The 136,429-nt window shown below is 39.2% G+C and overlaps 2 protein-coding genes across 5 annotated transcripts; both read left to right on the forward strand.

Moving 5' to 3' along the window:
- Window positions 1-12,048: 12,048 nt before the first annotated feature.
- On the forward strand, window positions 12,049-67,045 carry Zmat1 (zinc finger matrin-type 1). Of its 4 annotated transcripts, XM_085838020.1 has the most exons (9): window positions 27,551-27,621; window positions 43,516-43,556; window positions 44,736-44,842; window positions 45,882-45,983; window positions 46,073-46,247; window positions 47,741-47,806; window positions 60,724-60,823; window positions 63,089-63,133; window positions 64,396-67,045. In XM_085838020.1, exons 4-9 carry the CDS (start codon window positions 45,921-45,923, stop codon window positions 65,720-65,722), a joined length of 1,776 nt encoding a protein of 591 aa, XP_085694146.1. In that variant the 5' UTR covers window positions 27,551-27,621; window positions 43,516-43,556; window positions 44,736-44,842; window positions 45,882-45,920; the 3' UTR covers window positions 65,723-67,045. The 4 variants fall into 4 exon arrangements, with proteins under 4 accessions (XP_085694147.1, XP_085694145.1, XP_021009294.1 ...); XM_085838019.1 differs by lacking the exon at window positions 43,516-43,556 and having other exon boundaries at window positions 27,339-27,621; XM_085838021.1 differs by lacking the exons at window positions 27,551-27,621; window positions 43,516-43,556; window positions 63,089-63,133 and adding an exon at window positions 12,049-12,369.
- Window positions 67,046-76,197: 9,152 nt separating this feature from the next.
- LOC110286383 (nuclear RNA export factor 2-like) lies at window positions 76,198-95,385 on the forward strand. The gene is made up of 22 exons (XM_085837606.1): window positions 76,198-76,254; window positions 78,762-78,856; window positions 83,113-83,215; window positions 83,457-83,610; window positions 83,985-84,068; window positions 84,196-84,300; window positions 84,418-84,498; window positions 84,629-84,698; window positions 84,851-84,939; window positions 85,057-85,164; window positions 85,336-85,445; window positions 87,321-87,357; window positions 87,705-88,037; window positions 88,120-88,175; window positions 88,327-88,434; window positions 88,536-88,594; window positions 88,707-88,822; window positions 88,913-88,955; window positions 89,504-89,576; window positions 90,056-90,235; window positions 95,015-95,075; window positions 95,179-95,385. The coding sequence occupies exons 1-22, from the start codon at window positions 76,220-76,222 to the stop codon at window positions 95,212-95,214; spliced, it is 2,136 nt and encodes a 711-aa protein (XP_085693732.1). The 5' UTR covers window positions 76,198-76,219; the 3' UTR covers window positions 95,215-95,385.
- Window positions 95,386-136,429: the final 41,044 nt, after the last annotated feature.

Here is a 136,429-nt window from a genome sequence, read left to right on the forward strand (position 1 = left end):
CCCCAAACTGGAAATGGCCTAAGTGGAAATCAGTAGGAAAATCAGTAAGGAATTCATACTCAGAAATTTTTTAAAGAGCTAATTGTTGCACAAGTGTTTTTTTTTTCTTTCGATAAGCAGGTAGGCTATAGGAGTGTATACCTTTGCCAAAACAGTGCGTTTTAAGATTTTATAAGTTCATGTAAATTGTATCTAAAAATAGGGTAATATAACTTGCCTGGCATGCATGAGACCCTAGTCTCAGTCCTCAGTACCACAAATAATTATGCGTTATAATTATGTGTGTATATGTATTTATACATATGTATTACTATACCATATGTTTATTTTCCCATATGTTTATACTTCCATGTATTTATCCAGACAAATAAAAATGTATACCGAGGAAGATTAAAATGATACAGCAGCTACTTAAGAGAAGTTAACTTTCTCTATGCAATAGAGCAGTATAGTACTCACAAATATTTTGTGATTATATAATTATGAGAAATAACTCTAAAACAAGCACCTCTAAATCTAACATCCCATTTCACTAGCACTTTTCAAAATGTTCCAGCTTCTCCCACCTCCCTCAAAGTGTCTGTCTTATTTTGAATTTTGTTTCCAGTCTTTTCAAAAGCAGTTCTACTGCAGAGGCTGGGTTACCTCAAGACCAACCTGGGCAATTTAGTAAGATCCTATCTCAAAATGACATTTAAGGCGTGCGTGTGTGCGCGCGCGCACCTGTGTGTGTGTGCGCGCGCGCGATTTTGTGGAGTCGATTCTCTCATGCCACAACCTTCACATGATTTTGGGGGATAGAACTCGTGCCATTAGGTATATGTGGAAAACACCTTTACCTGCTAAACCATCTCGCTGTCCCCAATTAAATTGTAATTATGGCTTCTCTAGAATATATTTAGTTTAGTATTAGTAATCATCCAGGAGCTCACTATAGCCTTTAAGCTAGTTAGGATTTTTAATTTGCTGGTGGAAATACTTAAGTGGGTGGGTGGTATAGCATGAAATCCTCCCTTGGCATATGGCCTGTACCTTGCCGATAAGAAAACTGAGGACCGCTGGGTGGCGCAGGGATACCTAAAGGTGCTTGTCTGTAGGAAGGGACCTTGTGATAGTCCAAGGCTCAGAGATACGCTTCCAATATGCCTGGAAGGCCCCTGTGAAGAAACTGCGCGCAGGGATCAAGAGCCTGCGGGGGTTGGGACTGTTGCTCGCGGCCACAGAGATGCTGCAAGCGACTGGGTGGACGCCACGTGGGGCTAGTAGGAGGTGGTTCCGGGAGCGCTCATCCTGGATCATTGCCTTTTTCCATCTGCACACACGCAGGCCAAGCTGGACCACTCGGAGGTGCTGGAGCTGATGGCGCGCACGGTGAGTAGCTGCGCACAGGCAGGGGGGGAGCAGGCCACTAGGGCCTGCCAGTGGTCTCGGAGCTCATTTGCTCTGCCGGACCAAGGAGAGCTAGCCTCATCATCTGGTGTTGATGCCTTGTACCCTAGGTCCTGCTGGGCGGGAGGTAGTAATACCTGCTCACGTTGCGCGGATCACTACTTTGGAGCTCCAGTTTTCAGATGCGTGCAGAACAGCTACAGGCAGAATCCGGAGAGCTCCTTGCCGCCTAATTACATACAAGAGATGTACTTGCCCACAAACCTTCTTTGCTGCTAAATTTCGGAACCACCTCTTCCGACTCTGCCACTATGTAAGGTTGCAGCTTTTAGGATCTGCTGGAAAACACCCTGGCTAGGCTGGCTGAAGCCCCTGGCCTGAGGGGCTGGTCCATGGAAGGAGCTCCTGTAATCCCATTTGCCTAGTCCCCAAGGTTCAGGGGACAAAACGTTCTCCAACCTGAAGAAAACCTAACAGTTTAACTGAGTCAGGAGTCCTTTGAGGCTAGGTGTGCTTGTGGCTCTGGGCAGCTCAACCACTGGCCTAATCCAATGTCTGGAGACCTTGAAGGCCAACATCAGTCTAAGGCCTTCACGAGTGTGCATGTCTTCCCAGATTTTAATCCCCTATGCCTAAAATTGAGATATGGCTAGCTGCATAATGCTGTTGTGTCCCCGTCCTCCCTTTTCCACCAGTAATTTGGCTTGCTAGACAGTCCCTGACCACTGGCCTAGTCTTTATCCCTGTTTCAAAGGGTTATGGGTGTGTCTGTGTATTGGTGTGTACCAACCCCCTTTTATTAGTTGTATTTAGTTAGTATAGAAAGTAATGGATTTCATTATGGGGTTTTCATACATACTTAGATCTTGTTGATCCTCTTTCCCCAACTGCTCTCCCCGAATTTCTTGTTCCCCTCCTTCTGTTCCCCCCATTAGTCCTTTCTCCTTTCTTATTATATGTATTTTCTTATCCCTTTTTCTTTCTTCTATCCACTTTTAGTAATTTGGATAGATTTGCCCCCCCCCCCTAGACTCAAGTGTTTAAATGTTTGGCCTATAGGGAGTGGCACTATTAGGAGGTGTGTCCTTGTTGGAATAGGTGTGGCCTTGTTGGAGGAAGTGTGTCACTGTGGGGGTGGGCTTTGCTAGTCTTCTCCTGTCTGGATCAAGACAGAATTCTCAGTTCTTCCAGCTCCATCCCTCCTTGCCTGGATGCTGCCATGCTTCCTGCCTTGGTGATAATGGACTGAACTTCTGAACACGTAAGCCAGCCCCAATTAAATGTTGTCCTTTGTAAGAATTGTTATGGTGTCTGTTCACAGCAGTAAAACCCTAACTTAAGACACCACTCCATATAACCCTCCCTGAAGATCTCTTTTTCTGCTCGTATGGTCCTCTTTCTAGTTTTGTAACAGACAGCACACACACACACACACACACACACACACACACACACACACACACACACTAGCACTGAGGTAGACGGATAAGAGAATCTGGAAGAGCTATCAAAGCTTCTCACACGTGAGCAGGCAAGATGGCTCAGTAGGTAAGAGTGCTTTGCTGCCAAAGTCAGGGGCTTGATTCCATTCCTGAGACCCAGAATGTGGAAGGAAAAAAACAACTCCCACAAGTTGCTCTCTGATTTCCATATGGGCTCCTGATATCCAAATAAACATATAACTATTAATTTTAAAATAAAAAGTTTCCCACCTTTACCTGTGCCAGTGTTTAGTGCCAAGCACTGTATGGGATCTGGAGACAAGTCATCAGCAGGGTCAGTTGGGTTTGGCTGTCCTGACTTGAACAGATACTTGAATTTGTCACTTCCATCCAATGACTAGGGCAGACAGGTTTATCATAGACCATTCCTTAGTTACCAGACAGGGGAAAGGCTCTCCATACAGTTTCTTTGCCACTTACTTGTTTTTTTGTTTTGTTTTTCCAGCCTGTTACACCACACATCCCAACTGCATTCAGTGATGAATTTCAGATTAAGTTTGAGGAAAAGAAAAGATGGGCATGGTGACACACTCCTGCAATCTAAACTTTCAGTGTACTGATCCAGGAAGACTGGGCACTGGAGGCAAGCCAGGGCTACATAAGTTTACATCAGAAAGAATAGCAAGACAGAGTAAGGGGAGGGTGGGAGAAGTGGCTTGTGTAAAATTTGAGAACCCGAGTTTACACTATTCTAGGTATTGTGTTATCCTGCTTTGGCTCATGTACTGACCCTGTAGAACACTTTCAGTAATATAGCCATAATATATGTCAATGTGAATTCTGTCCATTTTCTCCAGTGTTTTAAAGTTTTCATTGCAAAAGTCTTTCAGAAATATCCTTGGTTGGATTAGGTTATTCCTAGTCCATTTTTGGAGGTTAGTAGACATTGGAGCAAGGACTCGGACCCAAGTCTGCTATCAGAGACCATACTCATTCCATAATATTAATTTTATTATTCATAATGGGATATTAAAACCTATAGATCTGCTTAATGTACATTTTCAGACCTTCTGTGGCCTTCTAAAGCTATGTCATAATAAACTGAAAATTGATTTGATACAAGCTATCAGCATTGACACAAACTTCTTTGGGAACCCCAGGGTTATGCTAGTTTATTTAATCAATAATTAGATTGAATCAGCAATTTTTTTTTAAAGATTTATTTATTTATTATATATAAGTACACTGCAGCTGTCTTCAGACACTCCAGAAGAGGGCGCCAGATCTCGTTACGGATGGTTGTGAGCCACCATGTGGTTGCTGGGATTTGAACTCTGGACCTTCGGAAGAGCAGTTGGGTGCTCTTACCCACTGAGCCATCTCACCAGCCCAGAATCAGCAAATTTTTAAGAGCAATTTTGTCACCAAGCACCAGGTTCAACTTCTCCAATTATGTGACTTTTGACCATTAATTAACATGTTTCTTGAAATTCTGATTCTATTGAGTAGAAATGTTAAAAATCACTATAATCAGCCATATAAAGTTTAAATTAGATGATATATATACAGGAATGACTGACACGTGGAAAGGAATGTGTCAATACTAAACATGTTATAACAAACACCCTGTAGTCGAAGACATGGAGAATGAGATCCCTGTCCAGCCCACATGAAGGCAACCATTACTATATATTGAAGAACACCTTTATACCCCTGTTTATCATGCATCATGTAATAAATGATAGTGTATTCAGGCTTCAGGCTCCAGGGTAAGGCAGCAAAGCAAAGCCTTGCCTCTCACATGCCTGACTCTGACTATTTGTATCTAAGGTCTCCCGCATTACACTCAGGTTTTAACCTGGGAAAAGAAGACTTATTTCTAATCTGACTAGCTGTGTGGGCTAGATGGATTCTTCCTGGGAAGAGAATCACTTCTAAGGACACAAACAGATCTATCAAGGCAATTAATTTATTATCTGTTGCATTCTTCAAAGAGCATAGAAAGGGAGGCACATACATTTTTCTCCTTATGAGATAATTTTTTTTTTGTATTCAAGGTTAAATAATCATTAAGAACTAGAGTCATTGGATCTTAAAAATGAAAAAAAAAGGTAATATTATGAAACACTTTACAACTTTGGTTTCTTGGTTATTACACTATTTTTTCTTCTTTTTAAATTAATCATTCCATTTGGTTACATCTCAAATGATATCCCACTTCCTGGTTACCCCCTCAACCAACCCGTATCCCACATCCACCATCCACCCTCCCCTTTGTCTGTATGAGAGTGCTTCCCCCACCCACCCACACTCTTCCTCCCAACCGCTCTAGCATCCTCCTACTCTGGGGCATCAAACCTCCCCGAGACCAAGGCACTCCCCTCCCATTGCTGTAAGGCAAGGCCATCCTCTGCTGCATATGTATCTGGAGCCATGAATCCCTCCAAGTACACTCCTTAGTTAGTGGTCTAGACTTTGGGAGAACTGGGTGGTCAGGCCATCTTATGTTCTTCCAATGGGGTTGCAATCCCCTCAGCTCCTCCAGTCCTTCCCCCAGCTCCCCCACCAGGGTTCCTGAGCTCAGTCTGATGATTGGCTCCAAGCATCCACACCTGCATTGATCAGTTGCTGGGAGAACCTCCCAAGGAACAGCCGCACCAGGTTCCTGTCAGCAAGTGCCTCTTGGCAACAGCAACAGTGTTGGGGTTTGATGTCTGCAGATGGGAGGGATCCCCAGGTGGCTAATTTAAAAAAAATCCATGCATTGTAAATTTAAAAACAAATCCTGTGAAGATGATATGACTGGAAGAAACATAAAGAGAATATGAACTCTAATCTTGGATTTGTTGGCAATGGGGCACACAACCATGGGGAAGTCCATCACCTTATCATATATCATTTGGAAAGAAACAATGCTTATCTGGTCATTGGCTTGTGTTAGTTCCTTTACTTAAGTTGCCTGTATTTATTTACCAGTTACTTTGTCTTTTGCTCAATGTCCTTCTGAGGGGATGCTTTTTGACTAAGGTAATCCTGCTTTGTGTTTCACACTGTGTCTAATTATCCTGTCTGGTTGGTTTTTAAATGTATATATCTGTACAGTTGCTTTCAGTGGCCCTTAGCAGGTTATTACTGAATTATTATTCACCTCTAGTCAGTGAGGACTCAGTATCTGAAATACACACAGGACCCAAAGGGTCAAGAGTTGGTGGCTACTACTGATTTCACTTCTAAGAGGTTGCAAAGGTGGAAGAACCACATACTAATTTCCATCTTGTCTGGGTTAGCTTGATATTAATTCTGACTTCGGATGGTCTTCAGTAGTTCTTGCATTTAGTTTCTTCTTACAGGACTGTGGGTTGAAGCTAAGTCCTCGCACATTCTCCTCACATGATCTGCCACTCAGTTATTCCCCCAGCCCTCCTTTCACTTCTTGAGGTGGCCTCATTAAAGTGCTCAGACTGACCTTCAACTCACACTGAGCTCGGGTAAACCTTGATTTCCTGACATCCTTGCCTTAACTTCATGAGTAATGGAGGTTACCAACCTATTGTGCTGAGCCTTATCAGGTGTCCTTTTAAAATTTAATGCACAGTTAGATGGGTCGTTGGAGTTATGACTTAACTTATAAGCGATTAAAATCTATTTGCTCTTAGAAGCCACATTGAACCATAAGTGTCTCCCAACAAATATTAAACTTACTGAATAATCGAATGTGCTAATACAGCCAGTCTTTGATTTCAACCATTCATTTATCTCTATTAAACATATATATATATATATATATATATATATATATATATATATATCTGCATTAAAGATAGATGTGGTTCACTTGGACCTAAAGTTAGGAGTTCTCAAATTAAAAGTTATATGTAACATTGGCTTTTTGGTTTTTTGGTAATTAGTTTCTGAAAGACTTGTGCCAATATGAATCTGAAATTATTCCTTTTGAAGATTTATTTTATTTATATGAGTACACTATCGCTGTCTTCAGACACACCAGAAGTAGGCATCGAATCCCATTACAGATGGTTGTGAGCCACTATGTGGTTGCTGGGAATTGAACTCAGGACCTCTGGAAGAGTTAAGTCAGTGCTTTTAACTCCTGAGCCATCTCTCCAGCTCCCAGAAATTATTGTGCCATTTGGAATTGTTCACCCTGTTATTTCTCCTTTCATTACTTAAAGATAATCAATTGGTAAATATATAAGTGTAACATAGAAGGTGCATATTATTGTGACTAAATCACTCCTTTATTGGAAGTTTGCTTAAGCTGAGTCCAGAATAATTGAACAAATGGCATAGCTTTTTGATAAAATAAGTAAAATGCCATGAAGACTACCTGTTACAATTCATTTTGGAGTCTAGTAGTAGTACATCCCTTCCTTTGGCACCCCTCTCTGCAACCTGGCAGAGTCATTTAATTCTCAATCTCTCTCTCTCTCTCTCTCTCTCTCTCTCTCTCTCTCTCTCTCTCTCTCTCTCTCTCTCTCTCTCTCCATTTCTGCAGAATTGAGTTCTAGGCCTTAGGCAAGACCAAAGAGGAAAAGGAAATCAACTTCTACCTAGTTGATAAAGACTGGAGGAAAAGCAACTGGTAAAACTGTACTCATATGACCACACATATGAACTGTCAATGAAGATACCAAAGAACAAACTCTTCTTAAGGTAAAAGACAACATAAAGGTATGTGTATTTTTTCTGTCTGGGGTTTGGTAGCCATTTTTTCCAGGATTGAGAAGAATATTTATTTTGCAACTAATAGAGGTTCGTTTTAAGTGTCTCTTACTTCTTGGGATAATACTGTATAATAATGGAGAGAGCATAGGATTTGGCTCTGAAAAGACCTAATCTGTATTCCTGACTGTTCTGTATAGTATATATTTGAGTTTAAAGTTACTTACCATTACCATATGTTAACTGGGAATTAAATATTTACCAGATGTGATTATCGTAAGTCTTGAGAAAGATAATATAGGTAAAGTTATTGATAAATGTTGTACAGAAACAACAAGGATTCCTCAACTTGGCCCATTATAGATTAAAATTATAGTTTGTATTTCTGTGATAAAGCCTGGGCATGTGGACTTCTTTTGTTAATTCTGTGTCTGGTAAGAACACTGCAGGCTAGGACCCAACACAGGATGGGTGGGCCTGTTTGGGTCTGAAGTGTTGATTTGGGTTGTACGAAGTCAGGTGGACACAAGAGGATTTGCTGGCACACAGGATTGTGCATCTTGGTCAAAGCCCAAAAGGTGGAGGCAGCTCGGGCACAAGATGTGCAGGACCTGCCTTGGCAGAGAGGCTGGATATGCCATTGTGGGCATGGAATGTCAAGTATTAGGAGGCCCTTGTACGTATTGAGGCTAAAGTTATTTTGTCAGGTTTTGCCACAACAATGTTAAAGTTAGTTAAAAACAAGACCTTAACACACATACTAGCATATGCATTTCTATATACATAGCATGTACACTTCTCAAAGTAGCAATAGAAGCAGGCTCTTGTTTTTTTTTCCTGCAGAGGCTACAAAAGGGTGTCACATCCCCTGGAACTGGAGTTACAGATGTTTGTGAGCCACCATATGGGTGAAGGAGTCAAACTCAGGTTCTCTAGAAGAGCAGCCAGTGCTCTGAACTGCTGCACCATCTCCCGAGCCTCTAGTTTAAATCCTTTGAGGAGCCTCCAAACTGATTTCATAATGGCTATATTAATTTGTGCTCCCACCAGTGAGAATAAGAGTTCCTGTTTCCCTACTTCTTCTCAATTTATTGTTAGTTTTCTTAGTGATAGCCTTTCTGATTGGGATGAGGTGGTAAATATCCTCCCATAGAGCTATTTTCACCTCCACATTTATTGCTATTCTACATAGCATAGCAAAGAAGTGGAACCAGCCTAGATGTCTATTAACAAATGAGTGGATAATGAAAATGTGGTACATTTATGGAATGGACATTCTTTAAATTTTCAGGAGGATGGCTGAACTTGGAAAGTTCATTAAGTGAGATACCCAAAATACAGAGAGAAAAGTTACATCATGCTCTCCTTCATATGTGGATCCTAGCCTATAATCAATTTCTCTCTCTCTCTCTCTCTCTCTCTCTCTCTCTCTCTCTCTCTCTCTCTCTCTCTCTCTCTCTCTCCCTCCCTCCCTCCCTCCCTCCCTCCCCCTCTATCTCTCTGTATATATGTGTATATATGTGTGTGTTTGTGTGTGTGTGAGTGTGTATGTGCATATGCTGTCAGTGTATGCATAGCATCAACTTTAGAAAGGAAACCAAGAAAGGGTAATGATCAATAGTGTGGAAGGATGTAATACAGGCAAAAGAACACATGAGTGACGAATGAGGATATAATGCTATTTTCTTTTCTAGTTTCATCCCTGTTGTAGTTCTGTCCACCCCCCCACCCCCCATTTTGTGGAGAATAGGTATACAAAAATGTAATGGAATGTTAATAGTTAAAACTCCAAGGGAAGTTCCATGGCTTTAGAATGGCTCTTAGAACTATACAAAAGTTCATTGAGATGTACAGAGTTTAGACTGAGCAAATGTTTGAGTGGCTACCTTAATCGAGCTGTGTGATATCTTTATTTGTGAGTTCATTACAACACAGTGTTTTTTGTGTAGTAATAAAATAATTTTAGGATTTCAAAATCATTGGACGTTAGTATTCATAAAGAGGGGCATTTGTGAGACTTATACCTGAGTAACGAAGAAATAGTGTACTAAAAACGAACATGAGAAGATGTGTAGAATATGTCCCGGGTAACAACCCCAATGTTCTGCATGGTCCACTTACAAATATAGGAATGTCTTGTGGCCACTGGTTTCAATACATATACAGTGTGGAAAGCAGAAATACCCACCAAAATATCTTGGCTATAAATTAGCAGAAGGTTAATAGAACTGTAATGGGTAAGATTGCATTTTCTTGTTCAAACTCTGCTCAGGTTTGGATGTAAAATGCATATATTTAAACACTTGAGCCTCAGCTGGTAGTAGTCTACGGAGAGGTTGTGGAATCCTTAGGAATTGGGGTTTAGGTAGAGTAGGTCCATCACTGGGCACAGGCCTTGAGGGTTATAACCCTTCCACCTTTGCTTCTCAGAACTATATAACAAGCAGATACTACATGCTTGTGCTTTCTTGGATAGATCCCAAGGCACTGTGTCTTCAGTGCTATGATGGGCTATGAATACCCAAACCTCTGAGCCCAATTAAATTCTTCCTCCCTTAAGTTTCTTCTGTTAACTGTTCTGTTATAATGAGGATAAAAGTAAATAGTTTTAAAAATTGGTACTGTGAATGCGATCACTGCCATATTAAGCCTGGCTGTGTGCTTCACAAGCCTCGAGAACTGTTTGGTGAAAAGAATATTGAAGAGTTTGCAGCTACAGACTAGATATCTAAAATAGTCAACAGAGCTTTAAAGGCCATTCTGGTAGCAGTTCGGAAGACCAAAATCCAGATAGAATGATGGAAGTGAAGGCCTGGCACCTGAGGTTTAAGAAAGGAGTAAAGACTCATATTACAGTCTGGCTATACAATCTTCATGTCCTGAAGTTTTGAGTAAGCATAAATTCAAATACTATGACAATTTATTTCACAGAGGAAATTCTAAGATTGTATAACATTAAGCTTATGGCATGGTCACTTATCTGTACTTTCAGCCAGATTTACAATGAGAATGGAGCAAAAATAGCACAGTATAAAGATGTAAAAATGTACTGTTTAGTAATGAGAGGAGTATGAACATATTTAAAATAGTAGACATGCAGTGAGTACAGTTGTTAAAGGAATCGGCATCATTAAAAAGCAACTACATAAATTTCACTGCAACAGTGAGAATGGTGCCTTAATGATAAGCCCCCAATCACCCAAAGTTCCAAGGTATAACAATCAAACTCAGTTTGAAACCTTCATTTAAAACTAGAGTGCTAGAACAGGAGAGATATCTCAGTAGCTAATACCACACAATCCCTTTGCAAAGGACCATTGTCGTTTGCAGTTCCAGGAGATCAGTGCCCTCTTCTGATCTCCATGAGCATCCACATGCACATGTTCCCACCCCACGCCATCTACAAATTAAAAATAAATAAAAGCAGAATGTTTAAAAAGGTAAGAAGCCCAGGGTACCCTGATGAAATGGGTGAATGTTTTCCCTAGTTTGGGCATTCGAGCACTTGGAGGCCACTAGAGTCAATGTGCCCCTGGACCAGGCTACATTAAAAGCTAGCAGCAAAGCTTCTTAGTATCATCTATGTGGCCCTAGTTCTACAAGCATACAAAATGCAATAGTTTGGTGAGTATGAACTCTTGACCCAAAACTTCAGAGGAATAAGCCTGTGAGGCTAGGCAATGCATAACAGAGCCATATTCTCTGAAGAGAGGCCCCAACAGGCTGATGTATGAAGCTGTTAAAGTGAGCCCCAAAGTTGCAATGGAGACATGATGATGCAGGAGATGCCAAAATGCCAAAAATCTACTGAGGGAAGTTGAAAACATTGGGTAGAGCCACTGCAGGAGAGAGAGAGAGCATAGATACTAGAGGAAGCAAGGCTGGAGGGGGCTCTGGTCTTATTTTTCTCTGCTCTTACTTTCCTCTTCTTCCACTCCTTACTTCTGAAATGGGAATGTTGATTCTGTGCCATTATAGATTGGAAGTATGGAGCTTGGATCTTTTATTTTCTTTAAATTACTTTTATTCTCTGTGTAATGGTATTTGCCTGCAGGTAAATGCAGCAGGTACATGCACTGCCCACAGAGGCCAGAAGAAGGTGTTATATCCACCAGAACTGGAGTTTACACATGGTTGTGAGCTGCCACATAGGTGCCCAGGACCTGACCTTAGGTCCTCTTCAAAAGCAGCAAGTGCTCTTAAACACTGAAACATCTCTCCAGCTCCTGGATTTTTTTAAATTAGGACTTATAACTAAGAGTTTGCCTGAGACTTTGGACTTTAAACATCTTGGTCCCCTTATATTGGTGTTGAGAATATTAAGACTATTAAATATTTAATATAAGAATATTAAAGTTGGGCTAAATATATGTGTATTATGAGATTGTCATGAGCCTATGGAGGAGCACTACAGTTTGAATATAAGGCTCATGTGTTTGAATACTTGGTCCCCAGCTGGCGGTGCTCTTTGGGGAGGTTTCAAAAGTCTGAGAAGGTGGAGCTGAGCTGAGGAAGTTCGTCACTGGAGGCAGGTCTTGAGGGTTAGTTATAGCGTGGACCTGCTTCCAGTTTCATCTCTGCTTCCCGGCCTAAGCTATGCATCAACAAGCTGCAACAAACTCCGGCTGCCAAGGATGGAGTCCTCGCTACCAGGGATGGAGCCCCCGCTTCCAAGGATGGAGCCCCCGCTTCCGTGAATGGAACCCCCGCTTCCGTGGATGGATCCCCCACTGCCGTGGATGGAGTCCCCGCTTCCAAGGATGGAGCCCCCGCTGCCAAGGATGGAGCCCCCGCTGCCAAGGATGGAGCCCCCGCTGCCAAACCTTCCCTCCCAAGATCAACCGTATCTCCTCAAACTGTAAGCCAAACTAAACCTTTCCTCCCTTGAGTTCTATTAGATTTTCTCTCACAGTGAGGAGAAAAGTAATATGGATGGTTAGCCAGTTTCTAATATTGTGTCACCATCATTTATGATTTAAACATGGACTGGTTCTTTAGCATTGGCAGAAAGTACAAAGCTTGTAATTTTTAGTCCCCATCACATAGGTACGTAGCTTAGGAAAAATCCCACATTCTGCTGGTGCTCTTTAACTAAGACCTGACAGGGAGAAAACGTCTTCTGAGACTTTGCATCTCTATGGGTGCCTTCACAGATACATTTCAGACAGCTTCCATAACTGTTCTTTGAGTCTACAGCCCCATGGTTGGTAATAACAGAGCTACTGCGACGTTTCTATTTATAAAAAGTAAATGTTCAATTTTTCAATTCCAAGAGACTTTCTTTGTGAGACACAATTAACCAAGATCTGTTAGGCGAACATTTAGAAAGTAAATGACTCTTCAGAAGGCTGTGGACTTCATCTATGTAAAATGTAAATTTCCAGGAAAGTCTCCATGGCACCTTGAGAGCTTAACCGAGAGGTATCATCTCAAATTGTAATCATTTGCTTAAAGAGGGGCTGAGAAGTTCTATTATTCCTTTGTGTTGATTCGATGAACTAAAACAACGACCTCAATTTGCAAATGAATTTAGGATGAGCTGAAATGGGGAAAAAAGGAGTGCTGTTCTCTTATAAGAGAAACAAGATACAATAAAATCTGAAAGACATGTTTTGTACTGGTTCAGAACTGCTGTCTAATGTGTGCCAAATGTCCTACTTTATATTAGATAAAAATTAGAGGAGGCCATTGTTTTGGATTCTAAGCTCCTGCATGAAGCCCTGACAGAGCATAATAAATATCAAAATATTGTTACTTATACTGAAGTAAGTTATCTGACCTTCCAAAAATGAGACATGATAGTGCAGTTTCTCAAACAGGCCAGTTACAGTAGGCATGATAATGAAGCTCTCCCTGTTCCCAATCTTTAATCCCCAAAGTCACCTGAAGTAACCTAACGTTAACCAATCAGTGCACTTTCTTTGGTTCTCTCTCTCTATCGTCTGCCAAAGGACCTTGGAACAGCTAACCCAGTCTGTTATTTATGTGTTTTCTTCAGTTTCTGTTTACCAACCTTCTACTAACTTCATTGAAGCATTTATTTGCTTCATGAAACGAAGCATTGCCTGATTCAAGAACCACAAACCCACTCCAAAACCTTTAAGATAAATTTGCTGTATTCTGCCACTTGACAGCAGTTTCATTCAGATTGCCTATGCACACATAACTTGAGTATGCTTATTAAATAATCAAACACAATAATTTTCTAGGCTTTAAGAGAATATTCTGTGCCAGAATTTTTATCTCTTGAATATGATGGATACCTATAGATATGGAACAGAATAAATAATGTTAGAAATCAAAAGTCCAGGCAATGTATATAATATTTGCTTGTCTAGACTTGGAAGCAACTAGAAACATGAATTCACATGCAAACCATATCCCAGGTAAAACACAAAATTAGAAACCATGAAGGAAAAAGACAGAATTGTAAGGTATGTGGAATGGAACAAACTTAGCAACAAACACCAAGAGATATGGCAAGGCTGTTCAGGGGAGAATAAACACTGCGATGAGGAAGAGAGAGAGGGTAGCCAGATATTCAAATATAGTCTGCATTTCTTCCTGGGTCAAATGGGCAAGGCAAAGCAAAAACAGAGAATTGGTCTCTGCATTGAGGGAACAATATGTACCAAGTTGTCCTGGCCAGAGGATTCATGGATAATCTCTGGCTAGCCATAGGGCTGGCTAAGAGCACTAGAAAGAACACAAGGGAAAGAGGTAACATCTATCAACAAAGTGACAGTATTTGTAACCTGTTAAAACTAACTCCAACTTTACATTCTGGAAATTTTAGCATGAGTGATTTCACCAAGCAACATCTGCCACAATCTGGAGTGAATTCTAGCTTACTTAATTCTACTTTAAAAACCAACATAAGCAGAGATCTGATTAAAATATGCTAACTGTATATAGTGAAAAAATGATGTAGCTACTTTTAAAGGATAAATTCAATTTTTACACATAAAATATCTATGGTATATAATTTTTAAATTTAACTAGAATATACAGGTAAGCCCACATCATATTTGTATATGACCTATGTGTGTTTGATGATTTTCTGTCTTATACCAATTATTCAATATTTTCAATTTCTTCTTTCTATAGATGCAGAAAATTCACCAAAGATCTAGCTGTTTTATTGCTCACGCCTGCATGTTCTAAAATTTCTACTTTGTTGTCCTTTAAATAACAAACAATAACACTAAAAATAAAAAAGAGCTAATTCATGTTGCCCATTTCTCTCAGGTGTAAGCAAGTGATTCTCAAATCTCACACTGCATAAGAACTATCCAGGTACTTTAAGAGCTATAGAGACTTTCTTTTAATAATTCATGGTAGGTATGAACACAAAAATATTGTACAAATATTCCAAGTAAGTCTAGTATGCACACAAAATTGATACTCCACCAAGAACACAGACTAGAAACCAGACTACTTGAACTTGAATCTTGGCTCTGTCATTTACTCTTCATATAGGCAAAATAGTTAAGACTCGCAGCTCACCTGGGGGGGGGGGAAACCTGTGTATAATAGTAACAACTATCTCTTACAGTTACATGAGCTTAACCCAACATATATACCCTACATGTACATAGAATGTAATACAAAGTTTCTTCTGTCCTCTGGTAAGTATTGCGATCCCAAATCTAGTAGCAGCGCCTCATTCAGCATCTGTAATAGAATGAAGCCAAGCTTCTATTCTATTTAATAATATATTAGTTACAATATAATTTTGAAACATTTCTTCTCTAGAAAATGCATACAATTGAACATATGGGATCTACTCTCTGAAAACAGGAACTTTCCGTTAACCAAACTTTAAAATCACCATTCTGAAGAATGACTACAACGTACTTAAGCTGAATTTTTTTTTTTTTGCCTGTGCCATATAGAATAGCATCTTAGGGGTACAAGGTTCTGGATTTCTAGTGAGCCTCATTCATCTTAATATCTGTCCTCGATGCATATGCCAACCTGACATCATAGTTTGTGAAAGGTCGGATGATAGATGATGGATGGTAAAATGTGGAGATGTAATCAATGAGCGGGTGGTGCTGCATTTGGGTATTGTACACTTACATCCATAAATGGAAAGTGCCCCTCTTATAGGAAGGAAAATGATGGCAAAAGGTTAAAGAAGAAAAAGGCAAGTTCAAAAGACAGCGAATATACAAAAGCATATAATGAAATCCTATCTTTCTTTGTCTATAAAACAGAAATTAAAATGTACACAGGTAAAATATTAAAAGAAGTGTTAAAACATACATATATTTGGAGGTATTGTTTCTGGCATTTAGGTTCTCAAATTCTCAGCACATGTTCTTTGCCTATCATTATTTCTCCCAAGCCACTCAGGAGAACAAAGATTAGTAGAGATTGGGGAAATTTAATGTATTTTGTTAAATCCAATACTCTATCTCTTGTGGTATAATATGAATGAAGAATATATAAACTCTCTGCTTCTGCTTAAAATGAGTAGCCTAGGAAGTCTGATTGGTCAGCTCTGGTGGTAAATGGTTAACATTTTGGCATTTTTGCAAGACCATTTTGGCTATCTCTAAAGACACTAAGGCTTTTTTTTTTCTCTACATCTTTCTTCTTCTGAGCATTACCAGACTTGTTCTTATTGTCACATTCACAGCAAATCAGTTTTTCATTTTATTTGTGTTTTTTCCTTTTGATTCAGGGTCTTACTATTTGCTCTGACTACTCTGCAATACACTTTGTAGACCAGGCTAGCCTTAAACTCAGAGATCTGCCTGCCTCTGCCTCTCCAGTGCTGAGATTAAATGCATGTACCACCATACTGGGCTGCAAAGTAGTTCTATTTTGTTTTAGCTCCATCATATTGCTTCAAATTATTCCATCTTATACCTGTGTGCCAGTTTCCAAGCCACTTCCACATTTTGAGTATTTATTCTGTGTATGAATTTCTGTCTTGGTCTGATTGAACTACTAATACCACAGTCTGAATAATTAATAAACTATGAAATGCCCCACAGCCCTAGGAATTCTGAGATGAATGTGCCAGTAGATTTGGTAGATTTAATGAAGGCTCATCCATCATTGAATCCACCTTCCAGCTGTGTCTTCATATGGCAGAAGGGCAAAGGGGGACAAAAGCTCTTTTATATAAGGACAAGCCTCTTTTATAAGGACACTAATACCATCTAGGTGCTTACAAAAATCCCACCTTTTAATACCCACAAGAATTCGATTTTAGTAAATTGATTTGGAGGGGCACAAACATTCAGACTAAAGCAAATGGTGAAGAATTTGTGGACATAATTTTTGACAACATACTTCCCTTTTCATCTTGATAACATTCACCATTTTATCCTATTAACAGCTCATAAGAAATGCACAAACAAGGGATATTACCTTAAAATTTTTTGGTTACCATTATTAAGTTTCCATTGGTATTTCTAAGAATTGAATAAAGTGTGGTGACTGTGCTATGGGAACTCCAGGGGGTACTGGCTGACTCTGCCACGTTCTATGCTTGTTCCTTGAAAAACGTATTTCAATTATCTTCTACAACTTTGATGAACAGTATTATCATCTCTATTCACTAGATGGCAATCTTGGGTAATATAGTAACTATATTGAAAGATTTACATTGTAATCCATGTCCTTGTGATATTATAACCAATCTTACTGCTGTTAGGGTTGCTCATCAACCTCTAGTATAAATATTGGAACTGACTGCATACGGTGCATTTGAATGTTTAATATGGAGAATTATTAATAAATAAGGAGGGTGGTGTATTCTAATAGGGTTTGCTGAAGGAGAGGGAGGCAGAAAGATCATGAGTTCAAGGCCAGCCCGAGCTATATATTTGAGCTTGGCATAGTGGCATGCACCTTTAATGCCAGCACTCTAGAGACAGAGGCATGTGCAGCTATGTGAGTTTGAAGGCAGCCTGGTCTACATAGATATCTCCAGGATAGTGTGGACTACATAGAGGGACAGCATCTCAAAAACAAACAAATGAAGAGAGAGAGAGAGAGAGAGAGAGAGAGAGAGAGAGAGAGAGAGAGAGGTGGAGAGAGGTGGTAAGTCTTTTTAAGTCCAGTGGATTCTAGAAAATAAAAATGTGGCTTGATTTTGTGTTAAAGAAACAGCTGAAGCCAGGCATGGTGGCACACACCTTTGATCCCAGCACATGGGAGGCAGAGGTAGGCGGATTTCTGAGTTCGAGGCCAGCCTGGTCTACAGAGTGAGTTCCAGGACAGCCAGGGCTATACAGAGAAACCCTGTCTCAAAAAAAAAAAAAAAAAAAGAAAAGAAAAGAAAAGAAAAGAAAAGAAAAGAAAAAAACGAAAAAAGAAAGAAAGAAAACAGCTGGATAGAAAGGCTGAGTTTATCAGCTGAGCTCTTGTAAACCCGGTAGTCTTGTGAAAGTGGCACACTGGTTATCATGTGATAAATATCTTTATCAATTACAGCCTTACTTAACATTGATAGTGGGGGTCTATTTGGAAACTCAGCTGGTTTATATTTTACATTTTAATACTATGAGGAAAGACAGAACTACTACTCATTACTTCATTGTTATTCGAGTATAGAAAAGGGGCCCCAGTTCTAAGTATATGGACATATACACATGTATATATGTACAATAGGAGTGGTTAGTGCCCTTAAGTAATGGATTCATGTTGGTTTGATGGAGACTTGGATTAACTCTCATTAAATGTTATGTTAATCCATAGTCCATTTTGTAGTAAAGTAATAACTTTAATTCAGGGTGCACTATTTTAACATGCATCTCATAAAGGGAAAACCAGTAACATAAGCAAATGAGGTCTTGAGCCTTGCTAATAATTAACACTGGGTGCTTCTTGGTGCCAGTAGGCTTCAAGATCACGAAGCAGAAGGTATTTAGTCAAGATCAGTCCCCTAAACCTCACATTGCATTTGTCTGCAATTATAGGTATTTGAGAAACAAAGTAGCTGAAACCTTGCTGATATGTGAGGTAAAGGAGATAGGTGATTGTTCAGGTTTATAAAAGGTTGTTAAGGTTCATGGGTGGGACCTATCAGAAAGGTGTCCTGACTCATGTGAGGGGCCTCTCTAGCAGTCAACATACTTGTTCATTGCTAAGTCCTGTCTCACATTGCATCAAAATTCTCTAGATACAGGAGAGACAGTAGCATGTCACATTTTCAGAATTCAGTAGTTTAAGGATTAATTACTAGATTTGGTAAGGAAGAAAATGATATATTTTAACCTTTTTTTCTTGTGTTTTTCAAACCTCAGGGCTTACTGTTATTTAGTAGAAAATTTCCTGTTGTGTTCCAAAAGTAAAAGATGATGATACAAAGACTATAGCACAATGCTACACTTCCTAGACAGATAAATGCATTCAAGAACTCATGTTGTTCTTACTCAGTCATGACCTCCATAGTGACTGTGACTGGCAATTTGCTTTGTGTACTTGGATTTTATAACTTTTGCACTTGAGTAGACAGCTAATAACAACAACTGGATGGTGTCAACTGATTGAATTCTTCTTTCTATTCACTTCTTACTATGTCTTTCGTAGTAGATGCACTTTGGTGAACATTAGTACACAATACAGATAATGTCAGTGTTTATTGACCCCTATCCATATAGTTCCACGCCTTCTCCCCCATACCACCTGGACCTGATACACTAGTCATTCCCTCTGCAGTACTCAGATCATTTTGATAAGTCATTTTCCATTATCTGTAAGTTTACAAACATTTTACTTTTGCTTTGAAACAAAGGAGAATGTCCGGATGCTCTGGCCCTCATCTTGTACCCTCATGCTGAGCAGAGCCACTCATAAATCAGGTTTAGTCATTTTCCTTCTCTATTCACTGAGACCTCAGGCTCCAGTGTAAACACTGATAATGTGGGAATCTGGAACACCCTGCCCTCTAGGTTTCCTTGCACATTCTAATGCTGCATATGCCAATCTTAGAGAAAAGAAAAAAAAACAGCAATACATCTTACAGTGGTTGTCATTAGGCCCATTCAAACAGATAATATTGTGAGCTTAAAAAGGATTCAATTTATGGTGGTAGTTTTCTGCCCTATACTAATTTTTGCTAAAGGATCAAATGTTGTCTCTACCAAGGCCTAATAAAATGCCAGAGACTCCTAACTTATGTCTAATTCTTTACTGCAGATAGCATACCCTTGTTCCAGACCATCAAAGGTTATGTTGTAAATATTCTGTGATACTTACCACAGATTGCATATGGAATCTGTTCCCTCCACATATATTCTAATACTGTAAGTACCTTTAGATCAGTGGCTCTCCACCTGTGGGCCGAAACCCCTTTGGAGGTTGAACGACCTTTTCACATGGGTCACATTATCAGATATCCTGCATATCAGACATTACAATCCATAATAGCAAAATTACAGTTTTGAAGTAACTGTGAAATAATTTTATGGTTGGAAGTCACCACAACATGAGGAACTGTATTAAAGGGTCACAGCGTTAGGAACCTTGAGGACCACTACATTAAATTATATGGCCCAAACAGCAGGGTTACTTTCATCCCAATTTGGACCTGCTACAAATTCTCTTCCTGATTTTGGACTTAGTCCAAGCTGGAATACACTCAGTCAGTGTATCAGGACAATTCCAACTTCCAGTATTTTACCTTCACAAAAAAAGAGGTCTAGGTGTGGTGTCCCAGTATATTCTCAAAACTAGTGGACACCTCCAAATTTGACTGACATGAATCTCTGATAGTTGTCTTCCTCACATGTGCCAGTACTTGAGTGTACCGATCCTTTTTCATTTGGTCAATTATTGGTGTTATCTGCATAGTGGATCAAATAGAGGACCAAACTTCCCTTCAGAATATCCATATGATCTACATCTTTATAACAAAGTAGGAGTGTTAATATATCCCTGGGGCAGAGCCATCAATTATTTATGTTGTCTAAATAATGTGAATGTAATTTACTCCTGTTTGTTTTTCATGGGAAATAATTTCATTAGCTTGGTGGCTACATACTCTATATCTGAAATCATGTTAGTCTCTTTTAGCACAGATACCAACATCTAGTATAGACAAGGTAGTTGTTTTGAGTTTTGGGTAATTTTCTTCTTTCTCATAAAAATGTGAGATTTTTTTATGGCCTAAACTGGCTAACTAAATAGGACAAGGCAGTTCTCTGCAACATATGTGCCCAGAGGCCACTAACCAGCCCATGTATGCTCTTTGGTTGGTGACTTATTCTCTGGGAGCTCTGAGTTATCCAGTTTAGTTGACACTGTTTGTCTTCCTATAGAGTTGCCATTTCCTTTATCTCCTTCAATCTTTCCCCTAAATCTTCCATAGGGCTCCCTGACCTCAGTCCAATGGTTGGATGTAATTATCTGCATCTGTCTCAGTCAGCTTGGTAGAGCCTCTTAGAGGACAGCCATGCTAGGCTCTTGTCTGCAAGCACAAGATGACATCAGTAATAGCATTAAGAGTTTGGTGCCTGAGCATGGGATGGATTCCAAGTTGGGCTAGTCACCGGATGGCCTTTCCTTCAATCTCTGCTTCATTTTTGTCCCTGAATTTCCTTTAGACAGGGGCAATTCTGGGTCATAAATTTTAAGATGGGAGGGTGGCCCCATCCCTCTACTGTCTATCTACTGGAGGTGGTCTCTTCAGGTTCCATCTCCCCACTGTTGGGTATTTTGGCTAAGGTCATACCCATTGAGTCCTGGGAGCCTCTCACCCCAGATCTCTGGGACTTGCTAGAGGTTCCTTCTGCTTCCCCTGCAACCCCACAGCTGCATATTTCCATTCATTCTCCTGGCCCTCTGGGCTTCTCTCCTGTCTCCTCCCATACCTGATCTTGCCCCCTTTTCCCTTACCCTTCCTTGCCCCACCCAGATCCTTTCTTCTCTCTGCCTCCTGTGATTATTTTGTTCCCCCTTCTAAGTGGATTTTCCTTGGGAAAGTGCTTGCCATATTATCATGAGAACTTGATTTTGATCCCCAGAATCCACATACAAAAAAAAAAAAAAAAAAAGCCAGGCATGGTAGTATCTGCTTCTAATTCCAGCAGTAGGAGGTAGAGACTAGTGGATCCTTGCAGCTTAACCAGCCTTTCCTTCTCAGTGAGCTACCGTGTCTTTAATGTATCGAAAGATGGACTAGTCGGCCATCACTGGAAAGAGAGGTCCATTGGACATGCAAACTTTATATGCCCCAATACAGGCCCATTGGACTTGTAAACTTTATATGCCCCAGTACAGGGCCAAAAAGGGGGAGTGGGTGGGTAGGGGATGGGGGGGTATGGGGGACTTTTGGGATAGCATTGGAAATGTAATTGAGGAAAATACGTAATAAAAAAAATGGTGAATATGTCTGAGGAAGGATACCTGAGGTTGGCTTCTGGCCTCTCTACATGTGTGTACACATATGCTCACACACACATATACACAAGCACAATGCAACTAACTTATTTTTTAAAACTATTTTGCCTATGAATGTCTGTGCACCACATATGCCCCTTGTACCTGTGCAGGCCAGAGGAGGGAGTTAGACCCCTGGAAACTAGAGTTACAGGTGGTTGTGAGCTGCCATGTGGGTGCTGGGCATGAAGCCCAGGTCCTGTGGAAGAGCAGCTAGTGCTCTCAACTGCGAGTCACCTCTCTAGCCCACCTGCTTTATTTTGTTTTGTAAAAAGAATATTTACTATTGTATGTAAATCAGTGCTTTGCCTGCATATATGCCTTTGTATTATGTGTGTGTACAGAGGCTAGAAGCAAGTGCCGGATCCTCTGGAACTGGAATTGCAGACATTTTTGAGCCACAACAAGGGTTCTGGGACTTAAATCTCTAGAAGAGCAGTCAGTGCTGTTAACTGTTGAGCCATCTCTTCAACTCCCTTATACTGCTATATTTTAATTAAATATATATTCAAAACTGCCAATGTCAATACATATATATTTAATTTTATTTCTATAACATCAGTTCCTAACCAGCTACATCCTATGATACCACATGTTTACCTATTAGCAATAAAATTATTTTTTTCAAAATGAATAAAGGTAGGAACTGGTTTTCCTCTATTTTCTTCTGAACTGTAACTTATCATACATTTTCCTTTACTTTTAGATATATTTTTGTGCATGTAATTCCAATGGTACAGCTGTAGTTCTTTTTTGTTTGTTTGTTCAGTGCTAAATCATGTTATACTTAATGCCAGGTCTAACTGCCCTCCACCCAAAGTCATGTGTTGAAATTTTAATTGACAAGAAATTTTTTTTGACGGAGAAGTAGCACTGTGGGCTGGAGAGGTGGCTCAGCAGGTAAGAAAATGAACTGTCCTTCTAGAAGACCTGAGTTCAATTCCCAGAACCCAATTATGACCTGTAATTTCAATTCCCAGGTATCCACTCAATGTCTTCCTTTGGCTTCCATAGGTACCACACACATAGTGTACAGATATGTAGGCAGGCAAAACACACATAGACATAAATTATATATATATATATATAATTTAAAATGCCTTGAATGACCTCATCATCTTCTGTTCTACTGTGAGGACATAGTATCCATTCTTTAACCCTCTTTCATCTTAGCTGCCTGACCAGACACCAAATACCAGTTTCTTGATCTAGAAATCCCAACCTTTAGAAAAATAAGAAAAAAATACTTCCTTCCTTCTTTGCTTCTTTTCTTTTAAGGCAGAATATCACACTGTATGTAGATTAGCAATCCTCCTGCCTCAGCCTCCTAAGTTATGGGATTTCAAACCTGAGTCATCACACTCAAGTTGTACATTGTCTTGTAAATTATTTAGCAGCATAAGTACACATGGCATTTTATACATTTTCATTTGTATATCTTAATATGTCTATTTGACTTCTTTCCGATGTTATTGAACAACTTTACATGTTTCTATCACTTATTACACTTGAATCACTTGTTAATAAAATTAAGCATTTCTGTTCTATCCAGTCACAATCATTTTTATCTTATTAATTGTGAGCTATGGTCTTTAATGGCTCAGCCACCTCTTCAGAACCATGTTTGTTCATTTGTTCTATGTGTATGAATGTTTTGCTCACATGCATGTCTGTGCACCAAATGTATGCTTGGCTCCTATAGAAGTCAGAGACAGTGTTATTCCCCTGGCATTAGAGTTATAGATCGTTGTGAGCTGCTTTGTGGGTCCTGGAACCTGAACCCAAGTTCTCTGCAAAAACACCAGGTGTTGTGTTAACTAAAGAGAAATAGGATGGGCTACCTGAAAGAAATACACTATTATCTAAGTTTCAAGGGGGGTGTGTAGACTTTACTAGGTACTTCCTACTATGGGAGGACCTGGGTCATTTCGATACGTGAAAAATGTTAAAACAAAAAACAAATAAACAAACAAAACCCACCACACTCTGAAATCCATGGCTTTCACAGGAATCTATAAGACTTAGTATTGTTCACTCCTTTAGTAAGAGAGAAGAGGTTAGGACAACGAAGGGGATGAGAACATTAGTAATATAAAACCATGTCTCTAACTTTGTCTAAGCAAGCAAAGGAACACTGGTGATGAATGACAGCCCTACGGAAATAGGTTTGAGGGATGGACACTAGAGGAAACATGATCGGGGGTTGGGGGAGGGGGGGCAGATGCCAGAGCTCTGAACTAAGCAATGAAGATGTGACTGGAGAGGAGAGCAAACACAAAAGAGGTCTGCTGAGTTTGTCTCTTAACAAGGAAATAGAAGGAGTTTGTCCACTATTCCCAGTGAATAACTACAGCCTCAAGTAGCAACATGGATGTAACTTAAAAACAAAATGTTAACTAAATGAACAAAGTTCTAGAATTCTATCTAAAGAGAGTTCCAAATTGTGGTGAATTTTGTAAGCCTATATGAAAATTTCAAACTAAAGAACACTCTTTATTCACAATGAGAAGATGGTTACATGACATTCTTAGTTACTTTTGCCAAGAAATTTTAAAATTGCAGACCAACTTTAGTATTATCAATAGGCCTTAAAAGTTTTAAAATACAGTATTTTTAATCCTATGAGAATTTCATATTTATGTTTGCCTCTTATTCCTCCCCTAAGTCCTTCCAGATGTGCTACCGTCTTCCTACCCTCTTCTAACCTCATGTCCCTCTGTTTGTTTGTTTTAAACAACCCAATGAGTACATTTGTGCTGCTCATCCACTCACGGTTATTGGAGCATCTGCCTTAAATAAAACTGACCCTCCTTTCTCCCAAAGCTTTCAACTTAGCAGCAGCTACTCAGCTGGGGTTGGGGCTCTTAAAGCCCCTTCACCAACACTGCAATGTGACTGTCTTGATCTTGTAGAGATCCTGTGAAGGCTGTGAGTTCATGTACGCAATGGCCCTGTTGTAGCTAACCTCTGGCTCTTACAATCCTGCCATCCCCTCTCCTTCCATGGTTCCTAAGCCTTGCCAGGAGGAAATGGAATACAGATGTCCCATATGTGGCTGAGCATTCCACAGACACCTCTGCACTTTTTGACTGCTTGCAAGTGTCTTCATCAATATCCAGTTATTTACTGCACAAAGAAACTTCTTTCATGTCTGAGAGCTGCACTAAACTGTAGGTTTAGGTTTAGTGACAGGAATTTAGAGGACAGTTTGCTATTATATCCCTTTAGCAAAATAGTAGCAAGTTCACCCCCTGGGGCCTGTGAACTCCCCAGCCATGAATCCTTGGGGAGATGTACAATACAGGGTATGTGTGTCCTTTTAAAACAGATTTTTGTTTGTCTGTTTTTCCAGAAGGGTTTTCCTCTGTATAACAGCCCTGGCTGTCCTGCTGTAGGCCAAGTTGGTCTCGAACTCACAAAGCTCCACCTGCCTCTGCCTCCTGAGTGCTGGGGTTAAAGGCACACACCACCATTGCCTGGCTTTAAAAGCGATTTTTAATGTAAGAACTCTTACAGAGTTTATGAATGAATAACTGATGGGACTAATAGAATATAAGCAGTAAGTTATTTGAAAGTGAAAATGAATTTAATATAAATGTAGCAGTAAATTAATCGGGTAGCTGTATTTCTTTACCTTATGTTAGTCCCCCAAAACCACACAGGGACACCAAGATTTAGTTAAAATTGCACCTCATAGCTAGGCAATTAAATGATCTTTACTTTTTATGCTAATCTGGCTACTTCCTAGCACCACCCCTTGATTCTTGCTTATTATTATTGATCTGGCTCTTTGAGTTTCATGTGTGTTTCCATGACTTCTCTCTGGACACCTCATAGCTCCAAATCCTCCTCTCTCCTTGCTAATCTGAATCTCTTTCTCTACCCTCTCTCCTTCCTCTGGTTGGCAGACGTCCTGCCCTATTCTCTATCCTGCCCAGCCATTGATCAATCAGCATTTATTGACAAATGGTAAGAATTGTTTATACAAACTTGAGACAGGAGATTCTTGGTATAAGAATTACAATGCTGTGTCTGGATTAAAACAAGGTATCAGGCCACAGAAATCAGCATTTGAATAACAGTAGGGTAAACTTTACACGGTATACACACAAACCTTATACCTACAGAAAGAGTCTGATTACCAAGGATCAAATTGTTTCCTTTAAATTTCATTTTTGGGGTCTGGAGAGATGGTTTAGCGGTTAAGAGGACTTAAGTGCTCTTGCAGAGGACTTGGGTTTAGCACCCATATGGCAGTTCATAACAGTCTGCTTCAGTTCCAGGTATTCTGACACCTCTTCTGATCTTGATCTCCTGCATGAACTACAGGGTAATTACTTACACTAAAGCACGCGCGCGAGTGCACGCACACACACACAACTAAATACTTTTTAAATTAAAACTAAATGTCATTGCTGGATAACAGCTTGACTTCTTTCAAATTTAATTTAGGTATAATGATAACCATTATTTGAAGTCCAAAACGAATTTTGTGTTTTTTTTAAATTATGTTTAATTACTTGGTCTATATTTAAAACAATTTCTTTAGAAAATAACTATAATTGCATTTACTTTTAGATAATGTGTTTTGGCATAGGCAATCATTTTGCAAAAATCTCTAAAATTTAATGCTTGAGATCAATAAACTGAAATATTGGGCAATTCGAAAATACAAATAATGCTTCACGACAAGCCAGCCAATTAGATTATTTCCATTAACTACATAATTATATGAAAATTTCAAAACAAAAAATATTGTTTTGCAATAGCTGGTTTTAAGTGTGTATTTTTTTATTATAACAAAAATAACAGTATTTAAGCATACATCTCTGTGACAATTTGTATGTTTTAAAGGCTTGGAATTGAACATAAAATATTGGAGTTCTAAGGGGTTTGGGGGAAAGTGAGGAGAATTAAACGCTGAGTAATAGTTCCGGTCTTCCACTGTGCACCAGATTTACAGTAATTTTGATGGCCAAGGTTGTTCAAGGGGCCATTTAGACTGAAGGACCAGATCCTGCTTATTTCAAAGGGGGGGAAAATGTCTTTTGGAGAGTTTTTGGAGGTGGGATCAAGATTGAGCCTGACTTTTTTTTTTTTTTTTTAAATGCTGTTAGATTAATGCGTCAGTCCCCACCGTATAAGGACATTTGTTTTTACAGCCCGCGCTTTTTGCCCTTCGCCCTTGGCCATCTTTTCTTCCTCTCCGGAGGGAGGTCCGTACTGCAGAGCCACGGGGGAAGGGGGAGGCATCGTTCGGGTGCATGGCTCTCCTATTGGAGGATGCGGGGAGCCAGAGCGAGGCTGGGGTTGCCAAAGAGGAAGCAAAGGATGGGAGGTGGAGCTTGGGCGAAGGCGGTGCTTAAAAAAAAAAAAAAAAAGCCTAACGGAATCCAGACTCCAGTGTAATTGTGCGCGCCAGGCTGCGACGGCGGCGGCAGCGGCGGCGGTGTCGCCGAAAGCTGTAGCTCAGCTGGCGAGGTCTTCCCACCCTCGGGAAGTTCCCTAAGCTGTCGCCTCCGCCGCCGCCAACGCGGCGGCAGCGGCGGCGGCCTTGCTGGTGCCTCCCTCCTCTGCCACCTCCACCCCTGCCTGCTCACTTGCCGGTGCTGTGGAGAAGGCGGCGGCGGCTTTGGCGGCTCCACTATGGCGGCGGCGGGGAGGGGGGACAGTAGTTTTAAAGTAGACACCTGCCCTTGCCTCAGAGAAGGTGAGTTCCCGTCCCGGGACGCGAAGGCGGCCTGTTCGCCTTCGCCGCCAGTCTGCAGCTGGCCCGGAACCCGGACTGGGCGCGGTTCGACACCGCCCCACCCCCCACCTGCTGTGGCGCAGTAAAGGCCAAGCTCGCCCCGCCCCGTCCCGCCCCGCTCCGCTGAGCTTGGACCTGTCCCACCCCACCCTACCCCATCCCACCCCCTCCCTAATTAGGCCCTAGGGTCTCAGAAGGACTGAAGCTGTGAAGGGCATCCCTAACCTCCCCTTCCCCAAAGCCCCCCCCCCCCAGCAAAGGAATGGCAGATACTCTTAAGACAGGAGTTTGAAGGGAAAAATAATAATAAACATCATTTTTGTCTTAGCTAGCTGCTTTAGGGGGAAGTAGGATGCTGATGTGCAATTTGGGAAGAGGAGGCAGAGCAGAAGTGCTGTGGATCTCCAGAGCCAGGGAAAGGAAAGGGAGAGCAAAGAGGGACTATCAGAAATTTAACAGGAACCCCAACCCACCCACCCTGGTGCGATTCAACATCTTGCAGTGTAGAAACTCAGGGAATAAACTCCGCAGTGTGATATTTACAGAGAGACGACAGAGTTAGCAATTTGGGCAGTTTAGCATGTGTACTTGAGCTTTCAAGTAGAATTTGTTGGATGTGAGGTCATAGGTTCCTATGAGGCCTGTACTGAAGAGAAAGTGTTTGGCAGAAGCACAGATTTCAGAAATCATTTGGAGAATTTTCTTTGGTATTTGAGGTTAAGGCCTAGTGAAACAGGGTTAAGGGCCCATCTTTAACATTTCTTTGGGTTCAAGTAAGTGCTGTTGTACCTGCCACCACTTACTATGCCAAACATGGAGAGCTATCTCTTGACTGTTTGAATATAAGCGACCTTTCACACAGGCTATTATGTATCTGTAAGCAGCCTACTATTGGACTGTGAAATCTGCCATTGCAATGTGGTTGAAAGCAGTTTGGGAGATGTTCTTAAATGGTTAAGACGGATTCTGCTACAGAAGTGCTCAGATTTAATAATTACTGTAAAAATATTTTCTGGATTACCTTATCTTGTTCATGGACATCCAAAGTGAAAGATTGTGAATGTAAAAATAGAAGAAACAGGTTAGATTCCTTTTTTCTTGGATAAAGACACTCATTAAAATTAACCTCATAAAATAATTTTTCCGATTTATAAATGATATACCCTTGTGGTGCCATTCCACAATATTTCACATATTTCACATCTTTCACTTCGTGGAACTACAAAACAATTTTTTAAATCCCCTATAATATTTGCAATGGGCATATTATATTAATGCCATCTACTAAATACGGAAATTGGGCCTCCACTGTGATATGATCATGCTTTAGTAACAGGCTAACTGAAGACAATTTTTGAAAGAGTAATGTCTTCAATCAGCCATGAATTATAGCATTGTTTGGAAACTCCTGGGCTTTTACATTTTCAAGGGGACTTTGTGGTTGTTTTTTTTTTCCTTTTTCCTTTTTTTTTTTTTTTTGTTCATTTTGAAACATGGTCCCATGTACTTTTACACTTGCCTCAAATTCACTGTGAACTGGTCCTCCAGTCTCCACTTTCTGAATGCTGGGACTACAGGTTTGTACCACCACTCCTAGCTTTTACTTGGATAACAAACTGTCCATAGCCAGCAAATAGGTGAGAGTTGTTTTGTAGGCATTGAACAGTTTTGTCTCTGGTGACCAGTTCATACTAAACTTTAGAAACAATGTTTTATATAAAAATGGCTTTTTACCACTCTGTGTAACTGCTTTGGTTACAGTGTCTTTGAATATGCGCAAATAGTAAAAGCATTCTAAGAGAAAGAATTTCAGGGACCTCCGTGATGGCACAGAGGGAAAAGGAGCCCGCGCCAAGCTTCAGAACTTACTCCTATGTTGTCCTCTGACCTCTCTCTCTCTCTCTCTCTCTCTCTCTCTCTCTCTCTCTCTCACACACACACACACACACACACACACTGTGGCACATGTGTACTCACACAAAATGAAACTCACACAAAATGAAGACAAGAACATAATTTAATAAAGTCCAAACAATATCTGGAATCTGGCACAGTAAATACAGATTATGATGTTCATAAAACTACTGGACTTTGTGGTCCTGAATTGGTCCCAGATGTCCTTGGTTTGGGCTTCCATGTCTGAAGCAAGGGACTTGGAGAAGACAAACTTTGAGATTATCCTCTGACCTGAAAATATGCTTGATGATTTTGGAGTTTACATTGTTACTTCTTTTGGTGGAATTTGGTGGCTGAATACAAAAGTAATAATTCATAAATCATAAGAAACCTTGATGGTAGTTATCACTTTACACTCACTGAGAAGTGAAATCTGTGTTGAAATACTGTTGAGAAATTTTACTAGGATAGGAAAAAAAGAAATGTAACTGTAATATCAGATTGTCTGTCCTTTCATTTTAGTTAAGTATTCTTCATTAACTCCCAAGTCCAAACTAAAAACCCCTTATATTTTCACTTAAAAAAATGGTAGATGTTTAACACATTGTAATATTCAAAACACCATTAGGTCTCAGAACTTTGTTTATTTATAAAACACTATTTTTCTAGCTATAATGTACAAAAGTCAAGGAAAAAGTCTTGGTTAGTTGTGTGCCAATATACTTTGACTTTTTCTAAGTTCTAATTAAGGTGTGGCTCTGAAATATGTCAGACTAATGCCAAGGTCATCATTACTACAAGATTACTCCCGATAAAAATCATTAAAATGGGTTTGAAAAAGCATTTGCTGGCCCAGTCACAATTTGTAGCCAACATTCACAAAGATGAGCCAATGGCAGTAGACATAAAATTGTCATATAGGGAATGTTAAAAATCTTCAAGAAATTCTACTGGGATATTGAACAACAAACTTAAAACAAGCAAAAGAAATGCCAAGAGAATAATATGCAAAAAGACATACACATAAAGGATAAGGGGAGTTGGGTGGCTTTTTAGGATGCTCCATATTTCATTAAGTGAGCTTTTTCAAAGCTATTTATGACAAAATGAATTCTGATCCAGTAGTGATGCTACATACACCTGTAGTTAACCTTCCTTGTATATTTGCTTTTCCCTTTAAAAAAATTCTGAGTCTGTATTTTAGATCGGAAAAGATTGTAGAGTTCAGTTTGGTTGTTAATTGGTTCCCATGGCAATTACCTTTCTCATAGCAATTAAAAACACTTTCCTTTGTCTCCCTGTTGTTCAGTATAACTTTGGGTCATATGTTACTAAGTCCTCCAGCCGAAAACCTAGTTAATGGTCTTTCCTTCATTTACTAAGTAATCACGCCATGCCAGTGTGTGTGAACCATTCTGGCTAGTGCTAAGAACCTACAAATAAATTAGAAATATCTGTAATGGGCTTGGGCAGATGACTTAATGGTTAAGGGCACTTACTGTTCTTCCAGAGGATCCAACTTCAGTTCCCAGCACCCACATCAGGAAGCTGATTACTGTCTGTAACTCCAGTTCCAGAGGATCTGATGCCCACTAATGCATGCACATGGCATACATTTATGCACATACATACAAAAACAAATAAAAATAAAAATAACTCTCAAACAGCTATGCAAAGAACTCAGTAATTGTCGTCGGACGTAGCTAATTTGGTAAGTGTTTGTGTCCAAAGCATAAGGATCTGAGTTCTATCCCTCAGAACCCGTGTAAAACCGTGGATGGTGGTGCATACTTGGGATCTTAGCATTGGAAAGGCAGATGCGGGAGGATGACTGAGGCTCACTAGCCAGCCAGTCTATCCTAATTGGTGAGTGCCAGGTCAGTGTAAGTCCATGTCTCAGAGAACATAGATGGCATTCCTGAGGAAGATACCAAAGGTGGTCATCTGGCCTCCATATGCACATGCACATACACCAGTGTACACACAGATGCCTAATTAAAAAAAAAAAAAAGGAAAAAAGCTTGGTAGTATTGATAGGAAAATTATAATACAAATAAAGTGGGAAAAGTATAGTTTTGTGAGTCCAATATTCTGCCAAAATAATTAGTAAATAGGATTAAAATTCTATTTCCCACAGTTGTCCCATTGGCGATGTCTAGAGTGTGATGAATGGCCATTTATTTGGTGTTTGGGCGCCCTGAATTATACCAGTATGTAAAAATAATCACTAACCATATTCTTAGCCTACCTATACATTTCATACATGCTAAGACAGAGCTTTAATATTTTCCATCTGAAACAGTCTTTCACGTTCATCCACATGTATTAAACTGTTTGAATGAGTAGCACATATGTAGTGGCTTTCTGATATAAAACAGCTGTCATGGGATCAAGAAAATTAAGATTATACAGGGCTTTAACTATATTTCTGGCTTTAAAAGCATGACTCCCGAGTTCCCTAGCTACAAACACTTATCTTTACAATGGTCAAATACTCAATATGCAGAAAGACAGCACAGATATTCATCATAAATGCCCTCTTCCCGATCGTGAAATTCTATTTTATTTTGTTAGTGGTGAGGTACCATGGAAACACCTGCACTGATTGAGATGACCTGCATAAAATTGCAAGAACTGTCAAACTCATAAGCCAGAAGCTATTTTAATCACCTTAAAACTGAGGATGCAAAGTAGCCCTAGAGCTATGAGCACTTGTCATGCTGACATGCACATATCCACATGACTAGTAAAGCTGAAATTTCTGAGTTTTCTTTAAATGGAATATGGTACTAGAGAGAAAAGAGTGTTTAAAATGGTGTAACAAGTTTAACATGGCTCCTCATTTTCTTTTACCCCAGGACTATGCTCTGCTGATTTTTTTCCCCTATGATTACGATGCTATTAAAGGAATACAAAAGTCAAGTCAACTCTTGCCAAAAATCCTATTTGATGAAGAAGTTTGAGGAAGATTATCTCTATAATATTCCACAGAGTTTTCTGTGAATAACAATGAGATTTGTGTATATAGTACTGCAGTTCACTCTTTTGGGATTTTCCTCTACTTTGTCACTATTAAAGCAGAATATATATGCTCTTTACAATGCTGTACTTCTTTACATCAAGATCATTTAGACTCAAACTCACAATTCATCAAAGCACTAAAATACCTAATACTAAGTGATTTTCTAAACTGGGTTATTCTAAGGATAAAATATTTGATTTTTTTACAACAAAATCAAATATTCATTTGAGAAATACAAGATTTATTATATATAGCCAGTTTTATCTAGAATCACCTAGTTTTGTGTAAGTATAAATTTCTCAGACTATGCAGAGAAAGTTTCAAATATACTCATTTAGATTTCACATACAGTTGCATTATTTTTGATTAAGAAGGTAGTTATTGTACTCTAACATGACAGCCTGGCTGTTTGCAAAAGGCACAATCCAATTTTGTAGATGAATTTTTCTTTCTTTTATTTATTTATTTATTTTTTTAATTAGGTAATTTCCTCAATTACATTTCCAATGCTATCCAAAAAGTCCCCAATACCCTCCCCCCCCAGTCCCCCACCCACCCACCCCCACCCCTTGGCCCTGGCATTCCCCTGTACTGGGGCATATAAAGTTGGCAAGTCCAATGGGCCTCTCTTTCCAGTGATGGCCTACTAGGCCATCTTTTGATACAAATGCAGCTAGAGACAAGAGCTCTGGGGTACTGGTTAGTTCATAATAATGATCTACCTATGGGGTTGCAGTTCCCTTTAGCTCCTTGGGTACTTTCTCTAGCTCCTCCATTGGGGGCCCTGTGATCCATCCAATAGCTGACTGTGAGCATCCACTTCTGTGTTTGCTAGGCCCCGGCATTGTCTCACAAGAGACAGCTATATCTGGGTCCTTTCAGCAAAATCTTGCTAGTGTATGCAATGGTGTCAGCGTTTGGAAGCTGATTATGGGATGGATCCCTGGATATGGCAGTCTTTAGATGGTCCATCCTTTCTTCACAGCTCCAAACTTTATCTCTGTAACTCTTTCCATGGATGTTTTGTTCCCAATTCCAAGAAGGGGCACAGTGTCCACACTTTGGTCTTCGTTCTTCTTGAGTTTCATGCGTTTAACAAATTGTATCTTATATCTTGGGTATCCTAAGTTTTTGGGCTAATATCCACTTATCAGTGAGTACATATTGTGTGAGTTCCTTTGTGAATATGTTACCTCACTCAGAATGATGCCCTCCAGATCCATCCATTTGCCTAGGAATTTCATAAATTCATTCCTTTTAATAGCTGAGTAGTACTCCATTGTGTAAATGTACCTCATTTTCTGTATCCATTCCTCTGTTGAGGGGCATCTGGGTTCTTTCCAGCTTCTGGCTATTATAAATAAGGCTGCTATGAACATAGTGGAGCATATGTCCTTCTTACCTGTTGGAACATCTTCTGGATATATGCCCAGGAGAGGTATTGCTGGATCCTCTGGTAGTATTATGTCCAATTTTCTGAGGAACCGCCAAACTGATTTCCAGAGTGGTTGTACCAGCTTGCAATCCCACCAACAATGAAGGAGTGTTCCTCTTTCTCCACATCCTCGCCAGCATCTGCTGTCACCTGAATTTTTGATCTTAGCCATTCTGACTGGTGTGAGGTGAAATCTCAGGGTTGTTTTGATTTGCATTTCCCTGATGATTAAGGATGTTGAACATTTTTTCAGGTGCTTCTCAGCCATTCGGTATTCCTCAGGTGAGAATTCTTTGTTCAGTTCTGAGCCCCATTTTTTAACGGGGTTATTTGATTTTCTGGAGTCCACCTTCTTGAGTTCCTTATATATATTGGATATTAGTCCCCTATCTGATTTAGGATAGGTAAAGATCCTTTCCCAATCTGTTGGTGGTCTTTTTGTCTTATTGACGGTGTCTTTTGCCTTGCAGAAGCTTTGCAACTTTATGAGGTCCCATTTATCGATTCTCGATCTTACAGCGCAAGCCTTTGCTGTTCTATTCAGGAATTTTTCCCCTGTACCCATATCTTCGAGGCTTTTCCCTACTTTCTCCTCTATAAGTTTCAGTGTCTCTGGTTTTATGTGGAGTTCCTTAATCCACTTAGATTTGACCTTGGTACAAGGAGATAGGAATGGATCAATTCGCATTCTTCTACATGATAACCGCCAGTTGTGCCAGCACCATTTGTTGAAAATGCTGTCTTTTTTCCCCTGGATGGTTTTTGCTCCCTTGTCAAAGATCAAGTGACCATAGGTATGTGGGTTGATCCCAGGGTCTTCAATTCTGTTCCATTGGTCTACTTGTCTGTCATTATACCAGTACCATGCAGTTTTTATCACAATTGCTCTGTAGTAAAGCTTTAGGTCAGGCATGGTGATTCCTCCAGAGGTTCTTTTATCCTTGCGAAGAGTTTTTGCTATCCTAGGTTTTTTGTTGTTCCAGATGAATTTGCAGATTGCCCTTTCCAATTCGTTGAAGAATTGAGTTGGAATTTTGATGGGGATTGCATTGAATCTGTAGATTGCTTTTGGCAAGATAGCCATTTTTACAATGTTGATCCTGCCAATCCATGAGCATGGGAATTTTTATTTCATTTGAGCATATATTATGATGGAAAGTGAATGAATATTTGGGTCAATATGGAAAATCCCACTAAATCCTAAGTATAGAATATTGCCAGTATTAAATAAATTACCTAAGAGTATTTCTCTGCTATTACTATTGTCTTTCTCTAGAGTGCTGCAATTATTTTCGAACCAAATCCACATAAACTTACAATCACAAGTTTAAAATTTTAGCTCTCCCAATCCTTTATTTCTTCTATGATCCCTAGCTCTTTCTGTTCTGAAGTAAAGTCATAGATTGGATTGGTTCTAAAGTGTAGGTGCTTTTACCCCACAAAGAACACTGGGCAATGTTTTCAGATATATTTGCTTTTCCTACTAGAGAATGCTACTCTTAGCTTACTGGTCAGAAGCCAGAGATACCGCTAAATACCTGTAGTGCATAGGATAGCCTTTCTACAATGTTATATGACCCAAAGTGACTATAGTGGAAAGGTTGAAAATTATAAAATAGATGATCTCTTAAATAACACTGAAGTGAGCTAGGCTGATTTTATCTACTAAAAAATAAAAATTTTAAAGCTTCTAGATGAATACATAATCTTACTTTTATTGAGTATGTAACATGTGTTGAACATTTTGAAATAAACATTGTTTTATATTTATCAGATCCTGGGACTTAAAAATTATACATTATATTTCTATATTGTTTGATGGGAAATAGTTTAGAATAGTTAAATGATTTATTCAAGGTTATAAGTCTTTTTACTAATACAGCATTTTTATCTTTTTCCTGTTACCTAGAATGACAGATCAAAGTTCCTAACCTCATTGCAAATTATTATAAAAGTTATATTTTCTCAAATTACATAAACCTTCCATGTAGGAAGGAAATTAATCAGTAAAACATCGTTTTCACTATGCTTCTCTGGTTGGCCTAGATCTGTAGATTAAGTTCGCCTCAAACTCACAAGAGATTTGCCTGTCTCCTCAGGGCTAGGATTAAAGGCATGAGCTACCAGACCTCACTAAAGCATTTTAATGAATAGGAAAATAGTATTGATCCATTCTTCAACCAAAGAATGAAGCCACTTAAGCATAAATACATTACATTGAATGAACTTTCTTATTCAATACTGTTTATAATTTGTCACAAAACTGTTTCATTTCAAATAATCCTCCTAACTGTGCAAGAGAGTATCACTGACATCATACTATCAAAACAAAAGTTTATAAAGTGAAGTATAAAATAAGCTTTAGAAATCTAAATCTGAAAGGGTAGCCTTTGTAAACAACTAACTACATTGTAGCAGACTGAATTTCTCTGCTGTTTCTCTTGGTCTGATGCTTTTGGTGGTGTTGTTTCTTTGTATTAGTTTTTTTTTTTTAATTTGGGTTTTTTTTTAATGCATGTGTGCTCTATTGTATGTACACATACATCCTAGAAGTTGACAGCAGATTCCTTTATAGATGGTCATGAACCACCATGTGGGTACTGGAAATTGAACTCAGGACCTCTGGAAAAGCAGGCAGTGATCTTAACCAATGAACCATCTCTCCAGCCCTGGTCTACTGATGCTTTTTACAACTCACTTTTTTTGAAATTAGGTAGCCTTTTAAGTTCATCTTTACCCCACCAACCAATACAATGGTTATTTTCTATATTAATAAGGAAGAGGAAAATAGGAAGAATATAAAAAAGGGGAAGAAAGGAAGATATACATCCCTTAGGTTTCTTCAGCTATGCCTCTGTTCCTAAATCCCAGTTCTTTGACAAACACTTCAGTTTAACGGCTCTGGGAGCTAGTGATTTGAACGGAAGTCTTTTCTACTGGGCAGTGCTAGTCACGTGGGTCACATCAAGCAAATTGACTCTCCCTCTCCCAGCAGCTATCAGATGCCAATTGCCTCAGCCAAACTAGGTTCTCTTTCAAGTCAGACTTGTTTCTTTACAAACGTCCAGCCTAAAGAAGACGTCTACCATGAAATACTGCAACCTTTTTTATTGATTATTTTACTTGTTTACATTTCAAATGTTATCCCCTTTCCTGGTTTCCCCTCTGCAAACCCCTTATTCCATCTCCCCTCCCCCTGCTTCTATGAGGGTGTCCCCCTACACTGGGGCATCCATCGAGCCTTCACAGGATCAAGGGCCTCTCCTCCTATTGGTGCCCTAAAGACCATCCTCTGCTACATATGCAGCTGGAGCCATGGGTCCCTCCATGTTTACTCTTTGGTTGGTGGTTTAGTCCCTGGGAGCTCTGGAGGGTCTGGTTGGTTCATATTGTTGTTCTACCTATGGAGTTGCAATCACACTGCAACCTTTTTAAGAACTAGCTCTCAGGGAACTCTTGGGCAGAATTAGATTTGAATCCTGGCTCTATACCATAATAGATATATGACTTTGAGAAGATCACTAATCTCTCCAAGCTTCACATTTCACTTTTGAATAGGAATATTCACATATTCACATTCATGATGAACGTAGGGGGCATGCAGCTTGAGGGGAAACTGTATTACATAGAATGGTCCCTAAGAAGTAATAAATTTGGTCTCAATAGAAATCAAACTTCCACAATACTCCTGATAATAAATTTAAGACTTAACAACATTGTTATAACTTTGGGGGGAGATGTTGCATGGTGATGTATGCCACAGCATGAATGTGGTAGTCAAAGAACAACCAATAGAAATAAGTCGTCTCCTCCCACCATACGGGTTTTCTGGGAGTCTTTAAACCTGACAGCAAGCACCATTACCCACTGTACCAGCTCACCAGCTCCAAAGAGATCTTAAAAGGCTGAAGCAATTAGTTAAATATGGCAAGACAAAATATAAACAGAATATAAATACATATTAGATCTGTTTTGGAGGCCAGAAACATTTCTTCCCATATAATTGTGTTCTTTTTTTATTAGATATTTTCTTCATTTACATTTCAAGTGCTATCCCAAAAATCCACTGTACCCTCCCCCCTGCCCTGCTCCCCAACCCATCCACTCCTGCTTCCTGGCCCTGCCATTCCCCTGTACTGGGGCATATAATCTTCCCAAGACCAAGGGTCTCTCCTCCCATTGATGGCCGACTAGGCCATTCTCTGCGACGTATGCAGCTAAAGACACGAGCTCTGGGGCGTACTGGTTAGTTCATATTGTTGTTCCTCCTATAGGGCTGCAAACCCCTTCAGCTCCCTGGGTACTTTCTCTAGCTCCTCCATTGGGGGCCCTGTGTTCCATCTTATAGATGACTGTGAGCATTCACTTCTGTATTTGCCAGGCACTGACATAGCCTCACAAGAGACAGCAATATCAGGATTCTGTCAGCAAAATCTTGCTAGCATTTTCAATAGTGTCTAGGTTTGGTGGGTGATTATGCTGGCACAACTGGTGGTTATCATGTAGAAGGATGTGAATTGATCCATTTTATCTCCTTGTACAAAGCTCAAGTCTAAGTGGATCAAAGACCTCCACATAATTGTGTTCTTAAGGAGTACAGTTTAGTCAACTCCAGGAGGAATAAAACCATGTGTTTGTCAGAAATCACCTGAAGCATGAGTCAGCAACATGGTGTGATATTTTCTTGGGCTATGTTAACAGAAGAAGATGTGTATTCAAAATAAGGGTTTTAGTATATATAACACTACATGGTTAAAACATATATTCAAAATGGTTGCAATGCTAAATTTTATGTTTTTCAGAATTAAAAAGAAAAAAGAAGATGGAGCAGAATGCAATGGTCTCTCATGTAATAGCAAGTAGGAGGCTGAGCATATAAAGTCAAGGCCAGCCTGAGTTACATAACGAGACACTGTCTCAAAACATAAAAACAACAGCGAAAGAGTGGTCCCTTTTACTAGTCATTATTGTTATTATGACATCATTATGGAGATTGTGGTTAAGTTACACGCCATATAAAATAACTGCAATTAATTCACAAAATAAGTAAAGAGAAAGGGAAAGGAAAAATATAATAATTGTAAATATTGAAGGAATTTTATATTAGACAAAAGGGGATTTATACTTACTGCAGTGTTAGAAATCAAAGTAGATCCAGTGAAAACTCTAAGAAGTGTTCACTGTATTCCTGTACCAGCACCATTGTCAGGATTACAGAATTTGTGAGTAATTTGTAGTGTGAGCCCCGTCCCAGAACTATTGAATCAGAAACTCTAGGTATGGGTTTTAGTGCTATTTCTTAGTATCTCTCTACTTCGTGAGGGCTAGGATTATAGGTATTTACCCCCATTTCTGGGTTATGCAGTGCTTGGGATTGAACCTAAGGGTTTGTACACTCTGCCACCCGCAACCCTGAAACCATGAATAACAATAATGATGCATAAGAAGATGTTCCAGAAAATTTGAGATTCAATTATATTTGAATTGATTAAGGCAGCTTACTATTAAGTAAACTCTAAGTATGTTTTTGTTTGACTTTTTATTTATATTGGTATTTTTTAGTTAGAATACAAAATAATGGATCTCTTTATGACATCTTAATATAAACATACTGTTGTGATTAATTCGCTCTTCCCCTCTCTTCTCCTCCCTTGGCAATTAGCTCTTCTTTCTCTTTCTACCTTTCTGCCAAATATATATTTAATATTTGTAGTTCTTTCCCTCATTAATCTCTTTTATTCTCTTCTTTTTTTATTTTTAATTATTTTATTACATATTTTCCTCAATTATATTTCCAATGCTATCCCAAAAGTCCCCCATACCGCCCCCCACTTCCCTACCCATTGGACTTGCAAACTTTATATGCCCCAATATAGGGGAATGCCAGGGTTTTATTCTCTTCTTGTTATCCCTCTTTAGACCCCCTCTTTCCTTTACATGGTCTGGTTTTCATGTCATATATCTGTATAAATAATTAAATATATAATGTTAACTAAAAATCATAGAATAAAAGTATTTCAAGTAAGGCAAGTGTATAAATAATAATGGAAAGTTTAGATGGGAACAAATAATGGTAGGATTCATTAGGGCAGTTGATTTAATTCTATATTAAATAGAGGAAAATTAATGATTTTTACATGGGTCTTTAATAAAAATTTAGATATATAACTGGGTGGTAGTGGTACATAACCTTGAACTCAGCACTTGAGAGGCAGAGGCAGGTGGATCTCTGAGAGTTCAAGACCAGATTTATCTCCAGAGCAAGTTCTGAGACAGCTAAAACTACACAGAGAAACCCTGTCTTGACAAACAAAACAAACAAAAAAATCTAACATATAACATATATATTTAATTGTACTTAATCTGGATTATGCGTAGAAGAAAATATAACATGTGTCAGAGTCTAGCTAATTTTACTTACCATGTCTAATTCATTTTCCTGCAATGGACAAAATTTTACTCTTGTGTATGAAATAGATCTCTTCATTTTATATAAATACTATATTTTCATTATCCATTTGTCTCTTGATGGGCATCATTACAAGGTATGTAACTTGACTAGTGTGACAACTGGTATAAAAAAAACAGGGATGTACAAATTTCTCTGGGGTATATTGCTTTGTGAGTATAGCAAAGACGTGGCATATTAAGTAATAGTTCAAGATTGGACCATCACTCATCTTCTTTTATAATTTCTCATTTTCATGTATTTCAACTTTATACACTAAAGTCAGGACTTCAACACTTGCATGATATACTAATAAAGAGAATTTGCCAGTGATATAACTGTAGATGGAAAGGTTGAATCCCCACCTCTTAACAGGAATAGGATTACTTAAGCTTAACTGTAATACATCTAAATGTCTACCACACTGATACCATATGCTAAGCTCAGCCTTTAATACCCTTTGCTCTTGAGAGATGAAACTCTTCTTTATATATCTATAGCCACTTCTGGTTCAAACCTCAAGCCTAAAATGGACATCTACAACTAATTGAGATATTCATGGTTTTTGTTTGTTTGTTTGTTTGTTTGTTTGTTCCTCTCTAGAGATATCCATGTTGAGTCACTTGTTTCTCTCCATTTAATATAAATTTAAATGCCCTATTGTCGCTTGTCATTATTTGGTATAATTCTAAGCTTTCCATTATTATTTATAGTCTTGCCTACTCTGAATACTTCTATTATTTTTTATTAATTTTTAGCTATAAAGAGCTATTTTTAATTTAAAATATATGTTTTAATATTGATAGTTAACACACAAAGTAATTTGTTTTGTTTTGGCATTTTCTTGTATATCTATCATTATATATTGTTCTATTTTGTTTCCCTTCCCCACTGCCCTCCTCTTTACCCCTGATTCCCATGGTTGATTCTCTGCCATCCCTGGAAAGCAATCCTCCTTCTGTTTCCTGTATTTTCCCCGTACCTCTTAAGCTCTCTTCACCATATTATGATCCCCCTTTTAACTTAATGATTTATACTCATACATGCACACATATGCACACGCATATACACAGCTATATATACATACATATAATTTTAAATCTAGATTCCACTTATTCCAGAAAACATGTAACATCTTTCATTTAGAATCTTGCTTATTTTACCTAGTATGATTTTCAGTCCATCCATTTTCCTGCAAATGTCATGATCTCATTTTCATTTCTAGCTTAGTGAGACTCCACTGTTTACATGTATTTTAAAGCATAGACAAACTTTGTTATCTATAAATGAATTTGATCCAAGTTCCCTCAGCAAGATATAATGTACTGTCTTACATCTTTTATCACCTGAAACATTTTAGTGTGAGGATTATAGTTTGTCCATACACACCTTATCTTCCTTGTTAAATTGTACTCTCCTTGAAGTTAAGAACTAGTCATTTCCAACATGTGTAACAGTTGTGTATATATAATGGAAAGAGTCAAGGTAAAACAAAGGTTTGTGTACCAGCTCCACCAAAGAAAACATGGTAGTTTATTTTAGTTTCGCTTGCTCCCAATTTCCTAACTCAGAATGTACAAAGTACTATTTACTGTATACATTTGTGTTAAGGTCCAAGGGTTTAACACAAAAAGATCCTCAATTATATTAATCTTTTTTCTTTAGAATATGTAACATGAAGCTAAGCATAATTAGTGTTAGTAAAACTAGATCATGTTGAAATATACAAAGGGAATGAGCTAAAGTATTAGTATGTAAAATTCAAAGGAAGATGTGGATGGGAAAAAATATAAGAAATCAGATTTGTTAGGAATCAGTGGAGAAAAGAGCTAAGATTTTGAACCTGGGCATATTATGGCATTTGATAAACAAAAATAGAACAAATCTCATTTGAGGAAATAAAGACAGCAAGTCTTAAGCAGTACTATTTTGAAGGAAAAAATATAGTGGAGTAAACATGGATTTATTAAGGAAAAGTGAAAACTCCCAAGAGTGGGAGAAGCTCCCAGATGGGGAATGACTATTTCTTCTTCAAGAAATTTTCCTTCAGTAGTGTTACTTTGCCACTAAAGGATTACCTGCCCAAAAATTTGTGACAGGCCACATGATATGATCTTCAAAGAGGCTCACTGCTAGTGTCCCTGTGCAGTCTTTTCTGCTTAGGTCAACTAATAGGCATGCCCAAGTTCTCAGGATTGTCCTGAGGTCTGAATCCAGTTACTTGAGGATGGATCTAGAGCCTGGGTCCAAAAAGATAGTCCTGGATCTTGGACTTGCACTAACCAGCCTAAAGACTGGGAATTTCAGTTCCTGAAGACTGAATAAGTAAATAAGGGCTTACTCTAGGTTGTGGAGCTCCAGGGGCCAGCCTGGGTACTGTTTATACAAGAGTGATGCTGGTAGATCTGTTGGGAGATGCCCAGAACTAAGAACTAGTGGGACACACCTGAGCAGTAATCTTCTAGAGCATGGCTGCACATTCTAGCATGGAGGGTGACCCTGCAGGTGTTAGCTGAGAGGTATATGGTCCTAGTTGGGACTGTTGCAAACTAACGTTTCTGTCTACAAGTACAAGCCTGTAGCTTGTATCCGCAATAGCTGGCTTAGAGGTTGGGGTGTAAGGTGGCTTGATGGACCAGGACTTAGAGGAATCAGCATAGTTGTCAGGCTAGCTGAAACCCAAGGCTGTTGGTGTCAGTCTGGTGCTGGGGAAGCTAGCTAGATATTAGAATAGCCTGGAAACTAAAATGATTGTACCTTTAGAGCTTGAGATTCCAGGTTCCAGACAGTTGCCAGAGCTGGCTTGGAGACCCAATCTGGAGACCCCTGCCTGAAGTCTGGAGCTTTGGGGAGCCTGCTAGGTGATAGCTTTTAACAAAGTATGTTCACTATTAGGGTTCAAAGTAAAACATAATTTTCATTACCTGCTTCTTCACTTATACATAAAAATAACTTTATTCTGTGCCATCTAGGATTTGAAAAGGGATGTTACAGGTTAAACAAAAGTTTCCATATTGTGGTATATAATATACTTTATTTATGAAATTCACCCAGGTACTGTAATCTACAGGCTGATTTCATCAGTTCCTGCAAAGGTATTTTATGAGTGAATAATTATTTGAATTGAGGTCCTACCATTGTGCTGATATCTATCCTTACCATATATAGAAAGTTCTACAGGCTTTTTACAAAACAAAAGTTATAGTGAATAAAATATTAAGTATTCATCTCTTGTCTGCCCCACTTTCAAGAGCTAAATATGTTTAAATTTAATCATTATTTTATACCATTATCATATTTATATAATTATAATTTTATAATATAAATATTATATAAATTTATATCATTCTGTAACTTTCTGTATCTATATCATTCTGTTATCATTCTGTAACTATTACATGATATAAATTTATATCATTCTGTAACTTTCTATGTGTATATGTATGTATATCATGTTAAAATTGTTAGAAATTGGGTATATTGTATTTTAATAAAACTTTTATTTATTTAGTCTATCAACCATGAAAGTATGTGTTATACAAACTTATTCATTTAGCCAAGTAATAAGCAAAAGTTTGATAATTTTGATTAATAACTAGTAGATAAACTAATAAACAAGGGCAACAGAATACTGTGAAGCTATTAAGGACATTAGATATAAATTTGGACCTAAAATGTAGATATAAAACTTTTTGGTATGTGCTATTTATTACAGACAGAGGCACTACAGCATAAATTTCCTGATGGTAGTAGATGAACATAACTTTATATATTTGGAGGGAAACTTATGTGAGAACTGTGTGTACAAGTTTGCTAGTATTTTTGAAACAGTAGGAGAGATTTGACCATCATAGACAATGATTTTTAGATAATACTGGGGCTGTATCTCAAAGTATATGACAGTCTTGCATAGATACCTTAGGATTTTCTTATATTTCTTATGGTTGTCTTCTGTTAAACAAAACATCAAAGGTATTTTTTAAATTCAGCCTTTCATTACTGATTCCTTAAATCACTTTTTGAAATTCATCAAATTACTTATATCCACTTAACTATTCCTTTAGAATGTTATTGCCTAGACTTAACCATTCTAAATTGGTAATTATTGTCATATTATACATTGTATGTGAGTGAGTGTGTGTGTGTGTGTGTGTTATGTGCATTTTGAATGGCGTATTTGAGGAAAAAGCTGTTACTACATACTCCCAAACATAAAAACTTGATTAATTCAAGTTTCATTGATATGATAGATTTTTTCTTTACTTTATTGATAGATCCCACGTGTGATGGACAAGAACAACCTGCGTATTTTACAGATAATTTTTGTAAACCATGTGGAGTGGTTCTACAGCATGAATCAGAAAGGATTTCACATTTTGAGGTCGGTTGAATGCAGTGGGAATAAGGATGAGAAATCACATTTTTAAGCCTATTAGTCAACTTCATATAAGTCATCTGGCTTGATTAGTATAAGAACATGAAACATGGTATCATTTCTGTTTGACAGATGAGAATATTGGCTCAGAAAAGGATAGTCACATACAAATAAAAGTTTAGGGAATCTAGGTTAAACACAATGATTTTTGACTGCAGAGTTTCTTCACACCATTCTGCCTCCCTTTGTATTCACTGTTACTATAGTAAATATGATGTATTAACAAGTTTGAGAGATACTATAGAACTCCTAGAGTTTTCCTTTATAATAAATGTAGACTATAAATTTGACTGCCAGCATCCTGTCATTGAGGTAAGAGAGGCTTATGAGATCCACCACTCCCAGATCTATTGACAAACAGTTGCTAGGAGACAGGAGATCGTGAGGCCTTATCACTCCCTGTGGATATATTAGCAATTACTGGTTGCTGGGGAAGAGAGATTTTTCTACAGTGGTGTAGTCCCTGATAAGGTGCTCACAGTCCCATAAGTATCCCTTACCCATCTTCATGTAAGCAATCCTAATGATGACCACTGTGTCACACATAAAAGGACATGGAAGTAGAAGGGGTAGTGAGCTGGAAAGAGATGGAATTAGCAGGCACTGGGGAAGAAACGAGACAATAATAGTAATATAACTGAATATATGCATGTATGAACATGTCATAATGAAACCCACTAAATATATGGCTAACATGATAATAAAACGTAAAAATACTGACTTTTAATTTGTAGAACCATCTCTATTTAAATTTTGACTGAGATTTGGCGTTTTTAAAGGAGTTTTAAACTCTTTCATAGTTCTTGCAGTCAAGGGTAGAGGCTATAGCTCTATATGACATTTGCCTAGCCTGTTCAAGGCCCAGGTCCCAATAGAAAAAGTTAATGCAAAGTGCTACAATTCGTGTCTCCTGCCCTCACATTCAGAGAGGTGGACATTTTAGGTGTCTCTGTTGTTAAATAAACAAAGTCATATCTTTTTGCAGAGTGAAATACATGCTCAAAATGTTAAGTTCTTTTTTCAAATGCATGGAGAACAAAACGAAGTGCCTGGTAGGAAAGTGAACATGCATGCTGGAAATTCTCAGGTGAGTTGTCTACGCTGCATGTCATACTTCTGAACTGTAAACTTTTGAATCTTTCAAAAGTATAAAAAAACATACTGTGCTTTTTACAGGTGTACTCGAGTGGAGAAGTCAACAGAGACAACTTTACTGGTCCGCACAACATGAGTTTTGACTCCCTAGCTGCTTCTCCATCTCACTATGTGGGAAAGGGCCATTCTCCAACTGAGAACCAGTCACTGGAAGAACATGGCCAAGAATCTCCATCCACACGCTCACCAAAGATGGGTAAGATTTTATTCATCTCTTTATCTCAGATCTCAGATGCCTAATATGTCTTTTTTTCCCCACACTGCCCCATCCTTTTTGGAGAGCAAACTTTTACTGCAGTTTAGACAACTTAGTTGTTCTTCTGCTTAGTAAGTGTCTTTCTGTGTCCTTGTCTGTAGAAATAATGGCTAACTAAATTTTAAGAAATATTATAACCACTATTCAGTTTACTAAATCCAAATATAAGCATGTGATTGCTACATGTTATGACTAATAATAAGCAGCTACAGAAATCAAAAACCTCAGATTTTAAAATTATGTTTCCCCCTTGTCATCATTTTTTGATGTACTATGATCTAAAACTTTGCCTCACTTGTCTGTTCAGATCAATGTCTTCACTATAATATAGCTGTATACTGTACTCCATATAGTGGATGGTGTGTTTATACCCATAAGCTTTAAGAAACTAAATTGCTGAATCACTTCCAGTCCTAATAATACATTGTTTTATTTCCATAAATATGAAGTGCCAGTGAATAGTGAGAGTATTCTAAATCCAAAAAGTGCAGAGAATTATAGAACATTGCCTCTTTGTTCCTTCTAGTAACATTCAAATGAACAAAGGAGGGAGCACTCACTGAATTGCCTGAACTGGCAGAGTACATTTTGGAAAACATAGCTCATATTTTCAAAAACTTGCATGCTACCACAAAAATGATGACCGATCAGCTGGAATAATTGAGCACACTCATAAGAGCCTTAACACAATGTCCATTAGGCATTCATTCCTGGAAAAAAATCAGCATTTATGTCATATATCATGTAGATATGACATGTCAGTCATATAGCATATAAATATTGTCCAGAGAAAAGTCATTACCTCTGCAAAGTATTAGAATTTATTTTTTTCTTAATACGCTAAAATATTATTGTTCTTTAAATTTATCCTAGTCTCTCAAATTGCCATGTATCTATTGGCTTGAAGAGGGACAGATTCATTGTGCCTTACAAGAGAATCCATTTTGCAAATGACTTATCTACAGTCCCCAAAATCATTTTATTGGCTTTAAGGAGGACAATAATTGAAAAGGACAGAAAAAAAAAACATATTGTTTCAAGTTATTTATTACTGAGAATCATTCTGATGTAAACATCACAAATCAAGACAGAACAGATGTGTTGTTCAAGAAAAATATCAATTTAGAAGTTGATGCAATCTGATTTACCCTGTGAGTTACAAAGACTCATCTTGAAATGTCTCCCATGCTTTTATTATTCCCATAAATGAATATGCTCAAACAATACTAGGTGTAAACTATTTCTCCAGTCCTATGTCTTTAGTGTGCAAACTAGGTCACATTTATCTCTCAAAAGAGCCTTTATGACAGATTGCTTTATTCTGAAGCCCTGTCCTGAGAAAAGTGGAAAGAATTTCTTTAATAATCCACAATGGATGCAGTTTTAATATGTGAACACATGTTGATAATTTTCCATTACAATTATTTCTACAGATAAACCCAATACTACTCCTGCACCTCCAACCTTCCTGAAGTCTGTTATTGTGAAGCCTCCTCCAGGTAGGAATAAAGACAGACTACCCCCTTGTCCTCTAGCATCCCTGTGGATCAAAATAATGTAAGCAGATATTGTAAGCTCTTTCCTCCTTCCTTAAATAATCTGCTAATGTCCCATAACATTATAGTAGGAACAAAAAGAAATGATACTAGAAAGACATTTATAGCTGAAGAGCAGAGAAATGTCTTCCACCAACATGAAATACAAATGACAAATACAAACAGCATTCTAATCTCTGTCAAAGGAAGTTTGTATTCTATAAAACATACTAGTTTGTTTATAAACCACTTTCTTTTATTAAAAAAAAACTGATAGTGTTCAAATAATCTAGTCCATTTACTTTGTTTTTTATAGGAAGTGATAGCCAGAAAGTCTTTTATGTCCCTTAATTTCAAAAATCACATATGAGTACATATGTGTGGTGTGGTCCCATGTTATTTTAAGGAAGTACTTCAGATCACTAAAATATATTGATATTCGTTTGAGGTATTAAGCTAGTAATTATTGGTAGTATAAATAGGAATATACTTTATTCTTCTTCCCTAAAGAAGAAAATATGTAAACCAGTTAATAATACCTCGTTGTAAAAGACTACAGATATGTTTTATGCACATATTTTGCTAACAAAGGAAATGAAACATCATAGTTCATAGATTTCTATGATCTTGATTGATAGATGTGGAAAGGTTAAAAAAAATGACCAGATGTCTTAGAGATAAGAAAGGGTAGCAAAACTTCAGGTCCAACATAGAGACTGGCCTTGGCTGGAGCAATATATCTATCTGCTTTCCATCCACATGCAAGCACCTTCGCACTGCTGCTGTGTCTCACTGCTCCTTCATCTTCTCTCGCCTACCTTCCTTTCCTCACCTCAGTGTATTTCACCTGTTCTTTCTAGATAGACTTTCTGCTCTCTGTGAAAGTGCTCGTTACTCTTGACTTCTTAAAATTCTATTCTTTTCATGCTCAATTCCTCATAGTCTTGTTCTTTTTTATTTCTGTTTGCTTTCTAACATCAGCTGTCCATTCATTGCCAAAATTTAGGTGTTCCCAGGTTTCATTATTGACCTGACTCTACAAACCCAATTCTGTGTATTCCCCTGGTTTTACCTGTCATCTGTATTCCTATAACCTTTCCATCAAACTTTAGATTACATATCAAAATGGTAGATCTTATTTCATGTGGACACCTCAGAGCCATTTTAAGTCAATACTCTTTCAACGTAAAAACCTATAGTTAACTGTCAGCTCCCCAATACCACATCATCCTCAGTTTCTAAAGCTAATAAAATGCCAAACTGTGACTGTCTTCTCTCCTGAATTGTTACTGTCCGTTTAACTCTGTCCCTACTCTTCCTACACTACCATAGGTCTTCACAGATTCCTAGAGCTTTGGTAATCGGACTGTGAGGTATGGACTGGCAGTGCTGGTATCTTTTGATAGCATATTGGCAAAAAGAATTCAGCCCTGCTTAAAAATCTAATTCACTTCTTCACACACACCCCGATGTAAAGCAGTGTTTATTTTGTTGGTGAAGAGCAAGCAATGAACCAGCAAGTACTGCAAAGTAATAGAGTATCACGTCATGTCAGATGAGGATACGTAGTATATGAAAAAGAGGGCACCTGGGAAAGCCAGGGAACCTTGAAGTTTACAAACATAAATATATAGTGCTCAAGATAAGTTCTACTTAATAAAAAAGTAATAGGCAAAGGCTGAAAGATGATGAGAGGATAAGTCCTGCTGGGAAGGAGAATGCCAGGCATGAGCCCTGAGATGAAAGCATGGTTGGTATTTACCAAGAGTAGTCCACAAGAGGCTACTGGCTCCTGCATAGTAAAGATGTGTACCGAAGTCATATGTAAGGCCTGTATGCTATTTAAGGATCTTGGTTTTACCCTACACTAGGGTCAGTGTAAAGACTAACTCTGAGTGTAAAGACCTTCAGGTAACTGAAGGGTAATTACAGAAAATATGTGCTAGCTTATGTGTTTTTTCCTAAAAGAAAATGATTTTTAAAACAGAGTTGTGGGCTGCAGAAATGGTTGCAGTCCTAAAAATTCTAGGGCTCCTCTTCCAGAGGATCTAGATTCCATTCACAACACTTACATGGCAGCTCACAACCACATTAATTCTAGTCCTGAGGGATCTGCTACCCTCTTCTGACCTACGCAGGAACCTAATTCACTTCTTTAGTAAGACACGTAAATGCTTCATACTTAAGAAAGTAGAAGACACGGAGTCATAGCCTTCTAAATATTTTGCCTTGCACTGGATTTGTCTCCACAAAAGCACTCTCAGTTTAATTATTGGAGTGTTTCATTGAAAATACAAATATTTCTATGACGGTGTCTTAACTGAATATTCGTCACTGTTTCTCCTGCTTCTGACTAAACTCATACTCAGTCTTAAACATGCTGGTGCTGCCTGGAAGCCTCTTTGCTACCCTCGGGGCTACTTTTCTGTGTGTCTCCTTACCTCTCTATGTGCTTTTTCTCCCATTTCAGTTTAAGGTCCTTAAGGGCAGTAATGTCATGTCAGTTTCTAGTGCTAGACATAAAAACCAGCATAGAATTGTTCATACCCCAGCAGAGTTTAGCTTAATCAATGAACTGCTACTGAATGTTTATCTCAAGTGCTTTTCCTTGGTACTATTTCAGTTTCCTACATAGTGTGGTTTGAAGTACTAAAACATTCTGTAGGGACATATAGTTTCATGTAGGATTTGAAAGCCTGATGATTTAAGTAAGCCTGAGTAGAAACAGTAGTTGATGTTAAGAGGAAACATTGGAAGAAATGTTGGATTGCCACTTGCTGGATATTTTTCCTACTGGTAAGCTGAGGGTATCCGAAATATGTGGTGTCTGAGGAAATTTGGACTGAGTCAAAATGAGAAGCGTTTGGACTGTTGTTGCTACTGTGGGAGATGACACTTTGAAATGTCAAGGTTATCAGAATGAGGGAGGAAGAATGTCTTAGTTGGCTTTTTCTGTGATAAACACCATGCCTAAAAAGCAACGCTGGGAGAAATGCTTACCATTTGCAGTTAACTGTGAAGGGGATTCAGGGCAGGAAGCCAGAGGCAATGACTGAAGGTGATACCATCAAGGAACATTGATTACTGGCTTGTTTGCCGTGGCTGACTCAGTCTGCTATCTTATAACAAATAGGACCACTTGTCCAAGGATGAAGCTTTCCACAATGGGCTGGGCCCTTCCACGTCTGTCATAAATCAAGGAAGTGCCCCATAGGCTTGCCCACAGTCAAATCTGATCAGTTTTCTCAGTTGAGGTTCCCTTATCCCAAATGAACCTAGCTTGTGCCAAGTTAACAAAAATCTTACCAGCAAAAAGAATTTTGATGAAGTTCTTATCTGATCGTGAGATCATCAGTATAATTTAGTCTACTTTTTGGAAGAAATCATTTTACACTAATCTCTGAAGCTAATGTTCAAATAATAGATGTGCCCTGTTGTAATTCCTGTCTCTCCAAGCAGTAAACATTTGAGCATTATGAAGACAGGTAGTTCAGCTAGAGCTAGTGGTTCATCTCTATAATGCCAGTACTAAGGAGCGAGAGGAAGAAACATTACTGTATACTATATGTTTGAGACTTTCCTGGACTACATAATGAATTCCATGCCAGGGAGGGCTGCATAGCAGAGCCCTTTCTCAAACAAGAACAACCAAAAGGAAGCCATCAACATTAAAAAAAAAAATTTATCTAGAGATAAGTTAGCTAATGTGAATTTCAGAGAAGAATAACAACAGAAATTCCATGTTACAAGTGAGCCAGTGTTTTTTGTTTTATTTTGTTTTTGTTTTTAAAGTAATTATGTAGCTATAGAGATAGCCCAGCAGGTAAGAGCCATGGCTGCTCTTACAGAGGATCTGGGTTCAATTTCCAGCATTTACACTGCAGCCCATGACCATCTATAACTCCATTTCCAAGGGATCTCAACACATACATTCTGGCCCCCCATGGGATTGTCACTGCATGTACATTTTACACAGAATACATGCAAGCAAAGCAGCCATTACCTAAAATTTTTAAAGGAAAAAGGCAACTTAACACAATATGACACTTTAATTAATCCACTATTTTCATTTTCCCTTGTCTATTATTGCTTTTATTCATCTGCTATTCTGTGAATACCTCTCCATATTTAACTTTCTCTTCATCATTATCACTGCTTGCTTCAGTTCCTAATCTAACTCAGCTTTTAAAGCTCAGGATCACTACAGTACTAATAGAGAACTAAAGTATATATGTATTTTTAAATATTGTGTTTGTTTTAGTTGTTTTACTAATTCTAGCTCCAATATTGCACTTAGATGCTTCAACTTTACCTGTAAGACTGTAAATCCAACTTAAATGGTAAAACCTTTGTCTTTGCCAGGATTACTGTTATTTATTAGGCATATTTATTTATTATATTTGAATCTCTAATTAACCACTTAATTCCCTATATGTTTTCTATAAGCAAGTATCATCAAATCTTGTCTTTCTCTTTTCCGTACATTCATTACATTTCTATTATCATCTCTTCACATGTTAACACTTGTGGAAACAGCAGTCTATGGCTGTCTTCTGCCTTTTAAAACCTTTGTATATGGTAATTAAAACTTAAAGTAAGTTTTTTTTAAAGATGCAAACAAAGTAAATGTATGTATAGAAGAGCTAAATAGGCTCAAGGAGAAGTTTCCAATATAAGGAGAATGTAGGAAACATTAGAGACAGGTTATAAGATTAGGGCGGGGTTATAAGATAGCTCATCAGGCAAAGATGCTTGTTGCTAAGCCTAACAACTTGAGTTGCATTTCTGAAACCCACATAGTTTAGGTAGAGAACTAACTCCTCAAAGTTGCCCTCTAACCTGCACATGTATACCATGACACATGCATACACATACATATATGCACACATCATATATATGCACACACAAAATATATTTTGAGTTCATTTTAAAATATTAGGCCAAGAAGTCTGACAACTGGGCCAGTTAATAGGCTTCCTATCTCTTCAGAAAATGTTTATGTATTTATACTTTCTCTCTTAGACTTATACACTATTCCAGAAAGTAGTAGTATCAGCATGTGGAAATCCAAGAGCTAAGGTAAAAGTATCCACACTGTAGTTCTGCAACTGTCTCTAGACTCTTGACATGTGACTAGCAACCCTTCTAAACTCTATATTTCCACTATTGGAATCTTAATACTGATAGAATTTGTGGAGAAACAAAGGAAGAAAAGCTAAACAGAAATCTTTGCAATAGCCTCTATAAATATTAAAGAAATACATAAATACCCAAGTTTAATGAGACTTTATAATCACAAAGAAGACTCAATAATCTAGGGAGAACTTCAATAGTGAATACATAGTAAAATTATCTAGAAAGTTTTCTTGGAAGTAGGAGAGTTCTTTTCCACAGCTGGAGACTAAGATTTTTTTGGGTCTCATGGGGAGGGGACTGGTATAATTATCCTAGAAAAAGATGCCACAGAAAAGCTACAAGCTAATGTAACATGAACATTTTCCAAGTGATTCTTTGTATAACCAGCATTGAAAACCATGAATCTAGAGAAAATTGGGAGTTTTGTTTATCCTGCATTACTTAGGAATACTCAGTATATATGCTGTCGACCAAGATCATCTACAGTTTGGTTTTCACACCTATAAAATAAAGATAGCAATAACTTCCCAGAAAAGGTTGCTATGAAGGCCCACACTTAACTGCCTAAGTAGTCCATTTAATAGACTTCACAGTTAAACATTGTTAAACCAGAGACTCACAATCCAAGCCAAAAACTTGATATAGGAAAATACATAGACAAGGAATTGGAAAATTTTTCCCTCAAACATCTCTTTCTTTCTTTCTTTCTTTCTTTCTTTCTTTCTTTCTTTCTTTCTTTCTTTCTTTCTTTCTTTCTTTCTTTCATCTATCTATCTATCTATCTATCTATCTATCTATCTATCTATCTATCTATCTATCATCTATCTATCTATCTATCTATCTATCTATCTATCTATCTATCTATCTCCTGGTCCACCCAACGACTGCTCTACATCCGATACCTCCTCCCTGTTTCCCTGTATCCACGAGGATATCCCCACCTCTACCCCCACCCCACCAAACCTCCCCACTCCCTGGGGCATCCAGTCCCTTGAGCATCTCTGACTGAACCCAGACCTGACAGTCCTCTGCTGTTTATTCATTGAGGGCCTCATATTAGCTGGTGTATGCTGCCTGTTTGGTGATCCCGATCCCGTGTTTGAGAGATCTCAGGGGTCCAGGTTAATTGAGACTTCTGGTCCTCTCACAGGGTCGCCCTCCTCCTCAGCTTCTTCCAGCCTTTTCATAATTCAACTACAGGAGTCAGCTGCTTCTGTCCATTGATTGGGTGCAAATATCTGTATTTGTCTCTTTCAGCTACTTGTAGGGTCTTTCAGAGGGCAGTCATGATAGGCCCCTTTTTGTGAGCACTCCATCGCCTCAGTAATATTGTCAGACCTTGGGCCCTCCCCTTGAGCTGGATCGCACTTTAGGCCTGATGCTGGGCCTTCTTTTCCTCAGGTTCCTCTCCATTTCCATCACTGCTGTTCTTTCAGAGAGGAACAGTTCTGGGCCAGAGTTTTGACTATGGGATGTCAACCTTGTCTTTCTGATGGAGGTGGGCTCTATAAGTTCCCTCTCCCCAGTGTAGGGCATTTCATCTGGAGGGTCCCCCAAACCTCATACCTCCCAGGGTTGCATGTTTCCATTCTTTCTTCTGGCCTTCAGGAATTTCAGTCCTTTTCCTACACCCAATACAAGATCATGTTTCCCTCTCTGCAACCCCCATTCCCTTTCCTTCCCAGATCCCTCCCTCTCCCCTTTGTGATTGCTTTCTTCTCCCTCCTAAGTGGGACTGAGGCATCCTCACTCGGGCCCTTCAACTTGTTGATCTTTTTGAGTTCTGTGGGCTATATCTTGTGTATTTGGTACTGTTTTGGTTAATATCCACTTGTTAGTAATTACATACAGTGCACATTCATTTGGGTCTGAGTTACCTCACTCGGGATGATATTTTCTAATTCCATCCATTTGCCTGCAAAACTCGGGATATCTTCATTCTTAATGGCTGAGTGGTATTCCATTGTATAAATGAACCACATTTTTCTGACATGGGACATCTAGGTTGTTTCCAGCTTCTGGCTATCACAAATAAGGCTGCTATGAACATAGTGCAACACATGCCTCTATAGCATGGTAGGGCACCTTTTGTGTATATTCGAAAGAGTGGTATTGCTGGATCTTCAGGTAGATCTATTTACAATTTTCTGAGCAACCTCCAGATTGATTTCCAGAGTGGATGTACCAGCTTGCAATCCCACCAGCAATGGAGGGGTGCTCCTCTTTCTCCACATCCTCTTCAACAAGTGTTGTCACCTGAGAATTTGATATTAGCCATTCTGATTGATGTAAGATAGAATCCCGGGTCATTTTGATTTGCATTTCTCTGATCACTAAGGACTTTGAACATATTTAGGTGCTTCTCAGCCTTTTGGGATTACTCTGTTGTGAATTCCTGGTTTAGTTCTATACCCCATTTTTTGATTGGGCTGTTTGTTTGTTTGTTGGTGGTTAACGTCTTAAGTTCTTCATATATATTGAATATTAGCCCTTTCTTGGATGTGGAGTTAGTGAAGATTTTGTCCCCAATCTGTAGGTTGCTGATTTGTCTTATTGGCTATTTCTTTTGACTTACAGAAGCTTTCCAGTTTCATGAGGTCCCATTTATCATTTATTTATCTTAGAGTGTGAGCCACTTGACTTCTGCTTAGGAACCACCAACCCCCCATTCCAATGAGTTCAAGACTCCCACTTTCTCTTCTATTAGATTCAGTGTGTCTGGTTTTATGTTGATGTCCTTGATCCACTTGGATTTGAGCTTTGTACAAGGTGATAAATATGGATCTATTTTTATTTTTCTACATATCAACAGCCAGTTAGATCAACATTATTTGTTGAAGATGCTTTCTTTTTTCCATTGTATATATTTGGCTTCTTTGTCAAAGATCAAGTGCCTGTAGTGTATGGTTTTATTTCTGGGTCTTCAATTCTATTCCATTGATCAACACGTCTGTCTCTGTACCAATAACATGCAGTTTTTTTTTATCACTATTGCTCTGTAGCAAAGCTTGAAGTCAGAGATGGTGATTTCCCAAGCCATTCTGTTATTGTTGACCATTGTTTTTGCTCTTCTGGATTTTTTACCTTTTGATGAACTTGAGAATTGTTCTTTCCATGTCCTTGGAGAATTGTGTTGGAGTTTTGATGGGGATTTCATTGAATCTGTAGATTGCCTTTGGTAGGATGGACATTTTTACTATGTTTTTTGTTTGTTTGTTCGTTTGTTTGTTTGTTTTTTGTTTTTTCAAGACAGGGTTTCTCAGTATAGACTTGGCTGTCCTGAAACTCACTCTGTAGACCAGGCTGGCCTCAAACTCAGAAATCCGCCTGCCTCTGCCTCCCAAGTGCTGGGATTAAAGGCATGCGCCACCACTGCCCGGCCATTTTTACTATGTTAATTCTGCCAATCCATGAGCATGGGAAATCTCTCCATTTTCTGAGATCTTCTTTGATTTCTTTCTTGAGAGACTTGAAGTTGTTGTCGTACAGATTTCATGTGTTTGGTTAGAGTTATCCCGAGATATTTTATATCATTTGTGGCTATTGTGAAGGGAGTTTTTTTCCCTAATATCTTTCTCAGCATGTTTATCCTTTGTATAAAGGAAGGCTACTGAGTTATTTGAGTTAATTTTATATCCAGCTACTTCACCGAAGTTGTTTATCAGGTTTAGGAGTTCTCTGGTGGAATATTTAGGGTCACTTATATATACTGCAAAGAGTGATATTTTGACTTCATCTTTTCCAATTTGTATCCCTTTGATCTCCTTTTGTTGTCTAATTGCTCTGGCTAGGACTTCAAGTACAATGTTGAATAGGTAGGGAGAAAGTGGGCAGCCTTGTCTAGTCCCTGATTTTAGTGGGATTGCATCCAGCTTCTCACCATTTACTTTGATGATGGCTACTGGTTTGCTGTAGATTGCTTTTATCATGGTTAGGTATGGGCCTTGAATTCCTGATCTTTCCAAGACTTTTATCATGAATGGGTGTTGGATTTTGTCAAATGCTTTCTCAGCATCTAACGAGATGATCATGTGGTTTTTGTCTTTAAGTTTGTTTATATAGTGGATTACATTGATGAATCTTTGTATATTGAACCAACCTTGCATTCCTGGGACAGTAAAAAGAATCAACAAAGCTGGTCCTTTGAGAGAATCAACAAGATAGATATACCCCTATTCAAACTAACTAAAGGGCCCAGAGACAGTATCCAAATTAGCAAAATCAAAAATGAAAAAGGAGACATAACAACAGAAACCGAGGAAATTTAAAAACAAAACAAAACAAACAAACAAAAAACCCCATCAGCTCCTACTACAAAAGCCTATACTCAACAACACTGGAAAATCTAGATGAAATGGATGATTTTCCAGACAAGTAACACATAGCAAAGTTAAGTCAAGTGCAGGTAAACTATTTTTATAGGCCCAAATCACACAAGGAAATAGAAAAAGGCATTAAAAACCTCCCAACACAAAAAAAGCCCAGGGCCAGCCAGATGGATTTAGTGCAGAATTCTACCAGACCTTCAAAGAAGACCTGATACCAATTTTCCTCAAACTATTCTATAAAATAAAAACAGAAGGAACACTACCTAACTCATTCTATGAAGCCACAATTACTCTGATACCTAAACTACACAAGGACCCAACTAAAAAAAAAACAAGACTTCGTACCAATCTTGCTTAAGAATATCGATGCAAAATACTCAATAAGATTCTTGCAATCCAAATCCAGGAACACATCAAAGCCATCATTCACCAAGATCAAGTATGCTTCATCCAACATCTCTTATAATTAACTTGCAGTATTAGTTTAAAAAACTGATTCCCAAATTCATTCCAGAAACAACTTATTCTCCAGGAAAGGGAGATAGAAGATGATTTTAGAGTTATCTTTCATTCAAAGTTTTCAAAGACAAAAAATCAAAGCTGTGGGTACTAATGGGACTATCTTATAATGTTTGATACAGGTGTACTTTGTGTAGTATCTAAGACAAGTGAAACATATTTATATCCTAAGATATTTATGATTTTTTTTGTTTTTGTTTTTTTTTTTCGAGACAGGGTTTCTCTGTGTAGCCCTGGCTGTCCTGGAACTCACTCTGTAGACCAGGCTGGCCATGAACTCAGAAATCCATCTGCCTCTGCCTCTGCCTCTGCCTCCCGAGTGCTGGGATTAAAGTGGTGTGCTGCCACACCTGGCTTGATATTTATGATTTGTAATAAATTTTTTCAATATCCTTTTCTTAGCCTTTTGAAATATAGGAAATATAATTGTTATCTATTATTGGTATATAATGAACTAATACCCAAAATCTTCTTGACCCTATCAGGATTTTAGTATTTTTATGACAGAGTAATATTCCATTGTATGTACCATGTTTTATCCATTCATCAGTTGATGAGCACATTTCTTGCATATTGTGAATAATGATGTAATAAACATGGGAATGCACATGTCTCTTTCATACTGACTTCAATTGCTTTGGATGTACACTAATATTATGTTTACAAGAATATATGGTAATTATTTTCTTAACTTTTAAGTATCTTCCATATTTTGAATGGCTATTCTAACTGATGTTTCTACCAATGTTTTCTTCACACCGTCACCAGCATTTCCTATCCTAAGGCTTTTTTGTTTAGCTATACTTCTTGGGGTGTGATGGAATCTCCTTGTTCTTTCAGTTTGCATTTACCTGGTGATTAGTGATGTTCTGTATTTTAATGTACTTGGTGGACATTTGGATGTTTCCTTTTGAGAAATGACTAGAAGAGTTTTTGTTATTGAGCTTTTGGGGTTCCTTATATATTCTGGATATCAATTGCTTGTGCATGTGTACATATGTATGTACATATGTATATATATGCATGTGCATATATATGTATGTATACATATATACATATATATATTTGTATATGTATATACGTGTGCATATACTTATATGTGTGAATATATATACACATGTATGAATGTTTATATTGTAAATATTTTCACCCATTTATAGACTACCTGTTAACTCCATTATGTATTTCCTTTGTTGTTCAGAAGCTTTAAAGTTTTTTGGAATTTGGTTTCTCTATATTTGCCTTTACTTTCTGAATTTTAGGAGCTTTGTCCAAAAAGTCCTCATGTATTACTGTGCCCTGAAACATTTAACCTGTACTTCTTTCTGTAATTTCCTTTGCTGTTGTTTATCATTTAGATTATACTATAATTATAGCCTATCTCCTTTCCCTTTCCTCTCTCCAAGCCCTCTTATATACTCTTCCCCACTCGCTTTGAAATTTATGACCTTTTTCAAAACTTGTTATCACCTGCATATATGTATTTGCCTTTATGCCAATGTTAAACTTTATTGCTTTAGTCCATTCTAAGTTGATCAATTTAGCAGGTAAGACAGAAATCTACCTACATTTTTATGTAGATAATCAATTTCCCTAACACCATATATCCAAAAGACTATTCTCTGTATGAAGGATGTTCTAAGTACCATTATTAAAATATTCATTCAAATTTTATTGTAACCTATTGATCACTGGTATTAATAGTGAACATGTTATTCAATGTCACTTTTATTTTACCCTATAAGTAGTCTCTTGTTTCTCGAAATAATGATTGTTCAGCAAATTTCAATACACTTAATTATGATTAATCTTCCTATAAGTGATTAATCTACTGTTTGATTTACAAGGTGATTCTGGTTGTTCTTAAATCTATATACCAATTTATTGCCTTGTGTCTGAAAGAGTGCTGATTTTGTACTTGTCTTGTGCATCTTGTGCAAGTTGTTCTTTCCTTCTTCTCCTCCTCCTCCTCCTCTTTCTCTTCCTCCTCTTCTTCCTTGTCTTCTTTCTCCTCCTCCTCCTTTTTTTTTTTTTGGTTTTTCGAGACAGGGTTTCTCTGTGTAACCTTGGCTGTCCTGGAACTCACTTTGTAGACCAGGATGGCCTTGAACTCAGAAATCCGCCTGCCTCTGCCTCCTGAGTTCTGGGATTAAAGGCATGTGCCACCATGCCCGGCCCTCCTCCTCCTTCCTATCAAGAAATAAAAATGGAAGGATGATGAGCTTTAGAAATAAGTTTATGTCCTGCTTCTAATTCCACTGTAAAAGCAGAATAGTTAGGTAGCAGTTATACAACTTCTTTTTTATAGTTTTAATTTAACTCATTTAAAACAGCAACTATTATTTTAGAATTTTACTTTTATGTTCTAAGCTATGTGTGGGCCTCACTGGTTCTTTTTTCTAAAAATTGTGGAAATCATTTTTATAACTAGTGAACTACAGTGATTGTAGGTTGAAAAGTAAAATTTTACAATTTTAAATTAAAGTTATGGGACATTTCATGGTTTGGCTGGGTAGAAAAATAATTAACAGCAAACAAAAAGGTTGTTGTAGAACTAGGAATAATATGTTTGTTAGCCATGTCGTTTGAGGTCCCTGCTATACAGTATATATAGCAACAGTGAACAAAGCAGGTAGCAGATGATTAAGAAATAAACAAAGACTATACCTGTAGTGTATAGTGTGAAAAATTCTAGCCATTAAATTTAGAGACTTGAGCTCCAAGACGCTAACTCTACTCTTTGCTCCCATCACTGCCAGCAAATTATTTTATCTTTGGGGACCAATTTTTCCTGGGAAGATTCAGGTAGAGGGTTTCTAATAAATTCTTATCTATCACTGACATCATCTGATTCAAAGAGTTTCCATATTGATGTTTTTAAATTCTCTCATCTTATAGCATATAGAATGAGAACCTACGTATGCCATATCTGCAGTATCACCTTTACATCTTTACATATGTTCCGGTCCCACATGCAAGGAACTGAACATCAAATTAAGTAAGTGTTTTTCTCTTGTACAAGAAAAGCATTCTCATGTTACCAAAGACCAAAGCTTCCAGTCAAATACTCTTGAATATATTTTACAAACTTTCTAGATAGTCATTTTCCTATGACCTGAATCTAGAAGTGGTAAGTGGTATTTGTAGCATTCTATATGCTAATGCCAGGGATAGTTTATCACAGTAATGAACTGACAGATCTGTCTGGTAAATTAGTACTCCTTCTGAATAGACAACATTATGTTTTCTTTGTAGATGTGCTAAAAGATCATTTCTTCAGGCTAGCCATGCAAATTCAAAGCATCTCAAAATGTTTTCTTAATTCCAAGGATTCTGTGATCTAGTCATTATCTTTTTAAAAAACAAAAGATTTATTTTATTTATTGTATGCGAGTACACTGTAGCTGTCTTCAGACACACCAGAAGAGGACATCTGATCTCATTACAGATGGTTTTGAGCCACCACGTGGATTGCTGGGAATTGAATACATTGGAGTATAATAGTTAAGAACAGAGGTCATGAGCCATTTTTAGTCAATATTAATGTATGGTTTTAAGAAGAGGAGAAATTAGTGGACAATTGCAAAGTAATTTTGGTAGTAGGGGAAAGGGTCATTTATATTTTGTATAAATTAGTTTGTTGATTTTGAAATCAGAACATAAAATGTATTCTTTTATCCTATAAGAAAGTATTTATACTGTTTGGATATGAGTATTTAGGAGCTGTCTGAGTTACTTTTCTATTGTCATGATAAGATACCATTATCGAGGTAGCTTATAAAATAAAGCATTTAATTGGGCTTAACAGTTTCAGAGGGATAAGAATCCATGATGATGAAACAAAAGTCTGATAGGAACAGCTGAAAGTTCATGATCTGCACGTAGGAGGCAAAGATAACAGTAGGAATGGTCAGAGTCTTTTGAAACCTTAAATGATTCCTGCAAGGATACCTACCCCTCCTCCAACAAGGACACGCCTCCTACACCTTTTCAAATAACTTTTCATCAACTGGGGACCAAGTATTCAAACATGGACCTATTATCCAGTCTACCACAGGAGTGAAATTGTCAGACTCAGCTGATGAAAATACACTTTATACATTAGAAAGAAAACTTTGGGATTTTAAATAAATAGCCTATCTCATCCGTATATCTACAAAATAACTGATTTCTAAAAATGCCATTCAGTTTTTTATGGCAATGGTTATTAAAGTTGATTAGCCACAGTATACCAACATGTGTTTTGTAATATTACAGTAGCATAAGACATTTCCACTCTTATGTCCATCCACCATTTACCCTAGGACTGGTTTATTATAAGCATGTATTTCTTAGATAAAATAATTAGTTCTATGGCAACATCTTCATGTATTTATAAAACACACTTGATCATATTCATTCTCCTATTATCCTAATATCCTCCCTAATTTTCCCCCTTTTACTGCTATGGAAATTTTAAAAACTGTCTAGATCTCACATATGAAAGAAAACAGTCAATACTTGACTTTCTGGGTCTGGAGTATTTAACTTAATATCATACTCTCCAGGATTTTTTTTCAGCAAACAATATGATTTTTAATTTTCTTCATAACAGTGTATCTTTGCACATCACAAGGCATTCTTTACCTGCTTATGGTCACCTGAACTATTGTATAGCATGGTTATTGTAAATGGTATTGCATCAAGTATTGCTGTGTAGGCATCTCTTCTTGTAGGCCACCTAGGATTCCTTGGGCTATATGTTTAGGAGTAATATAGTTGGATCATACGGTAGTTATACATTTAGGTTTTGAGGAAACTCCCTATAGAGTTCCATAGTGGCCACACTGATTTAAATTCCCACAAAAATAGATATTTATTTTTTCTCTGCATTCCCATCAAAATTTGTTTTCTTGTGTTTTCTTCTTTTGTTAATTACTTAATTTTGTTCTTGAGCAATTTTGTATGTGTACATTAGGTATTTTATTTTTACTCTCCCTACCTCTCCCATTTCCCTTTAACTATCCAAACCCCCTCTTCCTATAAATCTCTTTCTCCTATTTACTAGCTTTTGGTTCTGTTTAGTGTTCCACGCAGTTTAATTAGGGATGTCTATGTGATCTTGAGTTTGGAACTAACCATCAGAAGAACCTTGTGAAATCACCATTGGGTACACATCTGGATATTATACTTACCCCTGTCCAAGAATCTGTTGGTTAACAATGGATCAACAATATGTAGTAGGACCTTATGAATCCTTTTCCTCTCCATATCTGACTTGTAGGAGGGCCCAACATCTGTGGACCCATTGGCAGTGTACACAGCTCCTGTAAGTTCTTATTTGTCATATCTATGTTGTGTTTAACATGAAACTTTCAGCCCCTTTCCTCTTCACCAGCACTTAGTAATTCTTTCTGACCCATCTTCTACAGTATTTCTTGAATCTTACGTAGGTTGCATACATGTCTAGTCTAGGGCTGAGCCTTTATTCTCAGCATATTGTTCAGCCATAAGTTTCTGCATTTATCTGCAATGGAGAGGTTTTTCTATTTAAGGCAGAGAATAACCTCTGTGGATATGAATATAGATAATTAGATCATACTTTGATGCTATGTCAATTTCAGCTCAACCATCTTACAGTACCTTCCCAGGGTCTAAGACCTCTTCTGATGGGTTTTGGAGCAAGTTTACAGCCGTATGTAAATGGCTTCCCTCTTACAAAGCAGGCCTAAACCCATTTAGGGAGCAAGGTTTCTCTTCTCTCTAATATTTCCCTGGCTATGCAATTTCAGAAAAGCTATTGACAACAATATGTATTCTGCAGCTGTTGAATCAAATAGTGTATACTTAGGCCATTTTTTGATTTATGGTGTCGTTTACCTCTGAAGTCCCTTTGTTGATCTTTATAGTCTCAACAATGCATATATTCTATGAATCAGTGGGGCAGTCGGGATTTGGAGATATTAAAATGGTTTATTCATCCAGAAAAAAAAGGCTGGACAATAGGAAAACTTTTTAAATGTTTCCTCATTTCAGCAACAGTGAATTAATCTGAGGACTACAGGAGACTTCTTTGAAGTCAGCTTAATAGTATAGAACGTAGATCTCTATCTTGAACTGTACTTTTGCAAGGTGCTGGTTTCACCAAGCATTTTCCTTCTGCTGCTAAAAGCCCCATTGAGAGGCATCTTTTCCACTCCTAGTTTAATGCTCTGCATTCAGTATTCAAATCTCATATACTCTTAACACTCAGTGTTCCCTCCTTTCACTCTGTTCTTGTCTCCTATTGCATTTGGGTATCTTTCCACAGCATTCCCTCTCCCTGCCGCTCTGCACTTGTGATTTTATTTCAATTTCATGGAGAAATTGGTGTCTCCACTCTGCTGTCTTCTAAGAAATGTTTTTGTGTAAAACTTGTGAAATTCTACAGAGGTATCTGACTATCTATACTATGCATTTTGAGCATCAAATTCTTTTTTAATTTATAGTTTTTAATTTTTTATTTCAACCTCTGTAGATTTTGTTGAAACTAATATTTAGAGCAAAGAAAATACACATAGTAATCAAAACTTTGTATTATTTTCTTTGTAGAGAATCTCATGTTATCAATCAAGTGAAGAATTCAAAGAAAATGCAAGAGTCTTGTCAAGCTGAGTGTGGAGATGACATCAAAATGAAAAAATCTAGAGAACTAGAGCCCACGGGTCATTTCAGGGAAATGGAGGATAATTACATGGAAGCCCAAACCCATGAATACAGAGAAATGGTTGATTCTAGACCCAGACATAAAATGCTTGAACAAACACTTTCACTTGAAAATTTCTGGGCACACCCAGGACCATACAATGATTCTAGAGCACTAGAAGAGCAGTTACCTCACAGTTTACCAGCAGAGTCAAAGACATATGACTCTTTCCAAGATGAACTTGAAGATTACATCAAAGGGCAGAAGGCCAGAGGACTTGATCCCAATACTAGTTTTAGACGGATGTCAGAAAGCTATAGGTACAGGGATCAGAGATACAGAGAAAGGGTTGATTCTGAACACAGACAGAGGCCTTGTGAGGAAAGATTTTCATTTGAGGCTCCACAGACCTACCAGCAAGAATACAGTGCCTCCCCAGTGGAGGGCCAATCTCCTCACTGGTTACCATCTCATTCAAAGAGGAGAAATGATGATTTCCAAAATGAATTTGATGATTACAAGGTGCAGGAATCTAGAGAATTCGAGCCAAAGACTTCTTTTAGAAGAATGGATAGCTCTTTTGAAACCCATAATTACGGAGAAATGGTTGACAGAAGATCCAGTCATACAATGTTTGAGGAAGGACTCCCATGTGAGACTTTCCAGACTTACACAGATCCATACAGCAGTGCACAAGCAGTAGAAAACACGTTACCTCATTGCTTACCAGCTTATGAAAACCAACCGAGCCTAGACGCTGAAAGCCACTATCAGCTTACCACAGAGGAGTTCTCAGAAATGCCTGTTTCTCTGAGCCTCAGTCAACAAGAAGATAACCCTAGCTCATACAATGAAGACTATGACATTTACAAGCATCTGCCCTCAAATGACAATGCCAGTGCCCATGAAACAAGTCATAGAAGGCGACGTCAGAAGAAGAAACGACATCTGGAGGAAGGAAAAGAAAGACCAGAAAAGGAACAGTCCAAACATAAAAGAAAAAGAAGCTATCAGGATAAAGATTTAGACAAAGACAAGAGCATCAAGCAAAGTAAAAGAGAGGAAGATAAAGCTGGAGTCAGCTCTGAAAAAACCAAGCATCGAAAAAAGAAAAGAAAACATGAAACATCCTCAGAGAAAGAAGAACGTAAGCACAAAAAAGAGAAAAAGAAATCTGTTGAAGAAAGAACAGAAGAGGAAATCCTTTGGGATGAGTCAATTCTTGGGTTCTGACCCTATAGTATACCAAGAAGGGCTAAAAGCAAATGATACTGATTTACATACAGACAGGAATAAGAGGAGAAATCAAGGAAAGTACAGAATCAGCACAGAAAACCTTTGGGGTTGTTTGTTTGTTTGTTTGTTTGTTTGTTTGCAAAAATTGAAATTGAACAGGAGAAACAATATATAAAACATCTAAATCCAGCATTCAAGGAACTGTTTTGAGGTAAACCTACTCAAAAAATTTGACCTTTTAGTTTTACTTACAGAAGAGTGAATAAGAAAACCAGTGGGGGAAAATCTGATGGAATCAGTGGAGAAGTTTTAGATAAAATTGAGCACTTCGGAAGAAGAGAAGTTAAAGTCAGAGTCCATTAAAGAAAACAGTCTCTCTCTCTGCGTAAGTGTGTAGGTATATACGTGTGCTTGTATATGTGTATTTATATATGTGTGTGACCATGTGTATGTGTCCTCTGCTCTGCTCTGCTCTGCTCTGCTCTGCTCTGCTCTGCTCTGCTCTGCTCTGCTCTGCTCTGCTCTGCTCTGCTCTCACCTACTTCCCCGCACCTCTCCTTTTCTGTCACTCCCTCCTTTCAAAATGAAATTGAAAGAAGAACCACAAAGTCTAAATCTACCCTTCAAAAAGCAAGGACACAATACCAAGAAGCATGAGTGGAGAAGAAACCTGCTAAAGAGATAGCAGAAGATTCAGTGTTTTCTACTTTGCAGTTTTGTTACCTTAAGGTTGAAGAAAGGTTGAAAACTTTGGTTTCCTGAAATTTGTGTTCTTTGTGTATTTGTACATGTGTACAGTTAATCTCTAACAAAAGCCAGAAGAAGTAACATTATCCATTATGCTTTTAAAAGTCACTTTCTTTGACTTTCCAAGAGAGAAAACTTACTCTATTGCTTATGTATAATATGGTTTTCTTAAAGTAGAGGTGTTTCTACTTTGTCCATCAAGTTGTAATGAAAATAAGTTGTTTGCTCATGAAAATAATGTACTTAAAATGGTGAATTACAAAGCAGTCTACAGCCATACCACCCTGAATTTTCCCAGTCTTGTTTGATTTGGGAAGAATGGTCAGGCCTGTGGAAGACCGGACTTCACAGAATCCTTTTAAGAATTTGTGTTAGTATTGGTGGTATTTTACTACTGTCATGTGTTAACGTTTCTGTTTTCTCCAATGAAAATATATGAAACAATGTAGACTTTTTTTGTTAAATCTAATTTGCAGTGTATTTTTGTATTTTCTAGTTCTGAAAGTGGAAAATTAGTGTATAATAAATTAGATGATATATACTTTTAAAATGTTCTCCAAAAGGGCTGATAGAAATCGGTCTATATTCTGAAAAATGTTTATATTAAAGTGTTTTAATTTCTAAATATTGCTTTGTGATCTTTTCTGTCAAGAGATGATTATTCTGCCCATGAGAAGACAAGAAATGGTGTTGGCCACTCATTCTCTAGGAAGACCACACATTGAAGCTGTCGTTTCACTTATTCCACAGATTGCTTAGTAGAAGTTAGCATTCAGTTTTAGCTTAACTTTGGGTTAGAAAAAAGACAATCAATGTGAAACTGAAGGAGAAAAGTGTTGTAAGTGGGAAAGGATTGTGAAGGGGTGCTAACTTTAAAGTGTTTGATTTTAATTTTTTCAGGCTAGTACACTGTTTATGATCAGTACTTTCTGTAAGCATTTGAGTGTTATTCTGCTACACTAGGAAGTGGAAAGGCTGAAGGTTCTAAACCTCAGGGTTAGAATTTTAGTTGTACCATCAAATTGCTCTATGATTTTGCCAAGATACCACCAGAATTGAATATGTAGTCCAGGGAGAAAAAATATAGAAATATAATAGTCCCTGGATATGGCAATCCTATCAGAAAGCATGCCAAATAATGATGGCCATGTATCTTCATTAGGGTAAACTATTTTATATTTTTTCCTGAAGTCTGAATTAATGACAAAGAGATACTAGAACATAATGATGTTTGGCTTTTTAAAAATATTTTTATTAGGTATTTTCCTCATTTACATTTCCAATGCTATCCCAAAAGTCCCCCATACCCTCCCCCCAACTCCCCTACCCACCCACTCCCACTTTTTGGCCCTGGCGTTCCCCTGTACTGGGGCATATAAAGTTGATGTTTGGCTTTTTAACCTAGATAAGTGAGCTGTTCCAAAGCATATCAGGTTGTCATAAAATCAATCCCTCATCCATGAAGCTTTTAGTATAATATAAATTTATGCCAGTGTATTAACACTCTCCCTTAAACATTTGACATACTAGTAAAAAAAATAGTAAGTCAGGTAGAGAAAGTAGACTGAATTTCCAGCCACAATGTTGACAAATTATTTTTGAACACACACACACTGTTCACAGAAAATGTTAGAAATCAATTGACTTGGTAGGATTTTCAGAATTTATAGGTTAGTTTTTAGATGTCCATTTTGTGCTCAAATTGGAGACATGTAAAACTATACCGTATTTTGTGAGAGGACAGGGACAGATGGGAACAGGAGGGAATCTGTCAGGGGTGGAGCGAGGGAGTACTGGGAGAGACGACTGGCACTAGGTGGGTATTTGGAGGTGAGGTAGAAGCCTCATGCAATGGAAACTCCCAGGAATCTACCAGGGTGATCCTAGCGAAGACTTCCAGTAATGAGGGATGGAGTTGGAGCCTGATCCAGCCTTCTCCTGTAACCAGGCAAGACTTCTGTGAACACCAACCCAGGCACAAAATCTTCAGCCTACAATCTACCCTGCCTCCAAGATGTGGTCAACTAATGACCAGTCTAATTTGAGGCCCATGCCATGAGAGGTAGCCCACCCCTGACACTGCCTGGATGGCCAGGAACCAGAGGCAGGGCAGCCCAGAGACCCAGGATAGAACTAAACATGACTGGCAAAAAAAAAAAAAAAAAAAGTCAATGAAATGATTCCTAATGGTATTGTGCTTTACTTATATAGATCAGTGCTTAATCCAATTGTCATCAGAGTCACGATCTAGCAACTGAAGGGAGCAGATGCAGAGACTCACAGGCAAGCAAGTGCTAGGAACCCTACAGGAAAGGGGAGGAAAGGATTGTAGGAGCCACAGGGGTCAAGAACACTAGGAGAACATGGTCCATAAAATCAACTAAACAGGGATCACAGAGACTAAAGCAGCGATCTTGACCCTATATGTGTGTGAGCGAGGTCCTCTACATACATACTTATGGGTAGGGAGCCGGATGCTCCTGTGAGACTCCCAACAGTGGGAGCAGAGACTGTCTCTGACTCTTTTGCCTGCTTTTGAGATTCTTGCTCCCACCACGTTGCCTCATCCAGTCTTGAAATGAGGGCTTGTGGCTACTCTTATTGTAACTTGTTATGCGATGTTCAGTTCATATTCCTAGGAGGCCTGCTTCTTTTTGTGAAGGGGAGCAGAGGAAAAGTGGATCCATGGAAGAGGGGAAGTGGGCAAGGGAGGACTGGAAAGAATGAAAGGACAAAAAAAAAAGAGCTAAAATTTTTGAAAAAGAACTATCATAACATTCACTAAGGTGCATTAACTACTGTGATCTTTGCAAAATGTATAAATTCATTTTGCATTAAAATTAGTCACTGTTTTTACCTATATGGCTAAACCAGCACATTTTACCAATTAAATTTACTTACATCTTATAGGATTGTGAGTCGGGACAAGGAGAGGGTTGCACTGATGATTAGTTTCAAGGGAGTCACTGGTGGCTGGTTTAAGAAAAGGCATTTTCTGAGATTTTAGGACAAATGGGTTTTTTTTCTCCCCAAAATGTCACATTATCCAGAAAACTTAACTTTATGGTTGAAGCCAGTGACAAGGACCTGGAGTCTGACTTTGACACACTTGCTTTGCTCCTATTACCTGCTTCTGGTCACAAGATGATATTCAAGGTAACACATTTAAATACATATATGGGATTCAAAACTATTTCGACTTCTTCAGCTGAGTGCTAAACCTATTAAGGCGGACTGTAATAGAATAAATAAATAATGAACATGGATAGGTAAAGCAATGAGAACGATGTTAAGGGAAACAAAGTAGGTAGTGTCTGGCATGAATAGCAAGCAATACAATTTGTTAAGCTTTTACACGTGATGCCTAAAGCAGTTGAGAGGGGTGAGGAAAATAGCCATCACATGTAATCTGCTGACTTTATGAACCTCACTGAAAGACTGAAATAATTACCAAAGTAAGACAAAATATGGAAGTCTGAAGACTTTCCTGACAGCATCTTTAAGGAACTCTCACACCTATCCCTAAACCTACCTCCTCCGAACACAGTGCAGTAAGCTCAAGAATTTCCCAGTTAACTTTAGACTTCATATAGTCTTTCTTCTATGACTGTGTTTCCATGTAATATATGAGACTAAACTAGCACTGAAGAAGAATTCATTGTTTATCTAAATTCCAATTTTAACTGGGTATGTCTTGTTGTATTTGGTATTATTTGCTTCTTGCAAATTTGTGTTAAGTTGTCTAGAACTTTACATCTCACAGAAACAGGTGAAAAGGTTCATTTTGCCTGGTGGCTTCTGAAATTTTGGTCGATCGTTTGCAGTTATTTTAATTCTGATTGTGTGGTGAGATATAGTGTCATGGCAGGAACCTGAAGAGGAGGAGACTGTTAACTTCTCGATAAATAAATAAATAAATAAATAAATAAATAAATAAAATGGACAGGATTTAACATAAGAGAATGTGGGGGATATTTTATATTCAATCTATAATGCAACACACTTTCTTCTTAAGTAAGTATATCATTATCTTGATTGACAGAAAGCCCTTTCCCTTAGAATTTATTCTTATTACTCATGCTGGTAACCAAATAACTATGATCAATTCACAATTTAGCTCAGTCTGTGAAGTGATACTCTGATGATGCAGAAAAGGAGGGACTATATACATTCTCAGGCAGTGATTCTCAACTCGTGGTGCACAACACCTTTGGAAAAACCTCAATTTCCAAAAACGTTTACATTCTGATTTGTAACTGTAAAAAACAGCAGTTATGAAATAGAACAAAATAATTTTATGAGCGTGGGGTCACGACAACATGAGGAACTGTATTAAAGGGTCTTAATATTAGGAAGGTTGAGTCCCCTTGTTCTAAGGGAAATAAAGGACTAGGAAGAGATTTGGTGGTACCTTAAATCCAAGGTTAGATAATCTGTGACAAGATGATAAAATGTCTAGAAACTTCTAAGTTAAGCTGCACAAAGAAGGGATAATCAAGAATAGGGAGTATACATACATCCAAACAGGGGCATCTCATGTGATGCATTTATCACAGTAGATTTGAGAATGGAGGGTAAGATCTAGTGAGATCTGACCTGAAAGATAATGGCAAGTAAAAAAGGGCTGTAGTATTATTAGTCAGACCTTACCATGGTTTGAATGACTTTTGTCCCCTATAAATTCATGTGCTTAAATATTAATCTGCAAGATGATACTGTTGGGAGATGGAAACTTAATAGAATATATTTAGACCATGAGAGGCCTGCCCTCAGAAATATATTAATTAATTATTAATTCCAGTATTAAAATGAGGCTTGTGGAAGTGACATCACTGTTGGCACATTTGCCATGTGAAGGAGAATGTTCATCCTCTTGGAAGATACAGCATTCAATACGCCATCTTGCACATAGAGTTTTTGGCCCTTAACAGATGCCAAACATGTCAACACCTTACCAGACCTCATAAATAGCAAGTGTACCATTCCGTATCTATGACAGGTCTCAGGTATTCTGCTATAAAAACAAAATGGACTCTATGGCATAATCATTGAATATTTCTAAGCAGAAAGAGTTTCTTATACAGAAATCACTTTGCCTATAATTATACTGGTCTACTGAGAAGAAAGGGATGGAATAAAATATTCCAGCAAACTGGAAGCCAAAAGGTATCAAACATACCATGCGTTTTCATAAATTGAGCTTAAAAGTATAAAAGCAAACAAAGTCATGAAATAATAGCAAGGACTTTTTTCTTTTAGGTTCTATAGTACCTCAAATTATACCTAGGGCCTCATTCATGCCCAACAGTAATCCACCACTAAGAAATCATCCCCATGATGATGAAATGGATCATTCAGCAAAAGTGTGTGTGTGTGTGTGTGTGTGTGTGTGTGTGTGTGTGCGCGCGCGCGCACATATATATATGTATATATACATATATATTCATTAAACTTAAAACATTAAAATTCTTCAAGCGGGAGATAGATAGAGTATAATAGAATATTAGTAGATTTATCTAGCCACCCAACTATCAGAGTTAAATTGAATGTTAGACCAAATGGACATTCATAAAATATTCTGAATACACCCTCTGGTCTACTCTACATAAAATGTTTTCCAGGAATTTCATATAGTACCACTTGGTTTTGAAGAGTAAGAATATTCATAGAAGCAGGGGGAGGGGAATGGGATACAAGGTTTCGGGGGGGTACCGGGAAGGGGGATAACATTTGAAATGTAAATAAAGAAATCATCCAATAAAAAAAAAACAAATTGTGGAAATTGTACCTTACAAAAACCTATGGTGTGCAACAAAACCGAGAATTTTAAGGGAAGGAAAGGGAATGGGAAAATGATATAATTATAAACTTGAAAAAATAAATGAAATAAAAGAAATTATAGTAATTTTCAAGAAAAAAATATTGCTAATCATCAAGAAACTGGGAAACGAGCAAACAAAAATTAAATTATAAAGATCAGATTAAATATAAAATATTGTAACTAAATAATAAAAAGACCTGCAAAATTAAAAATAAGTAGACTTTAGAGATCTAAACCCAGACAGATATAGCTCATTCCAGTCTGATTTGCTTGTTTTCTGTTTCCTGATGCAAACTGTTTTGTGTGGCCTTGAATAGCTTTGTTCTACTACATACTCTTGGCCATGATGTTCTGCTTTAGCTTATGCCTCAAAGCAATAAACCATCTCTCCAGCCTCAACTACGAGAAGCCTTAAGCAGAACAATTAGGTAAGAGAAATAAAGGGCATCCAAATTGGAAAAGAGTAAGTCAAATGATCTCTATTTGCAGAAATCGTGGTCTTATATGCCAGAAGCTTTCAAAGACTCTTACAACTGAAATATAAAATCTGTGAAGCTTCAGAATACAACTTACAAAATCAACATACAAAAAATCAGAAGCATTGATTTATACCAATACCAAATTCAACAAATGAAAAAAGCAATCCCATTTCTAGAAGCCTATACATACAAAGGTAATAAACGTGGAATAAGTTTAATCAGGAGAGTGAAATAGCTTCGTAATGAAAATAATGTTTTAAATTATGGAGAAGAAACAGAAAAGGGAACAAGAAAACCCATATTAATGAATTGAGTGAATCAATATTGTTTTTCAAATTTGATTAAAACATAATAACATCAGTCACCTTCCTTCCTCTCCGCCGTCCAAACTTTTCCAGGTCTCTCTGCCCCTGCTCCATCTCAAACCAGTTGCCTCTTTTACCTTAATTGTTATTGTTACATATATGTGTGAATCAAGATATAAATACAACTTGCTAAATACAGTTAGTGTATTTTTGTGTATATCAGTTTAGGGCAGACCACTTGGTACTGGATGACCATTTAGGGGGTTCACTTCACTAATTTTCCATTTTCTTCTGTTCTTCAGGTTGTTTTCACAGTAAAACACAGTCACTTAGTAGAAGATGAGCTTTAACTTGGTCAGCTGTAGTGAATCAGACAATTGCCATCCTGCATTCATGTAGAGAACCTTGAAAAATAATCCTTAGAGTGTTGTAAGCGAATTTTGTTACAGAGTAAAACTGGGAGATTATCCAGAAGGTGGAAAGAGGGAGATGAGTAGAGCTAGGAGAGACAGAGTGAGCAGGTGAGAGGAAGTGGGAAGTTAATTCAAGGTGACAGTGACTAGTCTCATTTCCAGGAATGCAGAACCAAATGAGCTAGCAGAAGCAGCAGGGAGCTACAGAGAATTGAAGCAAGGAAGCAATAGAAAGGACTAATGTAAGAGGTGAGAGATGCTCAGGACTCAAAGTGGGGACCTTGGATAAAATGCCCTACAGAGAGGAGAGGGAACTTACAGAGCCCACCTCCAGCAGAAAGACAGGGCATCAAGTGAGGGATGGGGTTGCCATCCCACAGTCACATCTCTGACCCATAAGTGTTCCTGTCTGAAAGAACTACAGGGATGGAAATGGAGAGGAGCCTGAGGAAAAGAAGGCCCAGTGTCAGGCCGAAAGTGGGATCTAGCTCAAGGGGAGGTCCCAAGGCCTGACACCATTACTGAGGCTATGGAGCGCTCACGAAAAGGGATCTATCATGACTGCCCTCCAAAGACCCAACAAGCAGCAGGAAGAGTCAGATGCAGATATTTGCACCCAAGCAGAACAGAAGCTGCTGACCCCTGTGGTTGAATTAGGGAAGGCTGAAAGAAGCTGAGGAGATGGGTGACCCTGTAAAAAGACCAGCAGTCCCAATTAATCTAGATCCCCGAGATCTTTCAAACACTGGATCACCAAACAGTTAACATACGCCAGCTGAAATGATCCCCCAAACACTCATACAGTAGAGGTCTGGGTTCAGAAATAGAAACTGCACCTAACCCTTAAGAAACTGGAGGCCCCAGGGAGTGGGGAGGTCTGGTGGGGTGAGGACATCCTTGTGGAGACAGGGAGTGGGGAGGAGGTATGGGATGTGGAACAGAGGGAATAAAATCTGGAGTGTAAAAAATTTAATAATAATAATAAATTATTCGTTATAAATTTTTTTAAAAGAGAAAGAATTGTATCTGGCCCTGGCAAAGGAGAAACAGGCATCTAGAAGCCAGAGCTTCTCCACTGCATCTAGAGAGTCTTCTGTTTTTCAGACATACCAGGGACAAGCTTACATGGGCTATTTTGTTTGGACATAAGGGAAAGTTCAGTAAGTAAAACCTTTAAAATATGGGTTAAATGTGAGGATAAAAAGGAGTAAAGAAGTGATCAAGGGGAGGAACCTGAGTCGGGAGTGAGGCGTGGGGGAGCCAGAAGTCCATACATAGAAGAAGGCCTGTAGTTGATCTTTTGTCTGGTCTTTGTGTCTTTGAGCCCCATTTCAAACCAGTTAGTTCCCCTTCCAGAGGTAACCCTAACTGCTCTCAAGGGTTTAGGGGCATCCATCTTGCCTAACTGCTTCAAGCTAACAAAACAAGCGATACAAAAGAAGGCAGAAGGTAGAGTGCCTCAAACGAGGGCCAAGCCAAGGGGCTACTAGAAAAAAGCAACAGGAGCAGGCAAGATGGCTCAGCAGGTAAGAGCACTGACTGCTCTTCTAAAGGTCCTCAGTTCAAATCCCAGCAATCACATGGTGGCTCACAACCACCTGTAATGGGATCTGACGCCCTCTTCTCGTATGTCTGAAGACGCCTACAGTGTACTTATGTATAATAATAAATAAATCTTCAAAAAAAAAGAAAGAAAGAAAATAGCAAGTCTTGTAGAAAACATTAAAACTCAAAGTCAATGAGGAAAAATTTACAACAAAATTAAAATAAATTTTGTTGAGTGATGTGATGTGCAATTGTAAAACTGGCTTGAGTGTGTACCATGAATTCTCTAGAGGGATAAGGCAATTAGCTGTCAGACTCCTACCTAAGGAACAAGCACCTGCAAGTTTTGTAAAGGAAGTCAAGTAGATTCTGCATCTTATTGACAATTCAAAAGAGAAAGAAGATCATTTTTGAGCCATTTTTTTTTTAGGAGCAACTACCAATGCTTCAAAGACATGGCTTAGATATCGTGAGTAACTTTCCAAAGCTGTAAGTTTGATGACAGAGTATCTGGCAGCCTCATTTAGTCAAGGAATGTGGGTGGATAGTGCATGGGGCCTGGAGTTAGCTTTTGCTAAGCAGAAAAAAAGGAAATCCAGGGTAAAAGGCATGCCCAATTAAACTAACATTTAAGTCTATATCAGTAGGGTGATATGCTTAGGTATAAGGTTCCCCTGTTCACAGCATCTCATGTGTCAGTTTGTACAAACATGGTGTCAGGCTCACTTTGCTATTATATTATTATTATTATTATTATTATTATCATTATTATCATTACTATTGAGACAAGATTTTATTTTGTCGCCCAGGCTGGCCGCAAACTCACAGGAAATCAACTCTCTGCCTCCAGAGTGCGGAGATTAAAGTCCCACTACGTACGTGTATGTACCTATGTACGTAGGTTTCAACCTAAGTAAATAGTAATGACGACCCACTCCGTGCAGCCAGGGGGCTCTTGACATAACAGGGGTGACAAACGTAAAAGAGGCCTGAGCCAAATCTCTATATCTGTGTCTGAATTTTGAGTTTACGTACGCAGCACGCAATGATCACGTGAGCCTCCGTTATTTACTCCGTCACGTTGCCACGTGACGCTGGCGTTTGAAGAGTGCACGAGGAACGTCTCAGTTTCCTGGAGACTAGACAGAGCGAGCGAGCAGCCGTTCCGTGTAGTCGTTGGGGTAATGTGGTCCTCTCCAAATGAGAATCTGCAAGGCAGGTAGGGTGCCAAAGTAGTTTTTATTACTCTTATACCCATCTCTGAAGAGTAAGTACCAAGCTGCAGCCATTAGTTATACTGATGGCGGCGGCATATCTGGGGAAGAGCGTATCTTTAGAGCTGTGATTCCTTCTGGCTCGGCTCTGTCTAAAGTCCTTGGACTTTTCTATCTCGCCCGTGGTAGGGTAGGGGGATTTATGTTAGAAGACCTAGATGGTTCTACAGATTTGCTCAGAGGTGGCCCGCTGAGATGCTGAGGTGAGGGGTCTCCATGGAGGCCAAGGGACATTTTATTAATGTGGCTGACTTTTTTCACGAATGATAGGGAAACCCTGTGTGCAGAGAGTGGGTTGTGGTCATCGGCCATCTAGTTTTGTGGTGGTGAGACTGAGGGTGAGGTCAAGGAAGGATACCGCGACACCAGAGGCAAGAGGCGGGAAATGGCGGGAAAGCAGCGAGAGTCCACCACAGAAAAGCAGCAGAGGGGACCAAAAGTGGTGACAGTGGCCGGTTGGCAAAATGCCTGGGATCCACCGCCTCCGAGTTTGAAAGTTACTAGTGGGAAAAGCCCAAAAGTAGGCAAAGCAGCAAAGTAGACTTCTGAGGGTGACAGAGCCACATCGAGGTGGCCACGCTTCTAAGCGGGAAAGCAAAGACCGCCTAAAGGCGAAGCGGGTCACCTCAGGGAGGCAAGGCGTGGGGAGTCACAGTGGGGAGACGAAGTAGTGGAGGAGTACGGTACCAAGAACCACGGTGGGAAGGCGAAGCGGCGGGTGGAAGGGGCAAAATGGCCGAGGAGGGGACGGGCGGGGGAGCCTGAGCGCCACGGGAAAGCCACAGTTTAGAGGTGAAGTGACCTGGGTAGCCAGGTACCAAGGTGGGTACCATAGTGAGGAGACAACATAGCCACAGGGAATCCACAGTTGGGGAGATGAGCTGTCGCTACGGGGTGGGACACGCGGGGTGTGGGCGGCCTTAGTAGGGGAGTTGTTGACTAGATAAGAATGCCTTGGTGGGGATGCAAAATGGTGCTGCCTGGAGCCGCCAAGGGGCGGGGGCGGGGGGACTGACTCTGGCGGGGGGTGGGGGGAGGCCTAACGGCGCATGCGCAGGAGACGTGTTTCCCCTCCCCCCCCCCCCCCCCGCACGTGGCTGCTGGCTTCCAGAAAGTCCAGGGCTAGGGATGTGAAGCGTCGTCATAGGCGGGGCGGGGCGGAGCGGAGCGGAGGTCCTGCCAGGAAGCCTTGGCCCAGAAAGCAGCCGAAGGCAAGCTGAATTTCAAACTTTAACAGTTTTCTCAAGGGCTTGAGTCATCAGGGCAATGTCTTCCTAGCTGAAACCTCATCTTTTCCTTATTGCCCTTTGGTTTATTGTCTGCTTAGCTTTTGAGTTTTAAAAATTAACCTTAAAAATTTAGGGTTCCTCTTAGGACATTTTTATTAACTCCTGATTACTTTCTCGTGTCCCCACTTTAGTCCCTTCTTCTGGTCCCTGCCTTGACTTGTAAGAGAAAACACGCGAAAATCATCGTGCCCCTGTTATCTTTTCTTTTTCTCCTCCTTTTAGTCCTCTTCCCTCAGTTTCTCTGCATTCCTTTCATTTGTGTGCATGCATATACGCATGCGTGTGTTTTAATGTATATTTTGATTAAAAGAAAATGCTCTATTTGTCTTTCTGACTTTGGCTTATTTTGCTCATCTTTGTTAGGGTTTATTTTGGGTTTTTGATCAAAGTTTTTTAGTGTAGCCTGACTACCCCTCGATCTATCTCTGTAAACCAGGCTGGCCTCAAAATCCCAGGGATCTATTTGCCTGCCCCTGTCTCCAAAGTGCTCAGCTTATTAAATATAGTTCCTATGGACACGATCTTATTTTCTGCCTTTTTAAAAAATCATTTAAAAGAGAAGAGGAAGGGAGACATTGAAAAGCATTGGAAATGTGAATGTAGCCATGGGGTAAACTTATTTACACCATGTAGAGTTTATTTCTGAATATTTAGTTAAAATTCAGTTGGTTTTCAAAGTGTCTATGGAGCAATCTCGTTAAATTGGGGAAATCCAACTATTTTACACTCTTTGTGCTTCCCCCAATTTTCTAGCCACCACTTATTTCATTCCCTCTTTAATATATTCTCATAACTTTATGTATAAATGGTATAATTTTTAAGTATACTAAATAAAATTATAAGTGAGATGATTTAGAATAGTAGTGACTGAGTAGATGAATCATAGCGATAGTGTCACGGGGATTCGAACTAGTTAAATGGATTGAGGTTGGATGTGGTTGATGGCTCGTGCCTGTAATTTCAACCAAGAGTGTTGTTGGCAATTTAAGATGAGGCTGGTGCATATAGTGAATTCCATGCCAACCAGGGTTAAATAGTGAGAGAACCTGTCTAAAATATAAAATAAGAAATGAATATTGTATAAAGCATATAAAATATTTAGTGTGTGCTATTTTATTAGTATGCAGCTTAAATAAATCAGTTTCATTGTGCTCTTTTCTCAGGTCTTCCACGTTTGTTCAGAAGAACACTAATTCTGAGACATATAAACAACGATATGTCTTACCATACAAGAGATCTGAGAGATTCTATCATTCAGGTAAAAGTATATTCCTATTATAACAATTTATAAATTGTTAGTAATATAGAATGTGATAAAGGAGTATTTCCTCAAATGTATGTGTATTTAGTGTTGTTGATACAGTATAGTGGTTTTCAAAAACATTAAATTTCATTTTACTTGGTCTTATTCTTTCAGCTAAAAATTCATTAAATCAACAGAAAACAGTTATTTTTAATTAAAATTTTATCATATGATCAAAGTACTATTAGCAATGTCTTGTTTATTATATTTGTTTCATTTGATAAAGATATAATTCCATAATTTCTCCTTCTGTCCTCTCCATCCAACGCTACCCATGTCCTTCTCCTCCCTCTCATATCCAGTTTTCTAAAATTAATGTTGTATAAATGCATATAAGTATCTGACCACTCACTAAGTCTGTTTACTGATACATGCCTGTATATGCTTATTGAAGCTGAGCATTTGGTAGTGCATGACCATTTAGGGGGCTCATCCTTAGTGAAGACTAATTCCTCCTTTCTAGGCAGTCTTTAATTTACTATAGCTCTTCATCTAGGAGTATAGTCCCATGAAATTTCCCCATGCTTCTTATCCTGTCAGCTGATGATGTCACGGTTCATGTCTTTTTTTTTTTTTCAATAGACCTGAGATTTTTGAGATATCACAGGTGTGGCCTCCCTGCCATATCTAGAAATCACAATTGTGCAGCAGACTTAGTGAGCCCCCGGTTTTTCCAATCTTTCTGTTCCCTCTTCTGAAATGTTCTCTGAGCCGAAAAGTATAGGAATTGTGTTTCAGGTGTATCAGCTAGGACTAGCTTCCCTACAGTCAGTTGTTTTCTCGGCTGTATTTTGACCAGTTCTGGCTTTCTGGAATGGTCTCTGTCTGAGCAGCCCTTAAGTTCAATTAGACAACTTGATGTTTACCGCCAAGTATAAGTGTTACTATTGCATCTTTAAGGATAGCCATGCTGCTCGTTGGTACAGTTCTTGGGCATTACAACTGGATAGGACTATTAATTGCTTTTCTCCTTGGCAGCTTTCCTAAAACTTTCCAGCACTATCATTTCAGTAGCCTTTAAATCAGTAAGTCAAGAAATATGATCTTTTTGAGTAATGATGTTCCCTTGCTTTTTCATGTTTCTTGTGTGTTGTGCTTTATATATCTGTTAGCATGGCTATCTCTTCTGCTTTCATTTGAGTTAAGGGAAATTGGAAGACTATAAGAGAAGCTGGGTTAAAAAGAGAAAAAAAGAAAGAAGGGAGGAAGGAAGGAAGGAAGGAAGGAAGGAAGGAAGGAAGGAAGGAAGGAAAGAAAGAAGGAAAGAGAGAGAGAGAGAAAGAAAGAAAGAAAGAAAGAAAGAAAGAAAGAAAGAAAGAAAAGAAGGAGAAAGAGAGAAGAGAAAATATCAGTAAAAGGATAAGAAAACATTGACTGAACATATGATAAAGAAAAACAAGTAAACAAAATTAGATGCTAGACAAATAAAACAGACCACTGTAAAAGCTTTTAAAACTTATGTCAAAATAATGCTTTGGGATGACACTTTTTTGTTCGCATCCCCTACCAACTGAGGGGGTGGGGGGCTCTCTCCTCTCTCCTCTATAAGATTCAGGATATCTGGCCTTATGTTGAGGTACTTGATCCATTTAGGGCTGAATATTGTTGAGTGATGAGTATGGATCTGTTGGCATTCTTTTACACAGAACCATCCGATTTGACCAGCACCTTTTCTTAGAGATGCTATCTTTTTTCCAGTGTGCATTTCTGGTTAATTTTTCAAAAGTCAGGTGTCCATAGGTTTGTGGACTTATGTCTGAGTCTTCAGATCAATTCGATTGATCAACATTGTCTGTTTTTATGCCAATACCTTGCTGTTTTTATTGCTATAGGTCTGTAGTACAGTTTTGGTGATGGTGATGACGCCATAAGTTCAGAAGTGTTTTAGCTATCCTGGGTATTTATGTTTCCATGTGAAGCTCAAAACTGTTCTTTCAGTTTCTGTGAAGGTTGTGTTTAAATTTTGATGTGGATTGTGTTGAGTCAGTGTATTGACATTGGCTATGGGCTTGCTGTAAATCACCCTTTTTATGTTTAGGTGTGTCTCTTCTACCCCTAGTCTGTCCAGGACTTTTATCATGCAGGGGTGTTGGGCCTTTCTACATCTAATGAGATGATCCTGTGGTTCTTGCTTTTCAGCCTGTTTGATGTGGTAGATTGCATTTATCTTTACATGTGTTGAACAATCCCTGAATCATGGTGGATGATCTTTTTGCAAGTATTTTATTGAGACCTTTTTTCTTCTATATTCATAAGGGAAATTGATCTACAGTTTACTTTCCTTTTTAATCTTTGTGTGATTTGGGTATTGGCATAATTGTGTCTTGTGAAAAGAATTAGGCAGTGTTCCTTCTGCTTCTGTTTTCGGAATGATTTGAGGAGTGTTAGCTTTAAGTCCTCCTTGAAGGTCTGGTTGAAATCTGTGATGAATCCTTCAGTCCTTGAGCTGTTTTGTTTTTTTTTTTCTTTGTGGGAGGAGGGGTTGTGAGAATTTTAATTTTTGTTCTATTTCACTGAAGAACATGGAGTTTGTTTAAGTTTCATATCTGAACTTGATATAACTTTGGTAAGTTGTATATGTGGAGAAATTTATCCATTTCTTTTAGATTTTCTAGTTTGTTGGAGTACTGATTTTTAAAATATGTCCTTTAAATATTTCTCTGGATTTTCTTGCTGTGATGTGCCAATTTCCATCTCTAATTTTATTGGTAGCTGTAGGTTGCCTTGTAAGGGGGTCTTGTGCAGGTTGGCGAGTGACAGAGAGAGATTAAGGTGAACTAGGAAAAAGAAAAGGTGCTGAGAGATGCTTTAGGAAAGTAATGGAATCCTGTTCATATGTAGTGGTGGAGCCCACAGGGAATTGGAGCTGTAGTGGGAAGAGAGGATCCTTCAAGTGGGTTATGGGAAGGCAAAGAATTATCTGGAGAGGCAGGGATAAAAGTGTTAGGGGAACCCTTGGTCTAAACCAAGAGTGGGGGTCTCTAGTCAGTGGAATTGAAGTAGGTGGAGGCACAACTGTAACCAAGCTGTTACTGGGCTGAGGGTGAGAATGGAGAAATCATAATGGAGGAAAGGAAGGATAGTGTGAGTCACCTACATGCGTCCATGCCATTATGGCCACTGGAGGTCCCAGGCAGTGTTTCTAAGGGTCTGCCACTGACACAAAAGGATGAAAAGAAGGAGCAAAGCTTTTTGAGGTTCAGTGTAGTCCACAGGAACTAGAGGTGGTTGGGAAGACAGGCCATTCAAGCACTCTGCTGCTGCAGGGCTGGACATTAAACAGGAATTGTAATTGCAAACAGCTGGGTGGGGTGGCTTCTTTTACAAACTCTAGCATCTTTACATGGTCAACTTGGTTCTGCCATGCTGGGACTGGCCCTTACATAAAACCCTAAGCAAGCTTTCCTGTCATGTTTCCAGTAGGTCAGTTTCTGCTCCCCATCATGCCAGTGGATGTTGTAGAACAGATAGTTGAGGCGATCTTTTTACTTTATGGTACAATACTATTCTTATACCTCAGTATGGAAGTCTTAGCTTCATAAGAAATGTTATGGTCATTGACCAACAATAGATTCTAAGTTAGTTGGCTTGATATTGCATTTCATTTATAAGAGCTGGGCATACTTATCTTTGATCAGTCAGGAGGCCTCTCTTTTTTTTTTCTGTGGGGCTCCTTGGACTTGGGGGAGAGCAGTTACAGATAATTCTTTTATTTTTTAGTGCATCTTTTTGTGTTTTTAAACTAAAAGCAGGCACTATGGTATCTCACATGATTAAATATCTTTTCTGGTAGTTTTGTGCCTTGACATTTGTTCAACTCAGTGTGTATTGTGAATTATCACTGTAAGATTACTCAAAGTTGTCGTCTTCCTCTGCCTACCAAAGTATTTGTTTTCCTTAAGAGTAGAACAAATCAGTCTTTGATGGTCTCAGCTCAACATACTGCTGCCTTAGCATTCTAGGCATTGAGATTATAGGGGCCCTTTCCAGATCAAACTGACTCCTAAAAGAAAAAAAGAATAATCAGCCCTAGTTCCTGAATTTTACTTAATGCAGAACCTGGCATTGGAGGAAGGTGGGCAAATTGTGGAAAGTAGTGGAGCTTTTTTAGTCAAAGGGAAAACATTTTCATCTTGCTGTTGATGAGAAATTGTTCCTATGATACTAAACATTGTGATGTATCTGCAAACTTGTATTGTTCCTAATTTCAGAATACAAAATGAATTATAACGATGGTTTTCAAGGAAGAAAGAGAGGTGCGAATTATATCTGGAGTCAATTTGACAGAAGGAACAATCATTTTGATCATTCTGGGTATGTGCTCCCACCTTCAAAATTTCATGATCACTCCAAAGTAACACAGTAAGTGTCCAAGTAGCTCTCAACTGGCAGGTAGCAGCCCTAGGACTGTGTATCTCTTTCACTCTCTCTGGTCTTCATTCACTGGGAAACTGAAGAGTAAATAGAGATTTGTAGCCATAGTGTTACTGCGGGGACAATGCATGAAATAATTTCTTAGTATTTATAGCCATTTTTGCTTCTCTCTCTTTCCTAGTGCTCCATATGCCATGGGAATGAAAAGAAGAAGAGAAAGATGCAGTTATGATGACCAATATTTTCTTAATGTGTGGGATGATAGAGAAACTGAGGAGAGCGAAACTGATCTGGATGCTGAAAATGGACCTGAGGAGAAATGGTACAAAGTCACAGTGAGTATCCTAACAAGGTTTGCATTAGCTAGACTATTATGGCTCCTAAAAGAAGGAAGATTGTATTGATAACAACATATCAGTCACCTGAAGAAATGCTATTGCCTGGAGAAAGAATGAATCTAGGACAGGATATCTGATATGCCACCGCTATGAAAGTATTGTTCGGCCCCCAGGTTGAGAGCCCCTAGGCTAGAAGCTCTGTGTTTAGCACAAAAACAAAGAACCATGTCAGCGGTCCCTTTAGAAGTTCTTTAAAGCTAGGTAGAACACTAGGTAGAGTGTCCAAGAAAGATTACTTGGTAGTTAAGTCTGTTCTCCATTCTGATTCCAAGGTGTCTCTCATCTCTCCTATTCTTCATTTGCAAATGTAGATTCCAAGTGGAAGAAAGTATGAGAAGACATGGCTAATGAGGTCAATCCAGAACTTCTGTAGTGAGCCCTTCATCCCTGTTGATGTAAGAAGGCTGGAGAAGCCAGGGAAACACAAGGGAACAGAGGAGAGAGGTCTGGCTCAGCAGGAGCTGGCTGCTGGCTGCTGAGTTCTAACATATTTGTTTTTTCTTTCCCTTTCTTTGCCTGTAGTTCCACTATGACAAAACCCAGGCCCGGTTCTTTGTTCAGAATGCTAAGACTGCCTCTGCATTGAAGGATGTCAGCTACAGGATTTGTGATGAAACAAACAGAAAAGTGTGTGCTAATAACATTCTCTCTACCTAGTCCTGGAATGGGTGGTGATTGGCTAAGGACTGAGCATCACTTTTGAAATTTGAGATCATAGTATTTCTCCTCCTCTCCTTCTTACAGATAGCGATCTTTGTCAGTCCTTCTGTTGTGCCCTATTCTGTGCAAAACAAGTTTACATCAGAACAAATGGAGTACATAAGGGTAATGTAGACTCAAGACATGCTGAGTGTCCACTTCCCAGACCCACCTCCTTTTCCTCTCACTCTCTGACATTCAGGACACTATGAACCCCAGAGCCTTTGAGCCATTCTGTCCACCTCTGTCTCTGCAGGAATCTATGATGAACCGGTATGACTCCTCCCAGAAAGCTCTGGACCTCGAAAAGTTCCGATTTGACCAGGGTATGGGTGACTAAAGTAATTTTTGGTCTTGTGAGGGTAGATGTATCTAAGAGGAAAACATAGGGAGAGTAACTTGGGAAGGATGTCTGTACCAGTGCTGGTCCAAATGGACCCTGACAGCCTTCTACTTCCTTTTGTTCCACTTTCTGAAGACTTAATGGACAAGGATATTGACATGATGCTGAATCGAAGAAGCTGCATGGTTGCCACACTACAGATCATTCAAAGTGATTTCCCTGAAGTAAGGCCATAGAATCTGCACATTTCAAGTAGAGGGTTAGAAGGCATGGGATGAAGGGGAAAATGTCACCAAGGCACCAGAATAGTAATCATATCTCGACCTCTTCCTCTCTGAAAGCTGTTGTCCTTGAACTTGAAAAACAACAAACTGTACCAGCTGGATGGGCTGTCTGACATGACAGAGAAGGCCCCTCACGTTAAGATTCTGAACCTCTCCCGAAATAAAGTGAGAAATGAGAAGGGAGCACTGTGAGTTGGGCTGATCATGGGTAGTGGTGTACACCAGGGCGATGGTAAGATGCAGGCAGAGAGCCTGGGGGTGGGGAGGCTGCAACTACTTCACCCCAAGGTTTCTTGCCTTGAGACAGCTTTACCAATTCTTTCCCATCTTTATCAGCTGAAGTCATTCACGGAATTGGAGAAGGTGAAAGAACTGAAGCTGGAAGAGCTGTGGCTGGAAGGGAACCCCTTCTGCAACTGCTTCTCAGATCATTCTGAGTATATAAGGTACACAATAGCTGCCAAGTCCTTTTCCCCTTCATTGTCAGTATCTTGGTTTTTCTTTCTCATTGCTGTGATTAAATCAACTGCCAAAAGCTACTTATGAGACAAACAGGTTATTTGGCCTGCAGGTTCAGGTTACAGTTCATCATTGCTTTGAAGTTAAGGTGGGAGGAACTTGAAGCAACTGTTCACATCACATCCACAGTCAAAAGCCGAAGGCAGTGAATTGATGGATGCATACTAGTGCTCGGCTCACTATTTCGTTCACCCAGTCCAAAGCCTAGTAAATGAAATGGTGCCACCTATGTTCTTGGTGGCTCTTCCCACATAAACCCAATTAAGGAATGCCCTCAAAGGCATGCCATAGGCCAGCCTAGTCTAGACAGTTTTTCACTGAGTACTCGGGTGCTTTTACTTTAGGTCAAGTCCAAAATCAAAACTCCACAGGCACCGTTATCCACTGATAGCTTGAGCTACTCTTTTTTTTTTTCCTCTTAAATTCTGTTTAGCATTCTTTTTTCTTTTGTTTATTTTATTTTTATTTTTATTTTTTATTAGATATTTTCTTTATTTACATTTCCAATGCTATCCCAAAAGTCCCCCATACCCTCCCCCCCACTCCCCTACCCACCCACTCCCACTTCTTGGCCCTGGCGTTCCCCTGTACTGGTGCATATAAAGTTTGCAAGACCAAGGGGCCTCTCTTCCCAGTGATGGCCGACTAGGCCATCTTCTGCTACATATGCAGCTAGAGACAAGAGTTCTGGGGGGTACTGGTTAGTTCATAATGTTGTTCTACCTATAGGGTTGCAGACCCCTTCAGCTCCTTGGGTACTTTCTCTAGCTCCTCCATTGGGGGCCCTGTGATCCCTCCAATAGATGACTGTGAGCATCCACTTCTGTGTTTGCTAGGCCCCAGCACAGTCTCACAAGAGACAGCTATATCAGGGTCCTTTCAGCAAAATCTTGCTGGTATATATGCAATAGTGACTGCATTTGGTGGCTGATTGTGGGATGGACCACCGGGTCCTACCTAGCATACAGCCTAAGACAAGCTACTTGACTCCTAGAATAAGACTTCCATTCAGGTAGGCACAGGTGCACAGGAGAGAGTGAAGTGACCGCAAAGAATGGCCACAAGCTCTTTATCCTGTTTTGAGCTTGGTCACTTGCCTTTCACATATTCTCCTGAGGAATAACTTCTGCCCCTAAGAAGGCTCATTATTCAAGACTGAGGTCAGCAGAGGAAAAACATGCGCCTACATTTACTGGACCCAGTACTGTAAAGTCCTTACTTTGCATCCCAGGACTGGCTCGAGGCTGGTGGGAAAAATGATTGCTGAAGAGGAGCCCTTTAATTCCTCTATTAACCATAACCCCTGACCTCTAGCACCAGGCCAGACAGATCATCTCCCATTCTCTTGGTGTGGTTTCCTCTTCTATTTTGCCTCTATCTTCTTAAGTTTCCCTTATATCCCCCTTACCTTACTTTATTTAACTCCATCTCTGTTGCCACAACCCCAACTTCCTGTTTCTTGAGTCCTCAGCCTGCCTTGCCTCATTCCCTGTCCCAGAATCCTGTAAAATCCTGGAAACCTAACAAGGTGGCAAAGCCCTGGGCTTTCTACCCAGTACCTTGCTCCCTGCAGATCCTTCTATGGGTACTCTGAGGAAAGGAATACAGGCAAAGAATACATAGGCTCCCAATGTAGCTCCTTCTGTCCCTGGAGAAGTGGCCAGTGCAGTGTGGGTGGGATGTACTCAGGGGGGAGAAGAGGGAGGAGAGCAATAAACAGTCCCCAAAGAAATAAAAGCTAGCCAAACTTGAACTGCAACTCACATGTTTTGGCTTTTTTTTTTTTTTTTTTTTTTTGACAGTACTATTCACGACCTATTCCCCAAGCTGTTGCGTCTGGTAAGTTTCTGCCTCCAACAGTGTCTTCACTCACAAATGACTTCCACACCTGTCCTAAAAGTGGTTTTCATGTACATTACATGTTTGCATCAGACCATTGTCCATTTTAGATTATGTGGATTCCTGAAAAACACATCAATATTCTCCTTAGAAAAATATCCACACACACAACACACAATCCCACAGTCCCATCAAACAGCCTCACTATATCACCCCTGGAATTTCCAGGGTCAATTAAAACCCTGCTTCTGACCCTTTATTTTTCCTTGGGTCTCTGGATCCCCTTAGTCAGCCAGTGCCATCTCTTTTACCTGTGCACTGCTCTAACCTCCTCTTCCTTTCCCCAGGATGGCGAGGACATAATAGTACCAACAAGAAGTCTTCAGAATGGCAAGGACTTAATAGTACCAACAGGAAAGCCTCAGGATGGCAAGGACCTAATAGTACCAACAGGAAAGCCTCAGGATGGCAAGGACCTAATAGTACCAACAGGAAAGCCTCAGGACAGCAAGGACCTAATAGTACCAACAGGAAAGCCTCAGGATGGCAAGGACCTAATAGTACCAACAGGAAAGCCTCAGGATGGCAAGGACCTAATAGTACCAACAGGAAAGCCTCAGGATGGCAAGGACCTAATAGTACCAACAAGAATGGACATCGAGGTCCCTCAACCATGCAAGGTGAGAAAGGACCAAGAAGGATGTGTGGTATTCCAAAAGACACTTTGTTAGATATATAGTCTGAAATGACTTTCTGTTTCAGGAAAGCTGTAACAAATCTGAAGTCATAAAAAATCTAGTTCTACAATTTCTGAAAGAGTAAGTACCCCTGGAACTACAAGAAATGTGGAGGAAGCTGAGCCAAGGTGAACTACCTAATCACATTTTGCCCATAGCTGATTTCATGTCTCTTAGGGTTCAGACCACAGAGATAACCTCTTCTATATTTTCTGCTCCTTACTTCTCCTAGGTACTACTTGTTTTATGACAATGGAGATCGACTTCGTCTTCTCGATGCTTACCATGACCAGGCCTGCTTCTCCTTGTCAGTTCCTTTTGATGTCAGTGACCCAGACCTGTGAGTATCACAGCTCAAGCTCTGTTCTGGAGCAGTGTGCCTCTCCTTAGAAAGTGCCTGTATTGAATAGAGCATGCTGTTCTCTTCCTCTTTTCTCCAAGGAACAACTTGGAAGAATATTTCAAATACAACAGAGATCTAAAGAGGCAGCAAGACTCAAGTAAGTGTGATGGAGAGGACTGGGCAGGGTAAGGGAGTGAAGGACACAATTTTCAGTGTCAATGGCTAGGTTGTATCATGCTTGTGACCTTTACCTCTTCACTCCTCTATAGACATGCGACTGCAGTTGCTGAAGCACACAAAACATGATATCGTGAACTCTCTTAGCTTGTTACCCAAAACTCAGCATGATCTTTGCTCTTTCTTGGTGGACTTGTTTCTCCACACGGTGAGTGTCTGGTTCTTCTGTAGGTCATACCCAGAAATCTGGACGTATGTAGGATCCTGTGCTCATGGCTCTTACCATCTTCCTTTTCAGGAAATGATGCTCTGTTTTTCTGTGAATGGACTATTCATGGAAGGTGGGTATCTGTAGAATTTCCTTTCTAGGTCCCCTGGTGCTTCCTCCACTAGATGGGTACCTCTGAGCAATTGGCCAGTTTCTCATTCCGTACCTTTCCTTCTTGTCCTCCTCTATGTTCTACTGCCCACAAACCATCCTAATCTAACTTGTCCATGCCTTTTTACCGAATTGCTCACAGGTAAGGGACCCAGTCTAAGGGGTTTGTTGCTTCTCATCCTAGCTCCATACTCTGTAGCTTTGGGCCAGTTTCATAAAATCTCCAGTTCTCTATTTGTAAAATGTGACTAATTAAACTTATATATGTGACAAATGTGAAAAAGACCAATCAAACACTGGAAGTGATTTATCCCAGGCTTCAAAATGTTGAAAGGAACACATCAAATGGCAATGAATTGCTCTCCCCATTCATGCCATACCCTCCTGACTCCAGGCCAATAACTGACTGGTTCTGACCCCTTCAGCATAAAACCCTGAATTGAGAATACTATTTGCATATGTAAATAAGGTGCTATCCTAAGAAAACATTATTGTTTCTTGTCCTTGAAGTGGAAGGAAAATTTCGAGGCTGCATCCGTGCCTTCACGAGGATCTTCATTGCTATCCCTTGCAGCGATTCAAGGTCTGCGTTGTGTTGCTTCTGAAATTCCTGCACATGCCCAAAGCCAGCAGTGAGACACTATGATAATCCAGTTCTCAGGATATTTTCAATATTCTAGAAGGCCAACAGATAGAGCCAACAATTAAGCTTTGTGTTTGAGAGTGTGGACTTTGGGATCAGGATACTAGGTTCCTTCCTGATAGAATATTTACATGTTGTGTCATTGGCCAAGATGTGGGACTTAGCTCTGATTCAGGGTCTTCCTTTGCTGTGCAGGGTAAATACATTGGGGTAAAATTCAAAACTCTAATCAAGTTGGTCTTTAAGAGGTTGAACTTTATATGGGATGGGTAGAAAGAGCCAAACAAGGATGTTGGGAGCCAGGCACAGATGGAATGTGGAAACCATCTGGTTAGTGATTGGCAGTTAATATAGGATTGCCATTGATAATGTAGGCTTATCCATTTCTTAACTTGCCTTAGAGTGCACTCTTCTTTCAGAATTTGCATCATAAACGATGAGCTGATTGTGAGGAATGCCAGTCCCAAAGAGATACAAAAGGCCTTCACGTCATTGCCTGTACCTGACACATCATTCAAGCCTTTACTCTCTGAAGAACAGCAGGAAATGGTGAAGTCTTTCTCTGTGCAATCTGGAATGAAACTTGACTGGTCTCAGAAGTGAGTATGGGGTTTGCAAAGAAATGGGTGGGGTGAGAGATCAAGCAAATAATGGTGCTTTGCAGGCAATTTGAAAAGTAATTGTGATATTTTACTTCCCCTCCCCAAAATAAATTTAGGAATGTGTGTCCTAATCTATACTGATATTTTAAAGGGATTTTGAAACACCACACCATCCATGTGGCATATCTTATATATGGAAAATCATGAGGAATAAACTAAGAAATGACTAGAAGTGAAAAACAAACACAAAATGTTTTTTTAATATAAGATTAATAATGCAATAATTATTTGCATTTCTGTATATTAAATATACCAAAACTACATTAAGAAAACAGTTTCATTTATAGAAGCATAAAGAGGAACAAGTACTAAGAAACTATAAGGGAGAGCAGGGGAATATAACAGATGAACAAAGTCTTCCCACCAGTATCTACTCACATTAACATGCTGAGTAGTATTCCCGCACCAACTGACCAGGATAAGAACTTGGAATGTCAGGTGGAAAACCACCATGTCTGCATCCTATAAGACAGAAAATGAAGAGCCTATGTGTCTTCATTACTGTTCTATTGCTATAAGGAGATATCATAACCAAGGCAAGTCTTAGTAAACATTTAATTGGGGTCTTGCTTACACTTTTCAAAGCTTATCCCATGATGATCATCATGACAGAAAGCAGACAGGCATGGGGCTGGAGCAGTTGCTAAGAGCTTTATATCCTGATCTGTGGGTTACAGAGAGAGACTTTTGAAGCTCACTCCCAGTGACATACCTCCTCTTAAATGGCCACACCTCCTACCTTCTCAAACAGTTCCACTCCCAGGGTGACTAAACATCAAAATGTATGAGTATATGGAAGTCATTTTCACTCAAACCACCATACCATGTCATATATGCTATCCATAGAACTACTTCACACTTGAGAAAAGGACCAGAGCTGAGATTTGAAAACCAATACCAGGCACTCCTCAGTAACACTGAAAGCTTCTTAGAGCCCCTACACCCTTAACACCATGCAAATAACTCATGACTGAACAAAAGGATCTGTATTAGTACAGGAGTAAAGAGGACAGCTACTATCACCCCTCCTCCATTGTGCAGTAATCAGTATAGGACAACTTCTAGATAATATATATATATATATCGCTTCAAGTAAGCTCAATGATCATAAAGTCAGAACTATTTCAAGAGTCTTACGAGAAACTTGACAAATGTTTAGGTTTTGATCATGTTTGCCTCTGTTTGCTAAGTACCTTCAGTTAAATTTACAATATGATAGATGGCATAAACTGGAGGCTAAAGCATGCAGAAGCATTAGTAAGCATGAAAAATAGAGCTTGGGAAAAAGTGAAGAATGGAGAGAGTTATGGGAACTCTGAGACAGTACTAAAGAGCAGAGATTTGAGTTATTGGTATTCAGGAAGGCATTTTCTCAACCTCCAAAGGAGTAGAAAGCTTATAAATAATAATAATGGAAAACTTCCTAAGTCTAGAGGAAGATATGAATATCCAGACACATGAAAATTAAGGGTCACAAAAAATCAAGGGTCACTATCCTAGTTTGTTTTCCTACTGTTGTGATAAATTCCATTGCCAAAAACAGTATAGGGAGGAAATGGCTTGTGTGGCTTGCACCTTACAGTCAGTCACCATGGAAACACAAAGCAGCAACATGAAGGCAGGGACTCAATCAGAGACCATAGAGAAATGCCGCTTACTGTTTTGCTCCCTACTTATCCTGCCTTCTTGTACAACTCTGGACCACCCATACAGGGCTAGGATTGCCCATACTGGGCTAACCCTTGCTACATCTATTAAAATCAAGAAAACATCACATAAACATACCTATAGGGCAGTCTTATGTAAGCAGTTCCCAAATTAGGGTTTCTTCTTCCAAGGTGCATCTAGTTCACAAGTGAGATTAATGATTATAATCACTGAACTTAACTGAGCAATTCTATCCTGAGATAATTTACAATGAATCTGTCGCAGTTATATGATAGATTCTTGTGAACTAGACACACCTTGGAAGAAGAAACCCCAGCTATGGAACTGATGACAGAGAAAAGTAATGATACTACCAAAGTCCAACTTGGTAACAGTTCTTTTAACATTACTTAAACAGGAACGTAGATGAAGAGCTGGTTAACAGCATAAATGACTCAAAGATAGTGGCATGGCCAAAACCCACGCCAGCATAGATGACAGTTCACAAAAGCAGGAAACCTAGAGTGCATTCCACAATCTGAAAGCAGCTCAAGAAGCTGAAAAGCATCCTTTGTTACACTGAGCTTCTAAGCAGCTTAGTTCATCTCTGCTTCTTCCAGACTACTTGGCTAGTCTGAGTGACTTCTAGGCAGCTCAGCTTGTCTCAGAGTGCCTTTTAACAGTCCTTACTGCTTATATAGAGTTGCTTCTCCACCCACTCACCACTCCTTCCTCACTCCTCTAGCATCCCCCTATGCTGGGCCATCAAGCCTCCCTACTCTCCCATTGATGCCAGTCAGATAAGGCCAACCTCTGCTATATATGTATCTGGAGTCCTGGCTCCCTCCATGCATACTCTTTGGTTGGTGGTTTAGACCCTGGGAGCTCTGGGTGGTCCAGTTAATTGATACTGTTCTTATGCGGTTGCAAACCCCTTCACCTCTTTCAGTACCTCCCCTAGCTCTTCCACTGCGGTCCCTGGGCACAGTCTGATGGTTGGCTGTAAGTATCTGCATCTATTTTGGTCAGGTGCTCTTAGGGAACAGCCATACCAGGCTCCTGTCAGCAAGTGCTTCATAGCATCAGCAATAAGTGAAAGTTTGGTGTCTACAGATAGAATGAATCCCTAGGTAGGTGGTCTCTGGATGGCCTTTCCTTCAGTCTCTGCTCTACTCTTTGTCCCTGTATTTTCTATAGACAGGAACAGTTTTGGGTTAAACATTTTGAGATGAGTGGGTGGCCCTATCTAGGGGCCATGTCTATCTACTGGAGGTGGTCTCTACAGGTTGTATCTCCCCTTTATTGGATATTTCTGCTAAAGTCATTGCCATTGGCTCCTGGGAGCCTCTCACTTCCCTGGAGTCTGGGACTTTCAGTGGCTATCCCAGTTCCTCATCCCCCTCTGCTACATGTTTCTATTCAATTTCCTGATCCTCTGTATGTCTATTCTTTCCAATACCTGTTCCTGCCCCCCTTTTCTTCCCTCCTTCTTCTCTTTTCCTCCCTGGTCCCTCCCTCCCTCTACCTCCTGTGATTATTTTGTTTCATGTTCTATGAAGGATTGAATATTTCTTATTTTGAGAACTTTCTATTCAGTCCCAAAGCAAATTTTTACTGCGATTGAGTTGTTTCCTTGATGTTCATGCTTTTTGGTTTTTGTTTTGTTTTGTTCTAGTATATTTTTTATACTAATCCTCTGTCAGATATATAGATGACACATATTTTCTCCTTTTCTTTGGGCTGCCTCTTCACTCAGTTGGGTTTCCTTCCTCTACAGAAACTTTGTAGGAAATCTTACAAAGTTCCATTTGTTAATTGTTGGTTTTGCTATCTGGAGTCCCATTCAGAAAGTTCTTATCCATACCTGTATCCTGTAGTATGCTCATGTTTTTTCCCCTGGAAGTTTGAGGATTTCAGGTTATATGTTGAGGTTCTTCATCCATTTGGAGTTGCTTTTTGTGCAGAGTGAGAGAAGAATATAGTTTCACTCTCCTGTAAGTGGATATCCAGTCTTTCTGGATTTTAACTATATGTTGAAGAAAACTTTCTTTTCTCCATCTGTATTTGTTTACCTTTGGCAAACATTCGGTGTCTGTAGTTGCATGTAGTTATATCTGGGCTTATTCTATTATATTGATCTATTCTATTGATCTTTTTGTCTGTCTTTGTGCCAATCCTCTGATGTTCTTATTACTGGGTTGTTTTTTTTTTTCTATAACTTGAAGTCAAGTGTGGTAATGCCTCCAGCAGTATTCTTACTGCTCAGAACTGCTTTGGCTAGACAGGGGCTTTTGTATTTTCATATGACTTTTGGATAGCTTTTCTTGTTTCTGTGAAGAATCAAGTTGCAAGTTTTACTGTGATTGTATTGACTTGGTAGATCATTTTGTAGAATACATGATTCACAATACTTTTTTTTCTGATTTGTAAATATAGGCCTTTCCACCTTCTAGTTTCTTCTACTATCTTTGTACAGAGTTCTTAAGTTTTCATCTCACATGTATTTCACTTCCTTGGTTAGGTACATTACAAGTTAATTTTGAGTCTGTTGCTAATGGAATTATTCCCATGATTTCTTTCTCAGTCTTAATGTCATTGGTATGCTAGAAGGCTAAGAATTTTGTAAGAGTGCTGCTTTGGTATCTTGCCTCTTTCCTGAAGGTATTTGTTGATTCTAAGAATTTTTCATGGTTGAATCATTAGTGTGTTCCCTTAGGTATAGAATCATATCATCTACAAATAAAAAGACACTTTTCCCCTTTCCTTCCCTAATTGCATCCCTTTACCTCTTTCTCTTATTAAAGTTCTAGATAAGGTTTCAAGAACTGTGTTGAAAAGAGGTGGAAAGAGTAGACACCCTTGTCTTCTCCCACTGATCTTAGTGCCTTGAATTTTTCACTGTTTAGCATAATGTTATCTATAAGGTTATTGTTTAAAACTTTTTCCATGCTGATATATGCCCCCTTAGTTCCTACTCTGATTAGGGCATTTATCAGGAAGCAGTGTGGGACTTTGTCAAAGGTGCTTTCTGTATCTATTCAGTTGATCATGTTCTTTCTGTCTCCCTAGGTGCCTTCAAGATAACGAGTGGGACTACACCAAAGCTGGTGAGGCCTTCACTGCTCTCCAGGTGATGTCTGAGAATCTAGTAGTAAAATATGGATGTTTCTATGCTTTCAACAAATGGAGATCAAATTCGGGGCTCTTCTAACATTTTAACTCTTTCCCTGCAGAATGAGGGCAAGATCCCAAAGGAATTCTTCAAATAAAAGGATACTAAAGATGTCCTATGGATAGAGTGTTCCTCCTCATCCACATTATTTCCCTTTATAAGGCCTTTCCCACACCTGGGAATAGAGAGAGGCCTGTCTGACCAAGAAGCAAAAGTTAACATGTAGACCAAGTAATATAACCCCCCTCTCCACATTGGCAGGTTTTCTGTCTCCCTCCAAAGTTGTTTGTGATTTCATAATAAAGAGTTTCTTTACCTTGCTTATTATGTCTTGAATTGCTTTTCTCCTGCTTAAGCCAAGAGCCAGAGGTACCAGGACCAACAGGACCTTTGTTTCCAAACTTCTACTGCTTTAACCTCTGGCTGGCCCCAAACAGATTGGTAAGGATTGCTTCGGTAGATACATTGTAAATAAATCCTCATGCAAAGGGTAAGAGCTACTTGCAGTGATGAGCTCTCCCGATGCTTCCTACTGTTTTTCTGCCTAACACTCTGTAAAGAGCTGTACAAAAAGTAGTATAAAAAAAACATTAGACCATGCTGGAGATCAGGAGAGTCAGCCTGTCTGTGGACACATTGTTCACAGGAAAGATGCAGGGTGCTCCATCACTATGGTTTTGAAGGAGGGCCTTCAGGCACAGTTGTCACTAACAAAACAATAGAGCACAGTCTTACTTTTTGGACAGTTCTATGGGACCTTTCTCAGAGAGGCAATTAGAAATCTCCAATTCTAGGCAAATGTTAAAAAATGAGGAATCTACAAAGTTTGTTTCCTGTCTCATGGATTTCCTCTTTTGTAATGTTTACACTAGACAATAAATGGGCACACGTTATGAAATTCAACTAAGAGTGATACAGAGTTTTGTAATTATAGGTCCTTAAATTGGGGCCTGCAGTCCTACACATTAAGTTACCCTTGGCCTTCACTGTGTTTGCTGTAATTGCCTACTATTTAACACTTGCAGTATTTCATGTGCATCGACAGCACTATATGATGGAGCATGGATTTCAATAAAGTATGAACTAAGGAGATAGTTTTCATGGCATAAAAGAATAATGCCTACTTTGTTCTTTTTAAGATAAAAGCACAAATATTTACTTAATATGAATTTTCAGGATAGAATAGAATTTTATAGAGGTTCACGCTAACTTTGTTCTTACATGTAAGAACTCAGACACAAGTTTCTGTAAGTCAGTTCTCAGTCATAACATGGAGGAAACAGGGCCCTGATGCACATTTGTTAGTCTCCTTATAAGAAATGGAGACGACCCCCACATGCGGTTGAGCATTCACATCGTTGGGCTTAACTCAGAGTCTCTGAGCTGCTGGATGTCTCTTCTGAACAGTGACCATGGAATTCATGGCGTGGCCTAACCAGTCCATCTGTCTATAATCACAATGATCCTAGACAGCTCAGACAGTACTACTTTCTGCCAATTCCCACAGTTCCTTACCCTCTTTCTAGTTCGAGGCCAGCCTGGTCTACAAAGTGAGTTCCAGGACAGCCAGAGCTATACAGAGAAACCCTGTCTCGAAAAACCAAAAAAAAAGAAAAAAAAGAAAAACCAAAAAAAAAAAAAAGAGAGAAATCTTTATATACACCACTCTTTTTTCTTTATTTTTATTTTATGAATATGGATGTTTTGGTTACATGTGTGCCTATGTACAGCATCTATGAAATGCTCAGTGAAGCCCAAAGAGAGCATAGGTTACTGTGGTATGAGAGTTACACATGGTTGGTACCCACTATGTGGATACTGGGAATTGAACCCAGGTCCTCTGTAAGATCAACAAGTGTTTTAACAGCTGAGCCAGCTCTCCAGCCATGTACATTATTTTTAAACACATCAATCATCATACATATTTCTTAGTGTTATATGAAATATTTTTATCATATACATACATTTATGTGAGTGTAAGTTTCATATGAATTGACTTATAATACCAGTGGCACACTTTAATACCTGTCATTTCCATTGTACCAGTTATTGAAATAAATCTGTATATATCCACTCCATATGCCATACATTTTGTTCTATTTTATTGTTTTCTCATACAATACATTCCAACCACAGTTTCCCCTCCCCCAACTTTTTCCAGTCTCTCTCCCTCCCCTCCCCCACATCCACCTCTATTCCATTTCCCTTCAAAAAGAAAAAGAGCAGGCCTCAAAGGAATAGCTACAGAATATTGCCTAACAAATCACAATAAGACTGGGCACAAACCCACCTATTGACAGGATGAGGCAACCTAGTAAGAAGAAAAGGGTCTCAAGCACAGGGAAAAGAGTCAGAGACAACCCTGCTCCCACTATTAGGAGTCCCAAAAGAACACCCAGCTATACAATCACAGGATGTATGCAGAGGATGTAGCTCAGTGCCATACAGGGTCCATGTTTGTCACTTCACTCTGAACCCCTATGAGCCCTGCTTAGTTAACTCTGTGGTTTGTGTTCTTGTTGCACCCCCCTTGGCTCCTACAATCTTTCCGTGCAGAACAGGAGGAAAAGGGATTGTCATACATTTTGGTCGGCTCTTCAGTGGTCATTTTCTCTCATTCTAGACGATTTTGCCTAGGTTAGGTTTGTTGCTGGGATAAAACACTGTCGGAAGGCAACTTGGGAAGTAGTGGGTTTATTTGGCTTGCACTTTCACATCATAACCCATCATTGAAGGAAGTGATGGCAGGAAACTCGAGGTGGGAACTAAAGCTGAGATAATGGAAGAATGCTGCTTGTGGGCTTGCATAGCCTGCATTCTTATAGCACCCCAGCCCTATTAATTAGTAAAATATTCCCAATGGCCAGTTTGGTGGAGAAATTTCTCCTACTAAGGTTCCCTCTTCCAAAGTCCCTCTAGCTCACTTCAAATTGACATAAACCTAGCCAGCAAAGTGTCAGTTTATATAATGATATTTTCTATAATGATTGTGTGAGTGTGGAGTCATCTAAATGCAGCAAATGGCAGCCATAACCAGGAAAGTCCATACAAATTGTCTTTTTTCCTTTCCCTGGACTTGGACACACACCAGTTCAGGAAAATGTGAGAGTCTGTGAGGCTACAGGCTATGAAACTCACTTGGCCATAGTTCCAAGAAAATACTTCCCCTATGTCACCCTAGTAGCTTCCTGCACACCACATGCAAAGATACCAAGGTAATAGCCACCTTGAAAAGGGGACATGTCTTCCAGGGCTTTAATGTGAGAGTAGAAGTGGACAAATCCCTGCCTCATTGTGGCCTAGGAATCTGTATGGAATTAGCCCCAGAAGCAACTATGGGAACTGGGTAAGTGGCGTTTGTCGAGTCCTTTTCTAGGATGGACTCTCCAGCTATTGTGTGAATTTCCTTTAAAATACTTCAAGTTCTCATGTCCCAACAGTTTCTCCCCAAATATTGTTGTTTTGGTTTTTTTGTCTTTTGTTTTTCTACCTGACACTCTTACTCCTGGGATACCTGCTTTTGTTCTACTCCACACTACACGATTGCTACTTTTGCAAACGTAGATTCCATTTGTCCTGTTTGATTGCGTGGAGGCTTTCCTAGATCGTTCCCAGGATGATCACAGTATTTACCTCCGTGTCGTGACCCTTCTGATGCCACTGCCCTGTAAGCCCTGTACTGTAAAAAGCCAATACCTGGGTGTGAACACTGTGTTCCCCACCCCCCAGAAATGACATCCAAGAGCAGAAGCTTTAAACCTAAGCTATGCAATGAAGAAAATGTGTATCCCAGGCCTTAGTTCTTTAGCTTCCACCCAAAATGTAACCAATCATATAAGGAGGAGGAATTTGTATCCAAGTGTGTCCTAGATTTAGAAAGGCTTTGATCTCACAATGACACCCCGCCCCCGGGAGTCTTGTATCATCACAATAAAGTAAATTAATTATATCCCCTGCAGTCCTATCTGGAAGGTTGTAGACCCTGGAGTGTCTGATCAGTTATCTCAAGGCCCAGGCTATTTTCACTGAAGGCCCCACTCCCTTCCTTTAATTGGGCTGAGTGCCCTGTCCCCTTTTTCTGTTCCACTGCCACAAACTCTGTTTGAATTTGAGAGGACACTGACTACTCTAATAAGGCTTTCCTCTTCTTTAGTAAGGACTCTGCAGGCCTCTGCAGATATCACTGTGTGTTCCACAAGAACCTGGAACAACTTCAGTGACTGCTGCAACCTCCACTCCCTGAGTCCGTGAGAGAAAAGTGAGGAGCAGACGGTTAGTGGACATCTGTGTGCTGTGTCACCTTGGATTCCTCTCACTAGAGGCAGTGAGGAAATGAAGCAAGGAGAGACATGGACTTAGAGAATCTGGGATTAGGTAGACTGGGATCATTAATGTCTGAGAGCCTTCAGCGCTCTGGAAATTTAAGTGTGTTTACTACATATAGTTTATCATGGATGCTGGATTAATGCATAAAGATAAACAAGGAAGGAGAGTTTTTTTATACAAATGAACAGGAGGCATGGCTAAGCAATTTCACTAGGAACCTTCAACAGGTTGAGCAGTCTTTATGCTGTAAGCATCGGAGGAGGAAGCCACAGTGGACATTTTCTGCTCACACTCAACAGCCACATTCAGACCACACTCAGCTTTGCCATCCCTCCTAATCTCACCTGGAAAAGTCTTCTGCACTCCCATAAGTCTGAGGCATTGGGGCCCTTGACATGTGTGCAGCCCTGTCAGACAGTCAAGGCAGTCAAGGCAGGAGACAGAACTCAACCCGGTGGTGGCTCTGGCAGGGCTCCTGCCTTTCTTCAGTGTCCTTCCAAAAGATGCACAGTCCCTTCTTTCTGGAGCTCCTGGAATGAGGAGACAAGGAGGACCCCCAGAACCTGTGATGTGGGTACAAAATGATATGGCAGAGTGCAAGAAAGGCACAATTAGTCAATGGATGAGAACATTACTCCAAGTCCACTATACAGGACCATGGCCAGCACTGACTTTCCTCTGCAGTAGAGATGAGTATGTATTGAGTTCTTCTAGTCCCCATATCCACTAAGATTCAGTGATACTATTTAAAAAAAAATTCCTGGTGAACATGGAGCTGTTAGGTTGAGGAGGCAAACACGGGCAAGGTGAATAATGAGCCAACAACAAAAATGTCCAGGGTTTCTTACTACCCTAAACTGCGACAAAGGATGGTGGTCATGCGATAATGCTCCATGATTTTGGGAGGGGTGTGTTGGGAGAGCTGAGTCGCACAGGTTGAAAAGCCTGCCTTTGTAACAAGATCTTCGTATGATGGTTGGTTTTCTAGTTCAAAGTGGGTTTTGTATGTCAAAAATATAGTGATAGGTATTTACTGCATCTAGCATTTTAAATCGAGCATTTTAAATATTCCTACCGAGGGTAGTTTCCCATGAGATTAGCATTTAATCACTAGGCCTTAAGTATATCAGCCTCTGTACTATAGGTAAGCAGACCTATCAATTAAAGTCTATCAGAGAAAGAAAAGACTGACCTCTATTAAGAAAAGAGAATTCAGCCAGCAGGTTGCCTTCAGATTGAAGGTTCAGCTCTTGGTTGGATCTTGGCCCAGTCATCCTTCCCTAAAGATTTTGTTCAGGATATACTATTGCAGCAGTCCTCAACCTGTGGCTTGCACATCAGATATCCTGCATATCAGATAAATACATTACAATTCATAACAGCAACATTTCAGTTATGAAGTAGCAATGGAATAATTTTATGATTAGGGTTCACCACAACACAAGGGACTGTATCAAACGGTCATAACATTAGGAAGTTTGAAGAAGTATTGTGTAAGCAGATTTCTTAAGATATGCGATTGTCAGAAAATCACCGGAGCAGCTGGGGCGCAGGGTAGGCTGACACTCGCCAGCTACCCACAACACACGCCACAGGATCTTAAGACTTCTGGTGAGTGGAGCACAGCTTCTGCTCCAATCCAATTGCGCGCGGGACCTGAGACTGCATTAGTTAGGGAAGCAGAAACCGGCCTGAGTAGGGCCACAGGCCTCATCCGGCCGGATCAGCGCCAGGGTAGCTGGAGTGCAGGGTTGCCTGACACCCGCCAGCTACCCACGACCCCTGCCGCAGGATTTTGGGACTGCTGGTGAGTGGAACACAGCTTCTGCACCAGTCCAATCACGCGGGACCTGAGACTGCTCTGGTTGGGGAGAGAGAAATCCGGCCTACATAGGGCCACAAGCCTCTTCCGGTCAGAAAAGCACCGGGGCAGCTGGGGCGCAGGGTCGGCTGACACTCGCCAGCTACCCACAACACCCGCCACAGGATCTTAAGACTTCTGGAGAGTGGAACACAGCTTCTGCTCCAATCCAATTGCTCGCGGGACCTGAGACTGCATTAGTTAGGGAAGCAGAAAACCGGCCTGAGTAGGACCACAGGCCTCTTCCGGCTGGACCAGCACCGGGGTACCGTCAGCTACCCACAACCCCCGCCACAGGATTTTGAGACTGCTGGTGAGTGGAACACAGCTTCTGCTCCAATCTTTAAACAGTGACAACGATAACAACTAACCCCAGAGATTACCAGATGGCAAAAGGTAAACGTAATAATCTTACTAATAGAAACCAAGACCACTCACCATCATCAGAACCCAGCACCCCCACTTCGCCCAGTCCAGGGCACCCCAACACACCGGAAAAGCTAGACACGGATCTAAAAGCATATCTCCTGATGATGGTAGAGGACTTCAAGAAGGACTTTAATAACACACTTAAAGAAATACAGGAGAACACTGCTAAACAGGCAGAAGACACTAAAGAGGAAGCACAAAAATCCCTTAAAGAATTGCAGGAGAACACTGCTAAAGAGTTACAAATACTTAAAGAAAAACAGGATAACATAATCAAACAGGTAGAAGTCCTTACAGAAAAACAGGAAAACACATCCAAACAGATGATGGAAATGAACAAAACCATACTAGACCTAAAAAGGGAAGTAGACACAATAAAGAAAACCCAAAAGGAGGCAACACTGGAGATAGAAACCCTAGGAAAGAAATCTGGAACCATAGATATGAGCATCAGCAACAGAATACAAGAGATGGAAGAGAGAATCTCAGGTGCAGAAGATTCCATAGAGAACATCGGCACAACAATCAAGAAAAATGTAAAATGCAAAAAGATCCTAACTCAAAACATCCAAGAAATACAGGACACAATGAGAAGACCAAACCTACGGATAATAGGAGTGGATGAGAATGAAGATTTTCTACTCAAAGGACCAGCAAACATCTTCAACAAAATTATAGAAGAAAACTTCCCAAATCTAAAGAAAGAGATGCCCATGAACATACAAGAAGCCTATAGAACTCCAAATAGACTCGACCAGAAAAGAAATACCTCCCGACACATAATAATCAGAACAACAAATGCTCTAAATAAAGATAGAATACTAAAAGCAGTAAGAGAAAAAGGCCAAGTAACATATAAAGGCAAGCCTATCAGAATTACACCAGATTTTTCACCAGAGACTATGAAAGCCAGAAGATCCTGGACGGATGTTATACAGACACTAAAAGAACACAAATTCCAGCCCAGGCTACTATACCCAGCCAAACTCTCAATTAACATAGATGGAGAAACCAAAGTATTCCACGACAAAACCAAATTCACACATTATCTCTCCACGAATCCAGCCCTTCAAAGGATAATAACAGAAAAAAACCAATACAAGGACAGGAACCACGCCCTAGAAACAACAAGAAGGTAATCCCTCAACAAACCTAAAAGAAGACAGCCACAAGAACAAAATGCCAACTTTAACAACAAAAATAACAGGAAACAACAATTACTTTTCCTTAATATCTCTTAATATCAATGGACTCAACTCCCCGATAAAAAGACATAGACTAACAAACTGGCTACACAAACAAGAACCAACATTTTGCTGCTTACAGGAAACTCATCTCAGAGAAAAGGATAGACACTACCTCAGAATGAAAGGCTGGAAAACAATTTTCCAAGCAAATGGCATGAAGAAACAAGCTGGAGTAGCCATTCTAATATCTGATAAGATTGACTTCCAACCCAAAGTCATTAAAAAAGACAGGGAGGGACACTTCATACTCATCAAAGGTAAAATCCTCCAAGAGGAACTATCAATCCTGAATATCTATGCTCCAAATACAAAGGCAGCCACATTCATTAAAGAAACTTTAGTAAATCTCAAAGCACACATTGCACCTCATACAATAATAGTGGGAGACTTCAACACACCACTTTCACCAATGGACAGATCATGGAAACAGAAACTAAACAGGGACACAGAGAAACTAAGAGAAATTATGAATCAAATGGATCTGGCAGATATCTACAGAACATTCTATCCTAAAACAAAAGGATATACCTTCTTCTCAGCACCTCATGGTACCTTCTCCAAAATTGACCACATAATTGGTCACAAAACAGGCCTCAACAGATACAAAAATATTGAAATTGTCCCATGCATCCTATCAGATCACCATGGACTAAGGCTGATCTTTAATAACAAAATAAATAATAGAAAGCCAACCTTCACGTGGAAACTGAACAACACTCTTCTCAATGATACCTTGGTCAAGGAAGGAATAAAGAAAGAAATTAAGGACTTTTTAGAGTTCAATGAAAATGAAGCCACAACATACCCAAACTTATGGGACGCAATGAAAGCATTTCTAAGAGGAAAACTCATAGCTCTGAGTGCCTCCAAAAGGAAACTAGAGAGAGCACACATTAGCAGCTTGACAACACACCTAAAAGCACTAGAACAAAAGGAAGCAAATTCACCCAAGAGGAGTAGACGGCAGGAAATAATCAAACTCAGGGGTGAAATCAACCAAGTGGAAACAAGAAGAACTATTCAAAGAATCAACCAATCAAGGAGCTGGTTCTTTGAGAAAATCAACAAGATAGATAAACCCTTAGCCAGACTCACTAGAGGGCACAGGGAAAGCATCCTAATTAACAAAATCAGAAATGAAAAAGGAGACATAACAACAGATCCTGAAGACATCCAAAACACCATCAGATCCTTCTACCAAAGGCTATACTCAACAAAACTGGAGAACCTGGATGAAATGGAGAAGTTCCTAGACAGATACCAGGTACCAAAGTTGAACCAAGATCAGGTTAATGATCTAAACAACCCTATATCCCCCAAAGAAATAGAAGCAGTCATTAATAGTCTCCCAACCAAAAAAAGCCCAGGACCAGATGGGTTTAGTGCAGAGTTCTATCAGACCTTCAAAGAAGATCTAATCCCAGTTCTTCACAAACTATTCCACAAAATAGAAACAGAAGGTACTCTACCCAACTCATTCTATGAAGCCACAATTACTCTGATACCTAAACCACAAAAAGACCCAACAAAGATAGAAAACTTCAGACCAATATCCCTTATGAATATTGATGCAAAAATCCTCAATAAAGTTCTTGCTAACCGAATCCAAGAACACATCAAAACAATCATCCATCCTGACCAAGTAGGTTTCATCCCAGGGATGCAGGGATGGTTCAATATACGGAAATCCATCAACGTAATCCAGTATATAAACAAACTCAAAGACAAAAACCACATGGTCATCTCGTTAGATGCGGAAAAAGCATTTGACAAGATCCAACACCCATTCATGATAAAAGTCTTGGAAAGATCAGGAATTCAAGGCCCATACCTAAACATGATAAAAGCAATCTACAGCAAACCAGTAGCCAACATCAAAGTAAATGGTCAGAAGCTTGAAGCAATCCCTCTAAAATCAGGGACTAGACAAGGCTGTCCACTTTCTCCATACCTATTCAACATTGTACTTGAAGTCCTAGCCAGAGCAATTCGACAACAAAAGGAGATCAAAGGGATACAAATTGGAAAAGATGAAGTCAAAATATCACTCTTTGCAGATGATATGATAGTATATATAAGTGACCCTAAAAATTCCACCAGAGAACTCCTAAGCCTGATAAACAGCTTCGGTGAAGTAGCTGGATATAAAATTAACTCAAACAAATCAATGGCCTTTCTCTACACAAAGAATAAACAGGCTGAGAAAGAAATTAGGGAAACAACACCCTTCTCAATAGTCACAAATAATATAAAATATCTTGGCGTGACTCTAACTAAGGAAGTGAAAGATCTGTATAATAAAAACTTCAAGTCTCTGAAGAAAGAAATTCTAGAAGATCTCAGAAGATGGAAAGATCTCCCATGCTCATGGATTGGCAGGATCAACATTGTAAAAATGGCTATCTTGCCAAAAGCAATCTACAGATTCAATGCAATCCCCATCAAAATTCCAAATCAATTCTTCAACGAATTAGAAAGTGCAATCTGCAAATTCATCTGGAATAACAAAAAACCTAGGATAGCAAAAACTCTTCTCAAGGATAAAAGAACCTCTGGTGGAATCACCATGCCGGACCTAAAGCTCTACTACAGAGCAATTGTGATAAAAACTGCATGGTACTGGTATAGTGACAGACAAATAGACCAATGGAATAGAATTGAAGACCCAGAAATGAACCCACACACCTATGGTCACTTGATCTTCGACAAGGGAGCTAAAAACATCCAGTGGAAGAAAGACAGCATTTTCAACAAATGGTGCTGGCACAACTGGTTGTTAACATGTAGAAGAATGCGAATCGATCCATTCCTATCTCCTTGTACTAAGGTCAAGTCTAAGTGGATCAAGGAACTTCACATAAAACCAGAGACACTGAAACTTATAGAGGAGAAAGTGGGGAAAAGCCTTGAAGATATGGGCACAGGGGAAAAATTCCTGAATAGAACAGTAATGGCTTGTGCTGTAAGATCGAGAATTGACAAGTGGGACCTCATGAAACTACAAAGCTTCTGCAAGGCTAAAGACACCATCAATAAGACAAAAAAACCACCAACAGATTGGGAAAGGATCTTCACCTATCCTAAATCAGATAAGGGACTAATATCCAATATATATAAAGAACTCAAGAAGGTGGACTCCAGAAAGTCAAATAACCCCATTAAAAAATGGGGCTCAGAACTGAACAAAGAATTCTCACCTGAGGAATACCGAATGGCAGAGAAACACCTGAAAAAATGTTCAACATCCTTAATCATCAGGGAAATGCAAATCAAAACAACCCTGAGATTCCACCTCACACCAGTCAGAATGGCTAAGATCAAAAATTCAGGTGACAGCAGATGCTGGCGAGGATGTGGAGAAAGAGGAACACTCCTCCATTGTAGGTGGGATTGCAAGCTTGTACAACCACTCTGGAAATCAGTCTGGCGGATCCTCAGAAAATTGGACATAGTACTACCGGAGGACCCAGCAATACCTCTCCTGGGCATATATCCAGAAGATGTCCCAACCGGTAAAAAGGACACATGCTCCACTATGTTCATAGCAGCCCTATTTATAATAGCCAGAAGCTGGAAAGAACCCAGATGTCCCTCAACAGAGGAATGGATACAGAAATTATGGTACATTTACACAATGGAGTACTACTCAGCTATTAAAAAGAATGAATTTATGAAATTCCTAGCCAAATGGATGGACCTGGAGGGCATCATCTTGAGTGAAATAACACAATCACAAAAGAACTCACAGAATATGTATTCACTGATAAGTGGATATTAGCCCAAAACTTAGGATACCCAAGATATAAGATACAATTTGCTAAACGCATGAAACTCAAGAAGAATGAAGACCAAAGTGTGGACACTGTGCACCTTCTTAGAATTGGGAACAAAACACCCAGGGAAGGAGTTACAGAGACAAAGTTCGTAGCTGTGATGAAAGGATGGACCATTTAGAGACTGCCGTATCCAGGGATCCGTCCCATAATCAGCTTCTAAACGCTGACACCATTGCATACACTAGCAAGATTTTGCTGAAAGGACCCAAATATAGCTGTCTCTTGTGAGACGATGCCGGGGCCTAGCAAACACAGGAGTGGATGTTCACAGTCAGCTATTGGATGTATCACAGGGCTCCCAATGGAGAAGCTAGAGAAAGTACCCAAGGAGCTAAAGGGATCTGCAACCCTATTGTTGGAACAACATGATGTACTAACCAGAACCCCGGAGCTCTTGTCTCTAGCTGCATATGTATCGAAAGATGGCCTAGTCGGCCATCAATGGAAAGAGAGGCCCATTGGACTTGCAAACTTTATATGCCCCAATATAGGGGAATGCCAGGGCCAAAAGAATGGGAATGGGTGGGTAGGGAAGTGGGGGGCGCTATGGGGGACTTTTGGGATAGCATTGGAAATGTAATTGAGGAAAATATGTAATAAAAATATTAAAAATCAAAAAAAAAGATATGCGATTGTATGAATGCACACACTTGTGTTTCTTATTGATATACTATTGTGAAAAATCCTGCCTAAAACACCATGTGATGATGTTTAAATTGCTAATTGTTTGGTGACTCTTGGAGTAGCATGAAATGAGAATATGTAACATGTTGAGTACATGGACTGAACTGTAATAATGATAATCTTAATGTTATTTTTGAAAGAAACACTATAGTGAAAATCCAAATCTCCAGCGACATATGTCCAATAAATAAATAAACAAACAAAGTGGTTGAGGAGATAGCATGGAGAGTAAGAGCACCTAGGTATGAGGATCTGGGTTCAAATCTCAAACACCCATATAAAAATTACTGGGTGCATCTGTGTTTGTTTATAACTCCTGTAGTGACTGAAGACGTGGAGAGAAGAGTATTGCTATGTTGTTTCTGGCCACCAGCCAATCAGAAAAACAGCTCCAGGTTCAGTGAAGAGATCCTGTCTCAAGAGGGGAAAAGTGGAGAACAAAACACCTGGCATCTTCCTCTGGACTCTGCACAAGCCCATATGGGTGAACACACACACACACACACACACACACACATGCTACACAGAGAAAAAAACAGTCAAAGAGACACACAGAGAATTAAGATATAAAATGGTACATTTTAAGAGGACAAGCTACCTAGGTCAATGGTTTACCCAATTCTAATGACCTGAGTTTGATTCCCAAAGCCCGCATGGTGGACAGAAAGAACTGACTCCTGCAAGTTGTCCTCTGACCTCTATACACCTAGTATGGTGTGGACACTTCACCTTTACACTTAAGCGATGTAAAAAATATTTAGAATCTAGAAATACATCACGGTTCATTCTAACAGGAGAATGATTTGTAGCACAGAAAACAAATACCCCAAATCTAACAAAAACATCAAGTTTTCTTTTTTAATACAGCGTTTTTCTGTATAGCCTTGGCTGTCCTGGAACTCACTTTGTAGACCAGGCTGGCCTCGAACTCAGAAATCCACCTGCTTCTGCCTCCCAAGTGCTGGGATTAAAGGCGTGCACCACCACTGCCGGGCTACATCAAGTTTCATATCTATAAATCTGAGAGTGCAATGTTAAAATAAATCATTAAGTGGTGGATGAGAGCACCTACAGAATAATAGATATCTAGATATAGATATTAAGTATTTGTGGATGCTTTTATTCATAGTGTAAAAATAAAGCAAAATATGAGCACCTCATTCTATTTTTGAGTCACATCTGTAGGTAAAGAGAATACTGAGTGTAAGCCAGGGCATGGATGCAAAGCATTTGTCACCTTTATTATCCTGTGTACTAAGCACTTGAGACTTCGTTTTAGACCTTTCTGTAGTATTTGGATGTTTAGTATGTCTGAAAAGTAATGATGATTTTTAGGGACCAAAGGGTTTGGGGTTTTTGTTTGTTTGTTTGGTTTTGGTTTTGGTTTGGTTTTGGTTTTGTTGTTGCTGTTTATAAAGCTAGTGTCTATCCATTTTACCAAATAATTAAATGCAGCTGAATACAAAGTTGAAAGGATCAACCACCAGAAATCTCACTCCTCATAACTGAGGAAAATAAGAACATTTTGCTGTTCAACTCCCATGTTTGTTTTTTGTTTGTTTGCTTGGTTGGTTGGTTGGTTGGTTGGTTGGCTTTGGTTGCTTGAATTTGTGCTAACATAGTATGTGCATGCTATGTGGGCATTTTGTAGAACATTGATATCTATGGAGTTTTGTGCTACCTTGTCCCCTTTATATGTTAATGCTAAATCATTTGGTATAGGCAAGTGTTGATGTCTGGTTTTCTCAAATACTTTATAGCTGTCCCTGTCCCATTTTTTGAAGTAAGCATTTGAATGCAGTGGTAGGCAAATGCTGCATCTATTTCAGATGAAATGATGTTATTGGAGTCTGCTAAACAGCTTTCTATGTTCTTACTTTAATCTGTATTCCATTCAGTCTGTTTGGAATGGATTGCAGCAGCACAGACAGAAAAATTACATTGCCTGGCAGTGCAAACCCAATGCACATGACTCACCTTTTGAATGGCTTCAAGGTGTAATGCTAATCATGGTGACTGATGAAAATGTATAATATTTGCTAGAAGGTACCGAGCAATGCTCTGAATGCTTTTAATGTCATCATTCAATTTTCCCCCAAAAGCTCAGAGGACAGATATTATTCCAATTCCTATTCAGAACAAAACAGAGGTTTGGTGAGTTTTCTTTATCATAAATACAATACATAATTATTTTACAAAGTTTAATGAGACTCCAAAAAAGGAAAAAATGAATTACTTAAGTTCATGAAACCCACAACTAGACTGTGTCTGTCTGGAACAAATCCACAAGGATCTCATCTTAAAGCCTATGCCCTAAGTGCTCTTTTTATGTTTGCTGTCACCATTACAGGAAAAGGGACTCCTTCAAGGTCCTGTGGTTGTTCAACATGGAAATGGATACAGTTTTGTTTTCATGTCTGTTCTGTTTTAAAGGCTTAGTTGGAAACTAGAAAGGAAATAAGGGGCCTGGAAACCATCTAAAATAAAATAAAACTTGCTTGTTTTTTTTTTTTTCAGAATTCCTCAGTTCATCTCACAACACAGAAATCACTACTATTAATGTTGCTAAACTCATCTGCGTTTCCAATAAACCAAATACCATATCTGTCAGAAAGAAGACCTAAGAGTGCAGTCATAAAATACATGCATTGATATTTGCATAATGCAATGGTGGAGAAATTGCAGCACCACAGAGCACAGTACAGGTTACCATCAACGCTGTGTAAAATAGGGGAAATGATATAACATTCCTCAACTGCCCTTTTTAGATGTTGGCTTTGCAAAAAAAACTCTACTAGGATTGTGTCCACATTGATACTCTCAACATGATACTGACTGTAGGGAGGAAATTTTGAACCAGAAGGTCTGTAGATATGCACTGCAGAGTTGAAGTGATCCCCAAATTGATAAGCAAGGCTTAAGAAAAATCAGATATTTTGCTGCCTCTGGGAGGCAACTTGCAAAACAAACAAACAAACAAACAAAAAAGCTTATTGGCCTTTACACGGGACTTTAAGCAGTGGGTGATCTATCTAACTTAATCTTTACAGGTGTTCAAGGTACTGTTCATTGTTGATATAATGTAGATCAGGATACAGGAGTTATGAGAAGTTAAACGAGGGTTGGGGATATAGCGTTGTGGTAGAGTGCTTGTCTAGCACACACAAAACCCAAAGAGGGACAAAAGAGGTCAAGCAATTTTCCCAGATGAGGAGCTTCACTTCTTGTCCATGTATCAAGATCTTATCTATCTATAGAGCAACAATTCAAAGTGCAAAGTAGGAAAAAACCTCAGAGAAAACTGTCTCAACTGGCTTTGCAGAGATTCGGTTAATATTTCTAGATGTCTTAACAGAGAAATTGGCCAAGAATCACAATGCAATGTAAATTCCAAAGTAACTGAAAACGTACCTAATGATATTAATACATGATAAAACACAGAATGAGTCCTAATACTACATGGAAGAGATGAAGGACAATATCATATGCAGAAGTCAACCACCAGTTTGTAGAAGAATTTTGACTTCACATCTAAATAAATATATCTTTACTTTCATTGCCTACAAGATGTGCAAAGCTGATGGATGGAGCAGAATTTGAGGAAAGGAACAACTAATTACTGGCCCAGCTTAAGATCCATGCTATGACAGGGAGCCTACTTGTGATACGGTTAATGATGTCCTGTTATACTTACAGACAGGAACCAGGCATACTTGTCATCAGAGAGGCCTCACCCAGAATCTGATATAAAGTAATGTAAGAAAGTTTGTGGGTCTCTGGTTTTGTGGCTGGGTTAGTGTCCCAGTCTCTCCATTGGAAGTCTTGCCTGGTTACAGGAGATGGCTGGGTTAGGCTTCATACCCCTCGTTGCTAGGAGTCTTAGTTAGGATCACCCTCATAGATTCCTGGAAGTTTCCACTGTCCTAGATTTCTAGATCATCCCAGAGTTGCCCTCACAATCCAGTTTTGTCTTTCAATACTCTTTCCCTCAGTCCTCCTCCCATTGTTATTCCTCTTGTTCCCATCCCTCTACCACCTAGTCCCTTTCTTCCATCTATTCCCAATCCCTGCGGAAACATAGAAATCTCAGTTGGCCAAAGTATCCAGATATAGGTTCTACGTATTGCAATCAAGGTTGATATCTCGCTTATTTCTTAATAATCTTTCCTACAGAAGCACATGAAAGAATAACAGTAAATGGCACTCTTTGTGCTTTTTCTTCCTTGTCTAAGATGTTACTTGCTGGACAAGCATTTGCATAGGATATATACACTATGTCAAAAACAGCACTACAGTTTAAATGTGTTTTCACAACACTGTTCATGGGACCCAAATGCACTGCCTGTGCTGGATTTGTAATTTGTATTTCAAACATTTCAAATGGAGTGAGTGTGAAAACCAAGCAGAGGACTGATGAATCTAAATGGACGCTCGCTTGGACCATGAGGCACGGCTCAGCTAAATCTGCTTTCAAAGCATGTTTTCTCATTAAAATATTTTCAAGTGCTTGTATGACTTACTTCCTGGAAGCCACTTATTTTCTGTGAGCAATCCATTATTGACAAGTGGCTAGAGGCTCAGGCCTTTACCTCAGGAGAACAGTATCACGAAAAAGGTAAGTTCTATCACTCGATTTTGAGAGGTTGTATTTGTATCCTTCTGTTCTCTAATGATCCAAATGAATAGCTCATTATCATTAGATTATATTTTACTGTGAAAAGACCGGGTGGTGCATCCCATTGGCTTATTATCAAACTGAATACTACTACAGTGAATTTCCAGTTCCATGTATTTAAACTCACCAGGCACTAGATTTACCAGGCACCAAAGTTGCTTAGTGTTTTTTTTTAATTAGGTATTTTCCTCAATTACATTTCCAATGCTATCCCAAAAGGCCCCATACCCTCCCCCCCCCCCCACTCCCCTACCCACCCATTCCCACTTTTTGGCCCTGGCATTCCCCTGTACTGGGGCATATAAAGTTTGCAAGTCCAATGGGCCTCTCTTTCCAGTGATGGCCGACTAGGCCATCTTTTGATACATATGCAGGTAGAGTCAAGAGCTCCGGGGTACTGGTTAGTTCATATTGTTGTTCCACCTATAGGGTTGCAGATCCCTTTAGCTCCTTGGGTACTTTCTCTAGCTTCTCGATTGGGAGCCCTGTGATACATCCAATAGCTGACTGTGAGCATCCACTCCTGTGTTTGCTAGGCCCCTGCATATTCTCACAAGAGACAGCTATATCTGGGTCCTTTCAGGAAACTCTTGCTAGTGTATGCAATGGTGTCATCGTTTGGAGGCTGATTATGGGATGGATCCCTGGATATGGCAGTCTCTAGATGGTCCATCCTTTCCTCACAGCTCCAAATTTTGTCTCTGTAACTCCTTCCCTGGGTGTTTTGTTCCCAATTCTAAGAAGGGGCACAGTGTCCACACTTTGGTCTTCGTTCTTCTTGAGTTTCATGTGTTTTGCAAATTGTATCTTATATCTCGGGTATCCTAAGTTTCTGGGCTAATATCCACTTATAGGGAATGGTGTAGCAAATGTAGTAAGTGAGATCAGGAAGAGCAGGATACCTGGCATCTTCTCACCATGCAGGAGATACTTCTGCCACAAAAGATGAGAAGCCAACCAAAGAGTGGTAGAGCAGCATGATGAACCTGCTTTAAGTTAGTAGGTATGCTCTATTGATGTAGGGGCAACATACAAAGGAGATGTACCTTACTCTAGTTCAGTGAATTTGTTCAGCTCAAGGAGATCATTCAGATATGGTATGATCAGGAACCACCTGGATCACAAAACAGAATAAAGTACTTGACACAAGAGTGATTTTCTTTTAAGAATGTGAGCTTTCACCAGGCAGTGGTGGCGCACGCCTTTAATCCCAGCACTTGGGAGGCAGAGGCAGGCCGATTTCTGAGTTCGAGGCCAGCCTGGTCTACAGAGTGAGGTCTAGGACAGCCAGACCTACACAGAGAAACCCTGTCTCGAAAAAAAAAAAAAAAAAAGAATGTGTTCTTTCGGGTGGCCATGAAGAAAGCACAAACAAACAAACAAACAAATAGACAAATCTCAGCTGTTAATGTTTCTGTGTTCCTTATTGTTTACGATGATTAAGCGGCAGAAATCCAAATGTCTTTTCTTTCACATCATAGTGAGATTTTTCTCTGAAAATTGTATTTGCTTGAAAATAGATAAACATTTACTGAATCAATGAAGTGAAGGAATAAAGTGGAAAGTAGATCTTTTGGCTCTCCACTGTCTTGTCCCACCATCCCCAGTTTCTGTGGCTAGTAGTTTAAGATTCTAAGATCATGGATTCATGAATATTGGTCTATGTGCTTTTAAAATAGGTTCCTTAGTTATAAAACTAAAACCTGACACTCCCCCCACCAAAAAATACACCTTCTGGTTATGATGTGAGAGCAGGTTAACACAATTCATATCCTAATGTGTGAATTTGAATAAAGAATAACCTCCTCAATTTTATTTTCAAATGTTGTTTGTGAAATATGATTCTCAATAAAATAACACTCTACTCTGAAATGAACATTTCTTTTTAAAATTTTCAAATATGTAATTCATATTAAGAAGTACCATATTTGGACTGAGGAGATAAGACAGTTGTTGAAATGCTACGTACAACATATGTTTTTTGTTTAAAAGCTGGGCCTGGCTGTATGTCCTTATAATTCCCGAAGTGGGTAAGCAATGACCTATGGATCCCGGAGACTCACTGGCCAGCCAGCCTAGCCTAATTGGCAAGCCCCTGGCTTAAAAAACTATCTTTCAAACAAAACAAAACAAAACAAAACAACAAGGTAGATGGCTCCTGAGGCATATTACCCAAGGCTAACCTCTGGTTTGCATTTCCGTGTACATCTAAATATTCGTGTGTGTCCACACAAACATGCACAAAATACAAATGTTGTATTTAAGGGCCTACAACTTTGTCAGCTATATTATGGAGCTAGAATGATGAAACTGACTATGGTGAGGAAAAGAGGTCACAAGGTAACATATAATGTTCCTATTGCCACAGCTAGAATCTGACAATTAGCAATAGGTGTCAGTATGTGTCTCTTCCCAGAGACATTAGGGGCCAGTCACAGTTCAGCAACAATAATAAGTCCAGCCTGGGTACCAAAACAACCATTCCCAGGATATCATGCATAAAGTGTTTGTTCATATTAGGAGTTCAAAGGATGGGTCTTGCATTGGAACAGATGTACCTGAAGCACCATTTTTAGATATAATTAATCTGCCTGATATAGAATACTGATTTCCAAAAGAGTCATGATCATCTATACCAGCAGATAATTCAAACAAGGAAAACATCATTGACGTATGTAAAATTACTTGCATAAACATTAAAGAAATACAATCAAGGATCACAGGGCCCCCAATGGAGGAGCTAGAGAAAGTACCCAAGGATCTAAAGGGATCTGCAACCCTATAGGTGGAACAACATTATGAACTAACCAGTACCCCGGAGCTCTTGACTCTAGCTGCATATGTATCAAAAGATGGCCTAGTCGGCCATTACTGGAAAGAGAGGCCCATTGGACATCCAAACTTTATATGCCCCAGTACAGGGGAATGCCAGGGCCAAAAAGTGGGAGTGGGTGGGTAGGGGAGTGTGGGGGAGGGTATGGGGGACTTTTGGGATAGCATTGGAAATGTAATTGAGGAAAATACCTAATAAAAATATTTTTAAAAAAAGAAATACAATCAAAAGCATTGAGGTATTTGAGTATATAAGCAAGATATAGAACATCATTTCAACATGAGTTTTAAAGAACCCATATTTATTTGCATACAAATATCCATATGTTCTGTTTAAAAATATTAACAAGCCCACACATAGGTGGTGAACATTTCCACACAATTGAGTGGTTATCTTGAGGTAGTACATAGTAAGAAAGAATACACAAGTTTATGCCTCTATTAATTTTTCTAGTGTTTTTAGGGGCTGGAGTTCTTAATTAGCAAAGTCAGTAGAATAAAACTATGATAAGACAAACTATTGTGGTTTATTTATAAAATGAGTATGACAAGGGACACTCAATGGGTAAGAATTTTGCTGTTCAATCATAAAGACTTAAATTTGGGTCCCTAGCACTCACATAAAAAGCTAGCTATGTCTGTGTGTACCTGTAACACCAGCACTGGGAAAGGCACAGAGACAGACAGAATCACAGGATTTCAAAGTCGAGACAGCTAAATTTTGAGACAGCACTGGACAGTCCCACCAGCCTGATTTGCCAGTTTCTGGTTTAGTGAGAGATCTTGTAGCAAAACAATAGGCATAGAGTGATAGAGAAAGACACCTATGTTCCTCTCTGGCCTCTGCATACACCACATAGCATGCATGCACCACACTCACAAAATGAGTGCTTCAACAATATTTCTGTACATTAAGCTGTGTTAAATATACTGTAATGTAAACAGGACTTACATAAAATATTTATAATCGTATATTTATGTGTTTACGAGGGAGACATAAGCTATTCTATCATGTAATTTAATGCCTTTAGACACTTTGTGAACGAGCACTTCATTTGCTATGTGACACGCTGAAAGTGTTTTCTGTGAGGTTCCAGGGAGGTGGGTGTCTTCTCCACACTCCTTGCTTTTTAATGTCTCTTGCTGAACTGACAGCCATGGTGCAATTCTAAATATGGTCACCAGAGGACGCAAACAGCCACTCGATCTTACAAAAAAATGATTCTTTTGTTAAAAAGAGCAAATCTGATTTTTTTTGAAAGGTATGTGGAATGAAATAATGATTATTTTATTAACTAAAAACTAAGAACCTTAATTCCCTACATAAGTTTACGTTTTGAAGAAGCCAAGTCTCCAGTTTCAGCCGCTATCAAAATCATCTGAGAAGTTTGTTAACCCTGCTATAACCCACGCCAAGAATTTCTGGCTTGGCAGGCAGGATGGAGTCAAACAATTAGCATCTTTAAGTTCCTGGATGATTCTGACACTGCTGGACCATACTTTGAGAAACACTGGCAAAAGCAAAGCATGGCGCTTCTTCCCTTTTCCACGGTCCTTAGAGAGCTGTGCTATGAGGACAGGCTTGGTGGTGGTAACCGGTTTAGGCTCCAGGCAATGAGGTTATGGGGTGTAATAGAGCCACCAGATCACACACTGGATGTCATAATGTCCCTAAAGTGTAAACGTACCAGTCACCAGTTAGTAGGATAACATAGATCTCCAGAGTGGACATTGCTGATTTAGTTTCTACTGTTTTCTTTGGAGTATGTGGGTAAATAATTGAGCTACAAAGCCTTATGGGTAACAGCCTGAGGTCCAAGGATCTAAAATATACAGAGCATGGACTCATACTACCATCTACTCTATCCACTTGATCCCCCAACCTAGTACTCGTCATCAATTAAGACGCACACACCTGACATGATGGTGCATGCCAATCCAGGAAAACAGAATTAGCCAGCAGCCCTGCCATCTCTTGCCAACACTTGATCTCTTTCCTGTACTTTGGTATCCATATACACACAAAGGAAAATAGATACTTCTCTATTCCTGAGGAGGTGGTTTCTGACAAGATAGCCATCCACAGATTACTAATTAAAGTCTTCTGTATTCCAGACCTGCTATTAAAATTGGTTCCCCTTGTTTTAAAACAAACTTGTCTCTTTACTTCTTTAGAGTCTCTTTCCCTCTTATAAGACAAAAATATAACAAGGACAGGAAAGTATATGAAAGGATGGGGTGTGTGGATTTTATCTCCTCCCAAGCCCCCCAGGTATCTTAGCTTACAATGCCAGATGGTTGACATCAGTAATGCATCAAGAAAGTCTGCGTGCCCTGACTTCTCTGTTGCTACAGCCCAACTTCACATGTTCTTCTTGTTCTCATGATTACTTTCTATTACACCCAGCTTTGCTGCAAAGAAATGCAGAGTGGAGCAGAGACAGTACCACTGAGGTTTCCCATTTCCCAGATAATGCTGGGAAGAAAGCACTGCAGTTCCATGTTCTAGATAATCAGCCCTAAGCTCGTAAACAATAACTGTTATTCCTATGTGTGATGACTAATTTTGGATGTCTACTTGACTACATCTGGAATCAACTAAAGCCCAAGCAGCTAGGGAAGCCTGTGAGGGAATTTTTTAAATTTGATTATTTGAAGTGGAAAGATCCAGCCTAAATCTAGGCCATACCTCCTGGTAGCAGCCCACATAAAATGGCATAGAAGAAACTTTAGTTTTTTGCTTGCGTGTCCTCACACTTACTGGCAAGTTTATCTATCCCGTTGCTGAAGCACTCCTTCACTTGTGTTAGAACCTACTTCATGAGGATTCCAATACAGACTGAAGCCCAGCAGCTCTCTTGGACTCCAGCACCAGATCGGAACCACTGAGACATTCAGTCTCATGGATCCTTGCTTAACCTTTCTGTCAGGAGAGGGCCATAAATACATCATGTAAGCACTTTAATAAGTCCATATTCTATCCATTCTATCAATTCTGCCCTGTGGATGCTCTGTGACCAGCACATCCAACAAAATAATGATCCTCAGAAGGCAAGAAGGCAGTTTAGTTCAAAATGACTAAGCAGCTGCTGTTGGTTCAAACTTCCAGAGTCTGAACTCTAGTAGTTTATTTTAGGCATATTCAAACACAGCAGAGTTTTGTGGAAAACCTCCTGTTGATAATAAACTCAATCCCATGTGCACATAATGCTTAAGATGTGACTACATCAAAACTCTTTGTCAAGTACATGTGACATCATAAAGATGGGTTCTATGGATTAACAAGCTCAAGATAAGGGATAATGCTCTGAGCTATACAGGTTGGGCCTCCTGGATATTCATGGATAGCCTCACTTCCTGATATGGTCGATAATCCAAGTCCAAGCACTGGTTTCAGACACTGAGAAAATGACATGGGGAAGAAGGAGATTATCATTTCTCTAAGCTAGCCTTGTATCTGGAGAACTTTATATTGCATTTTCTCTAATCATGATAGTAAACATACAAGGCAGGCAATAAGGATACTTAATTAGAAATGAGAAAACTTAAAATTGCAGAAAGTAAGAGTGCTATACCCCTTCTCCCAGGGTTAAATCTGTGGAAACCGGCCAAAGGCTTTGAAATCCAATCTTTTGCCATTGTGTTGTCTTTCGGGTGTTTGGATGGCTTTCATCTCACATCTTCCCTTAACTAGCAATCTCTACCTCTTATAATTTGTCCAAACTTTTGCAATCTACTGTATTGATTTCTTCATCATAAAAGTTATTGACAAAACCTAAAAAAGATATATAAGATAGAAAGATATTGTCCACATATATCATCTCCACATAGAGGAATATGGCATCAAATATTCATGAAGTGTCAGAGAACACTTCTTGTTTAAAGAAAGAGGAAAAAAGTTAAGTCTCATAGAAAACTATAAGAATTCTAGGCCGGGTGTGATGGCGCACGCCTTTAATCCCAGCACTTGGGAGGCAGAGGCAGGCAGATTTCTGAGTTCCAGGCCAGCCTGGGCTACAGAGTGAGTTCCAGGACAGCCACGACTACACAGAGAAACCCTGTCTCAAAAAAAAAAAATTCTAGTATACCCATGACAGTAGATGAACAACAATAAACACAAATTAAGCTGTGAATTATTTTATCCCCCAAACAATAAATCGCATGTAAGGTTTAATGTGACCACATCTTTACAAAACTATGCATGTATTCCCATGTATATTCTCAGAAAAAAAATGTCTTTTTAGGATGAAATCATTTTACAGAGCATGCCTCAGCAGGGAAAGAGGAAGTAGACAAGATATTTTCATTTTGACCTAATGTCTTTATTGGTTGACATTTTAACTTATAGATATGTATTACATTTGCCTAAAAATAAAACTACAATATTATCTAGCTCCGCCACTACTAGATATATACTCAAAGAGTTCCAAGTATTACCACAGGAGTACTTGGGTGCCCATGTTTATTGCTTCACTGTCACAATAGCTAAGATGCAGAAGCAGCATAAAAACTCTCAAACCGGTAAAGGGATGAAGAAAATGAGAATGCATGCACACACACTGCCATGTTATTCAGCAAGAGTCAGAAAGACAAAGACCACGTATTGTCTCCCATAAATGAATCACATATTTCAATGAACATATATGTACATATTTATATTGGAGTTGTCAGTCATAAATTTAGAAATGAATTCATGGAAGGGAGAAGAGATCTTAAACAGGGAGGTAAAAGAGAAAAGGCCATGGAAGCCATATAATACGAGAGCAGAGGAGAGACACTTGCAGAGGTGGGGAAGAAGAGCAAGATGAAAGTAGGGGAGACAAGGTAGGGACAAACATAAACTGTGGTTGAAAATGCCATAATTAAAACCAGATTCCTGGGCTAATATCCACTTATCAGTGAGTGCATATCAAGTGACTTCTTTTGTGATTGGGTTACCTCACTCAGGATGATATCCTCCAGATACATCCATTTGCCCAAGAATTTCATGAATTCATTGTTTTTAATAGCTGAATAGTACCTATTGTGTAAATGTACCACATTTTCTGTATCCATTCCTCTGTTGAGGGGCATCTGGGATCTTTCCAGCTTCTGGCTATTATAAATAAGGCTGCTATGAACATAGTGGAGCATGTGTCCTTTTTACCGGTTGGGACATCTTCTGGATATATGCCCAGGAGAGGTATTGCTGGATCCTCCAGTAGTACTATGTCCAGTTTTCTGAGGAACCGCCAGACTGGTTTCCAGATTGGTTTTACAAGCTTGCAATCCCACCAACAATGGAGGAGTGTTCCTCTTTCTCCACATCCTCGCCAGCATCTGCTGTCACCTGAATTTTTTATCCTAGCCATTCTGACTGGTGTGAGGTGGAATCTCAGGGTTGTTTAGATTTGCATTTCTCTGATGATTAAGGATGTTGAACTGATATAGCTGTCTCCTGTGAGACTATGCCGGGGCCTGGCAAACACAGAAGTGGATACTCACAGTCAGTTATTGAATGGATCACAGGGCCCCCAATGGAGGAGCTAGAGAAAGTACCCAAGGAGCTAAAGGGGTCTGCAACCCTATAGGAGGAACAACAATATGAACTAATCAGTACCCCCAGAGCTCGTGTCTCTAGCTGCATATGTAGCAGAAGATGGCCTAGTCGGCCATCATTGGGAAGAGAGGCCCCTTGGTCTAGCAAACTTTATATGCCTCAGTACAGGGGAATGCCAGGGCCAAGAAGTGGGAATGAGTGGGTAGGGGAGTAGGGTGGGGAAGGGTATAGGGGACTTTTGAGATAGCATTTGAAATGTAAATGAAGAAAATATCTAATTTTTTTAAATGTGGGGGGAAAAAAAACCAAAAAACCAGATTTCTTCTTCCCAAATCTTTCCACAGCAGACAATCATAGGTGTAGTTTTAGATTTGACCAGCAGGTGGCAATGATCTCCATAGACTGTCTTCACTGATGGAAGCACCTAATCTTGTAAACAGATACATGAAGTGAATAACCCTGAAAACATTTGAAATCCTTCATATGGACAGAAAAGACTTAAAGTGTTCCTAATGTTTCATTTGATAATAAATAATAACTCCCCAGGCTGATTCTCCCACCTTCAGGCCATATCTGTTCAGGGCCCCATTTGTCTCTTCCTCCCACTCTCCTCTTTGAAGCACAAACTCCCATTTCCAGATGCCTACAGACATGGTGGCTTGAAAGTGTTGACTCTATTTTTTCATATATATGAAACGAGTAGGCGTTTCTCTGATACTAAACTGAGGAGAAAAGAGTCAGACCAGATAACTCATCATCTAGTAAAAAGAAACTGCACAACTGGGCTTACTTCTTCCAAACCTCAACAGGAAACATCTGCAGTAAAAACAGCACAAAAGCTTGTAAATTACGTAGACGTTTGTGGATGGCATGCCTTCTGTGGACATTTTCAAGTGTTCATTAGTAATTGTGGTATTTATTTTCCCTCCTCCCCCCCTGCTTCTTTACTTTTTTAGACAGGGGTCAGGAAACCCAGGATGGCCTCCACCCACAAAGTTCTGGGATTACAGGAAAGTACTGTGCGGCCCAGCAGGAAAATTTCTTAAAGGTTTAGTGGGCTCTGACCACAATGTACAGTTCATCAAATAATCCCATTTAAAATCACTTTGGGCAGGATGTTTTGTTTGTTTGTTTGTTTGTTTGTTTGTTTGCTGTTTAGCAATAATCTCTCTTTATGTGTTGATTTGGTATTTATTTATACATATAGTAAATGGTAGCTATATGCACCTATAATCATAAAGGATACAATATACAATCTATGAAAATGCTATGCTCAGAAGGGACTGGGCACAAAGCACAATGGCCATTGTCACGATTGGTTTTACTTGCAGTCACCAGTGCAGAGAGCACCCTGCTGCCACTGGATAAACAAGCTACCCTGGCCTCTTGTCTCCCCACCCCCAATCACACATATTCTCAGAACCTCATGATGCTAAGTGACTGGATGGAGGCCAAAGTGGATTATACAGTCCGCGAGACTGTGTATTCTCAACAGGACCACAGTGCAGATGAAGATGGAGCTTGTAAGCAAAAATCTGACAGGTTGGAGATAGAGCCCTTCAGGTTTTTGAATGCCTGGGTGCATAGCAAGAGAACGTGGACTCCATTGTGCCAAAAGGCAATCAAATCCCAATTCTCGGCCTTTCTCTCAGTGTCTAACCTCATGTTTTACAAACGACAGAGTCAATTGCGTTTCCATGCACACGCTCACCTCTCCACTTTCAAATAACAGCCTGTACTCAGGCCTTCTGCCAAATCATTTCTTTTCCCCAGTATGTGAAAAATGGATTGTCTCAACAGGGAACAAAGATTCCTTTGTCTTCAGGCTTATTTATTTTGCGAACTTAGCAGAGAGTATTTATCCTGGGACTGGGAATTTTATCAAATATTTCTTGAACTGGAAACCAGGCAACCTAATGTTCTCTGTTTGTAGAGTTTGAATATATATAATCCATAAGCAAAAAATATTGTTATATATGAAAATGGTCTAGAGTTGGTGATTGCATTAAAGTTAAATATTGAGCTTGGAGAAGATAAAAACAACTTGAAACCATGTTTTTTGTATGTTGTCTGTTTAATTTTGACAAAAGGACCTTTACACTGATTTTTTTTTCAGAGTTGAGTGATAAACAAAGCCCTAGCCTTTGACGTTAATAGGGCTATAAAGATAGTATTCACTCAAGGCTCAACAAAAACTAGTCCTGACTGTATATCTCACACATCCACTTGGCATTTCCTTCTGTGCTGTGTAAAGTTGGAGCTGAGATTTGCACAGGTAAAAGGTTACTTATTTCTAATCCATGTTTGGGACTCTTGTTTGTTTGTTTGTTTGTTTGTTTTTATAGCATATAGATTATCACCCCTTGCCAATAGGAAGAATCCCAGAAATTGAGGATCTCTGTACAATGCAAGAAAGTGATGATAGATTGGCATGCTAAAATAGTTGTTGTCATTTTAAGACTCTTGCTGGCTGACCATTGTGTCTCCATTTTTCCTATTGAGTATTTTTGTACTTACTCTTGACAGATATGGGGTTATTTTGGTAAACGTTTTCACTCACTTCCATCATAACTTGAGCAGTAAAACAACACTCCCCACTGTCTATGTGTGGACAACACCGAAAGGCTGAGTTCTTTATGCCTCTACTCTTCATTTTGTTTCCCTCCTTTTTTTCCTTATAGTTTCCATTGTACTTTTGGTACTTGGAGGTGATTATGAAATATGGATCATGTCTGTCTTTAGATTACAAACTTTCTGCCTTTGACTTTAAATTCCTTCAATAAATACTGGTTTAAACAGAAAATGAAGTGTTGATTTGAGGAACACAGCTTTGTCCCCATGGGTTTGGTTTGGTTTGGTTTGGTTTGGTTTGGTTTGGTTTGGTTTGGTTTGGTTTGGTTTGGTTTTGAATAGTTGGTAACATCTGATTATCAGAGAGTATCATACAGAAATACAACTCCCTGGTATGTCTTGGCTTCAGCACAGGAATCTTGTATGCCCTCAAGCATAGGACTGTCTGGAGCTGAGTGGTAACATCTAGCCAAATAACACAATGGTGGCCATTTTGAGGGGAAGGACCCTTTGACCGACACACACTCTTGCTATTATTGCTGCTGCTTCTCTTATTGTCAAGAAAAAGACTAAATAGTTCATGTCAAAAGTATTTCTAGGGCTAGCAAGATGGCTCAGCAGGTAAAGACAATTACCACCAAGCACGACAATGCTTACCCACGTGGTGGAAGGGGATACTTGACTCCCAGAAATTGTCTTCTGACCTCTATGTGCAGGCTTGTATGCTATGGCACATAGAAGTGCACATTCATGCATGTGTGTGTGCCCACACACACACTCTTTTATACACACATTAAATAATAAATGAAAAAATTATAAAAATTAAGTATTTTTTAAAACATTCTCCAAATAAAGAATGTAAGGTGAGGTAATACATGCCAGTTTGATCTAATCATTTCACACTGTGTGTATATATATAAACATATCTTGAAGTATACCCCCAAAATATATACAGTTAACATATTTTCAGCTAACAGTAGTTTTTAAGTGTGTGGAAAAAGACTAAGACTGCTATCCATTTCATGAAAACTCTGTTTCCATTATCAAGTTGGTTGTCTTATGCAGCACACACTTTCCGAGACTCTGATATATTAAAGCCTGGAATGAAGTATAGGCTTTAATCCCAGCTCTTGGGAGGAAGAAGCAGGAGGATCTCTGTAATTGCCTCCTTAGCATAGCACATTTCAGACCATAGTAAGATCCTGTCTAAAAAGCAAGCATAAAACAGACAGACAGAAAGCAGGAATAAATAGACATTTAGAGTTTGTTTTCTCATTATTTTTACTTCTTATTGAAAATATATTTGGGGGCAGCATGAATTGGGCTTGAATGTTTTATTAATTATCTTTAAGCATTTTTACACTCCAGTTATTACCCCCTTCCAGTGCTCCCTCCCACAGTTCCTCATCCCATTCCTCCCCCCACTATCTACAAGAGGATGTCCCCACCTCCTCACTCCCACCCCATCAGGTCTCCCTGCTTCCTAGAACCTCAAGTCTCTAGAGGCTATATAGTCTCTCCATATACTGATGGTAAGGCTATGTCTTAGTTAAGGTTTCTGTTGCTGTGAGGAAACACGAAGACCCACAAGCAAGTCAAGGAGGAAAGGGTTTATTTGGCTTACATTTCCACATCATTGTTCATCATTGGAGATGATCAGGACATGAACTCAAACAGGGCTGGATCCTGGAGGCAGGAGCTGATTCAGAAGCCATAGGTGTTGCTTGCTGGCTTGCTTCACATGCCTCGCTCTGCCTTCTTTCTTATAGAACCCAGGACCTGCTTGGAATGGCTATACTCACAATGGACTTAGCTTTCCCACTTCGATCACTAATTAAGAAAAATGCCCTACAAACTTACCCACAACCTGATCTTATGGAGTCATTTTCTCAATTGAGGCTTCCTCCTCTCTAGTGACTCTAGCTTATGTCAAGATGACATAAAACTAGTTAAGACAGCCTCTATTGCTGAAAAAAAAATACTTACATATCCCATTGAACTCAGAGAAGTTGAGCTAGTACCTAACTAGAGGCTTCAACTCGGCAGACTAATGTTCATGGTACTAAATTATACTCAGCACATTATCAGATGAGAAAGATAATTATTAACCCAGCAATAAACCCTGTGGTTTCCAATGGTGAGCCACATACAAGATATACTGGTACGTGCCACAAAAGTTGTAGTGGTGACCAAGCACTATCTTATTGGATTTAATGCTTGCTCCATGAGATAATACCCATGCCTGACACTACTTGAGTGTCCTAGAACTCAAAGCTAGACAATCCATGGACCTGAGGGGAAACCAAATACTATTGTTCTGCCAAAGAAACCTAAGAAACCTAGCAATAAAATGACTCCTTAGGAGATTGTAATTTAGTTACAATGTTTCTCCCTTCCCTCTCCTCACTCCAAACACTTCATATACCTCATCCTGTTATTCTTCAAATTCATAAACTCTTTTCTTATTGTTATTGCATACATGATTACTTTCCTCAAATACATGGAGAAGTATACCAACTATATTCCCACTGGACTGGTTTATATTAGAGACAGAGATAGAGAAACGGGGGAAGGGAGAGAGGGGAGGGGGGAGGAAGGGAGAGAAGGAGGAGGGAGGGAGGGAAGGAGGGAGAGAGAGAGAGAGAGAGAGAGAGAGAGAGAGAGAGAGAGAGAGAGAGAGAGAGAGAGATTGGTCTGAAAAGCCTTTGCCTGTTTTCAAAAACAGTTTGGTTTATGCCCTTATAAGAATTATATCAGAAATATTCAACATAACTCTAAGTGCCTAAAAGCACAGGGAATGGATTTAATGGATTTGAATTGCAGTAACAGAAGCAACTCCTGATGCTTTCTCAGTTTGTAATTTTGACTTGTGGCCCACAGAATAACATTAACTTAAGTGCTAAATGCTGCTCTCAAAATCATAGGTGTTCCGCTTGACTGGTCCTTGTTCACACATGGCTGTTTGAAAAAGAGGTCTTTTTGCTCGTTTTGGTTTTTAAGCGTCATCCTGCTTTTAATGGGCACATAATAATTATCTTCATTTACTGGGTATAGTGTGACATTTCTAAACGTGTCTACAATGTGCAGTGATCAATCAGAATAAGCGGTATACATCACCTCAGATACTTAACATTTGTTTGTTATGAGAACACTTCGAACCTTTTTTCTTGTTTTGAGGTATACACTGATGTTATTAACTATAGTCACCCTGCTGTGATATATAATACTAAATATCATTCCTCTTATCTAACAGTAATTTTGTACATGTCAACTAATTTTTCTCTATTATCGCCTTCCCACACAGCTTTTAAGAGAACTATTTTGGATTCCAGTTCCATGCTTCTAATGGCACTGGGCTCTGCCCCTCCAAATTACACCATTTCTCACCCTCTGTATTTTATTCCTTATTTGTTTATTAGCTTTTAACTAATCTCATGGTAGCATGAGCTATGCAATGGAAAGGCATTTGTTTGCTTGTTTCATGGTTATGTCCTCAAGCCAAAGAGCTACTACAGTTTTTAACATATAATTATATCATCTCTCCCCTTCACTTTCCTCTCTCCAACCCTTCCTATGTAACCCTTCACTTTCTCTCAGATTCATGGCCTCTATTTTTAAGTGTGTGTGTGTGTGTGTGTGTGTGTGTGTGTGTGTGTGTGTTCCTAAGTGCATAAATACAACCTACTCAATCCATATAAGTATTTCTCAGGGCTGATACTTAGTTGGATATTGGATAATCAGTTTGGGAGCTCTTCCCTGGAGAATGCTATTTCTCCCACCCTCAGCAGATCTTCTGTGGAGCTCTGTGTGTAGGATGAAGGCCTCTTGACACTGACCCCTTCCATGGTAGCATCTCTATTGGTTTTGTCATTGGTCATGACTTGTTCAGCAGTCACCTAGACATTTACGCACTGCCATCTTCACCAAACATGAATTCCCTTAAGTCTTCTATGTGCCTTTCTTCTTCTGTGTGTGTGACTGTCTGTAGGGGAGGCATAAACTGAATAGCTTAATGTGCTGACAGGTGCTTAGTTTGAATGAATGGAATCAGCCTCACTACTCCTTCTTTCGATTTCTTCAATTGTTAAGAGGTTTGGAAATTTTTTCACAAAATTGCCAATTTTTTCTTCCTCGAGTCCTCGGGTTGTATTCATTGCCGGCTGTTTTTTCTTCAAAAGTTTTCTTCTCCATCCATTTTCCATGTGGATGAATATTGAACACACTAGTTTCCATTGAACTTGAGACAGAAGAAACTGTGCATTCATTTCAGAAGTACGGAGTGCCTTCACTGTGCTAGATGCTGCTCACAATCAAGAGAAAACTGGATGAAACTGACATCATCCTGGGGCTTACATTCTCCTGCATACTTTTGTAAGTACTGAAGACTTTCTCATGGGAATGCACTGAATCTACCAAATAGCAGGTATAATGGTAAACAAAATGAATAAAAATTCTTGCCCTACAATAGCAGCCCTGGGGATCAATTTAAAAACCTTACCATGGTGGACCCAAGAACTCCTTGTATTGAAGATTTCAGGAATCAAAACTGGTTTTTAAGAATTACATTTTGTAGACATTTAGTGATATATATTTCACAAGCTATACACTTTATAATGTACCTATTTAACGTGTACAAACCTAAGACTTTTTTTTTTTTTTTTTTTTGGTTTTTCGAGACAGGGTTTCTCTGTACAGTCCTGACTGTCCTGGAACTCACTTTGTAGACTAGGCTGGCCTCGAACTCAGAAATCTGCCTGCCTCTGCCTCCCAAGTGCTGGGATTAAAGGTGTGCACCACCACCGCCCGGCCCTAAGACTTTTAATATGTCATAAAAATGTGCAACCATCACTACATAGTTTATTTTGAACACTTTCATGACCACAAGGAAACACTTTTGCCCTTTAGCTATCTCTTGCATCCTCTCCTACAGACATAAGCAGCCATTTATCTATTCTATGTCAATTTATTTAAAATATTTATTTTATGTATATGGATATTTTGCCTACATGTATGGCTGTACATCATATGCACACCTGGTGCCCAAAGAGGCCAGTAAGGAGTCAGATTCCATGAGACTGGAGTTACAGATGGTTTGGGAGCTGAAATGTGGTTGCTGGGAATTGAATTCATAGCGTCTGGAAGACCAGCCAGAGCTCTTAATGTCTGAGCCATCTTTCCAGCACCCGTCTCTATATTATTTAGAACACTTCATATCAATAAACCATTCAATAATAGTTTCAGGACTTATCCATGTTACAATATACCTTAGTAATTTTATAGATAAATCACATTGTATTGCATAACTAGATCACGTTTTGTTTGTATGTTTATCCACTGCTTGACATTTGGTTGTTTCCACCTGTCGGCTAAAATTATGAATAATTTTGTATAAATATTCATGAACAACCTTTGGCTTAAACAACTGTTTTCAACTCTGTGTATATACCCAGGGGTAGAATTATAGGACAAATATTTATTTTTAAAAACAATGCAGAGTTTATCTGTGTAAAATTATAATCAAATCACAGAAAGACAAACACACATGATCTCACACATCTGAGGACTCCAAAAGAGCCAATCTGTGGAAGCTCAGAGTAAAGTGGTGGTAATCAGGCGTTTATATGCAGGGGCAGGAGAAAGATGAGGACATCACTGATCAATGGTTGCAGAACAGCAGATAGGAGGAATATTTTCTGGTATTCCATAGTAGAGGTTAGTTGACGATATCATAGTTAATAATAACATACTGTGTATTCCACAATAACTAAAAGAGAGAGTTTGAAGTGCTCTCATGACAAAGAAATATATGTTTGAGGTTATGAATATAAGAATCACTTTAGTCTTAAAAGTGATTCTTTAAATATCACACTTTGCCCCATTGTACTGGCTAGTTTTGTGTCAACTTGACACAGCTGGAGTTATCACAGAGAAAGGAGCTTGAGTTGAGGAAATGCCTCCGTGAGATACAACTGTAAGGCATTTTCTCAATTAGTGATCAAGGGGGAAAGGCCCCTTGTGGGTGGGACCATCTCTGGGCTGGTAGATAAGAATGCAGGCTGAGCAAGCCAGGGGAAGCAAGCCAGTAAGGAACATCCCTCCATGGCCTCTGCTTCACCTCCTGCTTTCTGACCTGCTTGAGTTCCAGTCCTGACTTCCTTTGGTGATGAACAGCAATGTGGAAGAGTAAGCCGAATAAACCCTTTCCTCCCCAACTTGCTTCTTGGTCATGATGTTTGTGCAGGAATAGAAACCCTGACTAAGACACCCATGATATACATAATTATTATTAAATTAGCTAAAAATAAAGAAATATCAAAATAACAAATGATAAAATACAACGCTTCCATTGTAACTTTAAGCCTCTTGCTGCCTTCTGTTCCTCATCGCAAAGTTAAAACTAGTAATCATAACAGCAATAATACTAGATCTTAATGTTCATAGAAAGAAAGAAATATGCTAGTACATGGGAAACATGCTGATATAGCTGTTGCCTGAGAGGCTCTACCAGTGCCTGGCAAATTCAGACCTGGGATGCTCACAGCCATCCATTAGATGGAGCACAGGGTCCCTAATGAAGGAGCTAGAGAAAGTACCCAAGGAGCTGAAGGGGTTAGCAGCCCTATAGGAGGAACAACAATATGAACTAACCAGTACCCCCAGAGCTCCCAGGGACTAAATCACCAAACCAAAGAGTACACATGGAGGGACCCATGGCTCCAGCTGCATATGTAGCAGAGGATAGCTTTGTCAGGCATCAATGGGAGGAGAGGCCCTTGGTCCTGTGAAGGCTCTATGCCCCAGTATAGGGGAATGCCAGGGCCAGGAAGTGGAAGTGGGTGGATTGGGGAGCAGGGGGAAAGGCAAGGGGATAGGGGATTTTCGGAGGGGAAACTAGGAAAGGGGATAACATTTAAAATGTAAATAAAGAAAATATCTAATAAAAAAAACCTGTACATGAATACAATGAAGCCTATTTCACCTTAATCATAGAAAATATAAACATGGAAGAGGGGCAGAGAATGCCCAGGAGTGATAGGAACTGTCTCAGTGAATGTAATCAATAAAGTTCTTCCTGACTGGGCTGACCCTGAGGAAAGGTCTATCTCTATACAGAAAATATATTATATGTTAGAGCAGAGGCCAACTCCAGGAAATTAACTAAGTGAAAAAGTCTTGTGATTTGTGATCCATTTCCTATCTGGAGCCTAGGGAGCTAAACTTCAGGCTCCTATCAAGTAAACAGATATTTAACATTATGAGAAATCACTTCTTTGATGCTGAAATAAAAGGTGAAGTGAGGTCAGTGATGGGGCTCAGTGAGTAAAGGCGCTTGTAGCTAAGCGTACTGACTTGAGTTTGATTCCCTGGAGTGGTGGAAGGAGAGAACCCTCACCTCCATGGGAACACAATGGCACGTACACACACTACGTAAATTAAGTAAATAAATGTTTTCAAATAGAGAAATCTCAGAATAGCATGTGGGACAGGAAGCTTCAAAGATGAACTCCTTTTTAAAAGATTTAACAATTTCTTTTATTATACGTTACTCTATGTTAACTGCTTTCTCCTTCCTTTCATTCTTAGACATCCCTACTTGATTTTAAATACACATACCAGACAAAAATCTTCCATTCATGAACAATATGAATATCATATCAGCAAGGATAATAAAGTGATAATATACTTTACTAGTACCAATTTTTACATTAGATTATTAATTTAATTAGAAGCATTAAAGGAAGGTGAGAAAACAGACTTTATTACTTTATTTACTATCTGTAGGCTCTGACAAGTAGTAATTCCAGATATGGCCACTAGATAGCAGTGATCTCCAACTTCTGACTTTCTTCAATGAAAAATATTATTTATGAAAATGAAAGAAATGTCTCTTAAGAATTACTTCTCATTACAAGATGGGCAAGAACGTGTCAGACAAATGGCAATTTTTAAAATGTAGTTGTTTTCTTCTTTTCTCTAATTCTGCAGTCATAAGTCCTAGTGACAAGGGTAGCACAGCTGTGAAGGCTGACTTGGGGCCAGAGCAGATCTGAGAATGAGTTAAGATATTTTCTACAGCTGTCCTGAGAAGCTTCGCGCAGTTTTCTAGACATGCCCAACTACAGGGTAGTGGCTTTCCACACAGGAATTTCCCCAAGGACGAACTGGGTCATAGAGCATTTCCTGCCTGTTATATCTGGCTAACGTCTCTGAATAGTTCCTCCTTCCCCTTGTCCTTGACTAAAGTGTTCTCCAGTTCTCAACTCCCAGCTGAAACATCACTCCCCATGGGAAGTCTTCCCAACATACTCCAATGACCCTAAGAGCTTCAACTCCCTTAACAGTAACTCCACCAGTTTCACCATTTTGAGACACACACTTTTGCCTTTAAAAAAAAGTTCAGTGAACAGGAGTTTATAAATTAGCATGGCTGTGGCTTCACACAAATGGAAGATTCTGAGACTTTCAAGTGTCTGAAGATGGGCCCCAGGCTTTGGCTCTTCTACTTGTGGGAGGGATTACTAGGTCACAGATCAAGTAAGCAACGGAAGTCCGGATTTATTCCATACAAGGCAGCTGGGAATGTTTGTCAGGGAAGATGTTTGAAGTTAAGAGAACTGTGGGTTGATGCCTTCTCTCCTATGAAGATTCAGTGGGAGTCTCTTCTTTGCAAAGCTCATCAAGGCTTTCTAGAGATAGATGCCAGGCATGTGCCTGTTAAACACTTAATTTGTAGAACAGGTTTGTAACTATATTACCAAGATATTGAAGTTTTTGAAGATAGGGAAAACATTAAGAACAATAAAAGATTTTAAGTCCTCCATAAACTTTCTAATTAACCAGCAAGACACTGATATTTGAAATTAAGATATTTGAAATTAAGTAACATTTAATTTCTATCACTCAGTGCAGTGTCAACACATAGCTTTTCTTTTCGCTGAATATACAGATAGATAGGCAGATAAGACAGATGACAGATAGATAGATGTATGGATAGATAGGAATAGTTTCATGTCCAAAGCCTGACTGATTAAATCATCTATGTAATCTTTAAGACATTTTATATTTATTCAAAGCACAGCAACCGGCCTGTAAGAGAAGGAATTTGGGGGAGAGGGCCGCATGGTGTGGCGCTTTAAATATGCTTGGCCCAGAGAATGGTACTGTTTGGAGGTGTGGCCTTCTTGGAGTAGGTGTGGCCTTGTTGGAGTAGGTGTGGCCTTGTTGGAGTAGGTGTGGCCTTGTTGGAGTAGGTGTGGCCTTGTTGGAGTAGGTGTGTCATTGTGGGTGTGGGCTTTAAGACCCTCATCGTAGATTCCTGGGCATCAGTATTCCGCTAGCAGCCTTCAGATGAAAATGTAGAACTCTCAGCTCCTCCTACACCATGCCTGCCTGGATGCTGCCATGCTCCCACCTTGGTGATAATGGACTGACCCTCTGAACCTGTAAGCCAGCCCCAATTAAATGTTGTCCTTATAAGAGTTGCCTTGGTCATGGTGTCTGTTCACAGCTGCAAAACCCTAAGACAGATAAAAACGCATACCCTCAATAATTGGCACAGCCCAGACTGCTTGCCAAATTTCTCCCACCAAAACCCTTAATCTTCCCACTGCTTCACCCTGCGTTGCCTTGATTGTGGGACAGGCTTTTATGGTCTTTGTCTCTTAATTTAATAGATGTTTTCACTTGATTTAAACTATATGGAAAAGGCCTTCACAGATTGCGGATTAAATGCAAATATCCAGCAACTCCACAACTCAGTGATAAACCCACTTAATTTTGTGAGTTCCCTTTCTGATGCTTGGAAACCGTTCACTGGTTTCAATATATTGTGCTGATTTGGAGCAAATCTGTGCTTATTTTTACCATTGAAAATCATATTACATTACATTCTATAGTTCATTGGGAGCGTGCTTTTCTGTGTAATTCCTTCTCTGAGAGGACTAATAATCATTTCATCTGGGATGAGAGCAGCTCATAGAACAACAAATGGTTGCTAGAGGAGGAGCTGTCATTTTTTTCAAGGGTGTAGCAATTAGTAAATAGCCCAGGTTCTCATAAATAATGTCTCACTTATCCTCATGTCAGCAAACTCAGGAGGCCATAAAAAATAAAACATGAAAATAAGAAGGTGCACTAGCTTTTCTCCTGTCGCTCTGATAAAGTATCCTGGCAGAAAACAAGGGAGAACGAGTTTATTTGGGTCACAATTCCAGGTTGTATTTCACTACTACAGGAAAGTCAAGGCAACAGGAATGGGATCAGCTAGTCGTGTGGACAGACACAGTCAACATCAGAAAGCAATGGATCAATTCATACGCGCCAAGGCTCAGCTCGCTATCTCCACTCTTTTATAGTTCATGATCGCCTGCCAAAAGAATGGTGCTACCCATAATAAAGTCATCCCCACAGGTTAACCTAATCTAGACAATCACTCATTGAGACTCACTTTGCAGGTGATTCTAGATTGTGTCAAATTGAAAATTAAAGCTATCACAGAGGGAAGGAAAACCATTTCAGCAGAAGACAGAGATGAATGGTATGGTAAAAATAATAAAAATTCGTTGTATTGATGTGTGTGAAATTGTTAAGATAGATAGATGAATAGATAGAGAGTGAGAGAAAGAGAGAGAGAAGGATGGATGGATGGATGGATGAATGGATGGGTGGACAGACAGGCAAGCAACAGATAGAAAATAAATAAATACAGGAAATTAAAAACTGTATGGGCAAAAACAAGATGAGGCTTCTAGACTTGGAGTGTTGGTAACTGACAACAAGAGAAAAGAACAGAATTTGACTCATGGCAGTGCTTACATCTCTCTTATAGCAGCAGTGTGCCAGCTGTACTCACCCCTCCAACTTATACATCCCAAAAGCTTGAATTTGGAAGAATGCAGCACATTTATGAGCAATTCAGATTTAAAGAGTCTGGTACAACACACAGGGGAATATGAACCAGAAATCATGGGAAACATTTAAAAATAGCTAAGACAGCAAATGCTCACGTTTCGTCACTTCCTTTTCCTCCTGTGCAAACTCTAAATGTGCAAAATCATCATTTAAAAACTACTTTCCCTATATTCCAATAATAAGCCTGCTGTGAAAGAAATTGATGTTGTTCACACGAGCCTCAAAACATATAAAAGACCTAGGAATAGACTTAAGCAAATCAATGGAAGACCCCTACAATGGAAACTTTAAAACACTCAAAAAATGAAGAATACATTTAAAAATGGAAAGACATGGCATGCTCAAGGATGGGAAACTGATGTACAAGTTCATCCCAATCCCAAATACAATCTCTATGTCATGGCTCATGGAACTAGAGAAAGCAATCCTAAAATTCATTTTGATGAACAAAAAGTCTCCAAATAGAAAGGCCACTGCTGGAGGTATGGAAATGCCTGATCTCAAATTATACTACAACATCCTAGTAACAAAAACAGCAAGGTAATGTCACAATGGACATGTCCTTCAATGGAATAATATAAAGGAAAAAACAAACAAACCACCTAGCTATAGCCATCTCACTTCCTCTTCCTTTTATAAAGTCTTTAAAAAAAAAAGAAATATAGAGAAGAAAGCATCTTCTATTTCTCACCTTATACAAAAAGTAATTAGAATGAGTCAAAGACGTTAAGACTTAAAACTCTAAAATTGTTAAAAAGAAAAACATAGAGAAAACAATTCAAGGTGTGGGTGTAAGCAAGGGCTTTCTGAAATATTTCAGTAATTCACAAAATAATGGGATTGTATAAAATTGAAAAGCTTATGCACAGCAGGCAGAACAGTTAGCGGAGCCAAGAGAAAACTACAGAATGCAATAAATTCTTTGCTAGCTATATGTTTGACAGAACATTAATATCCATAATATATAAAGAATTGTAAAACTAGTCAAAAATCAACAAGTGGACTAATTAGATGAGCAGATAGTTATCAAAGGATGAAGCATTGCCACTTAGCCAATAAAGAGGTGTTGCACATACTTATTATTAATAAAATTCAAATGAAAGTACACAAAGATTCCAACTCACCCTAATCAGAGTATCTATCATCAAGAAAATAGAAAGAGAGAATCTTTGGGCGGGGGGACACACAGCTGTCAGGAATATAAATTAATCCAGCCACTATGAAAATCAGTATGGAAGCTCCAGTAAAAACTGAAATTAGAACCGCCATATGATCCTGCTATATCGTTCTTGGGAATATATGTCCAAAGAAAATAAAGTCAACAGAGTACAAAATATCTTCACATTCATGTTTATTATAGCAGCATCTTCACTAGCCATGTTATGGAATCAACTTGAGTGTCTGTCAATAGATGATGGATAAAGAAAATATATATACATATATATCTTTATATGTATTATTATATATACTTATATATTAATATACTTTATATATTATATATACTTGTATATCTATTCATAAGCACACACAATGGAGTTCTGCTTGGCCATGACATTAAGTGAAATGTACCAAGTTGAAAATGCAAATATTGCTTGTTACGTGTCATATGTAGAGCCTAGATCTTATATACCTGTGTATAAAAATATTGTATATAATGCAGAAACAGAACTGATACTATTTGATAAAGGGAAGCAGATTGGAGGAGGGGAGAGAGAGATAATAAGAGAATGTTGTGGATTATAGTCAGAGTACATGATATACTTGAATGAAAATGTCTTTATGAAACCCATTACTGTGTATGGTGTTTCTATGTATGTATTCGCTAATAAAAACAAAAATAAAACCACTTTTTTTTTTTTTTTTTTTTTTTTGGTTTTTCGAGACAGGGTTTCTCTTTATAGCCCTGGCTGTCCTGGAGCTCACTTTGTAGACCAGGCTGGCCTCGAACTCAGAAATCCGCCTGCCTCTGCCTCCCGAGTGCTGGGATTAAAGGCGTGCGCCACCACGCCCGGCATAAAACCACTTTTAAGACATTTAATATAAATAAAGTATGTAGTAAAACAATTTTTTTTTGCTTTTGTTTTTTGTTTTTTGTTTTTTGGGGTTTTTGAGATAGGGTTTCTCTGTGTAGCCCTGGCTGTCCTGGAACTCACTTTGTAGACCAGGCTGGCCTTGAACCCAGAAATCTGCCTGCCTCTGCCTCCCAAGTGCTGGGATTAAAGGCGTGGACCATAACTACCTAGCTGATTCTTTTCTTTTTTCCTTTCCTTTCCTTTCTTCTTTGCAAATTCTCAGTGATAACACTATTAGTAAATTAATGTTCTAGAGGAACAGAAATATTACAAAGCATTCAAAAGGGAAAGAAACCTTAAAGAACCTTTAAAAATGCTAGAAAGGTAAA

This window comes from Mus caroli, unplaced genomic scaffold (genome assembly GCF_978045245.1).
Source record: "Mus caroli unplaced genomic scaffold, Mus_caroli_1 scaffold_5, whole genome shotgun sequence".
NCBI lineage: Eukaryota > Metazoa > Chordata > Mammalia > Rodentia > Muridae > Mus > Mus caroli.

Excerpts from the sequence above, each read along its gene's own strand:
- Zmat1 (XM_085838021.1), top strand. The coding sequence starts at position 12,108 with ATGCATCAACAAGCTGCAACAAACTCCGGCTGCCAAGGATGGAGTCCT. Across the intron at positions 12,370-44,735 it reads CAACCGTATCTCCTCAAACT|ATCCCACGTGTGATGGACAA; the intron begins GTAAGCCAAACT and ends CTTTATTGATAG. Across the intron at positions 47,807-60,723 it reads TATTGTGAAGCCTCCTCCAG|CATATAGAATGAGAACCTAC; the intron begins GTAGGAATAAAG and ends CTCATCTTATAG.
- LOC110286383 (XM_085837606.1), top strand. The coding sequence starts at position 76,220 with ATGTGGTCCTCTCCAAATGAGAATCTGCAAGGCAG. Across the intron at positions 88,595-88,706 it reads AAAGAGGCAGCAAGACTCAA|ACATGCGACTGCAGTTGCTG; the intron begins GTAAGTGTGATG and ends ACTCCTCTATAG. Across the intron at positions 88,956-89,503 it reads GAATGGACTATTCATGGAAG|TGGAAGGAAAATTTCGAGGC; the intron begins GTGGGTATCTGT and ends TTGTCCTTGAAG.